Below are 144179 nucleotides of genomic sequence, written 5' to 3' on the forward strand. Positions count from 1 at the left end.
AATGTAAAATTTAAATTTTTATTTGATTATGGTACTAAAAATCGTTTCATTTGACTAGTTGCATTAGAAAAATGTGGGTTGGCATCCTATGAGCATGATGACTTTAAACAAGTTGAAATGGCTTCTGCAATCAAACAAGAAGTAGGACCTAGTGTACAATAATGTCAGGTGAACCTCGGGGTGTGTATAACTAAGTTGAAGGAATACATCACAACACTAGGGTTGTACGATGTAATCATTGAAATGGACTGGCTAGAAGCTCATTAAGCTTTACTATACTATGTCAAAAAGAAGTTGATTTGTTTAGATGATGAAGGTAGGTCAATTGAGATTTGTGGTATCAAGAGAAGAGTGTCCCTACGATTCATCTCCGTGATCAAGGTAAAATGATATCTCCGGAAAGATTGTAAACTATATGTGGTCGAGGTTGTAAGCGACTAGAAAAGGCCCTCCCTGGATCAACACACCATTTTGTCAAAATTCGAAGATGTTTTTCCCAAGGAATTTTTTGAATTATCACCAGTGAGGGAGATCGATTTCACAATTGACCTAAAACCTGGTGTAGAACCAATATCTAAGACACCCTATAGGATGACAGCTCCATAAATTTGTGAGTTACAAATGTAGTTAATAGAGCTTTTAGACCTGGGATTTATTACAGGTAGTATTTCACCTTGGTGTGCGCCAATGATTTTTTCCAAGAAGAAGGATATTTCCTTAAGGCTATGCATAGGTTATAGGGACTTGAATCGAGATACAATAAATAATAGGTACCTGATACCTAGAATAGATGACCTATTTGATCAATTGAAAGGAGCAGCAATTTTCTCAAAGGTTGATCTATGATCTCGATACCACCAATTGAGTATTAAGGAAGGTGACATCTAAAAAATTGCGTTTTGGACTCGGTTTGGGAACTACGAGTTCGTAGTTATTCCATTAGGTTTGACCAATGCACCAACAATATTCATGAGTCTCATGAATGGTGTGTTTAGAAAGTATTTGGACCAATTTGTGCAAGTCTCTCTGGATGATATTATTGTGTATTCCAAGAATGAAAATGAGCATGAAGATCACCTAAGGGTTGTACTGACCTGCTTAAGGGAAAATTGGTTGTAATGGAAAATTATCAAAATGTTCCTTCTTTCAAAAGAAAATCCATTATCTTGGGCACATCATTTCAAGAGAAGGAATTTCAATTGACTTTGAAAAGGTAAAAGCCATAATGGATTGTCCAGTACCAAAAAATGCTCATGAGGTTTGTATTTTCATCGGGCTAGCAAGTTATTATCGCAGATTTTTGGAATGGTTTTCGAGGATTGCAAAACCCATCACCACATTACAGCAAAAGGGGGTCAAGTATGAATGCACATATGAATGTGACACTTCATTCACCAAACTAAAGAGGTTACAAACTAGGGCACTGATCCTTCAAGTCCCAGACATGGAAAACTACTTCACGGTCTGCATTGATGCTTCGAAGCAGAGATTGGGAGCAATGTTGATGCAAGAAGGTGGAGTAATAGCTTACACATATAGAAAGTTGAAGAAACATGAAGAGTTATATGCTACCCATGACTTAGATTTAACAACAGTGATTCTAGATTTGAAACTATGGAGACACTACCTCGTCAAGGGAAGCTTTTAGTTAAGAACTAATCATCGGAGCTTGAAGTACCTCTTCACTCATAGAGATTTGAATGCTAGGCAGAGGCGGTGGAGCGAATTCATGAGTTAGTATGATTTCGGAATCTCATACATTAAGGGAAATGAGAATGTCGTTATTGATGCACCAAGCAGGAGGCCACAAACCTTCTCCCTCATACCCTTGAGGGTTAATTTGAGGGAAAATGTGTTAGAGAAACTCTTTGATGATAGTTGGTATCTAAAGGTTATATCAGTACTCCAGAGTGGGAAGTGGATAGAACCAAAGTTTGAGGGTTATGTCATTGAACCAGATGGACTATTGAGATTTCAAGGAAGAAAGTACATCCCTATGGAAGGAGTATAAGAAGAACCATCCGCGAAGAGGCACATAAAGAACTCTATTGTGTACATCTTGGAGTGAAGAAGATTTATGTTGACATGAAGAAACTCTTCTTTTGGGTAGGCATGAAGCATGACATAGTCCAGTTTGTTGCAAAATTTCTTGAATGCCAATAAGTGAAGGTTGATCATCGCCATCCAAGTAAGACTCCTACAATTGCATGACATCCCTATGTCTAAATGGGAGGTCATTTCTATGGAGTTTTTTGTTGGTTTTCCACTCACTTCACAAAGGAAAAATGCTATATTACTTGTAATTTATAAAATGACCAAAAGCACCCATTTCATCCCAATGAGAGACACTTGCAATGTAAATTATGTGGCACAAGTTTTTATAAGTGAAATTATTCAACTACATGGGTTACCCACAAAGATCATTTCGGATAGAGACTCTCGCTTTACATCTAGGTTTTGGACAAGTTTGTAGTTAGCATTGGGAACTTAGTTGAACCGGAGCAATGCATATCATCCAAAAACATATGGGTAGACTGAAAGAGTAAATCAGGTTATGGAAGACATGCTTAGAATGTATGTCATGGATAATCAGGCTCAGTGGGAAAGGTACTTACCATTAATAGAGTTTGCATATAATAACAGTTACCACATTTCAATTAGGATGCCTCCTTATCAAACTCGATATGGGACGCCATGTAGGACACCCGTGAGTTGGGAAAAGTTGGAGGACTGAGTAATAGTTGGGCCTGAATTGGTGCAAGAACTTGAGGAATAGGTAAGATATATTCGACAAAGGTTAAAGGAAGCACAAGATAGACATAAGAGTTATGACGATGGACAAAGGATTATTCTAAGTTATGGAGTAGGAGACCAAGTTTTTATTTCTATTTGACCCAACAAAAGCACCATTCGGTTTGGGAAAGGGACGAAGTTGTCACCTCGGTTTATAATACCTTTTAGAATCAAGGAGAATATTAGACCAAATTCCTATCGTATTTTACTGCCACCCCATTTGCATAAAAATCATGATGTTTTTCATGTATCTATTTTACGATATTATGTTTCTGATGAATCTCACAAACTGGAATGGAGGGAATTGCAGGTCTTAGACATGGGAACCATAATGGTCGAACCATTACACATATTGGACCTTAGGGTCCGACAACTTAGGTGTCGCATGTTGCGGAAGCTATACATAGTGACTACCCCTCACTTTTTGAGAATCTATGATTCCCATTTTTTACTTAGATATCTACCTATGCTAAGGCTCTATTTGTAGTTCCATGTAATTTTATTTATGAACGTGTTGAAGCCCTAAAAATCGGGTCGACAACAAGGGGGATACCCGCCCGGTCCAGACCTTGGTTGGCAGCTCCTTATCCATTTGGTATAGCGGGTCCGACTGGGGATAATGGGACCAGTTTCCCAATCTATGGGTGTGTGTGTGTAGAATTGGATGTTGTTGATCTAACAGTTCCTATCTAAGCTATTCTAATTCAAACTTTAATCTAATTCTATGCTATTGTAATCTAATAAAAACAACACATCTAATCTATGCTAACCTGGGATGTAATTCTTATATTATGCGATCTAAAGAGATTTCAAATAACAACTGGTAATAAAGATCATTCAGCGATTATAAGAAAGGAAATCAATTAAGATGAACTATTTTGCATGAAAAGTTAGGAAAAACAGTTGTGAACAGCATATCGCATAATAAGCTATTCATACATTAAACATAAATAAATAGCTACCACCGTACAAAAGCGCCAAATGGTAACTCAAGCATTCATGCAATAACATATAAACAATTAAAAACTGTATATCACTTTAACATATAAGCAGAAATGGTCAAGAGATAAAAGTACCATTTATGACTGGTCCTACTCATAAGCTTCAAGCAACAATGATTTATCTCTCCTTGCTCTAACATCTACTAAGAGTACAGAAGTGCAACATCAATAGCAGATATCAAATGCAAACATCAGCAAATCTTGATCCATTCATTCACCAAAACCTCCTCTGAGGGTGCAAAAGTGCATGTTTTGAGGACAAGTTTTTGATAAATTTCTGGACCCTTCTCTAAATGCATGAGAAGGGTTTAAATACTACTAACTAAATAACTTAATTACATAGATTCAGGATACGGTTTAAATGACCGCCCTTTTTCTAAGCAAAACTATTTCTAAAAATTAAATCTAATATCTAACTATTTCTGCATTTGCTCCTTAATGTTGCGAGCATTCAATATTTGCCTGGGTAGAGTCGGCTGACTGTCTTCCGCTTTTCGTTGAGCTAAGCAAACAGAAATGGCAAGCGCTGGCACCATTTTTTCAGCAAAATAAAAGATATACTTAAGAATCATCCTCTAGCTATGTGGATTTACTGTGTATGCTCAGTAATAATCCAAATTTCACTTGGTTAACCCTCAAATTGCCTCTGCCTTTGCCTTCTTACGTTTTCTGCGCTTACGAGTGACTAAGCAGTTAGGGACTTTGCTTTTTGAGCAATTTTCTCAGCGATGCGCGATTAGCGCTAGGCGCTAATCGCGCATCGGAAACTGCCTCTGTTCTTTTATCCGGGCCTTTCTGGTGCATTTTTCGCCTTTAGCGCCTTTTCCTTCACCCGGTATAAGCTTCAAAATTTTGTCAACATACTGCTTTCGTGAGCTTCTGACCTTGAGCGTTAAATTGCCTGTTGATATCAACATTGTTCAACTACTCTTTCAACCATGGCTCTGACTGACAGATCTGTAATGGATAGTTCAACAGCGCTCTGGAATTTTGCGACTCTGTTGCATGCGGTATCCGTTCATGAGGGCATTTCTTCTCTGTTTCCGAGAATTGGAGCTCTACCCTTTTCCTTAATCGCTCCCTGCACATTGCTTCATGTTGTTTTTGGTTTTCATTCTTGCAGTTTACACATAAGGAGAGAGTAATGATAATAAAAATTGACAAAAAAGCTCTGAGCTCTACGGATGTACAAAAAAATACCACCTGACGTGAACTAACTCTTCGAAAAACACAAAACTGTCTTTCATTAACACTTTGCGTACATTCATTAATTTTCATTAAGACGCGTATCCAATTTTTGGTTTATGGACAGCTTTTCTTGAATGTTGAGCCGGGGGAAATTTGCGATGGACAATTTCTGCGACTCGCATCGCATCATCACAGTATCGCGTTATCGCATTTTCATTAAGATGTGTTATCACAGGGTTGCCCGATTACGTTTATCGCAAGATCGCAGATTGGTGTATCGCGTGATCGCAAGACCGTAGATCGATGTATCGCGCGATCACAAGACCGTAGATCGCAGTATCGCGTTATCGCAAGATCGCAGATTGTTACAATTCGTTAAATGATTATGTGTTTTTTATGCGATATTTGCGATATGCGATGTCGCATATCGGCCATCGATGATTTTTTAAGGTTTTCGAATATGAGCATTTCTTAATGCATGCGATGCGATGAAATTCGCGTCGCATTTTCGCAGTTTATCATTTTACTCACAAGGAAATGTCCTATCTTCTTTGCGCAATGCGATGTTTTCTTAAGGAGTATAATACATAAATCTTAATTGAATTTTTTACTAAGGGTCCCCACTTACCTAGTGTTATTGCTAATACTAAATAAGGAGGGGGGTTGTTGGTGGCCACAACAATTGGCGATTCACTTGGAAGAACCAGTTATCTCTGTTTTTCTATTGAATTTTTCAAACTTCCATAACAGAAAATTTTTCAGAAAATTAAACTTTGTTATGGACAGATAGAGTACATTCTGCTTTAAACTGTCAATGATATTTTGTTTCAACCTCTTTCTATTCTAATTATTTGCTTCCTCAGGCTAGTCCTTGTATTTACATCAGCCATTATTTGGTTTTGTAAAGATAAAATAAAGTCTCCTCTGTAAACCATTTTTAAATATGCTCATTTGTCGTAGGTAGAGCCTCTGCTGCCAGCAGGCGTTTATAGCCTCGACAGGGTTACCTGTTACCCAGCAATGATCCTGTATCCTACTTAAGGTGACCTACAACTTTCAAAGAAAAATCCATATTCACACTTATTGCTTTGATTTTATTTTTATTCTTAAAGAACAATGTCTTGGTTTGGTAGCCAAATTATGACACAATCATTCACTTGATTTATATCTTTGCTGAACAAGCTGGCTCATGATGAGACCCCTTGTCTTTTGATTGCAACAATCTTGAGTCATTGCCCTGTTGTGGTAGACAGTATTGGCAAAGTCAGCAAGTTATAATATCTGTGATCATGATAAGCCAGTTCGTGATGTGACCTCTTATTCTTCAAGATATAGTGTATCCTTGGATTATCCCTCTGAAAGCTGCGATTTTCCTTAGTAGGGAGGAAGTCATTGTTTCCTTAAGATAGCTCTCGACGACAATAATAGAGTTTTTTTGGACAACTGTTCTACAGAGAATCTTCATTTTGTTATTGATACCTTTCATTATGTTGATATAAAACAATTTCTTCACTAAAGGTTGCTTTCATCAAATTTTTTGAAGTTGAAACTAGTATCATATCTGGGTTAAAGTTTTTAACTGTATCTGTCAATAATAAAGATCAATTTTCCAAAACATTTGCTATTTATACAAGAGAAAAGCTCAAAATCTAAAAGAGAATTGGTGTCTTTTTCGTAAATACCTAATGTAACCACTCACAACTGGTTTTATTATGAAAAGAAAAACTATTCTACAAAAATAGAAGAATAATCTTTTATGGAAAATATTTTTTTGAGAATTTGTCCATTAACAGGCAAAGGATCCCTCTTACCTGCTAAATCCTGTAACACAAATGTTGATGGACCTATGACTTCAACAATCTGAAAAGGACCAAGCCACATCCTTTGAAATTTTGTATGTTTTCCCTTTTCTTCATGAGCTTTGTCCCATTTTAAAACTAAATCTCCCATCTAAAAATATTTTCTGGTCATTATGTTTGAATCAAAAGAGGATTTTACTAGCGCTTGATGATGAGCATGCATTTTCTTAGCTTGTTCTCGTTGTTCTTCTAATTTAATTATTTCCATTTGTCTCAGCTGTAAGGAGGAAGTGGGTACTTCATCAATGTATTGTACTAAAGACAAAGAGGGAATGGCTAAGTGAGTTGGAAGAACCACTTCTTTCCCATAAACTAAATTAAAGGGAGAAGTACCGATTGAAGATTTTTGTGTTATCCTATCTGCCCATAAAGAATATACCAAAGCTTTGTGCCAATTCTTTTGATTCTTGTCAACTGTTCTTTGAATAATCCTGATTAGGTTTTTATTTGTTGACTCAGCTAACCCATTACCTTGCGGATAGTAATTGGCCAAATATTTAAGTTTGAATCCTCTTTTAAGTGCAAATTCAGTCATTGCATTTCCAGAAAAGTATGATGCATTATCAAACATTAAAGCAGATGGCAATCCAAACCTAGTGATTATAAATTGATCTATGAACTCAATAATATTTTCAGAATTAGCTGCCTTGAGCGGAACTGCTTCTACCCATTTAGTAAAATACTCTGTTTCCGTGAGGATGTACCTATGCTGCTTAGAAGAGTGAGGAACAATCTCACCTATTATGTCCAAGCCCCACTGACTGAAAGGTTGCTCGATGTTTACCGGCTGTAGTGGCAGGGACGGCTTTTTCTGTCTTCCAGCAGTAGTTTGGCAGACTTGACGTTGCCTCACGTAACTGTGCGAGTCTTTGAGCAGCGTGGGCCAGTAATATCCTGTGCATAAGATTTTATGTGCAGTAGAATCTCCAGCATAGTGTCCGCCTGCTGGCCCATTGTGGAGTTCCTACAAAACTTTTTCAGCTTCAGTTTTTTCAAGACACCTAAGAAGAAAAGAATCATAATTTTTTCTAAAAGGAATATCATTTATGAGCTGATATTGTTTAGCTTTCAATCTGAGAGCTCTTTTCTTAGTATGATCAAGGTGTGAAGGAGCATACCCGTTCTTAAGATAATAAATGATATCAACATATAATGATTCTGCATCGTTTAGGCTTACCTCACACATTTGTACCTCTTCAGATGGAGTTTCAGAAATTTGTGATGCTCCGGCCAGCATTTTGCAGAAGCCTTGACCTCTTACAATGTTTGCTGGTTTGATCTCAAGGTTGTATTCTTGTAAGGCAGTGACCCAATTGGCCCTTTTCTCACCTACATCCTTCTGTACTAGAAGATTCCTTACCGCTGGAAACGGTACTATGATCTTAGTATGGGTTTTAAGTAGGAAAGGTCTGAAGTATTTGACCGCTTTGAAAACAGCATAAGCCTGTTTCTCCACGTCTGAATAATTGAGTTCAGCACCCTGTAAATTTGAGCTAAAAACCGCAATTGGAGCTTCCGCTTTTTCTTGATTCGCTTGAGTTAGAATCGTAGCATATGATTTATCTGAGGCAAATGTGTATAAAATAAAAGATTCTGAAAAATACGGGGTTGCTAAAGATTGAGCATTAATAATAGCTTGCTTGATCAGGTTGAATGCTTCATGTTCATCTTGACCCCATTTAAAATTTGAATTCTTTTTAATCATGGTTTGAAAAGGAGACATGATTCGCGAAAAATCTGGAATGAATCTCTTTACAAAATTGATTTGACCAAGGAAAGATTGCATGGCTTTTTTGTTATGAGGTAGGGATATTTCAAAAATTTCTTTGATTCTGTCGGGATCAATGTGAATACCGGATTTTGACACTATGAATCCTAGAAGTTTCCCTTCACTTAGCGCGAAAAAAGATTTCTTTGGGTTAAGTGAAATTCCATACCTTAAACACCGTTGAAAGATTTGTTTCAGGTCTTTGAGATGATCGCTTCGTTTCTTCGAGTACACTGTTATATCATCCAAATAAATTACTATAGATTTATTGACTAAACCTTTGAATACGATGTCCATGGCTCTCTGAAATGTGGCACCAGCATTAATCAAACCAAATGGCATCTTCTGATATGCGTATGTGCCCCATTTAGTTCTGAATGTGGTTTTCAACTGATCATCAGGATGTACCAACACTTGATTGTACCCTGAAAATCCATCCAAGAAAGACATTAATTCTGAGGCCACCACCGCCTGCAGTATCTGCTCCATAGGTGGAAGAGGAAAATTGTCTTTTTGACAGGTTTTGTTAAGGTTCTGAAAGTCAATGCAAATACTAATATCTCCGTTTTTCTTTCTAACGGGTACCATATTGGAGACCCATTTGGAATGTCTGACGGGATAGATTATCCTGGCTTTTAGTAACTTATTGAGCTCAGTTTTTATCTGATTTTTTAAATTGGGGTGGATCTTTCTCAGCTTTTGTTGGACAGGTTTTTCGTTATCAATCATGGGAATAGTATGCTGGATGATAGAAGTGTCGTATGTTTTCAGCTCATCATAATTCCAGGCAAAAACATTTTTATATTGTCTCAAAAGACGAATATACGCTAGTTTCTCTTTAGGGGCTAGGCCGAGGCCTAGATTAATGTTTTGTGGTTTAGCATCGGTCCCTAAGTTTACTAATTCATAGTTCAAGGTTGAACTGTAGAGTTTTGAATTGGTAGACCTTTTAAACCGATCTTTCAAATCGTATAAGTCTTCTAACTTGACCACCGACTTCGGTATAGCATTATTAGTGCTATTTTGTTGCAGTTGTTGATCGTGCTAGTCTTCGTCAATTATTTGATTGGAGTAGGATCCTTCAGACGTGAGGAAATTTACGATATCAGGATCGTCATTGAATACTCTCCAATTTGTGATGTTGTCAAGAATGGACAGTCTAAAGATTAATTCTATTGAGAATCTATCTGGACTAAAATCTTCAGAGGGAATAAACTTAGAAGCTACGTTAGCCAGAAGGTCTGCACTTGTGTTTTGGAGTCTGGGGATTGAAGAAATATTAAACGCTATGAAATGCTCAGTCAAATCTTGTACTAAAGATTGATAGTGTTTTAAGTGACCTGATAAGTAATGTATAGTGTTACGTACTTGCTTAACCACAATCTCAAAGTCTCCAAAGACTTGAAGATACTTGACATCTAACCCGATTGCTTTGTACAGGCCTTGAAACAAAGCCTCGTATTCTGCTATATTGTTTGTGCAATCAAATTCGAGTCTGCATGTGAGCATGATTTTATCTCCTTCTGGACTAATCAGAACGCATCCTGCTCCTGCTCCTTCGTTAGATCTAGAGCCATCAAAAAATAATTTCCAAAACAAAGATTTATTTACAGGTTTATCTAAAAAATTAATACATTTCGAACTATCAGTTCGAGAAAAATTTTCGACTTGGGACAAAACAGAATTTTCTAAATAAGGTGACGCATGAGCATTGAAATTGCCGAGGAAAGACTCTACCGAGTAATTGCCAATGATACTGCTATTATACGCTACCGGTTCATTTTCTCCCTCTAACTCCGTTACTATGTACTTCTGGTGTAGCTCTCGTTCAACTTTTATTTGATTCAGTTTACCGTTGTAGGGCAGCCACATGTGCGACCAATCGGTTGCGAAGTATCCATGGAGTTTCTCTAACCAATCCCTGCTAAGAATTAAGCCATAGAATTCTGGGATATCAGCAACTAGAATGTCAATAACCTGACATACCTTCGGGTTGGATGACAATCTTATGGTTACTTGATTTAGTTCGCCAATAACTTTGACTTGATATCGATCGAGCTAAAATATGCGCACTGCGGATTTATGTGGTTGAACATTTAATTTGGCACATATAGATTTGGGTAAAATATTCGATGAAGCACCGAAATCTACCAAACAATTGTGCACAATTTTATTGAAGATTTCATAAGTAAGGAGAAATGGGGGAGTGTGAGATCTTGATCTTCCTCCAATCAAGGCGATGTCATTTGGATCAATTTTACTGATCGCGTTAGTTGGAGGTCTTCCCATGTTATGGGAATCTTGAGAAACTACAGTGGCAGGCAAAGGTGCAACTGGCACGACATGTAATTCTTTCATCATTATCTTATGTTTATGTTTCAACTTGCTCAGTTCGTAAAGGGTGATATTAGCCCTAGTATTCTTCATGTCATCAATAATATTGTACTCCATTTCATCCTACACTATCAGTGTTTTCGATGGAGTCGTTTCATCGGCTTGGACTGGGCTAGTTTGAGTCGCTTTAGATGTTGTTTTCTTTGTCGCGACTTTATCCTTTGTTGCAGAGCTTGCACTCTTCTGCTTAGGGGTAGTTTGGGGAGGATCAAGCTGATTTTTGCTTCGTGTGCTAACTGGAAATACTTCTTGATCTTCTTCTTGTGGGAGGATGAAATCCCACATTCCTTGTAATTCCACAACTTCTTCGTCATCGGTTTGCCCTTCAGTGGCAATTTCTTCTTCCTCTTCCTAGGATTCAGCATTTGAAATGGCATTGGGCGGCTTTACATCCATTGAAGGACCTCTTTTAAAAGCTCTGTAGGGCTTTTTAGAAGAAGTTTCTGCTACTTTCTTTTTTATGTCGACCATCTCGTTGGACATGGTCTTTAGAACTTTCTGCAATCCTTCCAAATCAAAAGGATCTTTTGCTTGTTTCTTCTTGGAGTCTTCCTTGAAGGTGACTTTTTTGGACTTACGTTCCTCTATCGCGGATCTCTTTTCCAAGGCTATTATTCGTTTCTCTACTGCTATCGCCTCCTTCATGTTATCGGCTAAGGTTATTTTATTTGCCCTGTCCATGAAGATGGCTATGTTTGATGGCAAAGCGGTAATATACCATTCACATCGTACTTCTTCGTTGGGCTGGGAAGCAGTAGGAATTTTGTTGAAAATTTTGTTGAACCGTAAATTGAAATCCTTAATAGGCTCTCTAGCTTCGGCTTTAAGATTGGATAGGTCATTGATTAACGTTGTCGTTGATCTGTCATCACCAAACTTGGTTAGGAATTGGTCCTGGAAGATGTCCCAACTTGTGATGGATCCGGAGGGTAATGAAAAGTACCATGATCCCGCTGTCCCTTGCAGTGTATAGGGAAAAAGTCGAACAACAACATCTTCATTAGTAACTCCATTAAGATTAATGGAAAGCATGAAGTTGTTTATGTGCTCTTCTGCTAGCATGCTTGCCTTGGGATTGAATTTAGGCAGCCATTTCTCAGGATGGGTCGGTATTTGACTCAAGGGTGCAGGCATTAAGACTACCCCAGGTTTGTTCCATGGAGACTGGGCCATTGTTGAACTGTTAACAGAGGAAAGTGCAGAAGATGATCCCTATGGCTGGGAGGATGAGGATACTATGATCGTAGATGATTGAAGAGGGGTTGTGGGGGCTCCAGTGGACGGATGGACGATGATCTGGAGTGGAGGTGTGGATGGTTGACTTCACGTTGAAGTAGTTGAGATGGATGATGCAGACGAAAGAGTCTCACTGTCAGACTCTTGCGGTGATTTCCTCGCTCTTTCCTGGTGGGAAGAGGTAATTCGGTTGGCTGAACGCCAAAATTTTCACTCTTTAGCCTGGTCAGGGGATGAGCAGGGTTGTACTGCGAAGTCACGCTGCCTTGAGATTTATCAGACCTCTGAGGGGAGATGGAAAATCGCTGAAGTTTATGAATCAGGGATTCGACTTCAGTAGGTTCAATGGTAGATTGGTCTGAAATATCAGGGTGTGTAGCAGCGGTTGATACTCAAGCAACTTCTAACGCTGGATTTAAATGTAATGGGGAAGTCAGAGGAGATGATGAGGGCGATTTACTCTCAGAATGGTATTCAGATTTGGATTTACTTGCCATTCATAGTTCAGGCCCTCCTTCTAGCGCCAAATATGTTGAAGCCCCGAAAATCGGGTCGACAACAAGGGGGATACCCGCCCGGTCCGGACCTTGGTTGGCAGCTCCTTATCCGTTTGGTATAGCAGGTCCGACTGGGGATAATGGGACCAGTTTCCCAATCTATGGGTGTGTGTGTGTGTAGAATTGGATGTTGCTGATCTAACAATTCCTATCTAAGCTATTCTAATTCAAACTTTAATCTAATTCTACGCTATTGTAATCTAATAAAAACAGCACATCTAATCTATGCTAACCCGGGATGTAATTCTTCTATTATGCGATCTAAAGAGATTTCAAATAACAACTGGTAATAAAGATCATTCAGCGATTATAAGAAAGGAAATCAATTAAGATGAACTATTTCGCATAAAAAGTTAGGCAAAACAGTTGTGAACAACATATTGCATAATAAGCTATTCATACATTAAACATAAATAAATAGCTACCACCGTACAAAAGTGTCAAATGGTAACTCAAGCATTCATGCAATAACATATAAACAACTAAAAACTGTATATCACTTTAACATATAAGTAGAAAAGGTCAAGAGATAAAAGTATCATTTATGACTGGTCCTACTCATAAGCTTCAAGCAACAATGATTTATCTCTCCTTTCTCTAACATCTACTAAGAGTACAGGAGTGCAACATCAGTAGTAGATATCAAATGCAAACATCAACAAATCTTGATCCATTCATTCACCAAAACCTCCTCTGAGGGTGCAAAAGTGCATGTTCTAAGGACAAGTTTTTGATAAATTTCTGGACCCTTCTCTAAATGCATGAGAAGGGTTTAAATACTACTAACTAAATAACTTAATTACACAGATTCAGGATACGGTTTAAATGACCGCCCTTTTTATAAGCATAACTATTTCTAAAAATTAAATCTAATATCTAACTATTTCTGCATTTGCTCCTTAATGTTGCGAGCATTCAATATTTGCCTGGGTAGAGTCGGCTGACTGTCTTCCGCTTTTGGTTGAGCTAAGAAAACAAAAATTGCAAGCGCTGGCACCATTTTTTCAGCAAAATAGAAGATATACTTAAGAATCATCCTCTGGCTATGTGGATTTACTGTGTATGCTCAGTAATAATCCAAATTTCACTTTGTTAACCCTCAAATTGCCTCTACCTTTGCCTTCTTGTGTTTTCTGGGCTTACGAGTGACTAAGCAGTTAGGGACTTTGCTTTTTGAGCAATTTTCTTAGCGATGCGCGATTAGCGCTAGGCGTTAATCGTGCATCAGAAACTGCCTCCGTTCTTTGATCCGGGCCTTTCTGGTGCATTTTTCGCCTTTAGCGCCTTTTCCTTCACTGGGTATAAGCTTCAAAATTTTGTCAACATACTGCTTTTGTGAGCTTTTGACCTTGAGCGTTAAATCGCCTGTTGATATCAGCATTGTTCAACTACTCTTTCAACCATGGCTCTAACTGACAGATCTGTAATGGATAGTTCAGCACCGCTCTAGAATTTTGCGGCTCTATTGCATGCGGTATCCATTCATGAGGGCATTTCTTCTCTGTTTCGAGCATTGGAGCTTTACCCTTTTCCTTAATCGCTCCCTGCACATTGCTTCATGTTGTTCCGGTTTTTCATTCCTGCAGTTTACACATAAGGAGAGAGTAATGATAATAAAAATTGACAAGAAAGCTCTGAGCTCTACGGATGTACAAAAACATGCCACCTGACGTGAACTAACTCTTCGAAAAACACAAAACTTTCTTTCATTAACACTTGGCGTACATTCATTAATTTTCATTAAGGCGCGTATCCAATTTTTGGTTTATGGACAGCTTTTCTTGAATGTTGAGCCGGGGGAAAATTTGCGATGGGCAATTTCTACGACTCGCATCACAGCATCACATCATCGCAGTATCGCATTATCGTATTTTCATTAAGATGTGTTATCGTAGGGTTGCCCGATTATGTTTATCGCAAGATCGCAGATTGTTGTATCGCGTGATCGCAAGATCGCAGATCGCTGTATCGCGCGATCGCAAGACCGTAGATCGCAGTATCGCGTTATCGCAAGATCGCAGATTGTTACAATTCGTTAAATGATTATGTGTTTTTTATGCGATATTTGCGATATGCGATGTCGCATATCGGCCATCGGTGATTTTTTAAGGTTTTCGAATATGAGCATTTCTTAATGCATGCGATGCGATGAAATTCGCGTCGCATTTTCGCAGTTTATTATTTTACTCACAAGGAAATGTCCTATCTTCTTTGCGCAATGCGATGTTTTCTTAAGGAGTATAATACATAAATCTAAATTGAATTTTTTACTAAGGGTCCCCACTTACCTGGTGTTATTGCTAATACTAAATAAGGAGGGGGGGTTGTTGGTGGCCACAACAGAACGCTATGTAATATTGATGCATTTTAGTTGAACAAATGAAATACTTATATAAATCATTAGATAGATTAGGTATTTTTTATAAAAATATTTGATGTATGATTTACCTAATGTATGACTTACTTGGTTATGATTTATCTATTGTACGACATATCAGAGTTATTTTTGTTTGATGTATGACTTAAGGGGATATTATTTATCTAATGAATGACTTATCAAAATTATGATTTATTTAATGTAAGATTTATTTCTAGTATGTTGTTATGAAGTACAAAATTGACACATGGATGCTAGACTAAATAACATGATGATTAAGATCACTTATCTATATATATTTTGTTGTTATTTATATGCATGAATCAGAACCAACCTGCAGATTGGAAAAAACTATATGATAACCAAGATCTACGCTTCTGATGGAGGAATGTTGAGACATCGAATGAGGAAAGGTATGATGTACATTTTTCTATTGCATTTTGTACCTACTTGATATGCACTATTGTGATATGGATAAAGTGTAAATGACAGGTGACATGATTTCCTGACTGAATTATGCAACGATAAGTATCCAACTAGCGCCATAGTGTGGCCCATATTAGGGTGTTGACCCTAGTTTTGAGGAGGTGTGGACGCATTTCCAACTGTGTAGCCTCCAAGCTTGGAATTGTGGGAGGGAAGTGATGGATACGCTCCCCTAGACATGTGATGACGATTTCCAATTGTCTACTGGGGAAGTTAGGTCAATATAGTTGACGCTTTTGAAATATTGGTTTTAGCATTGGTTAGATCAGTATAGTCGATGTCATAGTATATTGCAACAGAGGATGAATAGGATGGGAGAAGAAGTAGCTTAGGAAGGATAGGAGACTATAGGTTAGTTGGAGACTCTTGATGGGAAGTGGTATCATTGCTTGACTTACTTAATTTGACTACTATATCTCTCTCTATTTTGTTATGCCTTATTGTCAAACTTCTTTGAAACTCTTTGTGTCATTTTTACTCTAACTTTGGGACGACGTTTTCTAAATAAGGGGTGTATGTAATGCCCTACTTGATCCTATCAGGGTAATTTTGATTAGTGCTTAATTAACATGCAGATATTGACTTACAATTATTAAGTAATATTGGTATAAACCTACACTTGTGAATCTGAAATTTTATTTTACTAATGTGACTTTAACTATTTGTTATTATTCTATTCCCAAGGTGTCTTCTCAAATCTACTTTTAGATAAGATATCGTCTTCTCCAATTTATTTCAAAATCAAATATGTATATTTCTATTCCAAAGGTGTCTTCTCAAATCTACTTTTGGATAAGATATGGTCTTCTCCAATTTATTTATAAATTAAATATCCATATTTATATTCCCAAGGTGTCTTCTCAAATCTAATTTTGGATAACATATGGTATTCTCCAATTTATTTATAAATTAAATATCCATATTTATATTCTCAAAGTGTCTTCTCAAATATACTTTGGAAAAGATATGGTAAGAAAAGTCAAGGATATTAAAATAAAATGATGAGGAGGTGGGCATGACATTAATGATAGGTGGTTGAGGTGGATAGGAGGAAGAGACATAGAAGGGAAGGAGGGCGAGAGAAGAGGGGGAATCCTTCATCTTTGTTTTGGCATTGGAGGATTTTATTTTGGGGAGAAATGTGGAGAAAGAGAAGGGAGAAAAATGAGAGAATTCAAAATTGGATCTATTGGAGAGTGTTGGTTTTAACTGGGACATACTACAACTAGTTGGACTTTGGCTTAGAGAGCTAGGGAACCTGTGGAGGTTCCCTGGGCTAAGAAATCATTTCTAGTTGGCTGGGAGGTAAATTCAATCGAGTAGCCAAGAGGAACAACCCAATAGAGTCAGGAGAATCCGAACCAAGCCACTGGAACAGGTATTCTTCCATTTTTTGTTTCATTTATGTAAATTATTGCAAATGAAAATTTTTAAACGTTTAATATGTTGTTGATTAAATTCTAGTTGTACGTTTTTATCAAGTAATTGTAGATTTGTAAACATGCTATATTTTATGCTTATTGTAATTCAATTATATCATAAATTTAGTTTAGTTAGAAGACCTAGGTTAGGTCCCCACACATTTGCATCCTTCCATCTCTCTTTATCTCACAAATTTCTCATCCTCATTCCGCTTTGGTCACTTATATGTTCAAATTATAGTCTCTACCATGATAATGGTTGGGCATGTAGCATGTGAATGCATTATCAAATGGAAGAATTTAGTAGGATAGAATGCATGAGAGTTGTTAGATGAATGAACAAGTCCCTTTCAAATCTACATGAAGAGAGTGCACAAGAAGAGAGATGGTTCAAATTCCTACAGAGGTGGAGTCTCTTACACTCCTCATAACTTGTACTCAACCCTCATGTCCTTATAGTTAGGAAAGGTAAGCTTTCCCCACCAAGAACCACCTAAACTAACGGGTTGGTGGTTGGGGGTTTTAATGATCACACCATGAAAATATGAAAGTTAATAAATTTAAGCAACACTAGAAACTTAGGGTTATTTTCTATCTTTTTGGACCCCTTTTCATCTTCCACTTTAGAGGACTCATTTCCCCTCCTTTTATATTAGCATCTAATCACGTTGGACCTTTATATTAATTTTTAAAATATTATTATTTATATATATTGAAAATACCATGGTAAGTCTTCCTCATGGTATATTGAAAGCATGTTTATAAAAAATGCATGCCTAGAAATCCACTAGTTGGTCCTTGACCTTGAGCTTTTCACTAAGAATTCATACAAAATATTTGTATAAGGGATCATTCATATAACTTGAATCTTTCATTATATCCACTTTTTAGGAATTTGATCTAAAACATCGAAAGAGTGGAAACCAAGATAATACATCTAGTATGTGAATATTTTATTAGTATGAATCATACACAATATCATGAAATATTTATTTGGTCAGACTATATCAATAAATACAATACAATGTTAGAAATAGATAACAATTCTTGTTCAATAATTGTATAATCTCCAACGAATATTCACCATTAATATAAATAAATTCAAGAGACAAAAGGAACTGAAATGTATAGTGGTAAAACCCCTCAAATTTGAGGGGGAAACATCCAATTTGAATTACCACAATATTAATCATCAGTCCCTACTTAATTTATAAGCTACTACTAATATTCCATTGGAACAATTTGTCAATAGATCTTATATTTTTTTGAAATCTTATGCTACATAACTAATTTTCCTTAGATCCCATATTAATTAATTACTTCCTTTGCTTGAATTTATGAAGTAACTAAAATATGAAATGGAAAGAAAAGGAACATGGACTCCACACAAATGAACAAAACAATTATCCTAGGAAGCCCAATACAAGAGAAAACCAAGATAAAGGTGAGGCCTATCCTCTTCTTTCTTTTCTTCAATTATAAAAAATCACATGCAAATGAATGGGAACTCACCTTGGAGTTACCTTTTGAAACTATGGCCTGAATGGCTACTATAGAGTCCTCCTCCTCCACTTTTATGCTCTTAAAGTACAACTCCTAGAATTTTTTTCTCAACTATGGAATAAGTATAATGCTAAAAAATTGAAATATTTCTCCTCTTAGTGGCATGGTATTAAACATAGCTCGATAGCCATCTAGATTTAGGTTTTCAACCCCTCAACCCTCAATTACTGATAAGGTTTTTGACCTTATACAATCTTCCTAAAATTCCACACATGGCTAGGCCATTTGTGAGTAATGGGAGCTAAAATGGAATGCACTTGTACCATGGTGGTTAACAAGGTAGGTCAACTTGTGAGAGGAATAACTTTAACATGCAAGCTATGATTGAGATGATTTTCACACAATAGGAAAGGTATTAGAGTGTAGATGAGCATCGAGGGGGTGGATCTAATCTCACAAACATGTGACCCTAAAAAGTTTCATTTGATGCCTCATAATGGCTTTGGAAGGTTCTAAACTCAAATTCTCCAAACTAGAATTTTCCATTGAAACATGCCCTATAAGATAATTCCTCTAATTTTTCCACCCTAAAAGCACCAATATATGTATGATGATCAAATTTGGATCCCTACTACAATGAAGCATCCAAGATCCCTCAAGGATAAATATCTACAAAATTCCACAATCTACAAGGCTCTAAATTAAGCCAACTTGCACGAGAATCTACATTGAGATACTAGACATTATACTTCTCATTAGTCCACCTTGATGGATTATCCACACCAATAGATAAATAATTCCCTAAATACTTCCTCAATATATAAGCCTCAAAATATGTAAGACCACTTCACAAAATGAAAATTGGGTATCAAAATAACTCACCAACTAATACATTTAATTTCCTACATCAAGTAACAAGGAGCCACATAAATGCTTCAGTAAACCCCATTAAATCTAATGATGCCCCATACATCTATATAAATGCCCCATGAAATTAATGGCTTTAAATGTGGTAATTGCAATCATAATGACATGAGTTTATCAATATATGTGGCCACTAGCAAAATAAATGATCCTTTACATGACCCATAAACTTAATGATGTCCCATGACATGTAGATAAATGTCCCACAAATGTTACACATCATAGTGGCCTTAATTACATCAAAATATGTTGCCACTAGAAAAATAAAATCTCTATAAAAGATCCAAATAGATCTAGTATTAACACATTACATGGACATAAAATCCCCACAAATGATGTCTTTAAATGCTACATGTAATATCATAATGGCATTAATTACATCAATTAATGTGACCAATAAATAACATTACAACATATTCTAAGAACCCATATTACATGAAAAAAACTTCTTATGAATAAGAGAGATGGCCATTAGGGTAAAAACTTCCTATAGGTAATTTGTGTCACATACTCATCCCCCTAATCATCATTAGGTAGGTGGATGTATGGATTCTCGCTTAAAAATATTTCTTGGCAATGTCTCTAGCTTTTATTTTTTAGTTCAAAGGATAGTTTTTCTTGTTGAGAGCTTTCTAATGATTATACGCTTGCTCAATTATGATCTTGGAGTGAGAAGTTACATATTTCCAAAGTATAAAGGTCAGGAAAGGATTATAAGGAACCAAAAAGATGACTATCCTTCAATCATCGAAGGCAAAGATTTGTTAGGGTGTACTAGTGCATGCCACTAGGACTTTATATGTGTGTGTGTGTGTGTGTGATGGTGTATGCAAAAGGGGCATGGTGATAATCCTTCATAGATATTAATGTGAACCAACACTTTACACCCCTTTGAAGAGCAGGAAAGGGTCCCACGACCACAACCTATGACATTTACCTTAATCTCAGACCTCGACAATTTTATATGGAGCACACTTCCGCCTCCCTTCGAAACTTCTAGGGAAAAATTTTTGAGGAATAAAAACTTCATATTAATTGTTAGCCAGTCTTATGTTTTCATCAACTACTTATCCCAGGCCTCAAAGTTTTATTTTTGAGCCACCCTTGTGCCTTCCTTTTAAACTCCTGGGAAAAAACCCTTGGGATGGGAATATTTGTGACACATGTTGGATCAAACCCCATTTCTGTCTATGTCAACTAATGGTCTTGGGGAACAAAACTATCCTTGTCTCTTGTTGGCCAATTTTATCCCATCATTTTAAATTTGTCTCGACGCTTTTTAAATAAGCCTCCTCTTGGAAACCCTGAGGGAAAAGTCTCAAGATGGGAATTCATATAGTAATTGTTGTATGCCTATTGACAGATTCACATTTACACAAAAAATTAAATCTCGACCTTTTTATGAATACTCATGCTTTGGCCATGAACAAAGAGGAACATGAATTGCAACAGGGTTTCGTTGATCCAAAACTAAGGCTTCCACTATGCCACTCTAATCTAAATCAATTGCATTAATTAAAAGGCTATTAGACAACGATTTCAACACAACGACATGCATAGGATAAACACGTACATGGGATTGAATGTATTCGAATTATACACAGGTTTCATTGTGAGTTGATTCACACATACATATCCAACCTTTCCCATTATTCAAGTCTTGATAAAAACATTCAGGGTTGCATCCAAATCCTTGAGAAAAGGATTTGATGAGCCAATTTTGGCTTAATATCAAGCTTCAATCCTCTTCCTTAACAAAATGCTAACAATAACTATTACATGGAAAATTGAATTTATTCTCCTAATCTACTCATAACATAAAGAAAATATTGATGAAACAACTCCTCTTGTAAATTGTTTTGATCTTCTAGAGGTCAAACTCGAACTTAACCAATGCCCCTGCATCAGACTCCCAATGAAAAAAAAATTCATGGGATTTTGACCATGAGTTCTCCAACTACCACATTTCTATAGTAATGTAGAAATCATTGAAGTAGTATTTGCTACTGAATTATTCTTCCCCTTGAACAAAAATCCATAAAACACATTTCCCCTTGTCCTGTTAACTAATATCATGTCTAAAATATTCTCTGTCTACAAAGGCTTTGTTGTTGATAATTCGTTTTTCCATTGGATCTGTTGCTTTTCTTCATTTCTGTTTGTTGCTTGATCTGTCTCATTTGGCTGACACTTATATAGGTTTTCAACTTTAAATATAGGAGGGGTTTCAATCCCTCATGGAAACTCTATCCCTTAAGCATTATTTGATAATTTCCTGAGGATCTTGCAAGGTCCAATTTTTTTAAAATTTCAGTTTTTTATAATCTCTAGGAAATCATTCATTACTTAAATGTGTTAGGAATAACTCACCCATGTCAAAGATCTATTCTCTCCTTTTCAAATATTCTTTACTTTCGTATTTTTGGTTGCTTTCCAGTAGCTTGTATTCCACCCGCTCATGAATTCCTTGCATAGTTGTAGCAAATTATTCTCCTCCTACTCTCCTTTATTGAGTTTGTCCCAAACTTTTGAGACTATGAAATCCCCTAGGGTGCTTCCATATATGATTTGGAACGGACTTTGACCTGTACTTATATTTGTAGAATCATTAGAAATAATTTCTCCCTAGTCCAACACTTGATCCCACTATTTTGGACGCTCTCCAACCAAGCTCCTTAATATATTCCCCAACCTTTTGTTGACTACCTCAGTTTTTCCATCAGTCTAGGGGTGATAAGATGAACTAAAACTCAACTCTGTTCCATAATTCTTCCATAGATTTCTCCAAAAATGCCCTAATAATCTATTTTATGTGTCTTAGACAATGTTCATGGTCACTCCATGCAATCCTTCCACTTCTTTGAAAAACAAATTAGTAATATGGGTAGCATCACTAGCTTTAAAGCAAGGAATGAAATGAGCCATTTTTTGAAAATATATCAACCAATACAAAGATGGAATCATTACCTTTTGTATTTTTGGTATTCCCAACACAAAGTCCATACTTACCAAATCCCAAGGCCTATTTAGAATGGGAAAAGAGGTATACAACCCTATGTTTTGACTCTTACCTTTTGCATGTTGACACCTTCTTTAGTTGTTCACAAATTTCTAAACATCGTTCTTCATTTTTCGCAAAAAATAAAAATGTTTCAGTTGTTCATAGGTCTTTACATGCCAAAAATGGAAAATTAAACCTCCATTGTGCTTCTCTTCAATTAGATTTTCCCATATTGAACATTTTGGAATGAAAAGTTGGAAGATTTTAAACAATATTCCATCCTATGACATATATTCAAGCCACTTTATTTTGTCACTAGTTGTTGGATTTCTTCATGCCTCATAAGCTTCACTGAAATTTGAATCATTTTCACACATTTCCTTTATAAAATCAAAGCCCGTTACCTATATCTAGCTCTCCTACAATATCAAACTCCTACTCAAGGCACCTACAATTCGGTTACCTTGGCCACTGATATGTTTTCAAACAAAATTAAAGCTTGTATGAATTCTATCAATTTCACATTATTTTACCTTAACCTTGCTATTGCATTATATAATGTAAGGCATGATTTTCAGTGTATAGAATAAACTCCCTTGGGATTAAATAGTGCCTCCATTTCTTCGGCATTTGAACCACAACATAGAACTCTTTATTGTAAGAAGTGTAATTCATGCTTGCCTCATTTAATTCTTGGTGGTAATATATGATGGGCTTCTCCTCTTGACTCAACATGGCACCAATTGCTTCATCATTGGCATCACATTGTACTTGAAATGGATTATTAAAATATAGTAGCATCAAAACAAGTTTCTTTGTTATCTTTTCTTCAACAACTAGAATCCTTTCTCAACTTTGAAAATCCAATGGAATGCTTGTTTCTCCTTTGTTATAGTCTCTACAATCGGTGTGCTCATCCAACTAAAATCTCTAATGAAATTCCTATCAAAACTAGTTAAAACCATGAAAACTTCTAACTTCAAATACATTTTTAGGAGAAGGTCATTATACAATCACTCTTATCTTCTTTGTGTCCATCTTCAAGCCACTTTCAAATATGACAAATCCCAAATAAACAAGCTTTGTTTTTATGAATGAACACTTTTTAAAGTTAATTAATAATTTATCCTACTACAACTTTTCTAGAACATACATTAAGTTCCTTAAATTCTTTTCTTTAGACTAAATGTATACCATGATTTCATTTAAATATACAATCAAAAACTTCCTTGTGAATTCCATTAATACCTCATTAATTAATCTCGTAAAGGTGTTGGGTGCATTAGATAGTCCAAATGGCATTATTGGCCATTCATACAAGCCAACATTAGTCTTGAAGGTTGTCTTCCACTTGTCCCCTTCTCTAATCCTGATTTGATAGTATCCACTTTTTAGATCTATCTTAGAGAAATATCTACCACCACTTAAGAAATACCAATAAATCATCAATGCGAGGTAAAGGAAATTTTTACCTGATTTTAATTTTATGTACTGCTCTTGAGTCTGTGCACATTCTCCAACCACCATCTTTATTTGGGCTCAACATTGTCGATATCGTACATGGAATACGGCTCTTTATGATTAGTCCCTTATCTAACAACTCCTGCACTTGCTTCTTGATTTCCTCATTCTCCTAAGGGGTCATTATGTATGCAATTGTGTTTGGTAGACTTGCTCCAGGTATCAAGTCAATAAGGTGACTTATACTTCTCATAGGTGGAAACTTGTTAGGAAAATCATCCACAATAATATCATTATACTCATTCAACATTTCTTGAATTTCGACAACCAAGTCTGTAATTGTAGTGGCTGTAAGAATTACTCTAGGCCTACAAATTAAAGCATGATTTGCCTCATTGTCTTCAACTTGCTGAAAAAATTCCTTTCGACTCAACAGCAATACTTTTGGATCACTATTCCCTATTGCACCTTTCTCTTGCAATGGTACCAATGTATGACTTATGCCATCCTTCTGAAACTTATAAGTATTTTTCTTCCCATTATGTGTAACACTTGTATCAAATTTCCAAGGTCTACCCAAAAGAATGTGGTACACATCAATTGGCATCACATCATAAATAATTTTATCCCTGTAGATGCATATTTACAACTCCACTTCACACTGTTCATTCACTAACAATTCATGGCCTTTTTTAAGCTAAGACACCTTATAGGTTTTGTCAAGTGTTTAGTCTTCTTCAAGCTCAAATTTTCTACCACTTCTATGGATGCCAATTTATCTGTACTTCCATTGTCAATCACCACCCTGAATCTTTTCCTTTGACCTTGAAAATATTCTTGAACAATGATTTTCTTTGAGTTAGTTCAACAAATTCCTTCTCGGGCTTTAGCAATAATTTCTTCAATAATAAAGACTCCCTTATCTTAGGTACATTTTATGCTTCTTGCACCTCCTCTTCTCTTTCTTCTGCTTGTACAACAACAGTATTCATTTGTCTTACTCTTTCATTTTATGGGCATTCGAATAGCCTGTGTCCTATCTTACCACATATATAACATTTGTGCTCTCTTCCTTTGCATATACTTCTTCCTCTAGAAGAACATGTTCCCCATCTAGATTTGCTTCTTGATGATTCTTGTTGTGTCGAGCTATTAGCTCTATCTCTCTGCATTATAGATATCCCTCTACTATATTGATTTACTATTCGTCTAGCAGAACTTTTCCCTCTACCAGACTTATTCCTTGCAAGCTTCTCTTTAGATTTAAAACAAGTTGATATGTCTCCTCTATAGTTTTAGAAGATAATTTTGAAAATGAAACAAGAAAAATCTATATTTAATTTTTTCCTTGAATTAAACTAGGAATAAAATTGTAATTCCGCATCACAAGACAACTTATACGAGTTAACTAATTTAATTTGACTTAGTTGGCTCAGTTAATTCGAGTTGAGAATCTAACTAGAGTCATGTATAGTGTCTCCTACATTATAGGAACCCTGGTTGAGTTTATTTTGAGTTGTAATTAATTAATTCATTTTAACCAAGTTAATTTTAGTTAAACTAGTTCCAACTAATGGAGGAACTAGTAGGAGGTCAAACAGTGGGGTGTTGCTTCATGTGTTCAACCAATTAATTGATGATTCACTTATAAATAACTGATGCATGTCAAATCTAAGAGTTACCTAGTTGAGATTGGAGTTCAGGGATAGTGTACTATCAGTTGTATGATCATTTGAATTGTACAGGGGGTGCATGTAGTCAAAGGAATGCCTATGAGGATTGCCAATTCCAATTGAGCAATTTCCCTAATTAATAGGGGGTTAATTCCCAAGGAAACAACACAAGGAAATAGGGACTTGGGAAAGCCAAAATTTGGTTAAGTATTGGACTGGGCTTGTCGAGGAACTAGTAAGAGGGATAGAGATAGTGTAGAGGTTGCTCGGGCTTGAGCAAAGCATTGCAATCTTCTCATATTTTATGTCTAATGCAATATACAGATAACAAGGTTTTTAGTTGTGGCTTTCTGTAGGAAACCATTGTTAAATGTGTTGATTGAATTCTTTCTCTTGTATGCTTCATGATTTATCAATCAATTAATTGTTTCAAGTTGATGAGTAGAGTATATTCAATTCTATTGTTTTAGTAAATTACAATTAACAGTTTGAATCTACATGGTATCAGATCATAAATCACTCTAGATGAGGAGAATACGAGTTTGTATTTTGCAGTTGAAATCGAATTTGCAGTATCATTCTTTAGAGCTAGAAAGATGTCATTCTATGGATTAAGACTCGAATATGCCTTTGAGGGTAGTTCGAACTATATTTCCTAGAAGGATAGGATGGAGGCAATGTTGGAAGATAACGGGCTGAAGGAATTCATAGACAAATATATTCCTAAGCCTCCAACAACAGATGCTCAAGATCTGGAAGAGTGGAAGAAATGTGTTGCAAAGGCAAGAAGGATCATACTAGAAGGAGTTTGATATCATATTGTCTCTAACCTCCACAAGAAGGAGATTCCATATGCAATGTGGAAGGCCTTGACATACCTATTTCAGAACAGCAGTGACCATAGGAAGTTGGCACTGAAGGACAAGCTCGGGAAACTCAATATGGAGAAGGGTGACACAATACCAAAGTACTTGACCAAGTTCACCCAATGTTGGGATGAGCTTGGAAGTGTTGGTGTTACAGTTGTCGAAGACAATTTGGTCAGCTTAACACTTCTAGGCCTTCCCGAGAGTTGGAACAACTACCAGGATTCAGTAAATGGGAGGGAGAAGCTACCAAATTGGAAACGTTTGTGGTCCAACTTGGTGCAAGAAGAGATTCAGCTGAACACCAGAGATGGATCCTCATCCAAGCATGATGATGAGGAGAAATGTGCCTTGGCTGGAAAGGCAAAGAATGGGAAAGGGAATTCATCCCATTCCCAATTAGATTCTAGTTAGGAAGGAAAGAATAAGGACTTGTCGAAGATTAGATTTTTTCATTGTCATGAGCTGGGACGCTATGCCACGAAGTGTCTGCATAAGAAGGTCAACAAGAAGCCCTTAGGAGGAGTGGAAGGTGAAGCTCTTGCTTCACAATTCGAGTTGGATTTAAGCCTCATTGCTTGCATGGTGACATCAATGATGGGTAGTGTGTGGTATCTAGATAGTGGAGACTCATTCCATATGACCGAAAAATAATTATTCAGTGATTTGGAGGAGAAGGACCCCCAGACGCACATCGAAATGGGAGATGATGGAAGGTATAGCATGACTAGCATCGATACTGTTACTTTTCAGAGGGATTTTGGTTGTCCTCTCACATTAAAAGATGTCAAGTATGTTCCTGGTCTGAAGAAGAATTTGGTTCCAGTTTCTATGTTGGAGGACCATGGATATGATGTGATATTTAGCAAAGGAAAGGTCTTCCTTCATCACATAACCATAGGACAAGTGAAGCAGATCAAGGTTTGAGTGAAGAACCTCTACAAATTGGATGTATAATATTATGCAACATTGAACACAAAAGCAGAGAAGGTGAAGAGTTGAGGCATCAGTGAATTATGACATAGAATATTGGGCCATCTTCACCATGGAGATTTGAAGATCATGCAGAAGATTTCTACAGGACTTCATAAACATGCACTAGGGCAGAGAGATACATGCAAAGGGTGTACACTAAGGAAGTACACCATATCCACCTTTCATGATAAGAACAGTTGAGCACAAGCAACCTTGAAATAGTTCACTTAGATGTGTGTGGACCGTTCTCGATAGCCTCCACGACCAAGAACATGTATTATGTAAAATTTGTAGATGATTACTCATGTAAGTGCTGGATTTTCCTCATGCAGAAGAAAGATCAATTTTTCTCTAAATTATGTGAATTTAAAGCACTTCTTTAGAAATACAATGGTAGGAAAGTGAAGGCTCTCAAGAGCGATAACGGTGGAGAATATGTATCGTATGAATTCAAGAAATTTTGTGCATTAGAAGGAATTCGATAGGATTTAATAGCACCCCATAACCCATAGCAAAATGGGGTGGTTGAAAGGAAGAATAGAAGTATTGTGGGAGCTGCACGGGCGATGCTACATGATCAAGGCCTATCATTGCACTTGTGGGCTAAAGTATGCAACACAATTGTATATGTGCAAAATAGGAGTCCTCATTGGATTCTCATGATGAGTACACCAAAAGAAGATTTTTCAAGTAAGAAACCAGACGTGGCACACTTCAGGATTTTTGGTTCATCATTTTATTGTCATGTTACCAAGGATGCAAGGAAAAAGCTAGAGCCAACAACTGAGTTGGGCATATTTGTTGGGTACACTGATACACCTCATAAATATCGGGTGAACCTACCATATCACAGGATGACAATGGTTCATAGAGATGTGAAGTTCGATGAAGAGAAGGCCATGAGATGTTCCCTTGAGAGGGATATTGAGTTGCATGGAGATGAGGAGATTTTACCTCCAAAGGAAGAACCTTAGAATGATGTGGAGAAACCACATGCAGAGGAGAAGAGAGTGGAAGCACCCACTCATGCAGATACTTCTAGATATGGAAGGAAGAAAAACATAGAAGACGACAGATTGATGCATGATGCTAGAGAGAATGTGGAAGCACCCACATCACAGCACAGGAAAAGGAGGTCACCAGATCGGTACATTGGCTACATGGCTTTGATAAGCGAGAGTGTAGATATTGAGCCATCCTCATTTGAGGAAGTAGTGCAACAACCAGTATGGGTTGATATCATGATAGAGGAGTATGAATCCATTATTAGAAACAATGTTTGGGAAGTGGTCCCAAGACCAGTAAATAAGTCAATGGTGAGTTCCAAATGGATTTACAAGGTAAAACAAGCAATAGATGGGAGTGTGGAGAAACACAAGGCTATATTTGTGGCCAGAGGTTTATCTCAGGTGGAGGGAATTGATTATGAGGAGGCATTTTCTCCAATAGCAAGGTACCCTTCAATCAGATCTATTCTATCACTTTCATTACAAATGGGATGGAAGATACATCATTTGGATGTGAAGACAACATTCCAGAATTGAGTGATTGAGGAAGAGGTGTACATTGAGAATCTGGAAGGATTTGATACCTTCAACAAAGAGTCGCATGTGTGTAGACTCAAGCGAGCATTGTATGGATTGAAACAAGAACCCCGTGCTTGGTACACCAAGATTGAAATTTATTTCACCAAGTTGGGCTTCACCAAAAGTGAATAAGATGAAAACCTTTACCATATTGTGGTTGAAGGTAAATTGTTGATTATAGTATTATATGTCGATTATTTAATTCTAACAGGTGATGAGAAGCTGGTAAAATATTGCAAAGAGGATCTTGCAACAGAATTCGAGATGAAGGATCTGGGGCTCATGCATTATTTCCTTGGTATGGAAGTATGGTAAGGAGATGAGGAACCATTTGTCTCTCAGGGAAAGTATGCCAACGATATACTGAAGAAGTTCCACATGGAGAGAAACAAACCCATGGAGACTCCTCTAGCAAGGAATTTGAGGAAGGAAGATGCTACTTTAGGTGAAGTAGTGGAGGCTACTATTTATAGGCATCTTGTGGGTTCACTTATGTATTTGGTGAACACATGACAAGACATATGTTTTGTAGTCAAGCAATGGTTAAGCCAACCAAACTTTATTGGAAGGAAACTAAACATGTGTTGAGATACCTCAGAGGCACCACTTAGTTTGATCTTTGTTACAGACAAATTGAGGGAGTGAAGCTTCAAGGCTTCAAAAATGCAGATTGGGCAGGGATTCGATCCGACAGGAAGAGCACATCAGGGATAATATTCAGTATTGGGTCAACAAAAGTTTCTTCACACAACAAGAAACATAGATTTGTTGCACTCAATTCAATAGAAGCAGATTACATGGTTACCAATCAAGTAGCTTGTGAGGTTATCTGGATGAGGAAGATCCTTGTTGGGTTATTTGGTCAGTAGATGGATCTTACAGTTATTTACTATGACAATCATAGCTGTATCAAACTCTTTGAGAATCCATTTTTTCATGATCGGTCCAAGGATATTGACATATGGTATTACCGTCTACAAGATTCTTTGCAGAGGAGCATCATGGTGTTGGAGTACATTCCTACAGAGGAACAGGATGCATACATCTTGACTAATGCATTTTCAAGAGGCAAATTCGAGTTCCATAGAGTCAGGATTGGGGTATCTGATAATCCATTTCTTTTTTAGATGGAGTGTTTAAAATGCAAGGAGAAAATCCTAATTTAATTTTTTCCTTGAACTAAATTAGGAATAAAATTGTAATTCCACATCACAAGAAAACTTGTGCAAGTTAAATAAGTTAATTTTACTTAATTGGATCAGTTAATTCGAGTTGAGGCTCTAACTAGAGTCATGTAGAGTGTCTCCCACATTATAGGAGCATTGGTTGAGTTTATTTTGAGTTGTAATTAGTTATTTCAGTTTAACTGAGTTAAATTTAGTTAAACTAGTTCCAACGGATGGAGGAACTAGTAGGAGGTCAGACAATGTGGTGTTGTTTCGTGTGTTCAACTAGTTAAGTGATGATTCACTCATAAATAACTCATGCATGTTAGATTTGAGAGTTACCCAGTTGATATTGGAGTTAAGGGACAACGTATAATCAGTTGGATAATCATATGAATTGTATAGGTGGTGCATGCAATTAGCGGAAGGCCTATGAAGATTGTGCAATTACAATTGAGGAATTTCCCTAATTAATAGGGGGCTAATTCCCAAGGAAACAATGCAAGGAAATAGGGACTTGGAAAATAAAATATTTGGTTAAGTATTGGCCTGGGCTTGTCTAGGAAGCAGTGAGATAGATAGAGATAGTGCAGAGGTTGCTCGAGCTTGAGCAAAGCATTGCAATATTCTCATATTTTTTGACTAATGAAATCTATAGATAGCAGGAGTTTTTAGTTATGGCTTTCCCCAAGAAATGATTGTGTAATGTGTTGATTCAATTCTTTCTCTTGTATGCTTCGTGATTTCTTGATCAATTAATTATTTCCACTAATGAGTAAATTAGATTCAAGTCTATTGTTTTAGTAAATTACAATTAGTGGTTTGAATCTGTTGTCACTCATTGCTTTACAGGTTATCAGTTGCCTCAAGTGCCAAAAATAGTGATTTAATGCCAATTTTTGAGCCATAGAAGCTATCAAAGCTTAATCAGTCCCTCTCCATTACGTAGTACTCGGAAATATATTTCCAACGGTATATGAATGTCAAAAAATGGACTCCTGGAGAAGAAGTTAAGGCATTTTGAGGTATACCTTGGAAAAGCCCAACAAACCAAGAAAATGACTAAGTGTCGAGGTAAATCGCAATCAAGACCCGAGAGACTTATCTCAATCACAAATCGGGCTTTCCAGTAGGTAAGGAACATGGGTGAAATGAAAAGCAGTGATTTGTCGATCATCGATATCACATATCGGTAGTCAGCGGGTTTGGGCACAACATATATCACAGATCGCCTATCAGCGGAGTCTTGGGGCTCACACTTAAGGATTATGGCTGGTTCGCAATGCCAAAGGCCGATATCATAGTCTCGGAGTCCCGTTATATTGATGATCATCAAATCGCCACAATCCACAGTTCAAAATACTCGCAAACAATCGACCATGCGATAAAGTGGTGCGTCACCTGGGGGCTAAGAAAACCATATACAAACGAAATGGCTGACAAAACAAGGTTCAAGCCTCCCTTTCTCTCTCCTCCATGTGGCAAGTTCATGTATCCCACAAGATAGTCATATCGGTGGAGTTCCAAACTTGATAGACCATGCGAGGGCCGATATTACGATATAGTGTTGTATTGTCGGGAGAGGACCGAAAAGTTTAACATAGGAAAGGCTTACAAAACAGGATCGGGCATACACTTTTCTCTCTCCTCTAGGGGCCATGTGGCGGCCTCTGATTCGTCCTCTGAGCTGACATGGAAGATGATGTCATCAATGACATGGAATTACAGTTGATGATGTGGTAGAGGGCACGTGTCACCTGGTTTCAATGTTTTTGGGGATGACATGGGGCAATTTCCAGGTGCCACGTGTCACCACTCACAAGGTGACACATGGCAGTGATGACATCAACCCACAGATCAGCGATCGCAGCGGCTAAGGGGAAAAGGCTTAATACATTGCTGTTGAGCAATTGCAATATGTAGGACTTCCCTTCCGGAAGCGATAAAGTATTATGGCAGGGTCTATAAGGACCTCACATCCGGACTATCGGCTCGCTCCAAAGAAAAGGGTAAGGGGCCTTCTCCTCTAGTAGGCAATCATGATATGTGTGACTTCCCTTCTTGATGCAATAAAGTATTATGGTAGGGTCTATAAGGACCTAGCATCCAGACTACTGGCCCGCTCCAAAAAAAATGGGTAAGGGGCCTTCTCCTCCAGCAGGAGATTGCGATATGCAGGCACTCCCCCCTGGATGCAATAGAGTATTACCTCGTGGTCTACATGGACCTCGTGTCTGGACCGTCAGCCCGCCCCAAGGAAAAGGGTAAAGCAAGGTTTAAAGCATTGATATGCAGGATTTGTGATAACAAAGGAAAAGGCCCCATATGAGATATTTCATAAGCCACATTTCATGAATTTTTCATGTCTGAGAGATCGGTTGATGTGGTGTAAGAGGTAAACAGAGGAAAATTAAAATTATAAAGGAAAAGGCCCCTTGCACGGTTGCTTAAAGCCTTGGCGCTCAAAATACTAAACCCCTAGTCCTAGCCCACATTATATTAAGGAATGTCACACAAGGGGCTATGATAATGGGGGCCAAAGGGGAAATTAAAAAATGCCCGCATGTTTGTCTATTTTTAATGTTAAAGGCCCACGACCATGTTGTGCAGAGAAAGTTGTCACAGAGATTTAAATGGGCGGGTGGGTCGACAGCTAAGGACTTTAATGGAGCATGGCGCAGCTATAGAGCAGTATGGAGGGAACTCAGGAAGACTTAATGGCATAGCATGGTGCTCCTTTCCGTCTACACAAAAAAGGGCCACTTGGAAACACGCCTTTCCCACTCCACTCCCTATTCCACCAAACAAGTCAGTTTAGGCAGTTAAGGCAGAATTGACAGAAATCGACCGAGCAGTAGTGAACGTCCTCAAGCAGCTAAAAAGAAGCCTGATAACAGCAAGGACATGGCTCCATCTAAGGAATCCACTAAAGCAGCAAGGGGACACCTCCTTCTTCCTCTCTTGATTTTCTTTCTTTGTGCATTAATTTATGCATTTTTTCCAAGAAAGGGATTTGATCCCTGTTGTAATATTTAGGTAGGCGGTAGTAGATCCTTACAGAGCCGAGACATCTAGTCTAGAATGACAGGTGGGGCTCGATCTCAGATATTTTTATTGTAATTCAAAGCTCTCCCCCTCTTCTTATAAATAAGGGGACCAAATCTATAACAAAGGTTCTAGAATTTCTCACCCATGAGGGATGGACTCTATGATACCATTTTTGGCTCATAAATATGTAAGTACATGACTTGTATTTCAGACTGTGTTACTTCACATAGGAAGATCTTTCAAAAATAACAAAGAAATGGTGGTGATTCCCCCTTATAAGTATTACAGTGTGTTATCTTCCTGTTAATTCCATTATGTTTATATTCTTCTCTGTATTCATGATAAATTACCTTTGTTAGAAATATTTCAAGACCTCCTCACATTTTTGTTGGTATCAATATGTTATGCATGTGCCTGTAAGTTCCTCACATATTCATTTACATCGACGTTGTTAATTTTATTGCCTGTATGCATTATTGAAATTATATCTTTAACAGTTTCTCTTCATGAACCATAACACACAACCTCTCTTCCTCTCATTATATCTCTTTCTAACTTAGATAAGTATAGGAATTCTTAAAGCTGCAACCTCTATGTGTTATGCATGGAATTCTTGATGTCGTAAGCTCCATATGATGAGTTACTCCTCCTCCTCATCCTCTATCATGTACTCAACAAATCCTATTAGGTTGTAATCACCATTTAAGTAATAGACCTCCATTGTTTTATGTAATACTTCTGGGAACTGTGTGTGTAAGGAAATACCTAAAATACATAGCTTATACCTTTGGAGGAATGTACCAAGCCCCCTTATTATCTTTTCATTACGTGACAATTGGAGTGTTGCAACCCCTCACATATAACCTTACAAGCACTCCTATATTTAATATGTCCTAGGCACTAGTCTACAATCAACCCAAAGGTTGTCTCTAGGAGGCTTTCTATCTCCCCTGCAGCACTTGAGCCACAAGGTGCTAGATCTACGATATATGTAGTGCCCAGACCTGTCGACTACCGATATGCGACATTGGTGATCGGCAGTGTTAGCCTCCTATAGCAATAGGTTTCATATTTCATGATTGACAGTGGAAGTACCAAAAATGATCATCTTTTCCATGCTGCAAAGGTTCCATTTTTGAAAGATTTCCCAATTAAGGGAAAGCCAAACAGCCTAAGCTTGGTTTCCCTAGGTTTAAGTTTGCTTGCTTTAGAATAGAGAATGTGTCTGTCCAAACAGCTTAAGCTTGGCGATGTGTAGATGGGTAGAGAATCTTGGGGTTGCGGAAATAAGGTCATCTTCAGTTACAAGGTAAACTCATCACATCAGTGACAAAGGTAGCAAAGCAATGGTTCAATGGCAGAAATGGGGAAGCATGTATAACTCCCTTCATCCCTTTCAAAAGTTCCTTACTAATATCCCCTTGAAGGCTTTAGGATCTGCCTAAACGCCCCTGCTTCCATTTCTCTTTTCAGAGTCTTATGACAACTTGTGACTTTCCTTTCTGAAAAGAAGCCACATTTCTTGTGTAAAATCATCTCTCACTTTCATCTGTTTCTAAATCTGAGTTTACTCCTTAAAAACTTGGTACTCTGTCCTTCTTTCGTATCTCCACCTCATATTGACTTCTGACCTTATTATGTAATTCCCTAAGTGTTCCCTTCCCCCTACTATTATAACACCCGATGCAAATTCCCAAGATATATATTGGATATCCCCCCCCCCTTTAGCACTATAGCTAAGTATTGTGATCATGGGAGACTTTAGACCATCTGGGACTATAGTCAACCCTTCAGCATTCTTTTCCTGGGATTAGTCTGACCTCTGGTTAGGACTAAGAACCCTTACCATTTACCCCTCACAGTTCAATCTCGGTTTGAAATAGTCAAAGCTGTTTATTAAACATCTTTGTGCATTAACCCTCATAATTCTGAACCCCATCAACCCACTTTCCCAAAGTTTTAACCTCCCACCGTCATATAATACATAAACCCTTTATTAATGTTAACCCCCCCCCCGCCATTCATTTTAATTAAAATTTAATGACGGGCGGATCCCCGCCCTAGCCCTCCGCCGGATTAAAAATCCCGCCACCCGTTAGATCTGGCTCGACCCAGATCTACGGTGGGCGGGCTTTTTTATATACGAAGTGCCCGGCCTTTAGCGTCCGGGAGTTCGGTGGTTTTCCCGCCATACTCCCGCCACGCGTCAGGCTTTGGGGCGTGGCGGAGCCCCTCCCTCCAAATACCGCTCACTCCCATAAGCAGTGCGCCAAAAACCATTACCGCTCTGCCGGGGTGACGTCAGTGCCACGACCTCCCTGATGACGTCGCTTCTTGCGCCCTGTAAGCCCTCTACGTGGCCGCCACCTATTCGCTTTCGTACTTGTGCCCCTCCTCCGTGGCATTGCCATGTCACTCGTCCGTACAGGATGACGTCATCCACTGACATCATCCGGAGAAAGCGTGTCATCCCCAAAGAGCGCCAAATCGCCCAAGTATCATATTTTTGCATAAAAAGCACGCTAACGACCGTTTCCACTCATTTTATCGCCTCATTTGAACGCTCGACTCTCCTGTTTCATTCACCTGCTCACTCTCAAAGCTTCAAAAGTGACTAAGCCAGCCGCTGCGGTCTCCAATTCGGGTTTATAGTCTACCGGCGCACCAGTTCCTCCCTTTTGGCGCTATTTTAAAACCAGGTATTTGCCATATCCTTCTCTTTTCACGCCTACTCTTCGTGTTTATCCATTGCACATGACTGTGAACTTGCATACTACCCAATTGATGTTCTTGCTGCGTCTGAAACTCTATTAATCCATTGCAAATCCTTTTTCATCAAAAAACATCTCAGAAGCCTGGTGCCCATTTGCAATTTAACTGATAAAATCCTGGTTAGACTCGGTCCCTAGCAAGAAATCCCTCAGCAGTCTCACATTGCCACTGCTTTACCCTATTCTCGCTGTTTAAAGCCCCACTGAAGCCATATTTTCCCTTTGCTCCTCTGCATTGTTCCTCGCAGCTTCTTACTTCAGAGAAATTCATTGAAAAAAGGGAAATTGACCCTAAAATATGCGAATTTGGTCTCCTTCGGCACAAGCTCTAAAGCCGTACAGCTGCTATTTCATTTTGAGTTCAGTTCGCCTACTCCTGCAAGTTGCTGCAAGTAAATTTGATAGCCAACTGTTTCATTATCCCTCCTTTCAGCTCAAGCACTCGAGGTTGCGTAATGGCCGCTCCATCTGCTCTGAATGTTGCTCCATTAAACCCACCAAGTAAGGAATTGGAGTCCATGCCCTTGGCCAACACAGATTATCTGATTCAAGACTTTGTTGCCAAAATAAATCATCTGCGCACCTATTTCCAACTTAGGAACAGCTTCTTGGATAAATCTGATAAGTATCATATATGGGAGTCCAATCTGCCTCATTACTTCCTCCCTTCTGTAAATGTTTTTCCTGAGATTATTCATCTTTGTGCTGCAAATTACGAACCAAGCCAAAGGGCCGTTAAGTCTTCATCTGGAAGCATACTGTTCTACACTACTCCTGACTCCATTAACCAGATGCTTAACTTCGGAACAAAACACACTTTATTGCCCTTTTCCATAAATACTCTACTCCAAGAGACCTCATGGTTACTGGCTACCAAGATGGGAATGATCACAGAGACATTCATGAAGGCAGGCTGCCAACCAAAGGAAACACCTCCATATCCTTATGACCATTTTAATGAGGTGGGCAAGTTACTGATAGATATGATATCATATGTGCTAGGTTTCACATCAACTGAACTGGTAGATGAGACAGTGTTGGTTATATTGTCTTCTTTTAGTCAAGGACAGCCTCCTGCTATCAAGTATAATTATGCCAGGTTCATATCAGATAAAATTCATGATCAGCTCTCTAGGCTAGACAGGCAGGGAATTTTCAAGTATTCCTCCTATATCTATCATCTGTTTATGTTTTATCAATCAGAAATCTTCCAATGCCCTATCAAGAAGCTGGATGCTAAAGGAGAAAGGAGGTCTGTTGTCTTTTGGTCATCTGTATTCCACCAAGTTCAAGACTCCCCCTATTCTTATTGTGAGTTTATCGACCAGTTTGTATATCCTGTGTCTTGCCTTTTGATGAATGTTCCTCCTCCCAGAATAAACTATGAAATGCAAAAGATTTTGCAGTTGTCTAAGAATTTCAAATTAGGAGATTGGTACCTATATGAAAACCATACTGTCATCAGAATTTATGGCTGTGAGCTGTGTCCTTACAAGCTTCCAAGGTATGTGCCAATGAGGCTGTTTGCATTGGAATACTACAGGCAGCTTATTAATTCAGATTTGACTCACTTCCATAGCACTAAGAAAAGGGCGCAGCTAAAATTCAGAGACCGCCTAGGCCCCTTCATTATGAATAAGAAGGATGGTTGGCAAGAGGCTGACCTGATACTCAGCAATCGATTTAAGTTGAAGAAGAGTTTCTGGTGGGCCCCTTATGACCCGCTTGTTTATATTAATGCCAGAAGAGTCAAATATAGGTTGACACCCTATGAGCACTCCAAGAAGCCAGACATTGAACCATATGTTAATCAGGATGCATGGGCACCTGGAACTTTAATTGAAGAATTAACTCAAGAGGAAATGTTGGAACGAATTGCTAAAGATCTAGAAAAAACTTTTGACTTAGATTCTGATGACCAGGTAAATTTCACACTGCCTTACCAGGCGGAGGAGGGCACATCTGTAGCTCCAGTTTCAAAAACTACCCAGGAAGCATCCACAACAGCAACAAGGACAGCCAAGGGAAAGGAACCAATGGAGACAGAAAAAGTGGTCACGGACCAGCCGGATGCCTCAATGGAACAAACTCAAGGGCGGGTCCCTTTACAGCAAGCGGGGGCAGCCCAGATACCAGTTTTGCAAACCCCTGCCAATGAGGAGAGAGGTAGGAAAAGAGACCGGGAAGACTCCACACCTGCTAGTGGATCTTTGCAGCAACATGAATCAAAAAGGCAAAGAGGAGACTCTCCAATTGAGGAGGAGGTCAGTGAAGAAGTTATAGAACGCCCCAGAAGAGAGTCAAGCCTGCATACACCAACAAGCTCTTTTCAGCACGAGCAACCGAGCCAAACAGTGCGGGATCAACAACAAGGCTTGGAGGTGTCTTCCTCCACACAACAGAGTAAAAAACCAGCCAGCACCAAGGCCAGCTTTATACAAATCAAAGCTCAAAATGAGCAATTGAGAGTGCAAGTGTACAAGCAATTCTTAAAAGCAATGCCTGCCAAACAGGAAAGGCTGATGGCCGCATATGATATAAAGCAAGAAAAGATATTTCTGACCCACTTCAAACCCAAGGTCCCGCAGCCGCAATCAGCTGCAGATTTTGTTAAAACAAGGTTGGAAGTCATGTCTAAAGACATCCACCCAATGGACCAAATAGAATTACACAAGCAAACAGCTGAAATGCTTTATGCTACCCTTGCGGAGAAGGCCACGTTGTCCCATGAATTGGGCGAATCACTGAAGAATACCAACACTCAGTTGGATTTTGAAAGATTGTCCTCCACTGCGAAGGATAATAGAATCAAAACTTTGGAGGAAATCATTATTGACTTGGGTCACGATCCAAAAGATCCTAAGGGTGTGAGGGCCCTTATGAAAAAGAAAGATGAGGACATCGATGCATTAAAGAAAAGATTGAGGCTGCAACCTACTGAGCACCCTCAGACAGGAGAGCTGCAAGAGGAAAAGGAAGCTGAGGATCAGTGGGATTTAATAATGAAATTAAATCAGAAAGTGATTGATTTAGAGGGAGACTTGGAGAGGGCATTAAAAAGCAAGGAGGGAGAATCGGCCTCCCAGCCACCTCAAGCAATCCCAACTGGTGTTGCCGTCCCACCAGCACAAGCAATGGCCACCCCTCCAATTTTTCCAACAACAACAGCAACTACAAATGCTACAGCAGCAACAACAACAGCTCCAGAGGCCAGTATGAGCATGGACGAATTAAGAAAGGCCATCAAGGAGATAGAACTTCAGGCAACAGAGATTAGGCAAGCCAGAGAAAAATTGGCTGAGCTAGAAACAAAATATGATAAGTCCAAAATGACAGTGGCGGAGCAAACAAGAGAAATCAAGGCCCTGAAGGACAGAATCAAGACATTGGAGAAAGAGCTGTCATTCGACAAGGCTTGTTCCGAAATAAAGAAGCTCCTGTGGGCCAAAATAAATCAATCAATCGCTAGCCAGTGGAGATCAATTCAGGCAATATATGAGCAGGTGGAACTGATTGGCCGTGCTAAAAACGAAATCCAGAGGGCCAAGGCAGCATTAGGTAATATGCCTGATCAAGCCAACAGAATGATCAATTTCTTGAATCATCAGACTAGGGAAGAGCTGGCAGCACTCAATATCATGAACAGGACTGATGCTATATTAACAGCAAAAAGTGTGATCACCTTGAGGAGCTTGGTGCAGACTCTGGAGGCAAGATGTCGGGACATACAAAGGGATCTGGACAATTTTGACGTCAAGATTGCAGCACTACAAATTAGAGGACTACCCAGCCTACTGACCAGTGCTGGGAGATTATTAACATGTGAGCAGTACACTACCAGGCTCAACACTTTTGTCACTAATCAGCTTACTGCTGCTGCATCAAGTTCTACACCAGAGACAGGGCCACCTACAGGTCAGGAAATCTACGACAAGCTGGAAAGCTTGTTTTACCTGGAGCATGAAGTCAACCATCTATTTGAGATGCCGCCCAGTTATTACAAATTCACAGAGGCCGATGAAACACTCGTCAGGATACAAAGACATCAGTTGCCTTCTGAGAACTGGTGGCGGGCAATGCTGGCGGTCTTACCCAGGTGAGCGTCAGTCCTGCTCCCTTTTTGTTTATCTTTAAGCATCTCGGTCAGCTATAGGTCACCATCAAATGCAGGTTAAAGCACAAGGACAACAGCCAAAGCAACGGAGGAGCGCAGTAAACAAAATGAAGCGGTCACAGAGAAATATTAATGGACTGACAAGCCAAGGAGCGCGAAATTTTGAAAGTACAGCCCAGCCGGCTAAAATGAGCACAAAAGTCAAAATTTACTGGCAGAAAAGAACAGCTGTTGAACTTGTATTTATTTCAACATTTACCTTTCATCAACCACCCCTTAATAGTTGGTGGAGAAGTTATTAGCTATTAACTTCTCATCTAGATATTTTTTGTGTCCAATTTTGTATAAATACCACCCTCTGCATTGTTAAAAGGGTTGGTCGGCTAGTGTATCTAAAAAAAGACTCGCACTGTATTGTCTGAAACTTTTCTATAATCAAAGACTGCTCAAAGTTTGGAGGACAACGGTCTGCACTGCGTTTAAAAGGTTGAAGATGTGAATGTGGAATTCTTGTGCTGCTATATGAATCAATAGGTTTTCTTCATCTCTGTTATTTTCATCTCATATACGCTCAAGTCACAGAAAGAAAGATTGGTCTAGAATTTGCATGCTTGCACTCTATGCTCAGTTTCTGTGATTTCTTAATGTTTTCCTCTTGGATTAGGGATGGATATGAATTCCTTTATGGCTCATGTTTAACCTCTTTCACATATAATGGACTGTTAGCTAGGAATTCTTAATTGCTCCTGGACAAAGTTCATTCATTTTCCCTCTGCTAGACATGTATGAGAGATTCTTAATTGCCTCTCATGCCTTAGCTTTCACTCCACTCTTTTAGCTTGAAAGGTTGATTCATATACAGCTACCTTGCTCCATGGTTATCTTGTGACCAAGAAAATACTTCAGCAGTCCTGTTTCTTTGACTCCATGCCCAATGGTTTGAAAACGACCAGATAGTATTTTGCCTCTCTACTTGGAAGCACCATCCTTCCCACCAAAATAAAAATAAAACCCCTGAAACTAATAGCTAGCCTAAAATCCTCATCAACAAAAGCTAAATCTAGAAGAGAGAGCCCTCTCTGACTGCAGGTGGGCTAGAACCCGCAGTCCAAAGTTGGTTTGTGGTTACCTCGGCCGTATCCTTTCTGGAGCTTAAGGACAACCTGAGTGATAACAGGCAGATCATTGTTTTTCATTCCACTCATGTTCCTTGCCTGCCGAAAAGCCCGGTTTGTGATTGTGATAAGCCTCCCGAGTCCCCATTTCACTTTAACTCAACACTTAGTAACTTTCTTGGTTTTATGGGCCTTTCCAAGGTAGACTTAAAAATACCTTAACTTCTGCTCCAGGAGTCCATTTTTGGACCTCCATATACCGTTGAAAAGATATTTCCGAGCACTACATAATGGAGAGGGACGGATTAATATCTGATAGCTTATGTGGCTCAAAAATTGGCATCAACTTCACCAGGGTTTAGCACTTGAGGCAACTGATAACTTGTGAAGCAGTGAGTGACAACAAAATCTACAAGGAATTTCTACTGATAATATGTTGATCTCATCCTGGATATCCAATCTAAGTCCATTTATATACCTGGTTGTCTTCTCTATAGTGTCTTCCACATATCCTACCCTGATATTTACTTTATAAAAATCCTTAGTATACTCCCTTGCAGACATCAACCTTTGTCTTAGATTTTACATTTGTCTAAATAAAGAGAGATGATAATATTTAGGAGGAAATTTTCCTCTGTATTTTGCAACTATCATGTCCCAACTTTTAATATTCTATTATTCTTCCTTCTTCTTTCAACATGCATTCCATCCCACCATAAATATGCATAACCTTTTAGCTTAGTAACAACAAACTTTACTTTATTTTCATCTTCCATCTTCTATTCAAAGAACTTGTCTATATCATTATCCTAGCCCATAAGTTCTTCAAGGTTCATGATACCACTATAGGTCGGTACCTCTGGCTTGGGCTTTTAGGTAGATCTAAGAACGGCTCTTAACATTTTAAGCTTAATTGTCTCTTCAGTTGTTCTTCTTCTTCTAGAGACTCTTCTTCTTCCACACTTACATCTCCTTCTCCAATATATCTTTGTTTGTAAACCACCATAGCATCCAATCCTACCTCCAATCATTAAATTATTGTTATAACTTCGATGTTTTCTATCATCCTTCTTAATTTTCGGCCTCCTCTTCCAACTCTCTAAGCCATGATTTGTTACTGGAGCAGATGCTATATATGCTCTGATACCACTAATGGTCCAGGCCTCTAGGACTTCTTTATATATATATATATATATATATATATATATATATATATATATATATATATATACAATGCCAAATCTGGAGTCAAACCCCTAAGAGGTATTTTCAATCACCTCAATCCCTAACCCCGACAATTTTATATGGAGAACACTTCCATATCCCTTCAAAACTTCTGGGGAAAAATCCCCTGGGAATGCAAAACTTCATAACACTTGATAGCCAGTATTCTTTCTTCATCAAATTTCGATCTCAGGGAAATTTTTTCGAGGAAAGAATATTTACAACACCTGCTGGATCATACCATGTCTCTATCTATGATAACTAACGATCTCAGGGAATAGAACTATCCTCATCTCTTGTTGGCCAATTATCTATCTCACCATTTTAAATCTATCCCAACGATTTTTAAACAAGGCCCCTCTTAAAATCCACGGGGGAAAAGTTTCGAGACAGGAATTTATACAACAATTTTTGTATGACTGTTGACATATTTTCCTTTTCACAAAAAGCTAAATCTCAGCCTTTTTATGAATACTTTCACTTTGGCGATGAATAGGAGAACTAGACTTGTGACAGGGTTCTATCGATTCAAAGCTAAGGAAGGCCTTCGTTATGCTACTTTGATCGAAATCAATTGCATAAATTAAAACACTATTCGACAGGGATTTTGACACCACAATGTGTGCATGATAGGCACATATAAGAAATTTAATGTATTGAAATTATACACAGGCCACACTTCAAGTTTATTCACACATACAAATCCAACCTTTCCCATTATTCAAAGTCTTGATAAATGCATTTGGGGTTGCATCCAAATCTTTGAGAATATGATCCAACGAGCTAATTTTCTCTTAAGATCAAGCTTCGAGCCTATTCCTTAACCAAATGATAACAATAACTATTACATGACAAAATGAATTTATTCTCCTAATCTACTCATAGCATAAAGAAAATATTGAGAAACCAACTCCTCTCATAGGTTATTTTTACCTTCTAGAGATCAAAATGGAACTTAATTGATGGCCCTGCATCTTGTATAAAGGTTGAGTTCTTCCAATGGGTTAAAAAAAACTCTTTTTGGCTCCAAATAAGTTTAGAATGTGTGTCAAAACCTAGTTGGTTTACATATTTGACATAAATATTTCATTTGAGTGTCAAGGAATGAGTTTGAGTAAGGCACTAGGAACAAGCTTGGTTTGGGAACTAAAAGGAACTAAGATGACATGTTAGCGTTTTTGCAGTCATATCATTGGTTTTGAAGCTATTTGTCTCATTACATCCTTGATAAGTTTGTTTCCCTATGGTGTATCACACCAATAATTTATTTGGTGTGATATATCACAATCTTAATATTTTCCTTGATGTGAGAAAATGAGGAGGGTAAAATTATCGTGTTGCATGGAGAAAAATTTCCTTACAAAAATAGTGTTCCACGTGATACACAAAACTTCCTCAAGTTTCTAAAAAATATTTAAATGTCAAGCCTTACTTGCATGAAATAATTTTCTTCTCATATAATGTATCTCATTGCAAAAATCTTCTACTACAATACATCACACTCCAAATCTTATTCCTGGTGCAATAAACATATCACATCAAGAATATTTTCCTCATGCAGTGCATCGCACCAAAAAAATAATCATCCAATCCAATACATCATACCTCACATTTTTACTTGGTGCAACATAGGAAAACTTCAAATCTTTAAAAAAAAATATGTTTTTTCCTCCCTTTTTCCTTGTGTGGAAATCATTGTATGACATGCAAAAAATTTCTCTGTGCAATACACATTATATCACCTAAATTTTCTTCAAAATCTTTTGAGTGTTTTGATGGGATACAATATATTTGGGGCACTTATAAAGGTTTGATTATGAACTAATAAATGGGTTTATTAATGGAAACTTTATACAAAAACTAAATTCGATATGTCTAAATATCGTTTTCCTTTCATATTTTAATTTAGATATGGTTGCAACACATTTTTATAGGGAAAATAACCAATAATGATAACATATCCAATTCACATAAAAGTTGCTTAAAACATAGACGCATTTTTCCTCGACCATTTTTCCCCTTCAAGACCTACAAAAACATAATATTCCAAAATAGAGAATAAACATGTATTTATCTCTTCATAAATCATGCTCACTTCATAATTTAAACATGCCCGTAAAATTCTAGAGCAAGAAAAAGATACTATCTATTTATAATTCATTGTCCAAACACACTAATTGAAGGTGAGCAATTTTCCACCCAATCATAAGTGTTGTTGCACATAAAAATCTTTATAATAGACCACCCCCCAACCAATCCATGATACCACCAAGGTGAATTTGACACTATCAAGGATTTTTTAGGTAGTTTCTCAACTTAAAGTAGTATTTTAATTCCCATGAAATCAACTATTGAGTTCATTGGAGAAAAAATAGCTCTATGGCACCCCAATTCCTTCCCCACAAAATGTTAGGGTCCCACCCTAACCCCCTTATTTATGTAGTAGGATTGAGTCATAGTTATATTTAAGTAAAGAGTCAATAAAGCCCATATTAATAATTGTAAGTGGTTAACCCGCATTTAATGACAGGACCATAGTTAGTTATGGACCATGGTATTAGATAGATGGTATTAATAAGAACCATGGTATTGCTCCATGGTATTGCATGTATGAGTCATATATAAAGGATAGGGACTCCCTGCGAGGAACATCATGTCTTATTTTGTAATCGAGCTCTGCTCTATTGGAGGTTGCCCCCTCGAAGAGGCAAGTGAACATTGCATTCTGAATAATAAAATACTTGCTGTTGTTTCTCACTACTCTATGTTCTGGGTATATTTCTTCGCATATTTGGTATCCTGGTATCGTCTTGCAGGTTAAGATCATAACAAGTGGTATCAGAGCACTTTCCAGGGCCGGTGGGATCTCCATTTCTTAGCAAAAGAAAATTTGGCTAGAGATGTGTTCCGGCGTCTTTAAACCATGGGATCTGTCGTTGAGTGCATAAACCTGCGGATTTGGGGAGGCATGCACGCAGGAAATACAAGAGGTGGTCACGCTTGTTGGACTCCCTTGTAACCCCTGTGGGTACCCCTTCGAGTAGTAGCGCATTAGACAGAACCGCGCACGGACTGTCTTCCAAGTACCCTATGGGTATATTGGAAGCCCCATTAGCTCCTTTGCAACCTCGCCATAGATAAATCGTCGGCCGTCTTGCTGCTACAGTACACTGAGAACAGCACTCGAAGAGATTACTCGCCCGTATGATAGGGCAGTCGGGTTGTATGGCTAAGGGTACGGTTGATCCTCCTTAGTTAGAGCCCTGAAACATTGGGCCGAGTACTACTGTCAAATCCTTATGTATATTGCAATCTATAGCACCTAACACTCCTCGAGACCATAGTTCCCTTTTCTATCTATGGATCACGCATAATATATGTTAGATCAGATCTCGCAAGTGGAGTTTGCAGCAACAACAGACATTAGTCCCACAGTTCCGAGTTTACAGAACAGCCATTCAGATCTATTAGATCCATCAGATCCGCAGCAGCAATTTGTTTCGTCGCTCAGAGCTATCCATTCAGATCTCTCAGATCCAACAGATCTGAGTAGTTGTGTGGGGTTCCTATACTGGGGCGCGACTTTCGCAGGAATTTTGGCAGCATTGACATTTTGGGGATTCGGCAACTGCAGTATTCCTAAGCAAGGAGTAAAACTCCGTTAGGAGTTTTCAGGAAAAACAAAAACAAAAAAAACAAAAAAAAATCCCCGGGACGCTTATTGGTGATCTAGCCCATAAGAATCAGGACAACGAGCTGAGCAAGGTGGTACCATTCAATTGTTAGTGCCAAAAAAAAATTCAGGCAGTCCCAAATTTCAAGTACATTGGATCGGTGCATGGTAGAAACTAGAGCTCAAGCTATGGCCAGTGAGAAGATCAAAAAACTTGAAAAATCCTTAAAATACCTCCAAGATCAGCTGATGTCACTAACTAACCAACTCTCTAAGGGCAAGGCGGAAGCCCGCAAGGAGGCGTATATTGGCCATGAACATAGTGAGGGTGAGTCTAGCCACTCTCTTCACCTCTGGGGCACCCACCAACAATCCTGTCCGCGACCTCCCAAGCTGGATATGCATAAATTTGATGGTTCTCACCCGCCAGCATGGATAGCACAAATGGAGCAGTATTTCAATCTGAATTACATCTTAGATAATGAGACTCGGCTTATGGTGGGGAGCATGTACTTGGACAATGAAAGATGGCAATGGTGGCAATGGCATCAATGTTGCAATGGAAGTTTTTTGACTTGGGACACCTTCAAAAAAGCTCTTATAGAGCGCTTTGACCATGACTCCGCTTTTTTGGGTCGTCTCACTAAGCTCCGATAGACTGGCACAGTGGATGAATATATTACAGCCTTTGAAGCCTTAGCTTTCCGCACTAGGGGTCTCCAAGATGTGTTCTACATGGAATGTTTTATCAGCGGTCTTAACGAAGCCATACAAGCCAACGTCCGACTGCACCACCCTCCCACATGATCACAGGCTTGCAAGGTAGCTCGTAACGTGGAACGTGCGTTAGCGGCCCAGTCCACTCGCCCAAATTTCACCACCAAGGGTCACCCCCCATAGGCTCACAGCACGACTCAAACACTTAAGGTTCAAAAGGTGTCACCCGCAGAAATGGCAGAAAGAAGAAAGCAGGGATTATGTTACTACCATGAGGAAAAATACTCCCCGGGTCATAAATGCAAGGAGCCCAAATTCTTTCAAATTGATGCCACTGATTATAGCTCATCGGAGGAAGCCCCACCACTTGAGGAACCTGAGGAGGCAGAAGAGGACAACCAGAAGGAAAATGTCCCTAACGAACCAGTTATTTCACTGCATGCTTTGGGAGGGATTTCTTCACCTCAAACTCTCAAAATCAGAGGTTTTATTAAGCATCGCCCAATAGTAGTCTTGATTGATAGTGGAAGTACACATAATTTCATCCATCAAAAAGTCGTGGAAGCAGTGCATTGTTTTGTATGAGCAGTTTCTAAGTTCCAAGTCCAAATTGCGGATGGGGGAACAACGAAATGTGAAGGCCGCTGTGAAAATGTCAAACTTCAAATGGGGGATTATCAGTTGAAGACCCACATGTTTGCCATACACATGGGAGTGTGCGACATTATCCTTGGTGCTGAATGGATTCGCACACTTGGGCCAATCACAATGGCTTTCCAGGAGTTATATATGAGCTTTAAGCATAACAACTCCACACATACCCTCTGCGAACTCCAGGCGGGAGCTCCCTCTATCATCAGCTCACATAGGATGGAAAATTTGTTAAAAAAGGGCCATCATGGAGTTATAGCTCAATTTAATGCCATCCAGGCCGTCGAACCCAATTCTCTCCCGATTCATCCTGAGATGCAACATATTTTAAATAACCATCTGGTAGTCTTTGACAAGCCTCATGAGCTTCCACCCTCGAGAGGGGAACATGATCATAGCATCACCTTGGTCCCAGGGGCCCAACCACCAAATGTGCACCCATACAGATATCCGTTCACCCAAAAGAATGAAATAGAAAAATAATCAAGGAACTTTTGGAAGCAGGCATCATTCATCCCAGCATTATTCCTTATCATCACCGGTGGTCATGGTGCTCAAGAAAGATGGGGAATGGCGTATGTGTCCAAACTTCAGGGCCCTCAATAAGTTGACAGTCAAAGATAAATTTCTCATCCCAGTTGTTGATGATTTGCTGGATGAACTCAATGGGGCTCAATTCTTCACTAAGTTGGATCTTTGTGCAGGCTACCACCAAATTCGCATGAAGGAAGTCGACATTCCAAAGACTGCTTTCCGAACTCATGAAGGCCATTATGAGTTCCTAGTCATGCCATTCGGTATTTGTAATGCCCCATCTACTTTTCAGAGCCTTATGAACCACCTTCTCAAACCATATCTCAGGAAATTTGTCCTTGTTTTCTTCGATGACATCCTCATCTACAGTTGAACTTGGGCTGCATATCTTCAGCATGTAGATCTGCTCTTGCAACTGCTCCGCAAGCATAAATTATTTGTTAAGATGTCCAAGTGTTCTTTTGGCATGGAAGAAGTTGAGTATTTGGGCCACATTGTGGGGCGTGAATGTGTCAAGGTGGACCCCAAAAAGATCTAGAAAATGCAAGATTGGCCTCAACCTAAGACCTTGAAGAGCCTGAGAGGATTTTTGGTCTCATCGGCTACTATCACAAATTTGTCTACAATTATGGTCGCATTGCGAAGCCCCTCACTCAACTCCTCAAGAAAAATTCATTCTTCTGGAATGATGAAGCACAACAGGCATTTACAACTCTCAAAAATTCCATGTGTTCCACTCCAGTCTTAGCACTACCTGACTTCACCAAATCTTTTGTCATCGAATGTGATGCTTCAGGTACGGGTATTGGGGCAGTCTTAATGCACGACGGTCGACCCTTGGCCTTCACAAGCCAGCAACTAAGTGGGAAGAATCTGGGACAATCTACCTATGAGAAGGAAATGATGGCCATCTTACATGCAGTAGATACCTGGCGTCCTTACTTATTGGGGCAATGTTTCCAAATCCGCACAGACCATCACAGTCTTAAATATTTTTTGGAGAAATGCCTATCATCCCCACAACAAAATAAATGGCTCGCCAAAATGCTGGGATATGATTATGAGATCATTTACAAGAAAGGGCGCGAAAATATTGTAGCAAATGCATTATCTCGCCAATTTGAGGAGGAAAGTACCCTGCTCGCAATTTGCCTTCCCATTCCAGAATGGATTGAAGAGGCTCGCAGGGAATGGTTTTCACATCCCTGGCTCTCCCAACTCATTACTCAATTGCAGGCGGATCCAAATTCCATCAAGGGCCACTTGTGGCGGGATGAGATTCTTTTCTACAAGGACAGAGTTGTAATATCACCAACATCCACCCTCAAAAGCTGCATTTTGGCAGAATTGCACTCATCCCCCACTGCAGGACATTTAGGCTTTCAAAAGACGTATGCTCGCACTAGAAGATCATTTTTTTGGACAGGCATGAAAAAGGAAATCCTTACTTTTGTAGCGGAATGCAATGTCTGCCAGCACCACAAAGGGGAGACAGTCAAAGCACCAGGCACATTACAACCATTGCCCATTCCGGCATCAATATGAATGGAGGTTTCTATGGATTTCATTATAGGTCTTCCAAAGTCAGGAAACAAGTCAGTCATCATGGTGGTTGTGGACCGACTTTCTAAGTATGCTCATTTTTGCGCCCCACCCCACCCTTTTACACCCACTTTGGTCCCTCAATCTTTCATGGATCAGATCTTCAAATTGCATGGCATGCCCACTTCTATTGTGTCTGATCGTGACCTAATCTTCACCAGTAATTTTTGGCAGGAACTCTTCAGGCTACAAGGTACCCAACTAAAACTCAGTACTTCCTATCATCCACAAACGGATGGCCAGACTGAAGCAGTCAACAAATGTATGGAAACCTATCTTAGGTGTTTCACTTCAAAGAAGCAACATCTTTGGGTACAGTGGTTACCTCTAGCCGAAAGGTGGTATAACACCAACTATCATGCCACCACCAAAGTAACTCCCTATGAAGCAGTTTATGGTCAACTCCCTCCTTCCCCTACTTCTTATATCAAGGGGTGCTCAAAGGTACAAGCAGTGAATCAACTCCTACAAAACTGCACAACCATGCTCACCCATCTTAGAGAGAATCTTCATCAAGCTCAAAACCGCATGAAGCAACAAGTAGATCAGCATCGCTCAGAGCGCCAATTTCAAGAAGGGGATCAAGTATTTTTGAGGCTGCAACCATATAAGCAAACATCACTCAAAGATAAGGGTTGTCAGAAACTATCTCCAAAATTCTACGGACTGTATCAAATATTTCAGTGCATTGGAGAAGTGGCCTACAAGCTAGCTTTTCCACCCACTGCAAAAATCCATCCAGTTTTCCATGTCTCATGCCTCAAGAAAGTGATTGGGAACAATTGCAGAATTCAAACCAGTCTACCTGAATTGGATGAAGAAGGGTCAATCTAGCTCCAACCTGAACAGGTCCTAGGCACACGAGAACGACACCTGCATGGCCGCATGATCAAGGAAGTCCTCGTCAAGTGGAAAGACACCTCTCCGGAAGATGCAACCTGGGAACCAACCACTATTCTTCAGCAGTTTCTGCAGCTTCAGCCTTGAGGACAAGGCTATTCTTAAGGGGGAGGGCATGTTAGGGTCCCACCCTAACCCCCTTATTATGTGGTAGGATCGAGTCATAGTTATAGTTAAGTAAAGAGTCAATAAAGCCCATATTAATAATTGTAAGTGGTTAACCCGCATTTAATGACGGGACCACAGTTAGTTATGGGCCATGGTATTAGATAGATGGTATTAATAAGAACCATGGTATTGCATGTATGAGTCATATATAAAGGATAGAGACTCCCTGCGAGGAGCATCATGTCTTATTTTGTAATCGAGCTCTGCTCTATTGGACGTTGCCCCCTCGAAGAGGCAAGTGAACATTGCTTTCTGAATAATAAAATACTTGTTGTTGTTTCTCATTATTCTATGTTCTGGGTATATTTCTTGCGTATTTGGTATTCTGGTATGGTCTTGCAGGTTAAGAGCATAACACAAAACACAAGGATAACACTCTTTTATCTGCTACACAATCCTTCAAAATTCTCCCGCTCTAGTGCTCTTCAAAGTGTGCTCAATAAGATCCTACCTATAATCTTATAATTCCAAAAATTATTTCCCAATCTCCTACTCTTCTGAGGGTGGTAATCATTTTTTTTTCTAATCTTCCTCACAAACTATATTTGGCTCCCTTTTCCTACCTGTACTCTATTTTTGTTCTATATCTTGCTCTCTAAAACTCATCTCTCCATTGCACTCAAATTTCCTCACTATTTTCCCATGTAATTCATGAACTCTCACCATTCCCAAACCTAATTGCACTGAACCCATGCATCAATAACATGGAGAGAGGACTCTCTCACTTGCTTCTTACAAGTAGTTAATAATCATTTTTCATCATATGAGTACTTACCTATGATCTCATAACTATGGAGAAATGACCTTCCCACCAATAATCTTACACATATTCAATGATTAAATTTGGATAAGTCAATGGGAAACAATGAGGATCATTTTCAAAATTAATTTATCAACACAAAAAAAATTTGACAAAGGTAACTTAAGATATTGCAACATGTTAACTCCTCTAATCCCTTACTTTTCCCCACTTGCAGATATCAAGGCCCCTATAGGCACTTGTGCTCATATAACTATTTGGTTTCTTCATTACCTTGAAAATAAAATGCATATAATGTTTTAATATGTCTACATGACCATGGTGTGGTAATAAAACATCCATTTCATAATAAAGCAACATTTAGTGTAATTAACTACAAATTAATTAAGGGGTTAAAATGGGGATACTAGAATTTGAACCTTAGTCGGTGGGAATAAAACACTCTGTCTTTACTAACCAGCCAAGTTGTCATTAACTTTAGCACCTTATTTTGGACTTTTCATGCAAGCATCATGCATACATGTGCACTTCATTCACCCACATTAGTGTTGCATAGTTGTGTGAATGAGAGTAGTTTCTCGAGAGAAAACTCACGTCATGTTTACTTTGAGTGGTCTAAACCCATATTTTAGATGGGGACTTCGGTTTAGGTTTTTATATAAAAAAAATTACATGTTAGGAGACAATGCAATTATATGCAAAATCAACCCTATCTTATCTAGGATCTCAAATGATCCACGTATTTGTGGTTAATAGATGAGGGTGTTTGCATAGCATAACTTCCACTACTTATAGATATCTTATTAAATTTTTGTCTATAATCTTATTAGCTTTATAAATTAAATATTCATTCATCCGAAAAAAATTGCATCAATACTTATTTAGAGGTTTCCTCTAAATGTTTTTAAACGTATCTCTAACACAATTGAAATGTTCCTGCATCACATAATTGTAATTAATTGTGATTTATTGGGCACTAAAAACGTATAAATACTCTAATCATTTATACTACTTTTTCCCTTTATTTAGCATCCTTCTTCATAAATATTATTTTTTCAAAAAAATGAATTCCCATTAGTTAAATTACTTATATGGAATAGTAATTTCATGCCCAAGTTTTACATCACGTTACTACATGTTTTTTGCAAACGAGTTAAGTTATAAATTTCATTTAAATTCAATATGATATTCAAAGAGAAATTATCATGATGATTGCATCTCATTTGTTCGATTGCAATATATGTTATTATGCCTACTCAACATATTCTAGGTTAGGTTTGCATCTCATTTGTTTGATTGCAATATATGTTATTAGCCTACTCAACCTATTCTATGTTAGGTTTAAGGGTTTACTACCTATTATTTCAGTCAAACAGGGCAAATAATTTTTAATTTCACAAAATAAAAAATTTTAAAATTTATTTTTCTATTTATTACTATTTATCTATAATCTTATTAGTTACAATTTTAAAGATTTTATTAAGTCATGCTTCATAAAGTTGTGATATGATGGTAAGACTTGAGTTTTAATAAAAATCTAATCATATCAACTTACTTTTGTCTCCTTGATAGTTGCGCAAAAGCCTACATTCCACTCAAATAAATATCCATGGTACGATTTAAATCATCATCAAAGCTGAAGGCAAATACTAGGGGAGAGATTCCTAATGTTGTGCAGGGACCAGTAATTAATATAGTACTGGTCCCACCAAACCACCATAAATTGAGACTTTTGAAACCAATATTTAAACAAAAATAAATAACATTAAGTATAAATAAGTATTAATTTATGTCCAAAATTTCCCCATACATTGACTAGGCCCACAACTATCCATAAATAGTATTTTACTACTTAAGACTGCAAACCATATTCACCCAACTAGAAAATAGCTAAAACCATAAAGGCTTCCAAAATGGTCTATTCCAGAAGTACAAAGGAGCAGTCACTTCAACCCCCACTCATCAGAATTGCAGCTTTGCATCCCAAATAAATATGCCTACCTGCACATAACAAAAGGGAATGTATGTCAGCCATAACTGATGTGTTGTTCAACAACTAAACACCATATATTCAATAAATGACACCCAACCCAATAACATTTAAACCCACTTTGTGCAATAAATGATACCCAGACCCAATAACTGCAATAAATGACACCCAACTCACTCTATTTCTCATTAAAACAGATCAAAGCACATGGATCAACAAATAACCAATTCCCAACCATTAGATCACATCAAATTAAATCTATACCACACATTCAAAATGAAGCCATTGTAATCCATGTGCATCCATGTCCACCAATTAAATTCAAGTGCCAAAAACTATAAAAGAAGTCTACCCACTGTTGAAGTTGCATCTTATGCTTTCAAACTATTCAACAAACTTGAAGACAACATCACAAAACAATTGCCAATATATCTAGGTTACTTATATCAATTACAACTCATTCTTCTTACAGTTCTATTTTCATTGTTTTCATTTATCAGATTTCTTACATGATCTGTCTGGCCATAATTGCTAGAAGGATACCTAGATGGTTTCACAAACATCCATTGAAAGTCATTGTTCTTACAATTTTGTTTTCATTGTTTTCATTTATCATAGTTCTTACATGATCTATCTGGCCATAACTGCTAAAAGGATACCTGGATGGTTTCACAAACAGCCAATGAAAGTCATTGTTCTTACAATTCTGTTTTCATTGTTTTTATTTATCAGAGTTCTTACATGATCTGTCTGGCCATAACTGCTAAAAGGATAGTTGGATGGTTTCACAAACATCCATTGAATAAAAAGTAGGTTCTAAATACAACTATTTAGAGAAGTTAAAACCATTCCTTAAAATAAAAAAAATGAATGCCTTCAACATACTTAATTTTTTCAGTTCAATTTTCTAAAACTTTTTATGGCTGATAAGTCCATTCCAAAGCTGATCACATCTGCAAGTTGTTCCCAACATAGAATTTATGTCTGGAATGGTAGCCATGGACTGCAATGGAGAAGTTGCAGTACTGAGACATTTTTGGCAATGCCAAAAAAAAAAAAAAAAAAAAATGGAAAATGATATTTGAAACAACTATCATAGAATCCTACTTGAATCCATATAAAAGTTGCTAAACTGAACAACAGGCAGGCAATTGATAGACCAAAAGGCTGATCATAGCTGCAAGTTGTTCCCAACATAGAATTTATGCTTGGAATGGTGGCCATGGACTGCAATGGAGAAGTTGCAGTACTGAGACATTTTTGGAAATGCCAAACAGCAAAAAAAATGGAAAATGATATTTGAAACAACTATCATAGAATCCTACTTGAATCCATATAAAAGTTGCTAAACTGATGAACAGGCAAGAAATTGAGAGACTATGAAGTAATTTGCAATGAGAGACTACGAAGTAATGCAATTTGATTTCCTGTAACATACATGTTGATAATTTCCTGTAATAAAGGAAAAGTATTTTTGCAGAAGTAATAAAGCATAATTTACGAATATTCTAATGTCTAAATGCATGCAATAATTTTACAAGTTTTTGCATCTATGGCAAAAGGAAGTTGATCTGCTTGTACAATGAGAAGTGGCGGGAGAGTGACAAGGGGTGCGCAGCTGCAATGCACATCGTCTGATGAGAACAGGACAGCTGATGTCAATGCCAACAATGCACCAGGGAACATTGTTGAGGATGATCATGTGACAGCAGTTGATGTTAACACGCCATCAGCCACAAAACCACCATCAACAAAAGTCCAAGGAGCAAGCTCAACTAAAAAGATCAGTGCTATAAGAGGATGGACAAAAGAACAAATGTTAGTTGCAATTGACGACATAGAGTTTAATGGATACTCAATTCGAGCATCTGCAAAAAAACATGGTATTCCTCCCTCATCAATACATTATTGGATAAATGGACTGACTCATACAAAACGTAGAGGGCCTCTTATAGTTATGATGGAGGAGGAGGAGGTCGAGGTGGTTGAGTGGTGTAAAGAGATGGCCCAACTGGGACATGGGCTAGGGTTGATACAACTCAAATCAATAGTTGCTCAAATCTGCCAAGGGAGGCCAAACCCATTCAAAGATGGTTTTCCTGGTAAATCATGGTGGTTTGGGTTTAAAAAAAGGCATCCAGAACTTGTATTGCATACTGTTGAGGGCCTTGACAGAGACAGAGCATTAAATTTGCACCCTGTAGTTGTGCAAAATTTCTATGACACACTTTCTAGTGCTTACGATAAACATTCTTATGGAGAAAACCATATATGGAACTGTGATGAAACAGGTTTACAGGCAAGGAGGAATTGTGGCATGCGGGTAATTGCCAAGAGAGGGAGCCGAAATGTGCCAAAAATTTTGCCCAAGAGTAGGGAGTGGATAACTATTTTATGTTGTGTCAATGCAATTGGTACTTCAATCCCAGGATTTTATCTATTCAAAGGTAAAAATCAACTGAAAAACTATATACAGAACTGTGAACCAGGTGCATGCATGGCTGCACATCCCCATGCATGGATGACTAAAGAACTGTTTCTAAGTTGGCTTTTTCACTTTGCTGCATTAGTACCAGGTGGCATCTCGCCTAATAACAGACACTTTTTGATATTAGATGGCCATGGGAGCCACATGGCTGTACAAACAATTGAGGAAGCAAACAATTTAGGCATCGACCTGTTGACATTGCCCGCTCATACCACTCACAGTCTACAACCCCTTGATGTTAGTGTGTTTGGCCCTTTCAAGAACTATTTTAGGTCGGAGCGCGCTGCATGGATGGCAAAGAATCTAGGGGTTGAGGTGAAAAGGTTTGCGCTAGCAGAGCTTACAAGTAAAGCTTTTAAAAGGGCTTTGACACCATCAAATATCAAGGCTGGCTTTAGGAGGACAGGAATCTGGCCACTGAACTATGATGCTCTTATGCATGATACTGGTTGTAGCCAAGTGTTTCACGTGGATGGGCAGGAAGAAGGGAATGCCTAAACAGGTGTTGAAGTGCAAGAAGTAGATGACCAGGATGATGTTGTTGCAGCTGGTAATATGATTTCCCTGTCTCAAGGACACTTATATGCTGAAGATGATGAAACTGTATGTGAAACACAATATAACAATGAACAAATTCGCAGTAACATGGAGATCGTTCCACCAACTCAAGAACATGAAATTCCTGTTGCTGATATTGTTAATGATATTGTTGAACATGCAGTTGACAATGACCAATTGACATTGCCAAGCCAAGTAACCCCAACTTCATGGCTCACAGAAGCAATGATCAATATGAATGCACATAGTGTCTCAGCAACCAATGAAGAAAGCATGAACATGCCCTCACAACCAGCAGAATTGAACAGTGAAATTGTTCATTTTTTTGTGGACAATAGATCAATGGAAGAAGATGAAGGACATAATGTTATAGACATTTTTGTGCCTTACAGCTCTAAGCATGAAATGTCCATAAACCAAGGGATCCTAAGTCCCTAAAAGTGTTGTTCCGGCCCTTAAAGGAACAAGGTCAACAAATTACAGCTTCTCCCAGAAGTTCTCCACCAGAAACTGCTCAGAATCAGTTAAATCAGGATCATTTCAGCTGCTCCACTAGCTAGCTGCGTTGCATAGCACCCAAGTACACTAGCTAGGTGCATTGCAACGCACCTAAATGCACTACCAGGGTGCGTTGAGCGGGAAATGACAAATGGCAATGTCATTCCGCGAGGTGGACAGACAATGGAAGCTTCCAGAATCTTCCCCAATGACACTTGCCTCACTGAGTTCGACCAAGGATGAGTAAGAGGCTCCCAGTCTCCAAGTGGAAGCAAGAACTGACAGAGAGAAGCCACTAGTCAAATCATAAGCTGAATCATCCTCTTTGCATACATCTATATATGGATCCCTCATCCCAGAGATCCAGGGGCTGGAATTTTGTACATTGCAGAGAATTGCGATTGGTTTGGTACTCCCTCTACCTAGATCTCCAGAGCAGTCCCTTTCGTTCCTTTTCAGACTCCTTAATGGAAAAGGTCCATCTGAGCACTTGTCACTTCAGGATCATTAAAAATCGAAGGAGACTAGAGTCATCTTTTGTTTTTTCTCGACTCTTAAAAACTGAAAAAACAAGTTGTGTCAAAAGCGTCTAAAATTCATTTAATTCGGAAACATACTTTCCCTTTTTATTTTAGTTGATCGAGTAATCCGCAATCGTGGAAGAAAGTCAATTGAAACCCCGTCGTTCGCGGAGGCTTACGAGTCAACCGTCTTTGTCTCCGGAATCGAAACCAGTACGGAAAAAGCGAACTCGTTTAACCGGTTCAAAATCTCCTATTAAAGTTAGAACAATTGTTCCAACGACATCAGAGATTCCGGTTACTCCAAACAATTTCTGGAATCCCTGCCTCTACAGAAGAAGTTCAATAGCCACAGAGGGATAATGATACGGATCCTAGTCTAAGAGTAAACACTTGCGTTACCGAACCAGTTCCATCTACAACCGGTTCGGAGAGTCTTGCTCTTAAAACATCTGTTGCTGTCGATTCCACACCTTCTTCGGCACTAGAAATATTTTACGGACCTGACGGTCTTCCCCTTACACCTGGTCTGATTGCAATTGAAGAAATTGTAGAAGATCCTCAAACAAGTACTCCAACACACTTTGGAGTCGGGATCACTCTATATCCTTCTTCATCAGAAGTTAGTCTACCACCAGCGGAAGTTCCTGTAGAATCGCTAGGTAATCTTTTGGATAGACTCCAAATGTCTGAACAACCATCAACATCTAGGACTGTGTCGTCTGACACAGTGACAGCAGAACTCCCTGCTGTCACTCCGACAATGTTCGCCGGCATACCATCTGTCTCGACTAGCTCTCAATTGCTAGAAGGAGCCCACTCAGGGGCTATTTCGACAGTTTGGTCCGTTCCTGTTTGTTCATCCGGAATAATATCCAGAAACTCTTGTGTTGAGTCTCAACAAATTGATCCATTTGGAGGTCAATTTGGGCATTCCGGTCCCCAAGGGCAAACAATCCCCTTGAGTTCTGGATTACCACCGTATGGGGGGGAGTATGCCCTTTCATTATCCCCTCCGGGAGGATATCCATACGGGAGTTCACAACAATATTCAGGTTATACTGGAATTACCTCAAGTGGTTGGGTACCTATACTACCTCAACAACCAAGGGTTGTGTATTCGATGCAACAATGTGTACCTATGTCGAATATCCCGACTACGCCGGCTATTGTGACGGTGTCACAAGTTCAAACGCTGCCTGTTGTATGCCAACCTCAGATTTCTCAGGTTGTAATGCAACAGCCCCTTGACCCTGTGACTCAACCACAATCGCCAACTAGTGGGGCGACACAGGTCCAGACGGGTACAATTACCCCACACCTTGGTCCAACGGTTAGTATAGCGCAACAGCACATGGCTTCTCAACCATGGCTGGTGCAAAACCAACAACCACAATTCCAACAAGTGTACCAAGGTTCTGAGCAGCAAATCTTTGCGAACAATGGACAGCCGTACATTCAAAACGGTCAAAATCAACCATTTTACAATGGTCATGTCCACCAACCTTATCAGTCATACCAGCATCAAATGTATTATGCTGGCATGCAAAGACCAACTGCTCATGCAATCCCATCTTACCATGGGTATGCTTCACCTAATCTGAATCAGCAGTTACCATTCGTGGAAACTTTAGAGTTACTTGATTTAAACCAGTTAACAAACGATCCAATTGCTTATGCCCCTTGGTGGCCAGCGATTCCACATAAACTTCCATCAGATATTCCTAAATTTAATGGAAATCCGGGTGAAGATCCATCGAATAACGTGATGACATTTCATCTATGGTGTTCATCAAACACCCTAAATGATGATTCGATAAGGCTTCGCCTCTTTCAGAGGACGTTAACGGGTCCAACGGCAAAATGGTACATTGAATTACCTAGAGCTTCGTTCGACAACTTCAGTACCTTAGCCACAACCTTTTTAACCCATTTTCAGTTACCGATAAGGTACGAAACGGGAACAGAACTCCTTACCAACTTCAAACAGACAACGGCCACTCACATATCCGATCATATATATGAGTGGCGACGTCGTCGTAGGATGGTAAAAACGTACGTTCCCGATCAGCTATTAGCTAAATGGTTTATCAAGTCATTACTACCTTCCATCACGGAAGATGTGGCAAAGGGGGGAGTCGTAACGGAAGAGCAAGTTATCACTCATGCACAATATCTGGACTTGATTTATACTCAGTCCGGCACGCTCTACGACAAAATACCTAACGCCCCTAGACTAGAATTCTCAATTCCTCCTCCTCCTAAATCAAACAATGACTCTCACGCCGGCGATGGCGTGATTGGCACAACAGACACGAAATCGACAAAGGCTACACCCAAGAAGGCTCGTAAGATTTCAGGTCAAAATGCAAAAGACGAACTTCTTGCTTCGGAAGTAAATTTCGTATCGACAGATAAGGGCAAAGAAACCAAACAACCAGGAAGCAAGAAGAAAGGCAAAGGGAAGAAGAAGAAACAGGATGAGTCATCTCTTGAAAAATCTTCTTCAAACCCTCCTGGAAATAGGAAACCCCCTGCAGGGTGTCATATATTTGATGAGGATCATTGGACGAAAAAGTGTCCATACAAAGCTGAGCTTAAGAAATTCTTTAAAAGTTCGAAAACCTCAGCAATGTTGACTGATCCGTTTCCGAATCCAGGAACAAATCTGGTTGAAAGTGGAAATTCTTCCCCATCTCAAGTGCTGATGTTGTCGATTTCGAAACAGCAGAATGATGCATTGATTTCGACAAGGAAAAAAGATTACGGGAATCCGCAGCTGTCGAACAACAAGGATAAAGATCAACCAAGTAGTTCAACAACAACTTCAACAGAAGTTGTACCACCCACCATTCCTGAATTGACAATAAAACCGCCGAAAGGAGTAGTACACAAGTCGACATTTAATCCCCGCGCTAGAGCGGCGCAGCATTATAACATAGTGGAAGATTTGGCCCAATCGCCATCTGCTATGTCAACTCTTGAAGTACTACAAAATTGTCCATCCCAAAGGCAGGCTTTGTTATCGGCCATTGGTGGGATTGATCCAAAGGATTCCAATCTTGTATCCTTCGACCACAAAGGATACGATCCTCAGTTACCGGCTCAACTAGCTTTCCTTGTTCAAGTGAAAGCCCTCAACAAAACTGTTCATCGAACAATTATTGATGAGGGGGCATCTACATGTATTATGTCGATGAGTTGCTGGAAAACTTTAGGATCTCCAACCTTGTCGCGGTCAGCGACGAAATTAAAAGCATTTGACAGAAGGACATATACCCCATATGGTATCCTAAATAACTTGAAAGTTGAACTAGGGGGAAAAACGGTAGAAATAGATGTCGAAGTCATCGATGGGAATCTTGATTACAACATCCTACTAGGAAGACCATGGATATATGCTATGGCAGTTGTTGTGTCGACCTATTTTAGAAAGATTGCATTTCCCTTTCAAGGAGGGATTACAATCGTCGATCAACAAAACTTCCTCCCCAATGGTTCTCAAGTTACAGGAAGCATTCCCATGATCCATGGAAGCCCCCATTTGCTTCAGAATATCGGAGTAGGCCTACTAAAAGATCCTATACTAATGGGAACTTTCGCTCTTCCACCTCCAATCAATCTGGCGGAAGTAGCGTCAATAGGAACCTGCAACATGATATCTTCCACAAAGATCTCAGAAAACGATATCAACATGGATCATGCAACGGTTTTGCCCCCAAGCCCAATAGAAATATTATAGCAATCAATGTTTCGGGCATGGGAGGCAAACCCAAATCAACGCTCATCAAGCGTTTGGATAGATAGGTCTAGAGAATATGGTACTCCTTCAAATCCTTGGTCGCAAGTGCATGGCACCGACGAAGGAATTCTCCAAGCTATGGTAATTGAAGGAGCACCATGGAATGATTCCCACCATCGTTCCCTTCTTCCGGATTGTGAAGAAGAGACTCAAAATGACCTTTATCATCCTTCAGTTTTTTATTTTCTATCAAATACTGTAAATACGGTGGATTCTGAGCGAAACTTATCCAACATTGAAGAGACTATAGCCATAAATATCTCAACCAAAACAGATGTTGTAGAGAATATTTATGTTGGCAAATGTTGTTCTCCTTCAGAACTGGAAATATATAACGCTCTTTTTCTCGAATTCAGAGATGTATTTGCTTGGTCATACAGTGAAATGCCAGGCATCAACTCAAGTATCGTTGAACATGAAATTAAGATGTATCCAGATGTCAAACCAATATGACAACGGCTAAGGCAGGTGCACCCCAAGAAAGCCGCTGCCATTAAGGCAGAAGTTGAAAAACTTCTCCATGCTGGTTTCATCTACCCGGTTCCTCTAACCGATTGGGTATCGAATATTGTCCCTGTTATGAAGAAACAGGGGACAATTAGAGTGTGTGTCGATTATAGGGATGTAAATCAAGCTTGTCCAAAAGACAACTACCCTACACCCTTCATCGACCAGATAATTGATGAATGTGCCGGATGCGAAATCTTTTCATTCATGGATGGATTTTCCGAGTATAATCAAATAAATATCCGCCCACAAGACCAGTCAAAGACTGCATTCATTTGTCTGTGGGGCACATTCGCATATCGAAAATTACCCTTTGGTTTAAAGAACGTAGGGGCGAGGTTTCAGAGGGCAATGAATTATGCCTTCCATGACATCAAAAACATCGTTCAACCATACCTCGACGACCTTCCGGCTCATTCGCGAAAGCGGACTGATCATTCGCAGCATTTAAGAGCGATATTTCTACGTTGCCGACACTACAAGATACGACTCAATCCGCGCAATTGCGTATTTTGCATCATTTCTGGTCGTTTAATTGGCTTTTTAGTCTCCAAGGATGGGATTCGTCTCGACCCATGTAAGGTCCAGGCAATCATAAATTTGCCTCCACCTTCGAATTTGCTTCAGATTCAGAAACTCCAAGGGAAAGCAAACTTTCTGAGGAGGTTCATTCCAAATTACGCCGAACTTGCTAAAGGTTATACACGTCTTTTGAAAAAGGAGGTACCCTTTTTCTGGGATCAGGTTGCACAAGCTTCCTTTGATGCTTTAAAAGATTCCCTAATGAAAGCATCATTAATGTACGCCCCCGATTATCAAAGATATTTTAACCTGTATCTGGCTGCAACAAATACGACCATTGCAATGGTTTTAGTTCAAGAATTCGATGGAATTGAACATCCTATATATTATTTAAGTAAGAACTTAAATGATACAGAAAGCAAATATTCTTATGTTGAAAAACTAGCACTTGCAGCTGTTCAAGCGATACAAAGATTTCGACACTATGTCCTCTTTCGGAAAACTACCATTCTGTCAGATTGCAACCCCTTGACTTATATATTGTTGCGACAGTTGCTGGGGGGAAAATATTCAAAATGGATAGCGATCCTTCAAGAGTTTGATCTGGAATTTGTAAAATCCAAGTCAAAGAAAGCTCTAGTTTTTGCAGAACTATTATGCGATCTCCCATCGTCGTCCAACGATGAAACATCCGAAGAATCAATCATGGATGAGAATTTGTTTCTGATATCTACAAGCAATGAGTGGTATGGAGATATAATAATTTATCTCCAAACTAAAAAATTTAGGCCAAACACCTCACACTCTGAACAAAAACGTATTCGATACCAAGCAAAAGACTACATGATCGCCGGTGATACACTTTACCGTCGTGGTATCGATACAGTTCTGAGAAGGTGCCTCACCCATGAGGAGGCCGAAAAAGCCCTGAATGAGTGTCATTCAAGCGCCTGTGGGGGGCATCAATCTGGATATGCTACAACACAAAAAATCTTACGAGCAGGATACTTCTGGCCAACAATGTTCAAAGATTGCATAACCGCAGCCAGAAGTTGCCATGCTTGTCAAATTTTTGATATCAAAACCAGAAGACCACCCGCACCTCTACAGCCAATAGTTGTTGTTGGGCCGTTCGGCAAATGGGGCATCGATTTCATGACATGTAACCCCACCTCGACCGGGGGGCATGGGTATATCATAGTCGCAGTTGACTATTTTGCCAAATGGGCCGAGGCGATGCCCACATTAGATAATACTGGTGAAACAGCTGCCCTTTTCTTTTTCAATCATGTAGTCGCCAGATTCGGCGTACCACAGGCTATAGTCACAGATCATGGATTACATTTTCGCAATCACATGATGGTCGAATTAGCTGCCAAACTAGGGTTGTCTCACGACAGCTCTACTCCGTATTATCTGCAAGCCAACGGACAAGTTGAAGCAATCAACAAGGTCCTGAAGCGCATGTTGCAAAGGATGATCGGAGTTCACAAAAGAAGGTGGCACCTAATCCTGTACTCAACCTTGTGGGCTTACCGAACATCGGTAAGGAATGCAACCGGGTTCACACCCTTCCAACTGGTATATGGCCTGGAAGCAGTCTTACCAGTCCAGTGTGAAATCTCGTCTCTCAAACTCGCAATTGATCTCCTCCCCGGAACTTCAGAAGAAGAGACTCGTTTCTTGGAATTAATCCAATTGGATGAAACCCGTCGTGATGCCGCTTTGGCTAACGAAGCCCATAAGAAACGAGTCAAGGCGCAGTTCGACAAAAATGTCAAACCCCGTGTCTTCTCGGAAGGTGACTTGGTCCTGCTTTACGACCAAGCATCCGATAAATTGGGAGCAGGTAAATTTAAGTCTTTATGGATGGGCCCCTATATTGTTAAACGAGTGTTAGCAAAAGGAGCCTACGAGTTAATGGATTATGACGGAATTCCACTGGCGCAACCTCGTAATGGGTTATACCTCAAGCGTTACTATGCATAAATAGTAACCAATATGCTTTTGTTATATTTTTGTTTTTGCTAAAGTGTTTGTTTTGGTCGAGTAATCCACCTTTTTTACATTTATTGCAGATGTCAAACCTATTGGAGCCATGTGTTGGATATGCCGACGGAGCGAGTCGTAGTTCGCGGAACCTGTCCTCCGCAGCCTGGGCCATTTTTTATCCAAGCGGCGAGTTAGTAAGTTTCAGAGGTGTATGTATTGGTCGATCAACGAATAACATCGCTGAGTATAGCGCGTTGATAGAACTTCTCTCTGATGCCATCACCCATGGTATACGCCGACTAATTGTCAGGCTAGACTCACAACTCGTAATACTACAACTCAATGGTATATATTTCGTCCGAAACCCAGCTATTTATCGCATGTTCCTAAGGGTTACGATTTTGGAAAGACAATTTGATCTTATTCAATACCAACATATTTCCAGAAACTTAAACTCATTAACCGACTCATTAGCAAACTATGTGTTAGATATACATTTGCAACATTTATAAAAAGAAACACATCATCAATGTTTTACATGTGGATCATATAGCTCAACCAAAATAAAACCCCGAAAATCAAAAATATATATAGCTGTTTATGGTTTACATATAATGTTCTGTAACCAAGACAAAATCGGTCACATGACCCAAAAACTCAAAATGCTAGGGGGCACCCTAGTCTAATGATGCTCGTGATAGCAAGTCACAGCCTGTGCGATCATGCGTAAGAGACGAGTCCATCGTCTGGGCACACCAGTAGTATGCCACTGTAACTGAAAAGGTAGCTCATCAGTCCTCACATCTAGTATACCGAGATTGAGGCCCTCAATCTGCTCCTGTAAAGCTGAGAGAGTCTCGGCCACATCGAGGTCGCGAAGAATAACTCTTTCGGCGGCCTCTCCTGCTGGGGCAACAGCTGGTACTCTCAGGCGAACTACTGGACGAACAGGACCAACATCTGCATGTACACATGAGTTTTTCCAATCTGCCGTGATTGGAAAATTCCAAACCTTACCTGGAATCAGCTGCTACCCATTTTATCACTCGTTCCTCAAAAGACGAGTCTTCTTTAAGCTCTTTTCAACTGACTCGTAAAATATGAAAAGATTGCCGAGTTTTGGCCTTCCAGCTCGTTAAAGCGACCGGAAGTGCTATCCCTCCTCTAGATTTTAATCTTTTTGGACCTGAGGGATTATTGCACAAAACGATCGAGCACTTGTTTTGTTCGGCTCGTTAAAACTATCGAAAATTCATCCCTTCTGTATTGTTTTATACTTTTTCGGACTTAAGGGATTAGATGACGAAAAAGGAATTTTGGAGTTACCTTTACGTACCTTTTTAGACTCTCTAAAAATGAAAAGGACCGAGTTATCTTTGTCGTTAAACTCGTTAAAAAGATTAATAGCGACAAACTTGTCTTTAGACGAGAACGAGTTTCACTATCGCTAGGCTCGTTAAAACATAGAGATGGGTTTGCCCGAAGGGAAAATTATAGAACAAGCATATGTTATCCTCCTCAAGCTTGACAAAAATAAAGAGGTACTGGTCAGTAATGGCTGGGGAAAAATTGGGAAGAAAACTCAAAGAATCTTTATTGGTAGCAAGTCGCTCTTGAACATGACACTTTCACTCCGTGCCTGAGTCGGGTTGGGTTGTTTCATTCATCGGTCACATCACCATGGTCACGCCATACCATCCACATTTGGGGTAAATGCTACCAATCCATCACATAAGTGTCGCCGACATGTTCAAGAGAAGTCATCCAGAGAAGTCACCTGTGTCCCATCCACTACCATACATTATACTTCATTCTTTCATGACCGCCATCCTGAACCATATATCATCAGATCGTTTTCACCTCCATCAAAATCATTTGCTCCGTTCCGTGTCATTGATGTGGGATTCATTAAGGTCCTCCTTTGATGGATCACTTCTTGTCGACACCAGATCATTATCCAAGAAGTTGATTTAGGAACACCCCATTCAGTACTTTGAAGCTTGCATGCCTCAATGGCAAGTTTCTCACTTCCGGCGACAGGTATACATCAATGACCTTCGACCGAAAGATTTTGCGTGGTGTTCGACGCCAAATCCTTTATTCACACCACATGAATTGTATTGTAGTACCTTGAGGGTCATCATCATTATCGGTGATTCCTCTCACGCTTGTTAACAGTTTACATCATTGACTGGTAATCAAGCGATGTCTTTCCATGTTCGACTTCAAAACATTTCTCACATGGATCGACTTGTACTTCGAGTGAAGATCGGACGAGATTGAAGACCCCGGATCTAGTTTCATCCATCTGGGCTGCGATATATATTCAGGAAAATAAAGACATTGAAATGTACAGCACTGCAGCACAGATAATCATCCTACCAAAAGGATGATGGCTCTATCAGAATCATCAGTCTACCATCAGACGATTGTCTGTCCTATGTACATGAAAATGAATTTATAAAGCTGAGCATGGGAATGCCCGCCTCAGCTAGATCATGAAAACAGTATGAAGATAATGTATTGCATTGTATCTTATTACAGGTCTCCTCCCAGCATTGAAAGAACTTCGGATCCTCCTAATAAAGCATTTCACCCGATAAATGGCCTCATACTTTAGGGGGCAACTGTCATAGACATTTTTGTGCCTTACAGCTCTAAGCATGAAATGTCCATAAACCAAGGGATCCTAAGTCCCTAAAAGTGTTGTTCCGGCCCCTAAAGGAACAAGGTCAACAAATTACAGCTTCTCCCAGAAGTTCTCCACCAGAAACTGCTCAGAATCAGTTAAATCAGGACCATTTCAGCTGCTCCACTAGCTAGCTGCATTGCATAGCACCCAAGTACACTAGCTAGGTGCGTTGCAACGCACCTAAATGCACTACCAGGGTGTGTTGAGCGGGAAATGACAAATGGCAGTGTCATTCCGCGAGGTGGACAGACAATGGAAGCTTCCAGAATCTTCCCCAATGACACTTGCCTCACTGAGTTCGACCAAGGATGAGTAAGAGGCTCCCAGTCTCCAAGTGGAAGCAAGAACTAACAGAGAGAAGCCACTAGTCAAATCATAAGCTGACTCATCCTCTTTACATACATCTATATATGGATTCCTCATCCCAGAGATCCAGGGGCTGGAATTTTGTACATTGCAGAGAATTGTTGTTGGTTTTGAGATAGATATCAGAGTATTGGGTGATTTATGCTTTGTTGGAGGTGAAGAGGGGACTCCTTTGCTGGGGGGTTGATGCTGGATCAGGAATCATCGGTTGTAACTCCTCCTGGACCTTCTTGTTATATCAATAAAGCCATTTGAGTTTCTCCTACATGCTTGTGTATCATTGATGATTGTTACATTTGTATGTTTAGCTTAAATCTGATCCTAAGCTATTTATGAATATAAATCCATGTCTTTGTGTAGTTTTCTTCTTCTGTGATCTTACAGGAACTTGGTGAAGCTGGGCGAGTAAGGGTGCAGGTAGCTGGAAGCTGTCAAAGAGAAGAAAGATTGGATCAAAGGACTAGCGCAAGACACAGGTTGGTTCATCCTATTCCTCTTCGTTTATAGTTCATAAAGAAGAATACGAAAGTAGTTTTCCCCGTTTGTTTCTAAGGTCAATGTCACACCTTAGTGGGATAGGGTCGTTCTGAATAGACACTTTTCCAGTTAACACATAATGAGGCATCAAATGAGGATAATGATATAGTTCAATCAGTTCCAACAGATACTGAAAGGGAAGTACCAAGCAATGACATGCAGGTGGGAGGGGTGGAGAAGACACTTGGACGGTTCCTAAAGCTACCAGTAGAGAGAGTATCAATGCAAAAAAAGCAAGGTGCACTGGGTAGTCTTCGTCTGGGCTGAAGCTCACAGTTACTCACCTCAGAGGACTATATAAACCTGTTAGTTGAGTCTGAAAAAAAGAAATTTGAAATGCAAGATTAAAATAGAAAAAGAAGGATCTAGTCAAGGAGAAGAAGGTAGCAAGGATTGTTGCAACACAATGTCGAGCAGATGAAAGGATTGAAAGAGATAAAGCAAGGCAAGTTAAGGACCAACAAAAGAAAATGGTAAGACAGGGAAAGGAAAAACGAAAGGCACAACAAATGCTTGAAAAGGAACAAGGGATGATCAACGATACAAGAATAGCTGATGAAACCAGGATTATTTCAAACTCATTGGACTCCATTGTAGATAATACACCATTATTCCAGGATCTCATAAACATTCAAGTGCCCCACTATCAAACTGAGGGTTTACCCACTTGCCTTGTTCCTACCAGAGTTGGTGTCAATTCTCTGTATGCTCATTACACACCTCCACTTAATGCAGGGCTTAGTAGTGCAAATGTGAGGTATGGGTACTCAGTACCTCCATGGTTGGAAGCTGCAAATTGGAATCAATCATATGGCAGCAATCAACCATTTCCTAATCAGCCCTTGACTGGTAGGCCAACCTACCTGGCTCAAGAAGGTAACTCGGGGAGTTTTGGCACTCAAGATTCTCAGGACCATAAAGAATAGGGGTGTCATATGTTTTTGGTTCTAACCACATTGTGATGTGGATTTTGGATGGATTGTATCTTTTTCTTGGCACAGAAACATTTTGGCTTACAACACTAGATTGTATCTTTTTCTTGTCATAGAAACATTTTGGCTTACAACACTAGATTGTATATTTTTCTTGTCACAGAAACATTTTGGCTTACAACCTAGTAGTGATTTCGTGTGGCAACCTAACTATGTGTTGAAAAGAAATTTTCAATGGAATATGTCTTTCTGTAAAATATTAATTATGATAAAACTATTTCTATAAGTTATTCTGTGCGCCCTCCCCGCCATGTCGCAAAACCATGTGTCAAAGCGCATGGATCCGGTACAACACCTGTCCACCATGGAGGTCCACGTGTTGGGCATTGTGTCATCACATAAAATTCTGTGTCCGCGCCATTTCCTCCATTTGTTTGGGGTCATTGCTGCGATGTTTGGGAATTCAATAATACCATTCCATTCCAACTCTGGACAAGAGATAATGGCCAAAGGCTTAGGAAAATGGCTAAATACAAAAATCAAATGACCAAATAGTCTCAAATGAGGAGGCAATCTACCTCATAATAAGTTTTATTAAATGTCAAAAAACCACTGATAATTTTATTCATTGAGGGGACACTTGAGAAATTGAGGGCACTCATTATCAAGTTGCATATCAAAAAGGATAAATACAGAAATCAAATGACCAGACAGTCTTATCTCATAATAAGTTTTTGAGAGCACTCATTATTAAGTAGAGTAGGAAAAAAAGCAAATGAAGTTTAATCATCCTCCTATGCATTTCTGACCAATAACCATACCTAAACCCAAATCTCTTCTCAGCCCCACAAAAAACAGGACACAAAAATTTCAATTGAGGTGGCTACAAACTGCAACAGTTGAGTAAAACTGGCATCATTTAATCATATTCTCAACCCCCAAAAAAAACAGGACACAAAAATTCCAATTGAGGTGGTTACAAACTACAACAGTCAAGTAAAACTGGCATCATTTAATGATCTTCTCATCTCCAAAAATAAATAGGACACAAAAATTTCAATTGCGGTGGCTACAAACTGCAACAGTTAAGTAAAACTCTTATCATTTAATCATGTATATATAGAACTGTACATCAAGATAGCCAGGGCATGAAGCCCAGCTACGGCAACCCATCATCGTGAACAAAATTTTCCTCTAAACTAATAGAGAAGGAGACAAACAAACAAACAGAGATGTTATATACAGAGACAATTCTGAAGGATTGTTAACATCAGAGAACCTGAACACATTTTATCTGTTGATAGACAGAGCCTGTGCTTTGTCCTTGATTTCAAGAGGAGAGGGAATTGCTGGCCTAGAATTATCTTTATCTTTAAAATATAGTTGACATCTATTTATAAAAAGGAAAAAAATAATGAAATTTGTATTATAGGACTCTGAGGGCGTTAGGATTATTATTTCAGTCATTTTTTAGTCGATAGGGTAGATTGAAAGTTGCGAGCAGGCGTAGAGACTCTATGCAAGAGACAAAACCAATAATTAAATAATTGTAAATTGACCAAAAATTTCCTGGGAAGAAGAAAATTTCTCATTAACAAGAGGAATATGCCAGCAAAGCTACATAATGAATTGTTGTTGTTCGATGAACAAGAAAACCAATCTTCTAATTCATAATACTATTACAGACCAATAAATGAAATAAACATTGCAGAAGTGGCAACACTGGATATAAACAATAGACAAGAGATAATGGCCAAATGTATAGGAAAAAGGCTAAATACACAAATCAAATGACCAGACAGCCTTATCTCATAATAAGTTTTTGAGAGCACTCATTATTAAGTAGAGTAGGAAAAAACCTTCAAATTTAAATTCAGATATTCAAAATCCTAGTTCCATGTCCAAACATAGATCACTAAAATAACAACACCCCGTCTCTATATTTTTTTTCCATATGAAATCCTTCGAATTCAAATTCAGGTTCCAGGTCCTAGATCACTAATATGAAAACTTTCAAATTCAAATTCAAGTTCTAGGTCCAAACATAGATCACTAATATAGCAACACACCCCATGTCTATATCTTCACCACCACATGACTAGAGAGTCACATCCAATATAATTGCTGTAAATATGAGAATAACCTAAATCCTTAAGCAAATGAAGTTTAATCATCCTCCTATGAATTTCTGACCAATAACCATACCTAAATCCAAATCTCTTTTCAACCCCACAAAAAACAAGACACAAAAATTTCAATTGAGGTGGCTACAAACTGCAACAATTGAGTAAAACTGGCATCATTTAATCATCTTCTCAACCCCCAAAAAAAATAGGACAAAAATTCCAATTGAGGTGGCTACAAACTGCAACAGTCAAGTAAAACTGGCATCATTTAATGATCTTCTCATCCCCAAAAATAAACAGGACACAAAAATTTCAATTGCGGTGGCTACAAACTGCAACAGTTAAGTAAAACTCATATCATTTAATCATGTATATATAGAACTGTACATCAAGATAGCCAAGGGCATGAAAGCCCAGCTATGGCAACCCATCATCGTGAACAAAATTTTCCTGTAAACTAATAGAGAAGGGGACAAACAAACAAACAGAAATGCTATATACAAAGACAATTCTGAAGGCTTGTTAACATCAGAGAACCTGAACACATTTTATTTGTTGACAAACAGAGCCTGTGCTCTATCCTTGATGCCAAGAGGAGAGGGAATTGCTGGCCTAGAATTATCTTTATCTTTAAAATATAGTTGACATCTATTTATAAAGGAAAAAAATAATGAAATTTGTATTATAGGATTTTGAGGGCGTTAGGATTATTATTTCAGTCATTTTTTAGATTTGATAGGGTAGATTCAAAGTTGCAAGCAGGCGTAGAGACTTTATGCAAGAGACAAAACCAACAATTAAATAATTGTAAATTGACCAAAAATTGCCTGGGAAGAAGAAAATTTCTCATTAACAAGAGGAATATGCCAGCAAAGCTACAAAATGATTTGTTGCTGTTCGATGAACGAGAAAACCAATCTTCTAATTCAGAATACTATTACAGACCAATAAATGAAATAAACATTGTAGAAGTGGCAACACTGGATATGAACAATAGACAAGAGATAATTGCCAAAGGTATAGGAAAAAGGCTAAATACAGAAATCAGATGACCAGACAGTCTTATCTCATAATAAGTTTTTGAGAGCACTCATTATTAAGTAGAGTAGGAAAAAAACTTCAAATTTAAATTTAGATATTCAAAATCCTAGTTCCATGTCCAGACATAGATCACTAAAATAACAACACCCCATCTCTATATTTTTTTCCATATGAAAACCTTTGAATTCAAATTCAGGTTCTAGGTCCTATATCACTAATATGAAAACCTTCAAATTCAAATTCAGGTTCCAGGTCCAAACCTAGATCACTAATATAGCAACACACCCCATGCCTAGATCTTCGCCACCACATGACCAGAGAGTCACATCCAATATAATTGCTGTAAATATGAGAATAACCTAAATCCTTAAGCAAATGAAATTTAATCATCCTCCTATGCATTTCTGACCAATAACCATACCTAAACCCAAATCTCTTCTCAACCCCACAAAAAACAGGACAAATTTTTTTTAATTGAGGTGGCTACAAACTGTAACAGTTGAGTAAAACTGGCATCATTTAATCATCTTCTCAACCCCCAAAAAAATAGGACACAAAAATTTCAATTGAGGTGGCTACAAACTGCAACAGTCAAGTAAAATTCGCATCATTTAATGATCTTCTCATCCCCAAAAATAAACAGGACACAAAAATTTCAATTGCAGTGGCTACAAACTGCAACAATTAAGTAAAACTCGTATCATTTAATCATGTATATATAGAATTGTACATCAATATGGCCAGGGCATGAAGCCCAGCTATGGCAACCCATCATCGTGAACAAAATTTTCCTGTAAACTAATAGAGAAGGGGACAAACAAATAAACATAAATGTTATATACAGAGACAATTCTGAAGGATTGTTAACATCAGAGAACTTGAACACATTTTATCTGTTGACAGACAGAGCTTGTGCTCTGTCCTTGATGCCAAGAGGAGAGCGGAATTGTTGGCCAAGAGGAGAGGGAATTGTTGGCATGGCCGGTTGTTGGGTGAAGCCCTCCGCCGAGGATGGCACGGGATGGCCAAGGATGGCACGGAACGACGAAAGTAATAGCGAAAACAAGGAATCTATCAGACATATCAGAAATTAAGTCATACCAAAAGACAAGAGGGTTTCGAGGGTTTGTTTGGGGTCATTGCTGCGATGTTCCATTTTCCCTTTGTCTTTCTGCTCAGGGTCGGTTGCTGGGCGAAGCCCTCCGCCGAGGATGGCACGGGACGACCGAGGATGGCACGGGACAACCAAGGGCACGGGACGGCCAAGGATGGATGGGACAGCGAAAATAACATTGAAAACAACGAAATTTCCACAAAAAACCTAAACCCTCAACAACAAACACATCAAAATATGCACAAAAACCCTAAACCCTCAAACCCTGCCATAGAAAGTTTACAAAATATCCAAATAGAGTTGTTTGTGTTGAAAAACACAGAAAAATGGCCGGTAGGATTAAAATCCTACAGGATATAGGCCATGGATGCTCGTCGACCTTCCCCGAAGCTCGCCAAACCACCTCCACACCTGCAACGACCTTTTCCACACCTACAACGAGAAGAAAAAGCCATTAGACAACAAAAAACCACAAAAAAAACAGCACAAAACAACAAATTAAGCAATTACCTCGAGCTTAGTAAAATTGCAACCGGCTCCTCCCCAAACAACAAAAACTGCGAATAAGACCACCACCAGAGAAACCCTAAACAACCGGCAGTCCAGAACGACCAAGAAATCCAGGGAGAAAACCACAAGAAAAGCAGAAGCGATGTTCCAACCACAAACCCTAAACCTCGAACAAGCATTTGCACTAGCACCTGCATACCGGACGAAGCGCGTAGATCCACAAACCCTAAACCTCGAACAAACGCTTGCAACATCACATGCATACTAGACGACGCGTGCAGGTTCTGGGGCCATCCCACGCCATCTTCAACGGGGGCTTCGCCCAACAACTGGCCCCGAGCAGAAAGACAAAGGGAAAATGGAACATCGCGGCAATGACCCCAAACAAATGGAAGAAATGGCGTGGACACAAAGTTCTATGTGATGACACGATGTCCAACACGTGGAGCTCCACAGTGAACAGATGTCATACCGACTCCATGCACTTTGACACGTGGTTTTGCGACGTGGCGGGGAGAGCACACAGGTAATAGCGACCCTCCTCTACTCCTATGATTTCATAGAAAATACGCGTTAACGACCCTGCATACCCCGTGTTGTGGATTAATATGATACGGGCCCAACTAAAAAAAAGACATGTGACACTTGTTCACTTAAAAACGGAATGGCACGACCATATTCTTAGCGAGCGAGCACCACCATATTCGATACCTAAGCCAATCCCATAGAATCTACCTATTTACGAATTTGGAGAAAGCCAGCATATTTCCCTTCGCATGCGGGAAATTGTAAAGTAAGGAAAGTAACTAACGGATAATATATCCTATTAATGGCTGGTTAAAATTGAAATAGTCGTTAATGCTTTTTAAGCAATGTAATTGCACTATAATAATTAAAAATTAAAAATTTAAATTTATGTACTTATTTTGTACTATCTTAAAATAAAAATAATTTTATTTAAAAATAAAATAATTTATTGAAAAATAATTTATTAATTTTAAAATATATAAATATATTTATTTTTTTATAATAAATTTTAGTGGTTAAACAACGGTACTAAAAAAATAGTTATTTTAATTAGGAAACGTAACATTATTTTCAAAATTCTCACTATCATTTTGAAAGTTTTTATTAACATGGAAGTGATATTAATAATATCTTTACAATGATGTGAATTTGATGATTATTATTTTAATATAATTTTGCATGGTTATTATTTTTAATTAATCGCATTAGCATGAGATCATTATTTGTGATTCTTTTATTTTCCTATAAAATCAAGTTTATTATTAAAATTTTATACATTGAAAAAACATAAATATTAAAGAATTACACTTTACATTATTTATATAAACTATAATGTAAATAAAATTACTCATATGAGCATTTTTTACAGTTAGATTTGTTATTTAATTCAAACGTGATCATCTCCAATCAATAAATCAACATCATGGTTAGAAAAGCAAACACTAAATACGTTAATTCCATCCATCACACCGACTAGAAAAAAAACACTAAATACATTATAATTAAATTTAAAAAATAAATAAAATGTCATAAATAAAGTGTTCTTAAAATAACTAAAAAGATAAAAACATTTACACATTAATGTAAAGATTAACTAAGAGAACATTTGAAATAAAAGAAATTGAACAGAACTATGTTCTATTTTCTCTCCAATACAGAAACAAGAGATACATCGTATGCAAAAACCTTAATTTATATTGAATGGTTGCTACCCCAATTCCAATATATCTTTTTAAAAAATATCAATTGTTTTGTAATCAATTTGTTTATATATATATATATATATATATATATATGCAAATCTGGTTTTTCAACATGTGTGTATGATCAACCAATCAAAACTCTATTATTATTGTTGTTGAGTGTTAGTTTTTGGTAGCATCGTGTTGACAAGGTTAATCTTCTTTGCGGACAGAGATGATCCCTCTAGCCCAATGAGTGGGTCTGGCAACTAAAGTGACAATCAACTAGACATCTTCTTAGGTTATAATTGAAAACTAAAATGAAAGAGATGACCTGCATCGTTCTGATTCTATTCTGATTTCCTTTATTGAGGGCATAGAAAATTTTAGGGGCAAATGTTCACCCAGTGGGCTAATTTTCCATGATTTTTCCACAAAAAAGATTCGCCAATTTCCATTTTTTATAAAAGATGATTCGCCCAAATTTTAGAATATAAAATTATTTTACCTTAAAAATCGTCAACATTATATAGAGACTATATATAAAATCATCATAAATTTCAATAATTTTACAAATATATCAATAAACATTTTATAGTTTGCATATTAGGGATTAGTGAGATTCGCCAATGTTTTTAAACTTCAATAAAAATTTCCATCCTTGAAATTTTCCTTGGTTGAGGGCCTCGAACTGCTTGTGTCATGGACTTGTTCCTCCTTCTCTTAGCATTTATGTACCTGCACAAGTGATCAAGAGACAACAAAGCATACCAAAACCAATAGAAAATCCAATAACAACCTACTTAATTGATCAAGGAATGACAAGCTAAATAATACACGAACATATATATTTTGGGAAGATGAACCAGCAGTTGTATATTATTAGGAAATAAAGGGAATATTATAACCAAAGCCTTGATGTTAAAAGGCTGGTAATCCAAGTCCAAGCCAAGAATTCTCCAAACACTCATTCTCCAAGTCTAATGAATAGCCTCTAGGCATAAGCTTAGCATAAGGGTGCAAATAGACATAGACCAACCATTTGGGAATGGGATAAGAGTAATTTATAGGCTGGGAGAGGGAGTTAGGACTTCTCCAAAGATAGGATTAGACCCTCATATCAAGGAGGTAGCTCATAGGGATAAGACAAAGAGGCCAAGTTGAGAGGATTCAACCTCATCTATCGAAACAACCTCCATCTCGTTGCTCTGGAAGCTTCTAGAGCACGAAGCTTTTCATCTTCTTTGGGAAAATTACATTTTTTGGATCATCACAGGTATGAAAGCGAACAAAGCGATGCCATCGCTGGTCAAACACAGTGCAACAGGCGACCATCGTTGTTTTGAGCCTCATAAGAGCAATGACCCTCATTTTAGGGTTTTAAGATCAATTTCTTCAGGGAAAGCTCAAGGCATTTTCCAAACAAGGTCTTAGGAGGAATCTAAGTTGTATACATGGATGAGTATATGTTATGAAACCAGCTCACAAAAAGATAAAAAGATAGATGAACGCCTTAGAAATAAGCCTCTTTGAGGGGTCAACCTCCTTTACATTACACAAATGAACAATTCTTGGATGATACAAATGACAAGACCTCCTTTCTATATATAGGAGTCTAAGGGGTCATAATATAATCAGAGCTGACATAACAATAATAATGTAAGGGCACAATGATAACAATAGTGGGCTTCTATGGGGCACAAAATAACAATATGGGGACTACATGGGTACAACAATATAATAAGGGGGTTGTACTAATAACAATAAGGGGTTACACTAGTAGTATAGGGGCCTAACATGCCCCTCTCCTTCAAAAAGTGTTGTCCTTAACTCTTGAGTAGTTATTGATGCTTCTGTATAAAATTTTGGTCCTCCCATGTGGAATATTCAGCGGGTAAGTTCTTCCACTTAATGAGATACTCTGAAATTGATTGATTTCCTAGCTGTCGAGTTCTTGTTTCTATGACTACTCTAGGTTCCAATATGATCTTTCCTTCCTCTTCAAGTTTTGGCAATATTGTTTGAATTGGGATATTTTGCAACTTTTGAATGAGTGGCCACACTTCTTTGTCCTTCTTCCATTCATCCCTTGCTTCATTTATCCAATCTGGTTTGATAATAGAAATGGCACAAAACAATGCTTCCACATCCTCATTCTTTCTTGAGAGTGCATTTGCAACAAAAATTTTCTTCCCTTTTCTGTAGATGATGTCAAAGTCATGACCCAACATATTTGTGACCCATTTTTTCTATTCTTCTAAAGATAATATTTGTTCTAAAAAGTATTTAAGACTATCATGATCCATTTTTACCTTGAAGTGTCTTCCCATTGGGTAAGGTCACCATTTCTTAAGTGCATGTAGTATTGCCAACATTTCCTTCTCATAAATAGCTTGCTTGAGATGTAGCCATAAAAATACCTAATCACCTACATTAAAACTTTTTTCACTGCGATGTTGATCTACTTCTTGTTTCATTCGATTCTGCACCAAAGTGGAATTATCCTTTAAAAGTTGGAGAACTTGTTGTTGATGCTCGATGTGATATTTCACTGCTTGAACCTTTTTCTTCTTGATATGTCCTTCTATCTTAAGAGTTTGAGGAGTGATAATTTCTTCCAATGCTTTACAAGATATGGTTGGATTCATTTCTTGATCCTTGATGTGATCTTTCACTTCTTGAACATTTTTCTTCTGGATATGTCCTTCTATATTGATAGTTTGAGTGGTAATTCCAGCCAATGCATTACAAGATATGGTTGGGTTCATTTCTACTTTCTCGATATGATCTTTCACTTCTTGAACCTTTTTCTTCTTGACATGTCCTTCTATCTTGAGAGTTTGAGGAGTGGTAATTCTTGTCAATGCTTTACAAGATATGGTCGAATTCATTTCTTCTTTCTCTAGGGTTTGTTGCTGGCGTATATCCTCTTCTTTTGATGTTTCTTGATCCTTTTCTTCCTCCTCTTCATACTCTATGTAAAATAATTTCTTCTCAGCACACTTATGACCTTTAGTGGATTTGCTATCACAATTGTAACAAAGCCCCTTTTCTCTTTTCTCTTCCAATTGTTGTGGTGTAATCCTTGTAGGTTGTGGAAGGCTAGGAGAAGAAACACTTTCATAATTATAGTCATGAGTGGTGGGATTCCTTGTTTCCATAATTTCGCTTTCAATTTTTCTTGCCAACTCGAATGCCTCCTCCAATGAATCAGGTTCCCAAAAACGAACCTCATGTTGAACGTTATCCTTTAAAGTCCCTATGAAGACATCAATCATTTGCTTCTCTGGAATATAATTTACCCTTCTATTCAATTTTTGAAAGTCCTCAATGTTCTCTTCCATTGAACCCTTTTGTTTGAGATTTATCAATTGGCTAAAGAAGGAGTTTCTCTTTGTATCCTCATAATGTGCTATCATTTCCTCCATGAAAATTGACCATGTAACAAGTGGTTTACGAGAACAAAGCCCTTTATACCATAAAAATTGATCTGGTTCTAAATATGAAGATGCAATACGTACCTTTTTTAATAGTTGCACCTCATGTAGATAGAAATATTTCTCCATCTGTAGTATCCAATTTACCGGATCCTTGCCATCAAAATTCCTCATCTCATTTTTTCTTGATTTTAGGAGCTCGGTTTTGAAATGACTGTTGTTACACAAAAATATCATCACCATGACTATTTACAGTCAGTATGGGTCTATCATCACTTGTACTGTTCTCCTAAGCAAGTCACCTCAGCTCTTCAAGTCAAGCTTTGAAAATGAGAGAAAGACATTGAAAATCAACAAAGCTCTGGTTCCGCACTTTCTCTCACTGTTGCTCGCAGTCCCGCACCCCATGTTCACAATACCTGCGGACCTGCCCGCTCTGTCCCTAAAGGAGTGGGTGCGGACCCCTGTGAAAGTCAAAAAGGCGCAAGTTTATTCTAAAAAACTCACTTTGGGTTAATTCTAGATGATTCTAGAAGGAATTTTGACGTGGATTGGTCGCTCTTAAGTGGTTCATGCATCCCAAAAGAGAAGGAGCTAATCCCTTGATGAGAGGAGCTATCCATTTGAAGGAGGGCTTTATCCCTTTGAAGGAGGACCTAGTAACTTCCCTCCATTGCACTATAAATTAAGGATTGGGCTGGTTGCTAGGGAGGTTAGAAGCTGAACCTTTTTTAGGGTAAATGCTGGTGGAATTGAGACTTCCTAGTTAAACTTGAGAGGAGAGATCACATACCTTTTTGGCTTCATTGGGAAGAGAGTGAAACTTGTCAAAGTAGAGGAGACTTCTTGTTGGACCCTGGGAGGAGCTTGTACAGCATCAAGGCACAGGTTGTAAATTTCTTCTCTGATTTGAATTAATACAATCAGATTCATTTTTCTCAACAAATTGTCTTATGTCATTTGTTCCATGAATTCCTTGATCATCATGTTAAGTATGTTTTATGATATTGGCTTTTCAGGTGCTATTTAATTTGTTTTCTTGTTTGTGTTTGCAGATTCACAACAAGGGACCTCATTTGGATCAAAGGAGCGAGGCTTCCAGAAACTTGCATTGGACCCAAGGTAGGCCTAAAACACTTGTTTGCCTTTGTTTATAATTGCATATTTAGAGAAAGATAGTTTTTGATTGGCTTGCTTGTCACTAGATATCGTTAGATTCTAGGAAGGTATATCTTGTTCGCAAGATCGACTCATTCCGTGTGACAAAATGGTGACTCCACTGGGGACTTGATTTTTTCCTTGTTTTTACTTTGACCTAAGAAACTGTGTTTTTGTTTCTGTTTTTGGCTTGTTGTGTGTGGAATTGGGTATATTTAGTAGATCTAGGATTATTTTTTGTTTTTCATAACTTTGGGAGAGAACCGCACCCTCGGCTTGGAACACAGTGCGGACCTATCCGCACTTTTGCTTTTAGCACAGAGCGGTGCCGCACCTGTGTGAACTATGGGCCTGCGAACCCTGTCAAGATTTTGGAAAACCTAAGATTTTCTCTGTTAGTCAGCTTATTTTTTGTTTAGATGTTATTATCCTCTGCCCAGACCTGCATATAACATGTCAGAAGCTTTTCTTAGGTTAATTCCATTGGTGTTAGGGTTTTAGGTGAAAATCCTAGAAGTTTTGATTGTTGGGTTTGGTTTTAATTTTGGTCTTGTAGTAGCTCTGAGCTTAGAAGCTGTAGAAGCCTCAGATCACCTTGGTTTTTACTAGCCTTCTTATGAGTCTGACCATTTGCAAAATCTACCTTTGTTGAGGAATCCACCTTGTGTTTTCTCTTTACGAAACATCGAAAAAGCTTGTTTTAAAAGTTTGGATTTCATTTTTAGAAAAAAAAGCAAAAGTTGGTTGTTTTTTGACTGATTTGTGATTCTGGACAAATTAGTCCTTAGTTTGCTTATAGCTAAGTAAAACATTCTTGAAAAAGACGTCTTGTAAGCTTTGACTTCAAATAGTTTTTTATAGTTTATAGATCTCAAGATTAGTTAGTTCCATAGTTTTGAGTGTTTTATAAAAAATAAAAAATAAAATCTCTTTTGGAAAAAGTTTATTTTTGTAGTATTTGAGTGTTTTGAAAGAAAAGGGAATTTTTTGTGAAAATAACTAGTTGTCTCGTTTTGAGTGCATTGGAAAAGACGAAAAGCTCTTCTTTTAATTTGTTTGTTAAGAAAGATTTGCGTTTACAAGCATTTGCATTCTCAAACTCTTTCCTAGCTAGAAGTTCATTGAAGGGAAAATATTGTTTGATCATCTTAAGTGCATTTTTTAGTGATTTCGAGTCGAGTCTTCACACCACGAGTTTCATCTCCGCACCTCTTGACTTAAACAAAAACCAATAAAAATAACACTTAAAGTAAAATCTATCTAGTAATATTTTTATTTCTAGGGCTCTGATACACCAACATAGCTTAGGCTAGTGTCTTGGAGTAGGGAGTAATTAACTCTCCAAGACAGTAAAACAAACAAGTAGCTGTATCTTGCGGTAGGAGAAAAATCCAATTGTTGCATTTATGCTCTGGGAAAGCTCCTTTTAAAGGAGAAGCACGAGATCGTGTCCGAACTAGTGTGGGAATCAATCCTTCCTCATTGGGAACGACGCCAGATATTCACGTATTAAAAACGGTAAACCTCGGATTAACCATTGTCGAGGAGCCTGGGGTCACTTGTTGGTAAACCTTGGATTATGTCAAGGATCCTTCAAGGGGATTGAGCTTGTTACTCTGCCCTAGTGTGCGTATCGGATCATAGACTATTCCCCCAGGTATATTTGTTTCCGTTGGTAACCTTAGTGACCATATTCTATAGGATTCTTCCTACGGTGACAGTGTTGGGAAGATCCCACTATACCTGGAGCAGACGTCAACTAGACTCACTTGGATTTTCTGGGGGGTTCTCTTCACTCGAGACGGTTTAGTGGAGGAACATGTGCCAGTCTATTCATTAATCAGGTTGTTGGGGTAACTGTTTCAACCGCCATTTCTATATTGAACTCTGCAACGTTGGGCTTCATCACCAACTAGTGTTTTCAGTACGAAAAGTTACTGTTTGTGTGTGGTTTTATCTCCTAGATTCTTTAGGTGTGTGATTCAAATTTGTTTGGTTCTTTAGAGGCTTTAGGTGGTTTCATTGAGATTTTATTTTGTTTTCGTGTGAAGTAGTTAAAATTTTTTAATCGTGGCTGAATTACAGAGGAAGTCCTGTAGACTTCGGGGCCAACCTCCTGAGTTTTCACCGAGCCAGCCTGAAGGGTTAAGAGCCCTCGTAACTCTTAGAGACAGTAGAGTTGGGTCACCTGAAGAAGGAGAGTCTTCTTTGGTGGTACATCTTGACTTTCAAGCTTTAGTAGCAGATTATAATCCACAATCGGTGTCTGCTTCCAAAATTACTGGTAGCTTTTCATCTACTAGTGATATAAGTGAGGAACCTGAAATATCCGAATCTGAAAGTGAATTTGCTGCTACTCCAACATCGGGGTTTACCTCTCCAACTTCTAGTGGTCCTGGTTCACCCAAGGTAGAAAGAATAATTACCGGGGGAAAGTACTCCAAATGGATTGTGATCCTGCATGAGTTCGACTTGGAATTTGAAAAATCTAAGTCGAAGAAATCTTTAGTTTTTGTGGAGTTAATGTGTGACTTCCCGCATTCTGACACAAAAACTGTGGTGGAGGAGCCCATTGTGGACGAATCCTTGTTTCTAATCAGCACTTTAGATCCGTGGTATGGGGATATCATCATTTATCTCCAGACCCAATCCTTTCGGCCAGAAATTTCAAGGTTAGAATGTCGAAAAATACGATTCCAGCCCCAACAATTCAGAATTATTGGGGATACTCTTTATCGCCGTGGGGCGGACTCTGTTTTTCGACATTGTTTAACTCATGAGGAAGCTAAAAGGGTTTTAAATGACTGTCACTCTGGAGCGTGTAGCGGTCATATGTCTGGGTATGCCACAACCCAAAAGATATTGCGCGCTGGCTACTTCTGGCCGTCTTTGTTTAAAGATTGTATTAACACAGTCCGAAAATGCCACAACTGCCAAATTTTTGATCGAAAGATGCGCGCTCCACCTGCTCCTCTCCACCCTATAATTGCCGTTGGTCCTTTTTCCAAATGGGGTATCGATTTTATTACATGTAACCCTCACTCGGCCGGGGGGCATGTGTATATCATCCTTGCGGTAGATTATTTTACCAAGTGGGCTGAGGTGATGCCTACATTTGAGGCAGACGGCAAAACAGCTGCAATTTTCGTGTTCAATCATATAATTTCTAGGTTTGGTGTTCCACAAGCGATTATCACTGATCATGGGCGTCATTTTTGAAACGTTATGATGACTGAACTTACAGGCCAGCTTGGCTTGCGTCACGATAGTTCAACTCCTTATTATCCACAAGCTAATGGTCTAGTTGAATCCATCAACAAAGTTTTAGTCATCATGATCCGATGAATCATTGGGATTCATCGGTCGAATTGGCATAACATGCTATTTTCAGCACTTTGGGCGTATCGAACCTCAGTAAAAAAGTCAACATGGTTCACTCCTTTCCAACTAGTTTATGGTCTGGAAGCTGTGTTACCCATTGAATGCGAAATCCCGTCATTGCAAATGGCCATCGAGTTACTTCCAGCCACTTCCGAAGAGGAAAAACGTTTGTTATACTTGGCTCAATTAGATGAGAATTGACGAGATGCTGCATTCGCGATTAAAACTCATGCAAAACGTATTAAAGCTCAGTATGATTGAAATGTGACCCCTCGAAATTTTTCGGAAGGAGACCTAGTCTTATTGTACAATCAAGCTAATGATAAATTAGGCACTGGAAAATTCGTTCCTATGTGGCATGGTCCCTATGTTGTCAAGCGAAAGCTAGCAAAAGGGGCCTATGAATTGGTTAACTTTGACGGGGACTCTTTCGGTAAACCCAGAAATGGTCTTTACCTGAAGCGGTATTATGCTTAAAGAATGGGTGTGGAGATTTTTAGTTAGGTTAGTTTTCTTTCTAGCTGGTGTGTTTTAGTTTAAAAAGTGTGCTTAGCTTAGAGAGTGTTTTTCGTCATTATTCCCGCTTATCTTGGTTTTACTATTGATATTGCAGATGTCGATGCCTCTCCAAACATACATTGGTTTCGCTGATGGTGCTTGTCGTAATACACGGAACATTTCTTCCGCAGCTTGGGTTATCTATTCGCCCTCTGACGAGTTGGTATCTATGCATGGGGTAAGCCTGGGTCAAACAACGAACAACATTGCAGAGTATAGTGCAGTGATTGAGTTATTATCTGAATCTATTTCATTTAGGATTTGGAGTTTGATAGTGAGGTTAGATTCTGAACTCGTTGTATTACAGATTAATAGAGTATATGCCATTAGAAATCTAGTGTTATTGAGATTGTTTTTGAGAGTGCATCTCTTGGAACGTGAATTTGATTATATTGAATATCAGCATATTCCAAGATCTTTAAATACATTAGCAGATGCAATTGCTTCTCGAATGTTAAGTAGAAATGTGCAATAATCATACATGTAAATTTAAAAGCATTCCATAACATGTTTTACAAGATAAGCCGGTAATAGTGATATAATATAATATAGGAGTGTGTCAAAATATACATTGTCCTCGATCATAGGTTGAAAAACACCTTATGATCGGCAAAAATGAAAAGTACAAAAAGAAAAAAATGTCATATGTGTCTACAATAGGTGATCATCCTATCAATGGTGATGATCTCGATAAGAAACCACTGTACAGGCCACCTTACAAAGGAACCTCCTAAAAGGTCCTGGGACCCCAATCACATAGTGTTGTAATCGACGAGAAATGTCATCTATACTGGTCTCTAGAATGTCTCCTGTCAAATGCTCTAGATGACTCTCCAACTCGGCCAAGGTCTCTGCTGATTCTTCCTGTGGGGCTGGTACTGCTGCAGTTGGTTGTTTCCTCTCGCAAGGCTGGAGAGCGGTTGGTCGCTGTGGACCCACATCTGAATTTGAAACTTTTACTATCAGTTTTGGGACGAGATAAAAACAAAAAAAAAAATTAAACTAGGAAAATGTTGAAAATGATTTTACCTGAGTCATCCCATTGCTCTCCTGGTGGAAGAGCCATGTCTGGGTCACCGCGAAAATCTACCCAAGCGTAAGGGAAGTTCTGAATAGCAAAAAACTGGTTTTCCAACCAATGGAAATACTCAGGTTTGGATCGAACGACCTCTGTCCCCTCGTCAGGATGACGAGCCATAACTGCAACCCATCGCATCAGTTTGGGCTCTCGAGGAAGCCCAGCTCCAACAGTGAGGTGCCGCAGGACCAACATTGGGACCCTCTCTAGACCAAAGTTCACAACTAAAGCACCATAACCAAAGGTCTTCAGTTGTTCGTTCTTGGCTCTGGTCAGTTGGCCTTTTACATTAGCCAACACAGCATCGCACCAGTTGAAGATGGTGCCTCGAAAGCAGTCAACTGCCATCCGCATCTGGGATCCAGTGGCAATATGTAGTGCGGCGCTCCCACAGAGCCTGGTAACAGTAAACGCGATCACCATGAGTTCAGTACGAGATATGGTTTTGATGTCTATCCCTTTGTCTCTAGTCTAGTTGTTGCAGAACTCTAGCCGGAGGCTATCGACAGACTGGCCACCTAACCTAGTCCCGAATAGAGTCAAGTCTTTGCCTCTCTTAGGCAAACTAGTCAAAAAGTATATGTCTGTCGGCTCGATTTCGAGCTGGTGGCCACCAATGAAGAAGCATTGGTCCTGTATGCTCCACCTGTCTACCAGCCACTGCAAGAAGTCCACCTGGGCCCTCATGCCAGGTATGGCCCAGAATTTGTACAAGCCGCATGCCTTCAATGCATCGATCGAAGGTTGGTGATTTAACACGGCAATATCTATGTCCTCATGGTCCCGTTCTCGCCAATCAAGCATGATGTATACTCTACATCCAACAAAAAGGCGAATTAGAATGCAAGAAATTTAGTTGTTTGGGTCAATTTTGAGAAATTTAGGGTTAAAAACCCTTGTTGCGGGGACCGCACCCTCTCTATTAGAGACAGTGCGTGGGTCCACATCTTGCCTTCATGGCAGGTGTGGACCCCTGACTTTTTCCCCATTGAGAAAAAGTCGGGGTCCACGGGCTGCCAGTGTTATGCCTGCGGGCCCCCGCGCACGGGTTTCTAGCCTAAAAACCCTCTAAAAAATGAAATAAAACCATAAAAAATGATTTGAAACAGATGAAATTGAAGAGTAGGATGATGTGAATTACCTGGAGGAGACAGCGCCTCGATTCCGACGGATGGATTTTCCGCAATCTTCATGGGAAGTTCTAACCAAAAGCACTATTTTCTCACCCAAATCTCAAACGGTAAAAATGAATTGACGAAAGCCCTTTTTATAAGTTTTTTGAATAGATGAATTGTAAATTTGTATATGTTTCACTTTAGAAAGGTAACTTTTGCAGCATCTTTATCCATCTCAAACAGGTATGAGTAATGTTTGCATTTTTGTTCAGGATAACGGATTTTTCAGGCGAAATCGGTCATTTTCGACGAGAAAACATTTAGAGTCACCTTTAAGCTCTTTTCTGACTCCTAAAACATGAAAAGATCGTTGAGTTTTTCTTTTTAAACTCGTTACAACAGAACTAAAAAGACGGTCCACTTACAGCTCTTTTCTGACCGTAAAAACATGAAAAGATTGTCGAATTTTTGTCGTTTCAAATTCGATATTGGTTATAAAACGACGTGTCATTGATCGCTTTTTTACTTTTTTGGATCGGAGGCACTAATTACGAAAAGTACTCCTTGGTCGTAAAGATGAAGCGGTTCTCTCAAGTATTATTTTATACTTTTTCAGGCTTGGGAGACACAAATTTACGAAAAAGGTCAACCCTGGAGTCTTCTTAAGTTTTTTCAGACTCTCTAAAATTAAAAAATGCCGAGTTTCTCCTATACTGGACTCGTTAAAATTTAACAGTAAAAGACCTGTTCAATTACAAATAGGAACGGACCACTCCTTCTTAGGGTTTGAATTTAAACTAAGTTGGACTCATCCGAAGGATGAGCTTATAATCAAGCAAATGTTATCCTCCTCAAGCTTGTCAAAAATAAAGAGGTACTTGCCAGAAATGGTGGGGGAAAAGAGAGAAAAATGAGCCTGTTTGTCATACTTTGTAACCACTCTTGAACACGACACTTTTATTCACCTGGGTTGGGAAATCCTTTGCCTAACAGTTGATCAAACCACATTGAAAGTCTTCAGCCGGTTTCTGGGTATTAACTTTGGGTCAATTGTCACCAAACCATCTGCTGTGTCATTATGTGTTCAAGAGGTCAGTGCCAATAAGCCATTCATCTGAAAAATATCTGTCATCCATCTTGACCATCCCTGAGTCAATCCTTGCAACTAAATTTCTTCAACTTGATCTATGATTTCGTGTTGTGGGCTCGCCTACGATGGATCACTTTCTATCGACTTCAGCTCATTATCTAGAAAGATGATCTAGAAATCGTCACTACCTTGAGATATGCATGCCTCAATGGTAGGTTTCTCACCTTCGACGATAGGTTGCATCATTGGCCTTCGATCAAAGGACTCCGTGACATGTTTGACATCAACACATCTATTCACATCTCATGGATTGCACTGAGTACTTTGAGAACCATTGACATTACTGGTGGTTTCTCTCACACTTGTTAACAGTTTACATCATTGACTGGTAATCAAGTGGTTTCTACCATGTTCGACTCCAACACATTCATTCGCATGGATAGAATCGTACCGTTTCGGGAAGTAGAAATGAAGACCCTGGATCTAGTTTCCGCAATACAGGCTGTGAGGAATTTTGTATTCATTATATTTTGGACTATTCATAAACAGATGGCTATGTCCATATTGTGTCTACATGTGTCTATACTTGTGATTTATTACAAGATCATTCCTATATCAGAGCAGTAGTTAGTTTTCTAGTCAGTTTTGATCTGAGTATGGGAATGCCTACCTCAGCGATGATATGATCTCATATATATATTTTGCACTGAATGTTTTTATAGGTTCCGACCGGGCTCTCCACAAGATGATCCTCGAAATGATAAAGTACCTCACTCTTTCTAGATGATAAATGAAATCCTCATCTACTACAGACTTCGCACTTTAGGGGGCAATCTGTTACACAAAAATATCGTCACCATGACTATTTACAGTCAGTATGGGTCTATCATCACTTGTACTGTCCTCCTAAGCAAGTCTCAGACCTCAGCTCTTCAAGTCAAGCTTTGAAAATGAGAGAAAGACATTGAAAAACAACAAAGCTTGGGTTCTGCACTTTCTCTCACTGTTGCCTGCGGTCCCGCACCCCCTGTTGACAATACCTGCGGACCTGCCTGCTCTGTCCCTAAAGGAGTGGGTGTGAACCCCTGTGAAAGTAAAAAAGGCACAAGTTTATTCTAAAAAACTCACTTTGGGTTAATTCTAGATGATTCTAGAAGGAATTTTGACGTGGATTGGTCGCTCTTAGGTGGTTCATGCATCCCAAAAGAGAAGGAGCTAATCCCTTGATGAGAGGAGCTATCCCTTTGAAGGAGGGCTTTATCCCTTTGAAGGAGGACCTAGTAACTTCCCTCCATTGCACTATAAATTAAGGCATTGGGCTGGTTGCTAGGGAGGTTAGAAGATGAATATTTTTAGGGTAAATGGTGGTGGAATTGAGACTTCCTAGTTAAGCTTGAGAGGAGAGATCACATACCTTTTTGGCTTCATTGGGAAGAGAGTGAAACTTGTCAAAGTAGAGGAGACTTCTTGTTGGACCCTGGGAGGAGCTTGTATAGCATCAAGGCACAGGTTGTAAAGTTCTTCTTTGATTTGAATTAATACAATCAGATTCATTTTTCTCAAAAAATTGTCTTATGTCATTTGTTTCATGAATTCCTTGATCATCATGTTAAGTATGTTTTATGATATTGGCTTTTCAGGTGCTATTTAATTTGTTTGCTTGTTTGTGTTTGCATATTCGCAACAAGGGACCTCATTTGGATCAAAGGAGCGAGGCTTCCAGAAACTTGCATTGGACCCAAGGTAGGCCTAAAACACTTGTTTGCCTTTGTTTATAATTGCATATTTAGAGAAAGATAGTTTTTTATTGGCTTGCTTGTCACTAGATATCGTTAGATTCTAGGAAGGTCTATCTTGTCCGCAAGATCGACTCATTCCGTGTGACAACTGTAACTCTGTACTTTCAAATCTTTAAGTTCTGAAATTGCGACCTAAAGCAACCCTCTGCGTTCTCTTTCCAATGCCACCAGTCATATAATTTAGATTCTCCAAGAAAGAGTTATGCACAATCTCCCAACTGACCTAATTATATACCTTTTTAGAAGAGTGAACTTGTATGAAGTGCCACGTGTCACTGTTTTTACCTTAGGATTTTAAAATTATACATAGGAATCTACAGTCCATCCTCTTTCTGTAACTTCTTACGAAATTACAATCTGATGCCCAGAGAGATAGTTATGACTATTTTCTCAAGGTCACCTGTTTGGAATGTAATTCGGGAGTTTGCCAAAAGGCCAACTTCCTCAGATCATATCTCCGCAAATATAGCACGAAAAGCTCTGAAATTTGGATCCGAGGTTCAGTGTGATTTCCTCTCAAATGGGTTTTTTTTCACTTCTGAAACATCACAGAAAAAAAGTTAGAGCGAAAATTCTACGATGACCTATTTGGAGTAGTGAAACCCTAGAATCCAAATGCTCTAATACCAAATGTTATGAAACCAGCTCACAAAAAGATACAAAAGATAGATGAACGCCTTAGAAATAAGCCTCTTTGAGGGGGAAACCTCCTTTATATTACACAAATGAACAATTATTGGATGATACAAATGACAAGACCTCCTTTCTATATATAGGAGTCTAAGAGGTCATAATATAATCAGAGCTGACATAACAATAATAATGTAAGGGCACAATGATAACAATAGTGGGCTTCTATGGGGCACAATAATAACAATATGGGGACTACATGGGTACAACAATATAATAAGGAGGTTGTACTAATAACAATAAGGGGTTACACTAATAGTATAGGGGCCTAATAGTATACTGTACAATGGTCATGTTTCAGGCACTTTGGGGCATGCCACAAGGAAGTGCAAGAAGCGTGACAAAATATTGTGTAACAGATGCCCCCTAAAGCATGAAGGCAGAGCGAAGAGTGATGGTTGAGATTCTTTACAAACTCTTGCAAGGACAAGGATGCGCACTGTGAGGGGACCTACAAATCAAGGACGCATATACATATACATATCTGAGATCAAAACATGAATCCACGACATGGACGCAGCCATCCGGATGATGAAGACTATATGAAAAGATCCATAGTATGGGTGCATCCATCCAAACAATGATGATCATCATAAATATAAAGTCTTACAGTATGGTCACAACCATCCATATAGTAGAAACATGTATACAATCATGAATGACATATAACTGCATGCAGCCTGAGTCATAACAGACAAGACTCAGGGTCTTGCGCTCCATCCCGACCTGATCAACGTACGAATCCTAACATGTGAATAAATGTGTTGAAATCAAACATGCTAGAAAACCACCTGATTACCAGCCAATGATGTGGACCGTTAACAGGTATGAGAGAAACCACCAACAATGACAATGGCTCTCAAGGTACAACAATACAATCCATGAATGTGATAATGACGCTGAAGTTGAACACTCATGGAATCACCTGATCGAAATTTAATGATGAAGACCTGTCGTCAGATGCGAAGAACTGGCCATTAGGGCAAGCCAACTCTAAGGTAATGAAAGGGAGTTTCTAAGTCATCTTCCTAGATAATGAGCTGAAGTCGACCGGAAGTGACCCATCGAAGGAGGGCAATGATGAATTCCCCATCATCGACACAAAACAAGGAATAAAGTGGAATAATATTCAGGACTGTAACAATGACTCATAGGTAAATCACTGCAGATTGGACTTCTCTTGAACATTGGTGACATGAATCTGGAGTCTAGCAACATTTGACTCGACATAGGACTAAAGGTCATGATGACAGAATGGAATAGTCAAATGAGAGGAAAAATGGATCACCCAAACCCGTGAGGACAAGTGATTGAGTGAGGATATCCCAAACTCGACACAATAGCAGAAGAGTGTCATGTTCAAGGGTGACAGGTTGCCTATACAAAGGATGTTTCATATTCATTTTTCCCCCGCTATTTCTAGCGAGTACCCCAATTATTTTTATCACAAGCTTGAAGGGGACAACATATGCTTTTCATGTAAGTTCATTCTTCGAATGAATCCATCCTTGTGAGTTTTATGAGCCCTAGGAAAAAGAAGGTCGGTCTCTTCATGGTGACAAGTCTTTCGTCATAAAGTTTTAACGGTCCGACGTAAGACTAACTCTGTATCTTTTTCATATTTAGAGAGTTTGAAAAAGAGATGAAAAAAGAAAACTCCATCATATCCCTTTTCGTAATTTGTCCCTAGAATCTAAAAAGGTAGAAAACAATATCTAAGGGAACCTCTAGACCATCTCGACCAAGGTGTACCTTTTTTATAAATAGTCAATTTCAACCTGAAAAAGGGGTAAACGTATACTGAGGTGACGTCGATTCATTTACTTTAACAAGTTCAAAATGACAAGTACTCAGAAATCTTTTCAGTTTTCGAGAGTCAGAAAAGAGCTCAAAGATGACTCTAGGGGGTTCCTTTTTCGTTTATTTAATGAGTCCGAAAAAGAGATTAAATAAAACTCGCAAGAATCAGTCAATAATGATCATTGTTCATTCGAAGGTACATGTAACTGCACAAATAAATTCACCCATCACTGATATCAAGAAAAAAATTACAATATTATGAAAATATTGACAAAAATGACTTACAAAACTTATAAATAGCCAAAAGTAATTTCATTGTTTACCATTTTACCAAAGTAAGTTCCGAAAGTGCATTTGTGCCATAATTTTCTCGATTTTCAAGTGGCCGTTGTGGGAGATCTATAGTGTCATTTCATGAAACGCCTTCAATAGGTAAGAGGTTCATCCCTGCTCTTGCATTTGATCATCTTTTTATGCATTTTAAACTGTAATTTTTATGCTATAAGGGAGGATTTTAAATTTTTGGGGCGTCGACAACCACTGTGGGTATGGTCATCGAACACGCGATGATCGTGCTCAAGCCCAAAGGCTCACGTGATGCCATCACTATGTTTGTAAAAACAGGCATGATGTCGTTGAGGCAGATTTTTTGGAAAGAAAACTCTCTTTTGAAGAAAAAAATTATGATTTTAATCCATTAAAAAATCATTAATTGATGTTAAATGATGTTTTGCAGGAGATCATGGTCTTGGAATGGAAATAAAGAGGCCATGAGGCCGAAGACTTCCAAGCAACTCATGATCTTGAATCTATAAACACTCTGAGGAATTGTGGGCTGCTAAAATTCTTCAAGACTACAGGGTTAAGGGCTCAGATGGAATTGCTGCCCTATTTGATTTGTCTCTGTGATGTAGATCGAGAGATCTTCATCATAAAAGGCCAGGAATTAGAACTTGAGGAGATGGATATCTACTTCATCACGGGATTGTCCCGACGAGGGGAAGCAATCCAACTCTTTGGATCTCGCCGAGGAGGTGAAAGCACAAGGACCCTAGTCTAGAGGCATTGTCCTGGTGCCGAAATGACCAATGGAGGGAAGGTGAAGATAGTGAAAATCACCAACAACCTTGTCTTGAGAACGATTTTTTTCACTATGGGACGTGAATACGGCACACAAGCCTTTCATGAGGCTTCAAAATCCCAGTTCCAATATGCTATCGCATGTTTGACCCCCACTGTATTCAATTGGTGTGGAGGCCTTTTGGAAAATATGAAATGACAACTGAATAAGGGGAAGCATGAACACCTGAAGAAATTCGAGTTTGGTTCTATATTGGCAACCTTATTTTTAGAGTGAGTTCCCTTATTCTGGTATTAGTGGGTAGAGGTACCAGATCCTGCCCCCCGAGATCCGAGACTTGTGTGATGGAGTCAACTCATGCCTCGAAGAGGAATGGGTCATCATATGAATTACCCACCACAATGTTTCGTTTGGCTAGAATGCTAACTACTTGTGGTGGACGACTATGCTTATGCTGGCATGGATTTCAGGTGGGATCCAGATCTACCTCTGCCACCAGGAGAATAGTGGACTGATATAGGTAAAAACCTGTCTTTTGGACTTTTTCAAGTTTTATGATTTTTTGTAAAAGTGTAAACTGAGACTCAACTTGTGATAAATGTGCAGATGTGGGACCAGAGAGGCCACCAAGCAATTCGCCAATAGCATGGTGAGTTTCACATTAGATAGTGGGCACAAACTATGAAGAAAGGGTAGACCCCTTAGCTGAGATGGAGCGCAATCTGGAGGCAATAACTCAAGGAGTCCCAAAGTATGCCACTATTGATGATGTTCCACTGCGTTGGCAGAGACACACAGTGAGAGTCTCTGTGAAACTGCGTTGGCTGCTAGGCTCAGTGATCAGAGTGGTCTCGTGCTATCATGAGCATTGTGCAGGTTGATAGCCTATCTAGCTCTTTTACACATTTTGTAGGCTTCTAAATCCAAGTGTCCCAGAACACTTTATTTTTTTACATTTTGATGTAAACACTTTGAAAGATGCAATATATATATGTGTGTGTGTGTGTGTGTGTGTGTGTGTGTGTTTTTATTTCCTACTTATGTGTCCATAACATGATTAGTTCTATAAATGACGAAAAGGCCTATCAAGAAAAAAATTTGCTAATGCATCTGTTAATGTATTTAAATTACATGGAATATGTTGATATGTGATGAAATCAAAATTTCTTTCCAACAATCTAACATGTAAATACATACACAATATTTATGGATTTGTCACCGTGTAATGATTGTTTAACTGTAACACAACGAGCTGTGAATCCAACTTGACAACTAAATCACTAAAGCCAAGAGCAACTGCTTATGGCAAGAGTTCAATAACTGCACTATATTCAGCAATAATATTGGTTGTTCGACCAAGGAAGATACCTTGTAAGTTAATCAGCTTGCCATTAGGTTCATAGAGTACCCATGCTGCGGAAGATAGATTATGTGTATTACGACAAGCACCATTAGCAAAACCAATGTAATGGCTTGACAACATATGCAAATCGAGTGGAACACAGGGTAAGCAGAAAAGCACATGTCTGCAAATAAAACAAACACACCAAAAATAAAAAAATGCACACTAATGTACAAAATTCATTACACAAATTTGATGCATAATACTTCTTCAGATACAACCCATTACGATGCTGTGACAATGCATTTCCCTCATAATCACATAACTCATAGGCACCTTTTTGTAAGACACGCTTGACGATGTAGGGCCCATGCCACATAGGTTCAAACTTTCCTACTCCAAATTTATCATTGGCTTGATTATAAAGAAGGACCAAGTTGCCTTTAGAAAAAGTACGAGGAGAAACGGTTTGGTAAAAATGATCTTTGACCTGTTTCTTTTGAGATTCGATGACCATTGCAGCAATGTGACGAGTCTCATCAATCCTCTCAAGATACAGTAGTCGTTCCTCTTCAGGCGAGGTATCTAGAAGAAGTTCGATAACTAGTTTGAGTGAGGGGATTTCACATTCAATTGGAAGAGTTTCCTATAAACCATACACCAACTGGAATGGAGTGAATCCAATGGTCATCTCAGCAGAAGTTATGTAGGCCCTGAGAGCTGAAAATAACATCAAATGACAATCCTTTTTATGCTTCCCAACGGTACGTTGAAGCATAGTAGTCAAAACTTTATTAACTGCTTCAACCTGGCCATTTTCATGTGGATAATAAGGAGTTGAGCTATCAAGACGAAGGCCCAACTGAGCAGTCAGCTCTACCATCATGTCCTAACAAAAATGTGATCCATGTTTAGTCACAATGGCTTGAGGAAAACCAAAACGTGCTATGATGTGGTTAAAAAGGAATTGAGTAGCAGTAATACCGTCAGCATTGTATGTAGGCATCACCTCGTCCCATTTAGTAAAATAGTCGACAACAACGATGATATAACCATGTCCCATGCCCGAGCGAGGGTTACATGTCATGAAATGAATGACCCATTTATCAAATGGGCCAACACTAATTACTGGGTGTAGGGGTGCGGGTGGGGTGCATTGCTTTTGGTTGAAAATTTGGCATTCATGGCATTTTTGGACAACAAGAATATCGTCTTTAAATATAGAAGGCCATAAATAACCAGCACGGAGGATTTCATTAGCAGTGGCATATCCAAACATATGACCACCTTAGGCACCAGAGTGGAAATCATTTAAGACCCGTTCAACCTCTTCTAGGGTGAAACACCTGCGAAGAATAGAGTCTACACCGACCTGATATAATGTATCACCAAGGATCTGATAGGGTTGGGACTAATGTCGAATGTGGCATTAGTCAGATCAAGACAACTCAAATCGGAAGGTTTGGGTTTGGAGATAAACGAAAATATCTCCATACCGTGGGTCAAGAGTGTTGATCAAAAACATATTTTCATCGGGAATATGCTCAATAAAATCTGTTGAAGTGCTTGTAGATGAAAGAGCACAAATCAACTCAGCAAAGATGAGCGATTTCTTTGATTTGGCAGCAGTAAATTCCAAATCAAACTCTTGTAGGATAAAGATCCATTTGGAGTATTTCCCCCCCAGTAATTAATGAGTTAGGATATAGGTCATGGGGTTTCAATTGGAAATCACCGTGGTTTTCCGTAAAAGGATATAGTGTCAAAATATTTGTGTTGAAAATAGCAACAAGGAATGCTAACAATAGAAGTGCTAAAATTAGCACTGCTATAAATATCATTTCAGGATACATTCCAATTTTAGTTAGTCCCTAAACAAAAATTAAGAATTAAAATTCGAATTTGATCTTAGCAGTTGTTTGTAAAATAATTAATTAATTCATCTTGAGTTAATTAGTTGTAGAAAATCAAACATGAAGTCTATGTGAAGACATGCAACAGTTTCTCCATTGATCGAGGAAGTTATCCCTTGATTAAAGGAGATCAGGATGAGTTGTACTTTGAGTTGTAATTAGTTGGCTCAGTTAACTAAGTTAAGTTCAGTTAGAATAGTTCAAATAGTTTGTTGAACTAATTGTGAGTTCAGTTAGTTAATGCATGCATGCATGTAACTGCAGCACTTTAGATAACTGAATATTCTCTCATAAATAACTCATGCATGTCATTTCAGACAGAGACCTAGTTGAGATCAAATGATGGGACAGTGTACTATCAGTTGCAGGAATATTCCATGGAGGATCTCTTGCATGCAGAAGGAATTCATTCCTTGGAGATTGTGCAGTTAATTTTGAGTTTGATGAATGTGTGATGAGGCCAATTCACACAGGTGGCAGCATTGGACCCCAAGAAAAACTGCACAAGGAAATAGTAGGCTTGGAGGGTTGAGGGATGACATATCTTGTGTCTAGTCAGTCTATGAGTTGTATTGTTCGATTGTACTGAGAGCAGGATAGCTTGTGAGCTAATGCTTTGTGTAATCTGAACATATTTCCACTTGTATGATAATACAGAGATCGGGATTTTTAGCTGAGGCTTTCCCCATAGTAATCTTTTGTGTTCATGTGTGATTGCTTTCTCATTCTCAGTTATATGTGTTCTATTTGTTCTTGTTCAAACTCGATTAAGCTTCCGCAAGTTTGTTGTAGAAGTAGATCTTGTATTTTGCTTTAGTATATTGCATAATCTGTTGATCTATAGTGGGAATTTCTACATGGTATCAGAGAAAAGGTGATCAAAGTAAAGAAAAATATACAAAGAAGGGAGAAGTTTCAAGTTTCAAGTTCCTGATTATAGAATTTGAATTCTTATCACATCTAAAATTTCACCAATGGCATTCAATGGTTTAAGACTCGAGTATGCCCTTGATGGCAGCTCAAATTATATAGCCCGGAAGGATCGCATGGAAGCAGTATTAGAGGACAACAGTCTAAAGGACTTCATTAATGAAGAAGTCCCCAAGCCAACAGCGGCTAATGCTATAGAATTGGTGGAATGGAAGAAATGTGTGGCTAGAGCGAGGAGAATCCTCTTGGAGGGACTTCGAGACCACATTGTCTCAAGCCTCCATGGGAAGGAGACACCGTTTTCAATGTGGAAACCATTGAAAGATATATATTAGAACAACAACGATAAGAGAAAGTTGGCGCTGAAAGACAAGCTTCGAAAAATCAAGTGTGAAAAGGGTGACACGATCTCTACATATCTAAACAAGCTCACCACCTGCATGGATGAGGTTGGAAGTGTAGGGATCACGACAGTTGATGATGACATGGTGAATCTTGCTCTGCTCGGTCTTCCTAAGAGCTGGAATAACTACCAAGACTTGGTTAATGGAAGAGAGAAACTGCTAGATTAGGAACGACTTTGGTCAGATCTGATGCAGGAGGAGATAAGAAGAAGCACCAGAGATGGATATTCATCAAAGCAAGATGATGAAGAAAATATAGCCTTAGCAAGTAAGGCGAGGAAAGGGAAAGGGAAGACATCCCATTCCAAATCCAGTTCTTCCCATGGTGGGAAGAAGTTTGACAAATCGAAAGTGCGATGCTTTCATTGTCATGAGGTGGGCCATTATGCTACAAATTTTCCACAGAAGAAATCCAAGAAGGGATCCTCGAAGGGATCAGACGATGAGGCACTGGCCTCATAGTTCGAGTTGGATTTCTCTCTCATCACATGCATGGTTTCATCCATGGTGGGATGTGTTTGGTACCTAGATAGTAGAGCCTCTTTCCACATGTCTGACGAAAAGAATCTTTTCAGTGCCTTGGAGGAGAAGGATCTCCAGATGCAGATCGAGATGGGCGATGATGGAAAGTATTGTGTTTTAGGTGAAGGTACGGTTGTGTTTTAGAGGGACCATGGAGCTCCTCTCACCCTGAATGATGTAAAGTATGTACCGGGTTTGAAGAAGAATCTTGTGTCTGTCGCTATGCTAGAAGACAAAGGCTATGATGTAGTCTTTAGTAAAGGAAAGGTATTCCTGAGGCATATTGGTACTGGATAGGCTAAGAGGATTGAGATTCGAGTTAAGAATCTCTACAAGCTCGAGGTAGATGATTGTGCTGCATTGAGTTCCATAGAAGAGGTGGTGCAAAGCCAAGATGTTGGTGAGCTATGGCATAAAAGATTGGGCCACTTGCACCATGGGGCCTTGAAGATCATGCAGTAGATTTCTACCGGACTTCCCAAGGGACAACTGGAGCAGACGGATACATGCAAAGGTTGTACCTTGGGTAAGTATGTGAAATCTTCCTTTCAGGATCGAGATAGTAAAGCTAGACCAATCCTGGAACGAGTTCACACAGATGTTTGTGGACCATTCTCTACAACCTCCACCGCTAAACAAAGGTACTATGTTATTTTTATTGATGATTTTTCTCGTAGATGTTGGATCTACTTTATGCAAAATAAGGATCAGACCTTCTTAAGGTTTTGTGAGTTTAAAAACTTGGCAGAGAAAGAATCTAGAAAGAAAATAAAAGCCTTGCATAGCAACAATGGTGGAGAGTATGTCTCCCAACAGTTTAAGGACTTCTGCACTGCAGAAGGAATTAAAAGGAGTTGATGGCACCTCATAACCCAAGAAACCTTTGATGTGCACTTCAAGATATTTGTCCTCCAGATCAGAGAACAAATCTCTATCTCCCGTCATGTGAAAAGACGCACCACTATCCAAGAACCACACTGATCCCATCACACTTGAAACCAAGCATGCGATCAATGAAAAATCAAGCTCAAACTGAGAAGCTAAGGCCTCTCCCCCTGCAGATCCAGCAGCTTGCTTGTTCTTCTTCTTCTGCGGACAATTAGTGGCATAGTGTCCGTGCTGGTGACAATGAAAACACTTCACCTTGGACATATCCTGATTCTTGCCTTTCGCACCGGAATGAGAAGCTTTCTTGTTCTTCCCCTTCTTTGCTTTGGCAGCCAAAGCACAATTCTCTTCATCAGATACCTTTGATGAAGATCCATTCTCATCTTTATTGTTTCTGAGTTTATCCTTGAGCGCCAGGTCGCTCTTGCTTTGGAATAACATTTGCAATCCGTTGAAAGACATTTTCAACAACACTGCTGCAAATTCGAATTTCCACCAGCTCCAACTCAACCGCCTCGGATCTAAGATTCGTGAGAACACAATATTTCTCGTACAGAGATTGACTGTATGGGCATTCACCGGATATCTCACCTTCCAAAGGAAGGATGAATCCAGAGGCTACCTGGCCCGATTACAGACTCTGCCTGAAGAAATAGAATGTAAACACTTCTTGAATAGTAGATCTGATGATCAACAGCTCCGATACCATGTAGAAACTTTTTCTACAATTATCTAGCTCGCTCTGATACCATGTAGAAATTTTGAATAATTTAACACATATTCAATGGAGATTATCCTGATCATGTACTATTGCGGAAAACATACACAATACATAAGCTCCTCTACGTTGATCATCAATATAGCAGCATCAATAACAATAAAACTTCAAGAGCATTCACACATTAACACAGTATGTATCCCGGGGAAAGCATCTCGCTAAAAACCCCAACTATTTGTATATTAATGATTGAGTCATGTAACATTACACAACATAATAATTCTCACAAGTATCTCCACCTCTGTTACACACAATACAGCTCAGATCTGATCTCCAAATCTCTTCCACTGCTTGCCTGCCTCCACTGCTCAATACCTGCTCAAGAACTGATGAGAATGGCTCACCAAACTCGTTTTTCACCTGAAAAATAGTCACTCACACTTTGTTGGACGTGAGCACAAGCTATAATGTGGGCAAATACGTGAGAAAACTCATTAGCATACTCAATCCCTTGATTGTCCAAGATCTGGTGCACAACTATAGTCACAACTGATAGCAATCTGATTCTCTACCACCTGTCCCTGTTGAACTGAACATGCACTGACATGCAACTGAGTTAACTGATGTATTCATTAGTTGTATTATGAGTTAATAACTTGTGAATTAATTAATAACTAATTCACCCAACTCATCTCTAGTCTATTTGCCAGTTAGACTAAATACAACCAGTTTAACAAAGCTAAACTGAACACAACTCCATCAACTCCACAATCAACTCCACCAAACTCAACTGATTGAGTTCTAACTGAAGTCATGCATGCAACAACTCAACTGACTCATAAGAAAAGCGTATTTCCTTCTGACAGCTGCATGTGCCACCTCTGTAGCTCAAACTGAAGTGCTCCAAGAGAATAAGATTAAGTTTATAGTCCAAATATTATTGTGAGATAATAATATTTGACTTTTCTATTTTTGACAGCCAGTCTAAAAATAGACTTTGATCACTCACACTGTGATCACTCACACTTTCATCAAAAATAGAAGTCCATCTATTTTTTCCCAACTTGATCAATCATCCATAAACAACAACCTGCAATCAATAGACATGATCCATATGTCTAAAAATAGACATAGTCTAAAAATAGACTTGCGCCAAAAATAGCCTGCGGGCCCACTTAGTGAAGGCGACTCTTTTCACTAAGCTCCATCATCTTGTTGCAATCTCAACAGAGGGGATCAACTATGATGATACCTTTGCTCCTATAGCAAGGTACTCATCTACTAGATCGATGTTGGCACTATCAGCTCAAATGGGTTGGAAGATCCATCAGATGGATGTGAAGACCACGTTCCTCAATGGGAAGATTAAGGAAGAGGTGTACATTGAGCAGCCGGAAGGTTTTGAGACCTTCGATCGTGAGTCGCATGTGTGTCGACTCAAGAGGGCTTTGTACGGGCTGAAGCAAGCACCTCGTTCTTGGTACACCAAGATCGACAACTATTTCACCGGGTTGGGCTTCACCAAGAGTGAAGCAGATGCGAACCTTTACCACATCATGATAGAAGGTAAGCCATTGACCATTATTGTTTATGTGTATGATCTGATTTTGATAGGTGATGATCAGTTGATCAAGTCTTGCAAGGAGGACCTTGCAAGAGAGTTCGAGATGAAAGACATGGGTCTTATGCACTACTTTCTAGGCATGGAAGTGTGGCAGAAATATGGGGAAGTATTTGTGTCTCAAGGCAAGTATGCCAATGAGATACTCAGGCGCTTCCACATGGAGAAGTGCAAGCCCATGCAGACTCCTCTAGTTGGGAACTGGAGGAAGGAAGATGCTACTTCAGGTGAGGTAGTAGCTGCTACTGTTTATCAGCAGCTTGTGGGTTCACTTATGTATCTAGTGAACACACGACCAGACTTATGCTTTGCAATGAACCAGCTGAGTCAAGCTATGGTTTAGCCTACCAAGTTGTTTTGGAAGGTAGCGAAGCATATGCTGAGATACCTCAGAGGCACATCTCAGTATGGATTGTGGCACAGACGGATAGAGGGAGTGAAGCTTCAGGACTTCACATATGCATATTGGGCAGGGAGTCCATCAAACCGTAAGAGCACTTCTGGAGGAATCTTCAACCTTGGTTCAACGGTAGTTTCCTGGTACAACAGGAAATAGAGGTCAGTTGCACTTAGCTCAGTAGAGGCTGAATACATGGCTGCCATTCAGGCAGCATGCAAGGCCATTTGGATGCGCAAGATTCTAGTGGGATTGTTTGGTCAGAGGATGGATCCAACTATGATCCACTGCGATAATCAGAGTTGTATCAAACTCTCTGAGAATCCAGTTTTTCATTACAGGTCCAAGCACATTGATATCTGGTATCACCATCTTCGAGATTGTGTGGTCAAGAGGATCATGTTGTTGTTGTATGTTTCAACTGAGGAACAGGATGCATATATTTTGACTAAGGCATTGTAAAAATGCAAGTTCGAGTTCCACAGAGACAGGATTGGGGTTACTAATAATCCATTTCTTGTTGAGAGGGAGTGTAACTTGAAAATAGCAACAAGAAATGCTAAAAATAGAAGTTCTAAAATTAGCACTGTTATCAATAGCATTTCGGGATACATTCCAATTTTAGTTAGTCCCTAAACTAAAATTAAGAATTAAAATTCGAATTTGATCTTAGCAATTGTTTGTAAAATAATTAATTAATTCATCTTGAGTTAATTAGTTGTAGAAAATCAAACATGAAGTCTATGTGAAGACATGCAACAATTTCTCCATTGATTGAGGAAGTTATCCCTTGATTAAAGGAGATCATGATGAGTTGTACTTTGAGTTGTAATTAGTTAACTCAGTTAACTGAGTTAAGTCTAGTTAGATTAGTTCAAATAGTTTTTTGAACTAATTGTGAGTTCAGTAGTTAATGCTTGCATGCATGTAACTAATGCACTTCAGATAACTGAATATTCTCTCATAAATAACTCATGCATGTCAGTTCAGACAGAGATCCAATTGAGATCAGATGATGGGATAGTGTACTATCATTTGCAGGAATATTCCATGGAGGATATATCTTGCATGAAGAAGGAATTCATTCCTTGGATATTGCACAGTTACTTTTGAGTTTGATGAGTGTGTGATGAGGCCAATTCACACAGGTAGCAGCATTGGACCCCAAGGAAAAATGCGCAAGGAAATAGGAGGCTTGGAGGGTTGAGGGATGGCATATCTTATGTCTAGTCAGTCTGTGAGTTGTATTGTTCAACTGTACTGAGAGCAAGATAGCTTGTGAGCTAATGCTTTGCGTAATCTGAACATATTTCCACTTGTATGATAATACAAAGATCGGGGTTTTTGGCTAAGGCTTTCCATAGAGTATTCTTTTGTGTTCATGTGTGATTGCTTTCTCATTCTCAGTTATATGTGTTCTATTTGATCTTGCTCAAATTTGATTAAGATTCCACAAGTTTGTTGTAGAAGTAGATCTTGTATTTGCTTTAGTATATTGCATAATCTGTTGATCTACAGTGGGAATTTCTACAATTTGGATGGCATGGACTGCCGCTAAGGAAAGCTTCTCGACATGGGAATATTGAGACTCAGTGTCGAGAATATTTTGGCTTAATTAATAAGCCACGTGTTCGTTGTCATCGTTTTCATCCTGAACTAACACCATAGAAATAGTAGTATTAGTTGCATCCAAGTATAATAAGTAATCGCGTTGATAATCGGGGGGATGCAGTAAAGGAGCACCGATAAGCATGTATTTTAGAGCATCAAAGGATTTATGGGAAACTTCATCCCAAATGAAAGGGATCCCTTCTTAATTAAGTTAGTAAAACCCTTGGCAGGTTCGGAATAATTAGGGACAAATCGACGAAGAAAATTAGCCTTTCCCTACAGGCTCTGCAATTTCAGTAATGATGTGGGGGGGTAAATTGAAAATGGCCTCAAATTTTAAAGGATCAATTCGGATACCTTTGCGAGACACCACAAAACCTAAGAGTTAGCCAGACTCAACACAAAACACACACTTGTGTGGATTGAGACGGATATTATAATTCCGACATCGTAAAAAGATGGATCTTAAGTGATCTGGATGGTCACGACGCTTAGCAAAATGAGCTAGTAAGTCGTCAAGGTAAGGATGAACAATGTTTTGAATGTCGTGAAATGCATAAGACATTGCTCATTGGAAGGTAGCGCCAGCATTCTTCAAACCGAAAGGAAGATTTTTGCAACCAAAAGTAGCCTAGGTACAGGTAAAGGTTATGTTATGTCGATCAGCGGGTGAAATGTTAATCTAGTTATAGCCAGGAAAACCGTCCATGAATGAGAAAATCTCGCTCCCAACGCATTCGTCGAGGATTTGATCGATAAATGAAGTGGGATAATTGTCCTTAAGACATGCACGATATATATCATGGTAATCAACACAAACATGGATCGTGCCCTGCTTTTTGGCAACAGGGACAATATTGGACACCTAATCTATCAATGGAATAGGATAAATAAAACCCTCTTTTAAAAGCTTCTCCACTTCTACTTTGATAGCAGTGACCTTTCGAGGGTGCACAGGGCAAAGATGTTGTCGAAAAAGCTTAGCACTAGGATAAGTCAGAATCTCATGCACCACTATTGTTGGATCAATACCAGGAATTTCCTCATATTACCATGCAAAGACGTCTCGAAATTATTTAAAAAGCTGAGTGTAAAACCTGATCTCATCTGGAGAATAGGAAACCTCAATATGAATGTTCTCGACAATTCCAGATTTAATGGAAATGTCAAGAGGCATAGTAGCAGTGATGTTCCCCATATTACCCTCTGACAAGACTTCATGCACTAGGACAGGTGTCTGAAGTGGATGTGTGGGACAATGAGAAATATATGCTTCAAGATAGGAAGGTATCTCATCGAGGCTAGGAAAAAATGAAGAACGATGATGTAGATTGTTCCATGGGGTTTCGTCCAGAGACATGACCTCAATGATACTCTTGTCAGTGGGAATGTCTCGTTCAAAGGATCCGAAGAATCCCAAGAACCAAGCCAAGGAGATGGCACATAAGTGTCCAGGTTCATACTGAAAACAGTATGACTTTTTGAAGTGGCCATCGAAGCCAAGACAATTTCTTGATAATTTTTCTCCAATGGACTTAAAGGCATAGCATCACCAAATGAATCAATTTGATCCGGGGTAGGGATAATCCAAGGATCCATAGAGACCGAGATCATATTGATTGAATTAACATGTGGAGGTGGGAGAGTAAAAGTACCCATTAAAGCAGAGTCTTTGAAGAGACCTGCCCCCACACTCTCATAAGGAATTTCATAATTTCCCACGTAAGGAACGTTGTTGTTCGATGAACCAGAAGAAAAGAAGGACAGTTGATCAACGGTGACAATTTTTCCTTCATGAGGAAAACGAAGTACCCGGAACAAAGAAGAAACCACACAAAAAATAGCATGGGTCCATTTTCTCCCGAGAAGAAGGTTGTAGTTGAGGTTTGCATCTACAACTTCTACTTCTAATTCAACAATCTTCCCTTCTAATGTAATCGATAAGTTTGTAAGAGTACTATATGGAAGTGAGCCTCTGTCATCAAAGGCTTCCAAGGTGTTTGGAGATTGGTTAAGAGAAGGAGAGCCAATGGCTTTCCAACACGAAACATACATGATGCGGGTGGAAGCACCTTCATCAATAACAGTCTGATGGATTGTATTTCCTTTGATAAGAACCTGTATTAGAAAACTAATCTGATAAGGAAGACGAGGCACGTGGTTTTCAAGATTGAAGGTAATCAAAAAGATCAATAGCACCTATAGCAGAAAACAGTGACTTCCACTACTTTGGACAAGATTGGAGAACCTCCAAGGCAGACATCACTAAAGGCGCTTGAGCTAAATCCTCAAAAATATTGTAATGTTGCACAACTCTAGCATTGAGATTAAAAGATGATTTCCGAAGAACACCTTTGATAGGTGGTTGGATTACGGACTCAATGTTAGGGCGCTCAATATGGAGTAGACCAGAACTGGACAGAGTAGAAGTAGAAGGAATATTGGTAGCTTCTTCTCCATTGTCTGCTTATGCATGGTTTGATAGTTCTTAGTTCGGGTAGCGATCAAGATGGGTGATGAACCTTGCATCATGAAAACCTGGGAATCAGAGGAAGTATAGGATTGTGGTTGTTCTACCAACTACATCTACTGAGATGGAAAAGTTTCTTTTAAGACAATCAAAGTACCTTTCAACAAGTGGTTAACTTTAGAATGTTGGGGACAATCCTTGGTGTAATGATCCTCCTCACAGATGAGGCAAGGATATTTCGGCTTTCTTTTAGAAGCATCATCAACATATGATTTAGGAGGGTCCTAGTTTGGGGCATCGGCTTTGGCTTTACCTTTTCCCTTCTTCTTACCTTTAGAGGCCTTATCTACGGCAGTAGACTGAACAACATATACCTCAGAGGTTTTACCATGACTAGATGAATTTTTCAAGGGATTATTGGAACCAGTGTTTGAGATAGATTTCTGCTTCGAAGAAGCTTTCGTGGAAATCTGAGACACGAAACCAATTACACCATCAACAAGAAGTGCATCAGGAGACTTTGATGTTGTCAGATCCAAAGATGGTCTCGAAGCATCAGGCAACATCACATACAATGTGCCAGATTTTGAATAGACTAAGTCTAGATACTGGGCACGAGCGATAGCTTGCTCTTTATTAAAACATCCACCCATAGCTATGTTGTTAGAAATCTTGTTAAAGAATGATTTTGTGAACCATTCTGTCAACAACTCATCAGCAATCTCAAATTTGATGAGGTGACGCCTATGTCTCCATTCATTGATATGATTGGAAATGTGGGTCACGATGTCTTGCTTAAGGGATGTGAGAAAATGAGTGTTAGTTTCATACTGAACCAGCAATTGGAAGTGGGTGAGGAAGGCCATAGCTAGAGAGTTGAAGTCATCATAGGTACCTCGAGGAAACTTGATATACCATTTTGCTGCAATACCTATGAGAGTTCTCTGAAAGAGTTTAAGATGGATAGAATCATCGACATATGAATTGGAGGAGCACCATAGGTGATATGTCATCACATGGGCTTGTGGGTCCTCTTTAGAATTTCCCTTGAATTTGGGGCAATCACTTGGAATTTTCATTGGAACTAGAGGCCAGTAAGGTGAATGAAGAATGGGATCATTCGTCAGCCTCGAGATATCAGACAGCTCCAACGTAGCCAAGAAAGGCAATTGCGTGTTAAATGGCATATAGGGCCTTTGAGGAGACCCAAACTGTGGAGTCCATCCTTGTTGGTAAGGATTTTTCCCCCACAGTGGAGGATTTTTTCCATACGGGACCTGATTTTGTCCCCACTGAGGGTTACCTTTACCATAAGGTGGATTTGGTCTAGGGTAGGCCTGATGTTGTCCTACCATAGGCCATTGATAAGCATTGTATGCGGAATACAGGTTATAAGGTTGTTTAACCTATTGACCCTAGACATAAGGAGGTTGACCCTGTTGCTATAGGGGTTGAACTTGGGCTTGCAAAGGTTGACCTTGTTGATACACATATAAAGCTTGCTGCTACCAAGGTTGAACTTGTTGCTACAAAGGCTAACTTTGCTTCTGGAGGTTGACCTTGCTGCTGCAAAGGTTGGCCTTGCAAGGATAAGGGTTGAGTAGACCGTTGAACAAATTAAGTTTGCGGCTGCAAAGGCTGCTGCGACTGCGGCAAAGGTTGCCCCTACTACTATAATAGTTGTCCTTGCTACTGCAATGCTTGCCCTTGTTGTTGCAAAGATTTCCATTGCTACTACGAAGGTTTCCCTTGCTGCTGCAAAGGTTATCCTTGTTGTTTCAAGGGTAGCTGGATAGTTCCTTGGGATATACCCTGCGGGTATTGATAATTACCAAATTGAATCTGAGCATATCCACCAGGAATAGCGGATTGACCAGGCTAGACATAAGCTCCTGCTTGAGGAATGTAAGATGGATTAACCAAGGCTTGCGAACCATATGGGACATAAGCCTATTGAAGTGGAATATGAGCCATATAAGGCTACTGATATTGGATGTTACCTGACCCAGATGGACCAACAGGGTTAGCAATACTACCATAATAAGGTTGATTAACTCCAACCATGTGAGTTTGTAATCCACTCAAATTGGTTTCACCTAACACAAGAGAAGTATTCAGATCTTTCCCCCCAAGCAGTGGCACATTCTGTCCACTTGATGGAGAGGTAGAAGAACACACTGAAACCTGACCTGAAATAATCGATTGCACTGGAAGGGTCGGTTGAAATGATGAGATAGGTTGTGATGGAATTGTAGGTTGAACAGGAATTGAGGTGACAACAATTTGTACAGAAGTTCGAGAGGTTGCATTCGGAATGAACAAACCAGATGTAGGCATAGCATTGGAAGACCAAATGGGGTTTTGATACAATGATGAAGCATTATGAGTACCCGAAACTAATTGAGCTAAGGTGGTATAACCATGTGGCAACATGGGCCCAATAGTTTCAAGAAAGGTGAGAGATGGGAATCTTCCTATATAAGGAAAGACTTCTGGAGGAAATTCATATCCTTGCTCATCATTGACATGAGGAGTATGGGTAGGGGAAACTTCCGAATGACCTGGAGAAGAGGTTGGGATTTCACCTTCTGACTCCATAGAAAGAAACAAATGGTGATGAGGAACCCGAGATGTACGAGGAGATAACTCCAAAGGAATACTTGGCCGATCATATAGACTGTAAGGACGCTAAGGAGATATCAAAACATAATCGAATAATAGATTTGACTAATAGACAACAAGTCTCTGCGGACTCTTAGGAGTTTACAGGCTCTCAAGGGTCTGAATAGGATTATTAGAGGTATCAAGATCAGATTCTTGAGGTGACCAAGAATCTGATGGAGGTGGACGAGAAGACAAAGGTTGGATACTTGGAATAATCCCAAGTTCAAAACCTTGATCCTCAAGTGACTGAGGAAGCTCCAGATGAACTCCTTGGGAGGACCCTTCAATATTAGACAATAAAGGGGAACTATGAGATGAACTCAATGGTTCAACCATGATGACTTCCTCTCAAAAGAAAAAAAGGAAAGGAGATTCATTTAGGGCTTTTAACAATCTTGAAATTAACAGGGAATTACTCAATATTGGTCCAAGAAGCAACTGCTTGGGTTTGACATGTTTATCATGGGTAGTTATTTTTAGAAACAAAAAATTTTCCTTTTCATATTTTAAGAGTCGAGAAAAGGACGAAAAGGTGACTCTAGTCACTTTTGATGGTTTAGTGAGCTTGAAAGGACAAGCTGCTCGATGATCTTTTCAAATTTAAAGAGTCAAAAAAGATTGAAATGACTACTCAGGTGAATCTAGGTAAAAGGAGTACCAAGTAACCGTGAACTGCAATATACACCTCAGCAAATAAATTTACCAAGGACTTGATGTACGTGCAGGAAATCTCCCTGAATGTTGTGTTCGATGTATCATGTTTACAAGGTGACAGACTCAACTTACCATGGATAAAGGTTTTCAACCTATGGGTGTCTCCCTTTATATATGCGATGGTACGAGGAGCACAAGTCCATGCTAGCGTTGTCTAATGCCGAAGCGAATGACAACTGCTAAGTTTTATAGATGCTGGAACACGTCTCTAGCCTAGACCACTAAGTATGAATGTTAATTTTTCAAATTCTCCTTAGATTTATTGATAGATTTTAAAGTTGATCTTGTAATTATGTTGTGATTTCAAGGCCTTAACGATGTTACCTACTCCTGAAATGCAACTAGATGATGAAATGAAATACTTCAATTTGATGAAAGCTATCTATGTAGGGAAGAAGATCACTCAAATCATGCATCAAACCAAATGCAAAAGTGCATCGATGACAATATTCAAACGCTAAATGAAAAATATGAAATCTAATCTTTCATATGGTAAGCAAATGCAATGTCAAAAAAAACCTTAAAGCAAAACTACCTTAAGATTTAATGATGATTTTTCTCTTTTTCACTTAAATGCAATAAATGTAATCTAATGAAAAAGTAAAAGAGAATGAAAGCAAGCCAAAAAATATGAAAATCTCTTTCACATTAATGATTTCAACGCAACCCAAAATGATTCGAAAACTATGAAAAGATAAACGCTTTTACTTTTCCAAACGTAAAACTCAAAGCAAACACTTCCTTTTTATTCAAATGAGACAATCAATTTGTAATCTATTTTTTTTCAAATGGAGCTTAAGCGACTTCCATAGTATCTACTAATGAAAGCAACTTAAGACAAAATAACCAAAAGTGATATGCAAAGGATGTCCAAACACACAAGAGACTCTTTAACACAGGTAATTGATCTTTGATGAGAAGACCAACGAGCGGATGAAGGATGACCTAGAAGACCTAGAAACCCTAAAAGGCTAATCAAACTTCAAGCATACTCAAACCAAGTTAAAAGGCGATTGCAATCAGACAATAACAGAGTCAACTAAGATCACACTAGTAAATCACTGGGAGAAGGAAAAAAGAACTGAAAACAAGAATACATACCCTAAATTTCTTTAACTTCTACAATCATCAGACCTATTAAGAGAAAAATAGCGATCATCGCTACTGTAATCATCAAACCCGTGATATCATCATGACTATTAGGGCTAAAAATGTGATGGGTGAGAAAATCAAAAGGAAAAACACAAAATCTTCAAGAACAACTCAAATCAACAACCTTCAAGCATCTACGAGAAAGTGATACTAACTGCAGACAAGCAATGAAGTCTAAGAATGAATGGTTGATCAAACTCATGAAAAGACAAGGTTGTTATAGACATTTTTGGGCACTGCAACCCCACTCATACATGTCCATAAACTAAGGGCTCCTAAGTCCCTAAAAGTGTTTTTACATACCCTAAAAGAACAAGGTCAGTTGATTACATCATCTCCCAGAAGTTCTCCACAGGAAACTGCTCAGAACTGGTCAAAACTGGACCATACAGGTTGCTCAGTGCTAAGGGTGCGATGCATCCCACCTGCCCAGTGTAAAGGGTGCGATGCATACTGAAAATCCCTTCTGTAGGGTGCGATGGGCGAGAGTGGACAAATGGCAGAGACAGTTTGCGAGGTGGATGATCACAGAATCTTCCAGAAACTTCTCCTATGACACTTGCCTCTCTGAATTCACCCAGGGATGAGTAAGAGATCATCAATCTCCAAGTGGAATCAAGAACTATCAAAGAGAGGACACTAATCAAAATCCCAGAAGCTGACTCACTCCCTTGCAATCATCTATATATGGATCCCTCATCCCAGAGATCCAGAGGCTGGAATTTTGTATCTTGTAAGGAAGTGTTGTTGGTTTCTTGTTGGAATATCATAGTGTTGGGTGATCTAAGCTTTTCATGAGGTGAAAGAAGGGCTTTCATGCTGGAGGATGACGCTGGGTCAAAAAAATTGGTTGTAATCCTCTTTGCTTATTCTTGATATTAATAAAGCTATTCAAGTTTTCTTCCACATTCTTGTATGTTTGATGATATATGCATTTGTGTGGTCAATATATATCTGGTCCTATATTGTTTATGATTGTAGATCTCTGTTCTTTGATAGTATTATGCTGCTTTGATTCCACAGGTGCTCTTTGAAGCTAGGTAGACGAAGGAGAAAGCGGCAAGGATCTGTCAGAAGGGAGAGGAACCGAGCAAGGAACCAAGCGCAAGACTAAATTTGGTGTCCTTCATTCCTCTCTTATCTACTTCTCATAAAGGAAAATGAAAGTAGTTTTAGTTTGTTTGTTTCTAAGATAGCTACTAGTCTTAGTGGGACTAGCAGCTCCGAGTGGACACTAGATTTCCCGATAACAAAGGTGAAGAAAGGGAAGGAAAAGATCATAGGCTCCCTAGCAGAGTTGCCATTTTATTGACAAACAGAGATGATTCCTCTAGCCCAATGACTAGGTCTAGAAACTGAAGTGACAATCAAATAGACATCTTCCTAAGTTATAATTGAAAAATAGAATGAAAGAGATGACCTACCTCATTCTGATGCTATTCCAGTTTCCTTTGTTGAGGGCTTCGAACCGCTTGTTTCACGGACTTGTTACTTCTTCTCTCAACATTTATGTACCTGAACAAGTGATCAAGAGACAAAAAAGCACACCAAAACCAATAGAAAATCCAATAATAACCTACTTAATTGATAAAGGAATGTCAAGCTAAATAATACATGAACATAGATATTTTGGGAAGATGAACCAGCAGTTGTATATTATTATGAAATAAAGGGATGCTTACAACCAAAGACTTGATGTTGAAAGGCTCTCCTTGAGTGGTAATCCAAGTCCAAGCCAAGAATTCTCCAAGCACTCCTTCTCCAAGTCTAATGAATAGCCTCTAGGCACAAGCTTAGCATAAGGGTGCAAATAGAAATAGACCAACCATTTGGGAATGGGAGAAGAGGAATTTAAAGGCTAGGAGAGGGAGTTAGGATTTCTCCAAAGATAGGATTAAGCCCTCATCTCAAGGAGGTAGCTCATAGGGATAAGACAAAGAGGCCAAGTTGAGAGGATTGGACCTCACTATCTAAAACAACCTCTAGCTTATCGCTCTAGAGGCTTTTAGATCACGAAGCTTCTCATCTTCTTTGGGAAAATTACCTTTTTGGGATCATCGCGGGTATGCAAGGGAATAGAGCAATGCCATCGCTAGTCAAACACAATGCAACAGGCGACCATCCCTTTTTTGAGCCTCATAAGAGCGATGACCCTCATTTTAGGGTTTTAATAGCAATTTCTTCAGGGAAAGCTCAAGGCATTTTCCAAACAAGGTATTAGGAGGAATCTAAGTTGTATACATGGATGAGTATACTGTACAATGGTCATGTTTCGGGAACTTAGAGGCATGTCACAGGGAAGTGCAGGAGGCGTGACTGAATACTCTATAACACATCGGATATGTTCTAGCCATGAAAAATGGTGGAGAGGCTAAGACACATGAGTTCTAAAGAACCCATAAACTGTTTTGTGAAATTCCACCCGAATTTTATTTTATTAAAATAATTAATATTTTTAATGGGGTTGCTAAGTCTAAACCTTAGAAAATTAAAATATTCATGGGTATTAATCAAAATATGCGTGAGAATGATCTAGAAGGTGGCTCAAGTCAAGTTTTATTCTTAGTCATTGATTAGAGACTTAATCTTGGCCGTTGAAGTCTCAACGAGAAAAATATAAGAAGGAGGATTGGGGTTCATTTAGAAACACACAAAGAGATTGAGAAAATCGATTTTCTAAAGTGATAAGTTCTCAGGAGGAAAGTCAATTGACGAGATCTTGCAGGAGAGGGGCAGTGAGAATACGGGAGAAGGAATTTCTGGAGAGTACAAAGCAGGGATAGGACAGAAGACAACTAGAGCAAAGCTGATGCTGACCTACGCACTGTTGATTGTGGCAGTGCAGTCAATGAGGTCAAGTCGAGTTTATGCGGAGGGAATTCGAAGTTTAGTTGTCGAAAGATGGGGTGTGAGTCTAGGAGGCAGGAAAATTGATTTCTCAGCCAGCAAAAGATCCAGAGCAAAGAGGCAGCGTAATACCTAGGAGGGGTGACGAAGAAGCTAACCAGGGTGATGCAGTTTTGTGCAGAGGCCACAGAGAGAGTGACGCAGGGCCTCCAGAGCTGAAGGATTAGTAACTGATTCTCTAGTGACAGCGTGAGATCATTTCACCAGTATTTTGTCCAGTATTTTATCTATAAAGGATTGTTAGTTGAGCATCCTAGATTTGTACTCAGAATTTTCTCTTGCATAATAATAAACCCTCAGAGCTGCTGCACTAGTTTTCTCGCATTGGGTTTTTCTAGGGACTATTTTGTCCATAAATAAATGTTTCCTATGTATATTTTTATTTGCTCAGTTTCTTGTTTCATGTAATCAAATATTAAAGTAGTGTAGGCTTTAGAAGTAATTTTCTTCAGTATTCAGAGAATAACTTGATGAATGAATGATTAAAATCAAGTAGGTGAAGTAAATTCAAATTTGCTACAGTAGGGGTTCCTTGAGGATTAGGAATTTTCACATGGTATCAGTCCATTGATTTTGAAATCGGAAGAGAAGATCCAATGTTGAGTTAAAAGGCCAATAGTTGCATTTGGTAGCAATTCAAATCCCCTTGAAGGGATTGTGCAGTCCTTGTCAGGAAGCAGAGATTCCGAGGAAATCTCTCTCTAAGAGAGTCGACAGAGAGGTACGATTTCCAATTCATGAGTTGTAGAGGTAGAGGGAATTGTGCATAGCCTCAGTGTAGTGCTTCAAGGACGCAATTTTTGCCGAGGCAGAAATCCATCGAAAAAGAGAAAATACACATAAAAGGGGTATTTTCTCTTCAAAGAATTTTCTGCCAAAATGTTTGAATTTCTCACTTGCTGGGCAGCTGATGTGTGGTCTAAAATGCGGATGCAAATTAGAGTTTAATTTAATGTCAACCCAGGAAGGTAAACTTAGAAATGCTTATCTAAAATATATAGATCTAAAAAGATTCCTAATTTGTCCAAGATCTTAAAGTCCCCTTACAAGAACATATTCATTAAGATCTCTTTCAATAACTAATCAAGCCTAGATCTAACAATTGTTTGAGATCTATGATTCTCTTACAAGAACATATTCTACAAGATATCTTCCAAAATTAGATCATCTAATTAGAACTTAAAAGCGGAAATGAAGTAAACCTAGATCTAATCATTGTATGAGATCTTATGGTTCTTTTACAAAAACACTTTCAAATAAGATCCTTCCAATATTAGAACATTTAATAAAACTTGAAAGCTGAAATCAAACAAAAACATAAAGTAAATTATAAACAAATAAGCATGAAAGTGAGGCCATGGGGGCCCTCCATAACTCCACCAGCACACCACTTCAATGGAGAGTCATATGTAGAAGCAAAATTGAAGTATGATCCCTTATTTCAAAATCTTCATTACAAACCAACTCTAAGATTACAACTCTAAGCTTCTAAGATTACATACTCCAAAATTATAAGATTACAAAAACTTCCAGATTACAAATGGAGGAGATTGTACTCCTATTTATACAATGGGATGAGTAACAAACTCATAATGATCATCCACTAATCTCTCTTTAGTTCCATAAATCTCGCAACCATTTTTAACTAATTTCCCATTATTACAAAATATGATCCCTTTGAATCCTCCACAAATATCTCACATATCTTGGATGAGATATGCCAACCAAATCCTCCATGATCTTCTCCTTAGGAATTGGATAAGATATGCCAACCAAATCCTCCATGATTTTCTCCTTAGGAATAGGATAAGATATGCCAACCAAATTCTCCATGATTTTCTCCTTAGGAATAGGCTTGTATAATTATCTCCTTAAGATAGTGGAGGAGATATGGATAAGTCTCTTTGAATTAATTCTTCGCATATTTCTTACACATCACAAAACTCACATATTCTTGAGATATATAAAAATATGTATATTTTCTAATATTTAATCATAAATTCACTTGTAATACAAAAATGAATAAAATGGAAAATAAGAAGGTGAAACCCAAATGTATTTATGAAAATGATATGATAAAAGGTTAATGGGATGATGAAATGTAAGGAATAGTGAAGAAAAAGGTGGATGAAAATATGACATTTCTAAGTCCCAACATCCTCCCCAACTAAACTTGTTGCATGTCCTCCTGCAACCATGCATGGGTCTCTTTAAGAACATTTGACATCTTGAACAACTTTGGTTTTACATGATGATGTCTTTAATAATGAATGTTTCCAGGATATGTGAAAGACATGAGTAACAACTTACATTTTCTTATGGTTGGTTCTTGTGTGACAACCATGAATACAAAGAATGTTGGTTCTTGTGTTAACAACATTCATTTCGTTTTATGTTCTCTTTTCTTCAATAATAATGTAAACACTCACTGGAAATCATAAGCTATCAATGTGCATAAGAAAGCTCTTTTGTAATATTAATGAAGCATGCCAATATTGCGTATGAAGCAAAGTGCAACAAAGTATCATTGGAAAATAAATGTTGGTGAATGGTAAATGAGAAAAAATGGAGTGATAGTGGTGAAGAAATGGAATCATGGAAGTGAATATAGTTCTCCCCCCCCCCTCAACTGAATTGGTTGCATGTCCTCATGCAACTTGACATGGCTCATGAAAGGAAATGTAGCATGGTGAGGGAATTTTCCAAAACATTCAAGTTACATATAAGGAATTGCATGATTAAAGATTAGAAAACAAAATACCTCTACTTACCCAAGAATGATGAACTATGCAAGAGGAATGTAGCTGCTGCTGCTGCTGCTGGATCAAGAAAATGTGACTGATGTTGTTGTTACTGGATCCTGGGAAATGAAGGAATCTGAATTGTTGATGCTGAATCATGGAAAAGATAAATGTTGAATGTGGAACTGTGGTACTCTCATAGATCAGAATTCATGCTGCTATAATTGCTGAGGGAGTCGTGAAAAAGTGTATAGTCTTCACCTGCTACTAGACTTCTTGGTACAATTCTAATCATGCGAAAGAATGTGTCGATGTCGAGCATGAATAGAAATCATTGGATTACCGACCATTGATGTATGTTGTTAACCAATGCGAGGCAACTCACCATTGATGTCAATGAGTGCCAAGGTACTCGATTACATCTTGCGAAGTGTGAATGGATGTGTTGAGGTCGAGCCACTTGCAAGATCTGAAGATCAAGGGACATTGATGTATTCCCATGATTGTCAGCGAGAGAACTTGCCATTAAGGCATGCAAACCTCTAGGTACTCAAAAGGAACTCTAGTCTATTTCCCAGATAAGGTGTTGATGTCAATGGGGCAAGACTTGTTGAAAGGTGGGCCTTAAGGAATCCCACATCAGTCAACGCGATTTTGTACAAAAAGATTTGGTAGGACTATAAATGGAAAGAACTCATGGACAAGCAGTGTGGATCAGCATGGCGAGGAAAACAAGGCAATGTAATCATGGAAAGGGAATGAGTTTTATTCAAAAGGAAAACTAGAAGGCAAAAATAAACTGAAAAGGATAACGGAATGTATGCGATTCAGAAAAATAGGTGTGCATGAAGTCGTGAAAGATAAGGTAATGGAAGATGGCTGCAACATAGGGATGGTCTAGGCGTTTGGAAGGAAAAAGGGAGTAATCATGACACAAAAGGATCGTTGTGTAGTGGAAAATGTCATGATATGTGCAGTGAAGAATTAGCTCCTTCGAGCGTCCAAAAATGGATGTAAGGAAATGCATGGTGTATGAAGATGAACTCTTGCTGTGAAAAATGGATATGGAAATGTCATGCGTTATGGATTTACAATTGGTGGAATTCAAAATCTGCTTTATAAAGGGAGGTGCAAGGTAGTGGTTGTGGAGTTGGATTTGTCTTTAGAATTTTTCATGAATTGTAGTCTTCAGAAGACCAATTGTCATCACAATGTAATCTCCTTATGATCACTTGATTATGCTATAACCTGTAAAAAAAACTTGGCAGAAAGAAAACATAAGTGTGTTCAAGAAGAAATGGCCATTTCCTTCATGATTCTTACGCAAGAATTTCATACCAAATAAAACATATTAAGGACAATCAAAGTGTTGAAATTGACTTAATCATGATATGAAAATCAATCCATTCTTAAAATAACCATGAAAAGTAATACTCCTTGTTTGGGTCAGATGAAATATGCTCGGCAAAAAGATTGGCATTAGAAAGACCTGTTGTGGTCTGCATATGAGTATGTGATATAAAAGCATGCAATAGAAATATGTTATGCCAACTTGAAGCTATTGAAACAAGATAATCATCATTTATAGAATCCTCCAAATGTTTGATAAATCGATCCTCAAAATTTGTTTCCAAGTGTTCCATTTTTTTTATTTTCAAACCTGCATGAATTTTGTGAATTTTTTTTTTTTTTTAATTTATTTATTAATTATTATATATATATATATATATATATATATATATATATATATATATATATATATATATATAATAACAAAAGAATGAAAGTCAATTTTTTTTTTTTAAATATATATATATATAAATAAAGAAATCAACAAGAAAATTTCTAAAAATAAACTAATACTAAAATGGATTTTTTTTTCAATATCCTAAAAAAAACACACAAAATCCTCTAGAATCAATGAAAAATCTGGCTTTTTGTCTAGAAAAATTAGTAGAAGATAATGCAAATGCCAAATCTCTCCAGGATAAGTCAAATCCATTTTTTTTATCACTAAATTGAATATAGAGAGGGCATTTTAGTCAGGCAAATGGAGTTGTGACCAGAGCTCTGCGTATTCGTTGGTGGCGCATGCGATGGATGGCATTATAATTAGAGGTATTTCCTTCAAACACTTGATTTCCTTCAGTCTCTTGAAGAGATCGTAGCCTGTTAGTTCTGGCAATCAGGCTCTTGAAGAGATTGTAGCAATAATCTAAACTTCACTGGACTAGTGCAAGCAGAGGCTGTCGCGTGCTCTTTGTTTGTGCTAGGAGGATGTGCTGATGATAAGCTGCTATAGCAAGATTAAGTTGAGGAAATTGCATAAGGTCTGTATACAGCAAGGAGAATACAACAGGCATGCGACATGGTTCAGGGGGTCAAATGCCCAATCTAACCCGTTAATCACAACAGATTATTAACAGATTATTTTCGAAATACTGAGGTTTGAGTCCGGATTTAGTTGCTGACAAGCCATCATTAAAAATGATGGAAGGATCTGGGCGCGAGTATGTTTAGGTGCCGAACAAGTCTGAGGCCAAGGAAGATGCATCGACCTCATCTCCGTGTCATTACGTCCACCACAGAGAGCCTTGCTCAAAATGAAAACAGATCCTGTAGCCGTGGTAACGCATAATGCTACAATTTTGTCATCTTAAAAAAAAAATTCACACCCGTCGATGTATGCTCTGATTTAACCCTCGTTTATTAATGATACCAAAAGTGTTTTGTTTTTGGAGAACCCGTGGGCGAGTTCTCGACGCCAGGACTTCACTCACCAGCATCCTTCATGGTTTCTGCAATAGCCTTGTTCCATTCTTCTGAACATATTCGTGTGATTGTGTGCTATATGGTTGGATTTTTTTTATTTTTAACTTTGGGTTTATATATATATATATATATATATATATATATATATATATATATATATATATATATATATTTGTTTTGTTGTGTTTTGTATTTCAATTTTTCTTTTTTATTAATTTTTTATGTTTATTGTGAAAAAAAAAAAAATATATATATATATATATATATATATATATATATATATATATATATATATATATATATATATATATATATAGATATATATCTATATATATATATCTATATATATATATATATATATATATATATATATATATATATATCATTAAAAAAAAAACTAAAATTTAAAAAGACTAAGTTTTATCTAAAAAAAATTTTAAGATGATTTTTCACTCATTCACAAAATTCTTTATTGTTATATCGAAGATCAATTTTCCAGCAAAAATATTTTTATTTGAAATAAATCAATAGATTTTCTGATCTGCCTGATCGCACGAAGTGCGGGAAGAAAGCATACTAATTTCTTGATTTTTTTTATTTTTTTTATTTATGCAGGTTAGCGTGGATGGATAAAACACTATTAAAATCTGCGACAAAAAAACACAATTAAGATCTGCGACAAAACCTTGCATTATCTACACTCTTTCTGCAATGTCGCAGGGGCATTTAGACTCTCGGAAGACAAATCTTTCCGATAATCAGGCTCCTAGCTCACCTGTGATACGGAAACAAGACATAGAAATGCAAAGATGAAGCAGTTCCTTTTATTCATGATGATTTATTTTTGGAAAACAAAACTAAAAACTTCTAATGATAACGACTTCTAATGACTTCTAATGAGATCTCATTTTTATTTTTCTAATCTATTCTATATTAACTTAAAAGATGTTTTATTTTCTAAGTAAAAGAATGCTTCCAATGAAGCCATCTACGGACTAAAAATTTGAACATGCTCACATCAAGATTTAAAAATTTTACATTATGTTTTGCAAGTATGTGAGAATCTTGTCTTAGAGTTGGCTCAAGGTTATTGTCCTTGCTCTCCAAGAAGTACCTGTTCAACATTGTCAAATTCATCATCCGTAGATGGATTAGTGAGAAATGGGGGGTTTAAAATAAAAACTAAATTTAAAATAACTATGTACGAAAATAAAAATGCTCCAAACTTTGAACTCCTTTACGAACCTGCTGTCACCAAGTTCCACAAATTAGTCCATAAAAACAAATGCATAAAAACAATTACTAAATCCTTCTAGTTGCACTTCCCCAGCAACGGCGCCAAAATGTGTGGTCTAAAATGTGGATGCAAATTAGAGTTTAATTTAAAGTCAACCCGGGAAGGTAAACTTAGAAGTGCTTATTTAAAATATATAGATCTAGAAATATTCCTAATTTGTCCAAGATCTTAAAGTCCCCTTACAGGAACATATTCATTAAGATCTCTTTCAATAACTAATCAAGCCTAGATCTAACAATTGTTTGAGATCTATGATTCTCTTACAAGAACATATTCTACAAGATCTCTTCCAAAATTAGATCATCTAATTAGAACTTAAAAGTAGAAATGAAGTAAACCTAGATCTAATCATTGTATGAGATCTTATGGTTCTTTTACAGAAACACTTTCAAATAAGATCCTTCCAATATTAGAACATTTAATAAAACTTGAAAGCTGAAATAAAACAAAAACATAAAGTAAATTATAAACAAATAAGCATGCAAGTGAGGCCATGGGGGCCCTCCATAACTCCACCAACACACCACTTCAATGGAGACTCATATGTAGAAGTAAAATTGAAGTATGATCCTTTATTTCAAAATCTTCATTACAAACCAACTCTAAGATTACAACTCTAAGCTTCTAAGATTACATACTCCAAAATTCTAAGATTACAAAAACTTCCAGATTAGAAATGGAGGAGATTGTACTCCTATTTATACAATGGGATGAGTAACAAATTCATAATGATCATCCACTAATCTCTCTTTAGTTCCATAAACCTCGCAACCATTTTTAACTACTTTCCCATTATTACAAAATATGATCCCTTTGAATCCTCCACAAATCTCTCACATATCTTGGATAAGATATGCCAACCAAATCCTCCATGATCTTCTCCTTAGGAATTGGATAAGATATGCCAACCAAATCCTCCATGATTTTCTCCTTAGGAATAGGATAAGATATGCCAACCAAATTCTCCATGATTTTCTCCTTAGGAATAGGCTTGCATAATTATCTCCTTAATATATGGAGGAGATATGGATAAGTCTCTTGGAATTAATTCTTCACATATTTCCTACACATCACAAAACTCACATATTCTTGAGATATATAAAAATATGTATATTTTCTAATATTTAATCATAAATTCACTTGTAATACAAAAATGAATAAAATGGAAAATAAGAAGGTGAAACCCAAATTTATTTATGGAAATGATATGATAAAAGGTTAATGGGATGATGAAATGTAAGGAATAGTGAAGAAAAAGGTGGATGAAAATATGACATTTCTGAGTCCCAACGGCTGAGCAGTGGTTAGAGTAGTTAGCTCGACATTTGGGTGAGATGGCATCGCATGGGCTCAGAGATTAGTACATGTTGGAAGGAGCTTCCAACTATGTCATATGGAAGACCAGAATCTTAGTTGTTCCAGAGGAGTAGGATCTCAAAACCTACGTCAAGAGTGTTGTGGTTGTTCCCGCGGACAATGATCAAAAGAAGAAGTACAAGGCCGAGCAGGGAAAGGAAAAGAGGTTCATACTCGATGGATTTCAAGATCATGTGGTATCACACTTACAAGGCAAAGATATAGCCTAAGAAATGTGGGAAGCTTTGTCTTCACTATACAAAGGCTCTTCCGAACAATGGAAGATGTACCTAGAACAAAAGTTGTAGCGGACATTGATGCAGAAGGGAGAAGGAGCTAACTCATATCTCCAACGTCTTCAAGACACCAGATATCAACTTGCTACAATGGGGTCTTCTCCTCAGTTTACTACGATGGTAAGGATGGCCCTAAATGGAGTTTAGGATGAATGGCAAGTCTTCGTCCAAAGTATATTGGGTAGGGAAAGACTACCTTCATGGGAGGAGATGTGGAAAACTCTTCAACAAGAAGAATTAAGGAGGGACCTAGTCAAGGTCAAATTCTCAATGGCAGCAATGGGAGTGGCACAAAGGCAAGGAGGATGAGGAGAACACAACTCTAGCATCAAAGGGACAACAGAATCAGAAGTGGAAGAATGACATTTCAAAGGTGAAATGTTTCAGATGTGGCGAGATGGGCCACTTCGCATCCCAATGTCCTTTGAAGTAAAAGGATAAAGATGAGAAACATGATCCTAAGGCTGCTCTAGCAAAGATTGACGAAGTTGAGTTTTCCATGAGTGCCCATGCATCTCCAAGAGGAAATGTGGTGATATTGAGTTGTAGTCTGGAGGACTACATGTGGGCAAGATCCTTGAGGAGTCCACCTCTTGGATCAATTCCTTGCTACAGGAGCCCGAGATTCAGCAGTAGCGAGATGGACTTAGTGTCAAATGATGCAGTGGATTGTTTAGAGGATAGATGTTGTAGCTAGAGGCCAGAGAATGATCAATGCAAAGCAAGGTTGGCAACAGTGGAGTTGGCACAATGTAGAAGTTAGTAGTAACTTAGAATATTCAGAGGGTAAGAGACTAATAGTAGTCAGATTTTAACATTCATGGTATTATGTTGAACACAGTTAAGTTCAATTAATTTTGCTATTTTTCTATTACTTCTCTCAGCGACTGAGTTGCAGTATGAATCCAGTGTTATCAATGACAGTGCTAGCAACATACCAGATGTAGCATTTGAGAGGGAGTTGTAGTACAAATGCAACAACGAAAGTGACAGTGTCATAGATAGTAGTATAGTAGCAACAACAACACAGTGTTGGTGGTAGCAACAGTGCAGAAAGGAGGTGCCTCAGAGACAGAGAAGCATGTAGTTGGACATTGTTGCTAGAGCACTTTCCTCGCTAGGAGGGAGTGTTAATTTTTGGTAGTATTGGATGTGCTATGGCCATGAAAATGGTGGAAAGGGTAAGGCACATGAGTTCTAAAGAACCCAGAAACCGTTTAGTGAAATTCCACTCAGATTGTATTTTATTAAAATAATTAATAATTTTAATGGGGTTCCTAAGTCTAAAATTAGGAAAAATAAAATATTAATGGGTATTAATCAAAATATGGGTGAGAATGATCTAGAAGGCGAATCAAGTCAAGTTTTAATCTTAGCCATGGTTAGAGGCTTAATCTCGGTCGTTGAAGTCTCAATGAGAAAAGTATAAGAAGGAGACTTGGGGTTCATTTAGAAACACAGAGATATTGAGAAAATTGATTTTTTGAAGTGAGCAGTTCTTAGGAGGAAAATTGATTGAGGAGATCTTGCAGCAGAGGGACAGTGAGAATCTAGGAGAAATAATTTCTGTAGAGTACAAGGTAGAGAGAGGAAAGAAGAGGTCCAGAAGAAGGTTGACACTGGCCTACGCAGTGTTGATGTGGAGGCATCGCAGTCAGTGAGGGGAAGTCGAATTTCTACTGAGGGAATTTGAAGTTCATTTGCCAGAAGCCAGGGTGTGAGTCTGGGAGGTAGGAAAGTTGATTTGTCAGCTAGAAGAAGATCCAGAGTAGAGAGGCAGCGTAATACCCAAGAGGGGTGACGCAGAAGCTTCCTAGGGTGACGCAGTTCTGCGCGGAGTGTGACAGAGAGCCTCCAGAGTTGAAGGATCAATCACTCATTCTCCAGTGACAGGGTGAGATAATTTCACCACTATTTTGTCCAGTATTTTCTTTGTAAAAGATTGCTAGTTAAGCATCCTAGATTTGTACTCAGAATTTTCTCCTACATAATAATAAACCCTTAGAGTTGTTGCACCGGTTTTCTCGCATTGGGTTCTTCCGAGTACTATTTTTTCCAAAAATAAATGTGTCCTACGTATCTTGTTCTTTGCTCAGTTTCTTGTTTCATGTAATCAAATATCAAATTAGTGTAGGTTGTAGAAGTAATTTTCTTTAGTATTTAGAGAATAACTTGATGAATGAATGATTAAAATCTAGTAGGTGAAGTAAATTCATATTTGCTACAGTAGGGGTTCCTTGAGGATTAGGGATTTTCACATGGTATCAGAGCATTGTTTTTGAAACAGGAAGAGAAGATCCAACATTGAGCAGAGAGGCCAATCGCTGCATTTGGCAGCAATTCGAATCCCTTTGAAGGGATTGTGCAGTCCTTACCAGGAAGCAGAGATTCCGAGGAAATCTCTCTCTGAGAGAGTCGAAAAACAGGTACAATTTCCATTTCGTGAGTTTGCAGAGGCAGAGGGAGTGAAACAGAGCCTCAGCACAGTGCTTGAAGGACACAATTTCTATCAGGGCAGAAATCCGTGAGAAAATAGCCAAGACATATAGAAGGGGAATTTTCTCCTCAGAGAATGTTTTGCCAAAAAGTTCGAATTTCTCACTTGTTGGGCAACTGAGCAGTGTTGAGAAGTGACTAGAGGATTCAGTTTAACAGTTGGGTGAGATGGCATCACATGGGATCAGATATCAGGAGAGGTTGGAAGGAGCTTCCAACTATGTCATATGGAAGACCAAAATCTTAGCTATTGTGGAGGAGTACGATCTCAAAGCCTACGTCAAGAGTGTTGTGGATGTTCTAGGGGACAATGATCAAAAGAAGAAGTACAAGATTGAGCAGGGAAAGGAAAAGAGGTTCATACTCGATGGAGGGAAAAGATACAGCTCGAGAAATGTGGGAAGCTTTGTTTTCACTACATGAAGGCTCTTTCGAACAGCGGAAGATGTTACTACCTAGAATACAAGTTACAGCGAACATTGATGTAGAAGGGAGAAGAGGTTAAATCCTATCTTCAATGTCTTCAGGACACCAGAGACAAGCTTGCTGCAGTTGATCAGGTGATCATGTCCTAAGTGGAAAAAATGATCAAATTTTGAATTTCTCAGAATTGGTTAAAACCAGAACGACCAGATAAGCCTCATCGAAACATTCTTGTAGCCGTGAGCGACACTCAAATCCGATACTATATGTGAAAGTTATTCAAGTTTGAAGTTTACAAATTCCTTCAAAAAGTCTAGTTTGACTTGGGTTGACTTGAAATATTAAAAATATATATATTCTGAGAATATTCCTCAAAATATTCTGGGAATATTCCTTGGCATATTCTAGGAATATTCTCTGTTGGCCAATTGATGGATGCCACGTGGCCCCAAATCTACAATTTTTATGGTGTAAAAATTTTTGGCACTATGCAGGATTCGATCATGGGTCTCCGTGCTACCAGCCCACAGGCCCGACCGGCCCGCCTATATGTTGGTTCTTACCAACCGTAGGTCACATTGCATATTTAAATGTTAAACTAGTTTCATTTGGGTGCAGAAAGGGGCCAACCCCTATCCATAAGACCAGAGCGTGGTGACCAAGAACTAGCCTCGACAGTTAATCCAACTCGCGGTTAAAGAGGTTGTTGTTCACATGTCACAGTGGGAATCTCGGTAATAGTTAATGCCACAGTTCCGTTAACCTCTGCCAGCCAAACCTTAACCACCGCCAGGAATTGTCGTCACATGCGCAGTTTAAGCAGACAGTTACGCTCAGCGGTTAGCTTGGCAGAGTCTGCCATTTGAGGAAATTTTGCCAACTTTAGTGGACCTAACTCTAGTTAAGCCAAAATTGGTGGATTTTTTTTAGGGCAAACTGGAGAAAACTTCTGGAGGTCATAACTTTGGCTAGGGAGATCCTTTTGGAGCGATTTTTTTATTTTTATTTTTATTTTGGGTATTCTAAGCATTCCAGAGCCAATGGTATAGGTTTCAGAGCCAACAGAGCTCATCTTCAGGTGTTTTTTCAGCAAAGAAGCTTGGAGAGCCATCAGGGCCTAGGGAGTGTTGGAGTTGTATTGGGCTATGGTTAGCCATTGGAGGTGAAACAAAAGTCATTCTTGACTATTTTCTGTGTTCTGAACTCATTTTCACAGCTTATTTTTCCTGTTTAGGCTTTCTTATCATTGCATAACCATTTTTAGCATCTAATAAGAGCAAGGACATGCCCATTTGGGGGCCTTGGACCCGGCAGATGTAGCCTAAGAGGGGTGAACTGCCATATCAACTGTTGTGTTATATTATGTGAATTTATCTTGCTATGTTTTTCAGATTTGATAGGATAAACATTAAATTGAAATAATCCTCCTTCACACATAAGACTCAGAAATTTACCAAAAACACTTTGTTTCAATTGCAAGACATCAGTAACAATTTGCACATATAATTTAATGGAAATGAATACCTTCAACAACAAAAACAAGTAGTTTCATTTTCAGATCAACAGTGGGGTCTACTCCTCAGTCTACTATGATTGTAAGGACAACCCTGACTGGAGTCTCGAATGAATAGCAAGTCTTTGTCCAAAGTATATTTGGCAGAGAAAGACTACCTTCATGGGTGGAGATGTGGTAAGCTCTTCAATAGGAAGAATTAAGGAGGGACCTAGTCAAGGTCAACCTTAATAGCAATAGTGGGAGTGGCACAAAGACCAAGGAGGAGGAGGATAACATAGCTCTAGCATCAAAGGGATAGCAAAAGCAGAAGTGGAAAAAGGACATTTTGAAGGTGAAATGTTTCAGATGTGGTGAGATGGGCCACTTCACATCGGAATGTCCTTTGAAGAAAAAGGATAAGGATGAGAAACATGATCCTAAGGCTACTCCACCAAATAATGACGAAGATGAGTTTTCCATGAGTGCCCCCACATCTCCAGGAGGGAAATGGGGAGATATTGAGCTGTAGTTGGGAGGACTACACGTGGGCATGATCCTTGAGGAGTCCACCCCTTGGATCAATTCCTTGCTACAGGAGCCCGAGATTCAACAGTAGTGATATGGACTTAGTGTTAGATGATGCAGTGGAATTTTCGTAGGACAAATGTAGTAGGCAGAGACCAGAGACTGATCAACGCAGTGCAAGGTTGGAAGCAATGCAGTGAGCACAGTACAGAAGTCAGCAACAACGCAGAAGATTCAGAGGGTCAGAGACTAATAGCAGTCAGATTCCGACATTCATGGTATTATGTTGAACATAGTTAAGTTTAGTTAATTTTAGATGTTTTTCATTTGCTTCTCTCACCAATTGAGTTGCAGTACGAATGCAATGTTAGCAGTGATAATGGTGCTACTAGCATAGCAAATGCAGCATTTGAGAGGGAGTTGTAGTACAAATGCAGTAGTGGCAGTGGAACTGTCATAGGTAGCAGTACAGTAGCAAAAACAACATAGTTTTGGTGGCAGCAATAGTGCAGAAAGGAGGTGCTTCAGAGATAGAGTAGCATTCAGTTGGACATTGTTGCTAAAGCACTTTCCTCGCTAAGAGGGAGTGTTAGTTTTTGGTAGCATAGGATATGCTCTAGCCATGAAAATTGGTGGAGAGGCTAAGGCACATGAGTTCTAAATAACCCAAAAACAATTTGGTGAAATTCCACTCGGATTCCTTTTTATTAAAATAATTAATATTTTTCATGGGGTTCTGTTGTGGTTAACAACAACCCCCCTCTTTGTTTAGTATTAGCAATAATATCAAGCAAAGGGGGACCCTTAACAAAAATCCCAAAAATATTTTTTATCCAAATTTTTGTATTTTAACTCCCTAAAAGCTATATCGCATCGCAGAGAGAGAGTGAAGAGTTTTCCTATGCGCATAAATAAGCTGCAAAGAAGCAATGCAAAATTCATCGCATCGCATATTTTGAAAGCGCCCTTAAAAGAAAATGAGAAGGAATCACCGACAGCCGATATGCGACGTCGCATATCGCAAACGTCGCAAAAGCAGCACACAACGAGCAAATGAAAATTGCGATATTGCGATTTGCGATCTGCGATCCTACAAACTGCGATCTTGCGATTTGCGATCTGCGACGAATGAAACTATTAATTGCTGCAATACGAATCGCAAAAACCACTCATCGCAAAGTTTCTTCGGCATGATCTGTAAACCCAAAATCGAGCGCTCACCTTAAGGGAAATTAATGATTGCACGCCTGAGTATCCAAAGATGATCATGTTGTGTTTTTCGAAGAGTCAAGTCCTTATGAGTGTCATGATTATGCATTAATTAGAGTTTAAAGCTTTCATGTCAATCTTTTCGTCATGTCTCTTTTCCCTTGCGTAAATTGTAAGGCAGCAACTAATATAAATCTATATGCAGGAAACATCCAAGGAAAAGGGGAAAGCGCCAATACTTGAAGAACAGAGAGGAGATGCCTTCGCAAATGAATGCCGCATGCAGCAGAGCCGCGGAGTCCAGAGTATCACTCCACAGACACTGATGAAAATAGACTATCCAAGACTCAAAGTCAAAGGCGCACAAAAGCAGCATGTTTGCAAAAGATCCTGAAGCTTAGATTGGGTAAAGCAAAAAGAAAAACGTTGAAAAGGGATGATGCTTCAGAAAAGCCTGGAACAAAGAATGGAAGCAATTTTCAATACGTAAGATTGTTCAGGCAACAAAATCCCTAACTCATTGAGTCATTCACACGGCCGGAAACCGAAATAGCAACAGCACAATCAGTTTGAAAGAAATCTGGGTTATACTAAGTATACACACAGCAAAAAACACCCAGTCAGAGGGAGATTTTCAAAAATATCTTCTAAGTTGTCAGAAAGAGGTGCCAGCTTTTGTTATTTCTACTTTCATCGCCCGAGCAAAAGGAAAAGACAACCAGCCGACTCTTTCCAGGCGAACCTCACATTGCTTACAACACTAAGGAGCAGATACAGAAACGGTTAGAAATTAGATTCAATTTTTAGAAATAAATTTGCTTTAGTAAAAGGGCGGTCATTTGAAGTCGTTCCCTAAATTTGTGTAATTAAGATTAGTTAGTTAGTAGTATTTAACCCTTCTCATGGCATTTGGAGAAGGGTCCGAAAATTTGTCAAAAAACTTGTCCTCAGAACATGCACTTTTGCACCCTCGGAGGGGGTTTTTGATGAATGGATGGATCGAGATTTATTTATGTTTGCATTTTAATGTCTGCTACTAATGTTGCACTTCTGTACTCTTAGTAGATGTTAGAAGTAAGTAGAGATAAATCGTTATTGCTTGAAGTTTGTAAGTGAAATCAGTCATAAATGGTACTTTTATCTCTTGATTAATTTCTACTCATATTCTTAGAGTGATATACAGCTGATTTGTTTATATGTTAATGTATGAATGTCTGGATTACCATTTGGCAATTTTGTACGGTGGAATCATTTGTTTGTGCTTAACATATGAATAACTGATTATGCGATATGCTGTTCACAACTGTTTTGCCTAACTTCTTATGTAGAACGGTTCATCTTAAATTGATTTATATTCTTATGATAGCTGAATGATCTTTATTACCAGTTGTTGTATGAAATCTTTTTAGATCGCATAATGAAAGAATTTTACCCCGGGTTAGTATAGATTAGATGTGCTATTTTTGTTAGATTACAGTAGCATAGAGTTAGTTTAGAGTCTAGAATTAAATTAGTTTAAAATTACCTTTTGATTAGTATCTTCAAAATCTACACACACACACACATCTTTTAGATTGGGAAGCTGGTCCCATCATCCCCAGTCGGACCCGCTACACCAAACGGGAAAGGAGCCGCCAACTAGGTTCCCGACCGGGTGGGTATCCCCCTTGTTGTCGACCCGATTTTGGGGCCCTCAACATATTTGGCGCTAGAAGGAGGGCACGAACTATGAATGGCAACAAAGTCAAAATCCAAATGCCATTCTGAGAGTAAATCACCCTCATCAACTCCCCCGACTTCTCCACTACGGTTAAACCTGGAGTTACAAGTCACTCGAGTATCCACCACTGCTACCTACTCCAATATATCAGACCAACTCATTATTGAACCCCCTGAAATTCAAACTTTGATTCGTAAACTCCAGGGATTCTCTATTTTTTCTCATAGGTCTGATAAATCTAACAACAGCGTGACTTCGCAGTACAATCCTGCTCACCCTCTGACCAGATTGAAGAGTGAAAAATTTGGTATTCAACCAAGTGAACTCCCTCTTCCTACTAGGAAAAGAGCAAGGAAAGCACCACCCGAGTCTGACCGTGAGACTCTTTCATCCACTTTGTCCATTTCAACACCCTCACCGCGAAGTCAACCACCCACATCCTCATCCCAAATCACTCATCCATCTTCCACACTTCCTCTTCAATCATCAACTATCATAATACCTTCATCTTCTCAGCATCAGGGACCGTCTTCTGCACTCTCATTAACTAGTGGCTCAATGATGGCCCAGTCTCCATGGAACAATCCTGGGGCGGTTTTAATGCCTCCACCCCTGAGCCCAATACCGGCCCATCCTGAGAAGTGGCTACCTAAATTCAATCCAGAAACAGGCATGCTAGCTGAAGAGCATATCAATAATTTCATGCTTTCTGTTAATCTCAACGGAGTTACCAACGAAGATGCTGTCGTCCGACTTTTTCCTTACACAATGCAAGGAACAGCCAGATCATGGTACTTTTCGTTACCTTCCGGGTCCATCACAAGTTGGGACATTTTTCAAAGTCAATTCCTCACCAATTTTGGCGATGACAGATCAATAGCGACATTGATCAATGACCTGTCTAATCTTAAAGCTGAGGCTAGAGAACCCATTAAAGATTTCAACTTACGGTTCAATAAGATCCTCAGCAAGATTCCCGCTGCTTCTCAACCCAGCGAGGAAGTAAGATGTGAATGGTACATCATGGCCTTACCATCTAACTTGGCTATCTTCGTAGATAGGGCAAGCAAGACGACCTTAGTTGAAAATTTAACTGAAGCGCTAGCAGTAGAAAAACGCGTAGTTTCCCTAGAAAAGAGATCTGCAATAGAAGAACGCAAATCTAAGAAGATCTCTTTCAAAGAAGACACCAAGAAGAAGCAAATGAAAGATCCTTTCGATATGGAAGGATTACAAAAGGTGTTAAAGGCCATGTCCAGCGAGATGATTGACATAAGAAAACAAGTAGCAGAAACTTCTTCAAAAAAGCCCTACAGATCTTTTAAAAGAAACCTTCCCATGGAGGTGAAACCACCCAATGCTGTCTCAAACATCGAATCTGAAGAAGAAGAAGAAGAAGAGAATACCACTGAAGGGTAGACCGATGATGAAGAAGTTGTGGAACTACAAGGAATGTGGGATTTCATCCTCCCACAAGAAGAGGATCAAGAAGCATTTCCGGTTAGCACACGAAGCAAAAATCAACTTGATCCTCCCCAAATTACCCCTAAACAGAAGGGTGCAAGCCCTGCAAAGGTCGCAACAAAGAAAACAACCGCTAGAGCGACCCAACTTAGCCCAGTCCAATCAGATCAAGCACCTCCATCAAGAACATTGATAGTGTCGGATGAAATGGAGTATAACATTATCGATGACATGAAAAAGACTAGGGCTAATATCACTCTTTACGAATTGAGCAAATTGAAACATCAGTAGAAAATAATGATGAAGGAATTACATGTCGTGCCTACTACATCTTTACCTACAGCTGTAGCTTCCCACAACATGGGAAGACCTCCAACCAACATGATCAATAAGATTGATCTGAATGACATTGCCTTGATTGGAGGAAGGTCAAGATCCCATACTCCTCCTTTTCTCCTCACTTATGAAATCTTCAATAAAAACGTGCACAATTGCCTGATTGATTCTGGTGCTTCAACGAATATTCTACCCAGATCAATATGTGCCAAATTGAATGTTCAACCTCAGAAATCTGCAGTGCGCATAGTTCAACTTGATCGATCTCAAGTCGAAGTGATTGGTGAACTTAACCAGGTGACCATAAGATTGTCGTCTAACCCGAAAGTCTGTCAGGTTATCGACATTCTAGTAGCTGATATCCCTGAATTCTATGGTTTAATTCTTAGCAGGGATTGGTCCGAGAAACTCCACGGATATTTCTCAACCGACTGGTCGCACATGTGGTTACCCTACAACGGCAAACCCAATCAAATAAAGGTTGAACGAGAATTGCACCAAAAGTACATAGTGACAGAATTGGAAGGAGAGAACGAAGCAATAGCATACAACAGCAGTATCATAGGCAATTACTCGGTAGATTCTTTCCTCGGCAATTTCAATGATCACACTTCACCTTACTTAGAAAATTCAGTTGTGTCCCAAATTGAAAATTTTTCCCAAACTGATGATTCAAAGTGTTTTAATTTTTTAGATAGTTCTGTAAATACATCTTTATTTTGGAAATTATATTTTGATGGCTCTAAATCTAATGAGGGAGCAGGAGCAGGATGCGTTCTGGTTAACCTAGATGGGAACAAGACCATGCTTACATGCAGACTTGAGTTCGATTGCACAAACAATACAGCGGAATACGAAGCCTTGGTGCAAGGCCTATACAAAGCAATCGGCTTGAATGTTAAGTATCTTCAAGTCTTTGGAGATTCCGAAATTGTCGTCAAACAGGTACGTAACACCATACATTGCCTGTCAAGTCATTTAAAGCACTATCAATCTTTAGTACAAGATCTGACTTCACATTTCATAGCATTCAATATTTCATCAATCCCAAGACTCCAAAATGCGAGCGCAGACCTGTTAGCTAACGTAGCCTCTAGACTGATTCCCTCCGAAGATTTTAGTCCCGATAGGTTTTCAATAGAATTAATCTTTAAACCATCCATCCCTGACAACATCACCAACTGGAGAGTATTCAATGACGATCCAGACATTGTAAATTTCCTTACTTCTGAAGGATCCTACTCAAATCAAATAATTGACGAAGACCATCATGATCACCAAATTCAGCAAAATAGCACTGGTAACGCTATACCTAAATCGGTGGTTAAGTTAGAAGATTTATATGATTTGAAAAGTCGGTTTAAAAGGTCTGCCAATTCTAAACTCTACAATTCAACTCTGAACTATGAATTAGTGAACCTAGGAACCGATCAGAAGCTGCAAAACGTTAATCTAGGCCACGGCCTGGCCCCTGAAGAAAAATCAGCATATATCCGTCTTCTGAGACAATTCAAAAACGTTTTTGCGTGGAATTACGATGAGCTGAAAACATACAACACTTCTATCATTCAACACACTATCCCTATGATTGACAATGAAAATCCTGTCCAGCAGAAGCTCAGAAAAATCCACCCCAACTTAGAAAATCAGATAAAGACTGAGCTAAATAAATTGTTGAGAGCCAGAATAATTTTCCCCGTCAGACACTCCAAATGGGTATCCAATATGGTGCCTGTTAGGAAGAAAAACGGAGATATTAGAATCTGTATTGATTTTCGGAATCTCAACAAAGCCTGTCAGAAAGATAATTTTCGCCTCCCACCTATGGAGCAAATACTACAGGCAGTAGCGAGCTCAGAATTAATGTCTTTCCTGGATGGATTTTCAGGATACAATCAAGTGCTGGTGCATCCCGATGATCAGTTGAAAACCACATTCCGAACCAAGTGGGGCACATACGCATATCGGAAGATGCCATTTGGTCTGATCAATGCCGGCGCTACCTTTCAGAGAGCCATGGACATCGCGTTTAAAGGTTTAGTCAATAAATCGGTAGTGATTTACCTAGATGATATAACAGTGTACTCCAAGAAGCGAAGCGACCATCTCAAAGATTTGAAACAGATCTTTCAAAGATGCTTAAGGTATGGAATTTCACTTAACCCAAAGAAATCTTTTTTCGCATTAAGTGAAGGGAAATTGCTCGGATTCATAGTGTCGAAATCTGGTATTCACATTGAACCTGACAGAATCAAAGAAATTTCCGAAATATACATACCCCATAACAAAAAGGCCATGCAATCTTTCCTTGGACAAATCAATTTTTTAAAAAGGTTTGTCCCCGATTTTTCACGTATTATTTCTCCTTTACAAAATATGATAAAAAAGAATTCAAATTTTAAATGGGGCATAGATGAGCACGAAGCATTCAACTTGATCAAACAAGCTATCATCAACGCTCCATCTTTAGCTACCCCAAATTTTTCAGAATCCTTCATCTTATACACTTTTGCCTCAGAGAAATCTTATGCCGCGATTTTGACTCAAGTAAATCAAGAAAAGGTGGAAGCTCCAATCGCATTCTTTAGCTCGAACTTACAAGGCGCTGAACTCAATTACTCAGACGTGGAGAAGCAGGCTTATGCTATTTTCAAAGCGATCAAATATTTCAGACCTTTCTTACTTAAAGCCCATACCAAAGTCGTAGTACCGTTTCCAGCGGTAAGGAACCTTTTGGTACAGAAGGATGTGGGCGAAAAGAGAGCAAATTGGATTACCGCTCTACAAGAATACGATCTTGAGATCAAACCAGCAAGCATCGTAAGAGGTCAAGGCTTCTGCAAGATGTTAGCTGGAGCATCGCAAATTCTGGAGAACTCATCTGAAGAGGTACACACGTATGAGGTAAGCCTAAACGACGCAGAATCATTATATGCGGACACCATTTATTATCTTAAGAACGAGTATGCTCCATCACACCTGGATCACACTAAGAAAAGAGCTCTGAGGTTGAAAGCTAAACAATACCAGCTCGTAAATGATGTTCTGTTTAAAAGGAATTACGATTCTGCACTTCTTAGGTGTCTTGAGAAAACTGAAGCCGAAAAGGTTTTGCAGGAACTCCACGATGGACCAGCAGGTGGACACTATGCTGGAGAGACTACTGCGCATAAGATCTTACGTGCAGGATATTATTGGCCCACGCTGTTCAAAGACTCATACAATTACGTAAGGAAATGCCAAATCTGCCAGACTGCTGCGGGGAAACAAAGGAAATCGTCCATGCCACTACAGCCGGTCAACATCGAGCAACCATTCAACCAATGGGGCTTGGACATAATAGGTGAGATCGTTCCTCACTCTTCTAAGCAGCATAGGTATATCCTCACGGCAATAGATTATTTTACCAAATGGGTAGAAGCAGTTCCTCTCAAGACAGTTAATTTTGAAAACATTATTGAATTCATAGATCAATTTATCATCACTAGGTTTGGATTGCCAACAGCCTTAATGTTTGATAATGCATCATACTTTTCTAGAAATGCAATGACTGAGTTTGCATTAAAAAGAGGGTTCAAATTGAAATATTCTGCTAATTACTATCCGCAAGGTAATGGGTTGGCTGAATCAACAAACAAAAACCTAATCAGGATTATCAAAAGAACGGTCGACCAAAACCAAAAGAATTGGCACAAAGCACTGGTAAATGCTTTATGGGTAGATAGAATCACGAAGAAAGCTTCAATCGGCACTTCTCCCTTTAATTTAGTTTATGGGAAAGAAGTGGTTCTTCCAACTCACTTAGTCATTCCCTCTTTGTCTCTAGTACAACACATCGATGAAGTATCTACTTCCTCTTTGCAATTAAGACAAATGGAAATAATCAAACTAGAAGAACGCCGAGAACAAGCTAAGAAAACCCATGCTCACCACCAAGCGCTAATAAAATCCTCTTTTGACTCAGCCATCATAACCAGAAAGAACTTTCAGATAGGAGATTTAGTGTTGAAATGGGATAAGGCTCATGAAGAAAAGGGCAAACATACGAAATTTCAGAAGCTGTGGCTTGGTCCTTTTCAGATTGTAGAAGTCATAGGCCCATCGACGTTTGTGTTGCAGGATTTGGCAGGTAGAAGAGATTCTTTGCCTGTGAATGGACAGATTCTTAAAATGTATTTTCCATAGAAGATCACTCTTCTATTTTTTGTAGGATAGTTTTAGTTTCTTTTATTTTGTTTTCTCTTTCTTATAAATAAAACCGGTTGTAAATGATCATTGAATAAGATTCATGAAAGAGCACACTAACTCTCTATCAGATTTTGATTTCACTTGTACAAATAGCAAAACTTTTCGAAAAATCTGATTTTTATTATTGACAAATGGAGTTAACTTTAGCCTGAATAATGATATTAGTTTCAACCTTTCGAAAGACTTTGATGAAATCAACCTTTGGTTAAAAAATTGTTTTATCCCAGCACAATGAAAGGTATCATCAATAATAAAATAAATATTCTCTGCAAAGCTGTGATTTTCAAAGCTCTATTATTGTCGTCCAGAGCTTTCTTAAGGAAAAACAATGACTTCCTCCCTGCCAAAGGAAACCGCAACATTCAGAGAAACAATCCGAGAAAGCACTATATCTCAAAGAATAATAGGTCTCATCACGAGCCGGCTTATCATGATCATAGATATTATAACTTGCTGACTTTGCCAAAACTGTCTATCAAAACAGGGCAACGACTCAAGATTGTTGCAATCAAAAGACAAGGGGTCTCATCACGAGCCAGCTTGTTCAGCAAAAGTGTAAATCAAGTGAATGACTGTGTCATAATTTGGCCACCAAACCAAGACATTGTTCTTTAGAGAGTAAAAAAGGAAAAAGTGCCAAAAAGGATTTTTCTCTGAAATGTTGTAAATAACCTTAAGCAGGAAAAAGGATCATTGCTGGATAACATGGTAACCCTGTCGAGGCTATGGACGCTTGCGGGCAGCAGAGGCTCTACCTACGACAAATGAGCATATTTTAAAGCCAGCACGCAGAGAAGACCTTATTTTATCTTTTAAAAAGGACCGAGTAATGTCTGGTATGAATGCAAGAACTAAGCCTAGGGAAGCAGACAATTGGAATAAAAGAAGGGTTGAAGCAAAGTATCATTGACAGGATGAGGGGTAATCTACTCTATCTGTCCATAACAAAATTTAGACATATGAAAACTTTTCTGTTTCGGAAGTGGAAATGTCAATAGAAAAGCAGAGATAACTGGTTCTTCACAGTGAATCGCCATTGTTGTGGTCAACAACAACCCCCCTCTTTGTTTAGTATTAGCAATAATATCAAGCAAAGGGGGACCCTTAACAAAAATCCCAAAAATATTTTTTATCCAAATTTTTGTATTTTAACTCCCTAAAAGCTATATCGCATCGCAGAGAGAGAGTGAAGAGTTTTCCTATGCGCATAAATAAGTTGCAAAGAAGCAATGCGAAATTCATCGCATCGCATATTTTGAAAGCGCCCTTAAAAGAAAATGAGAAGGAATCGCCGACGGCCGATATGCGACGTCGCATATCGCAAACGTCGCAAAAGCAACACACAACGAGCAAATGAAAATTGCGATATTGCGATTTGCGATCTGCGATCCTACAAACTGCGATCTTGCGATTTGCGATCTGCAACGAATGAAACTATTAATTGCTACAATACGAATCGTAGAAACCACTCATCGCAAAGTTTCTTCGGCATGATCTGTAAACCCAAAATCGAGCGCTCACCTTAAGGGAAATTAATGATTGCACGCCTGAGTATCCATAGATGATCATGTTGTGTTTTTCGAAGAGTCAAGTCCTTATGAGTGTCATGATTATGCATTCATTAGAGTTTAAAACTTTCATGTCAATCTTTTTGTCATGTCTCTTTTCCCTTGCGTAAACTGTAAGGCAGCAACTAATATAAATCGATATGCAGGAAACATCCAAGGAAAAGGGGAAAGCGCCAATACTTGAAGAACAGAGAGGAGATGCCTTCGCAAATGAATGCCGCATGTAGCAGAGCCGCGGAGTCTAGAGTATCACTCCACAGACACAGATTAAAATAGACTATCCAAGACTCAGAGTCAAAGGCGCACAAAAGCAGCATGTTTGCAAAAGATCCTGAAGCTCAGATTGGGTAAAGCAAAAAGAAAAACGCTGAAAAGGGATGATGCTTCAGAAAAGCCTGGAACAAAGAATGGAAGCAATTTTCAATACGTAAGATTGTTCAGGCAAAAAAATCCCTAACTCATTCAGTCATTCACACGGCCGGAAACCGAAATAGCAACAGCACAATCAGTTTGAAAGAAATCTGGGTTATACTAAGTATACACACAGCAAAAAACACCCAATCAGAGGGAGATTTTCAAAAATATCTTCTAAGTTGTCAGAAAGAGGTGCCAGCTTTTGTTATTTCTACTTTCATCGCCCGAGCAAAAGGAAAAGACAACCAGCCGACTCTTTCCAGGCGAACCTCACATTGCTTATAGCACTAAGGAGCAGATACAGAAACGGTTAGAAATTAGATTCAATTTTTAGAAATAAATTTGCTTTAGTAAAAGGGCGGTCATTTGAAGCCGTTCCCTAAATTTGTGTAATTAAGATTAGTTAGTTAGTAGTATTTAACCCTTCTCATGGCATTTGGAGAAGGGTCCGGAAATTTGTCAAAAAACTTGTCCTCAGAACATGCACTTTTGCACCCTCGGAGGGGGTTTTTGATGAATGGATGGATCGAGATTTATTTATGTTTGCATTTTAATGTCTGCTACTAATGTTGCACTTCTGTACTCTTAGTAGATGTTAGAAGTAAGTAGAGATAAATCGTTATTGCTTGAAGTTTGTGAGCGAAATCAGTCATAAATGGTACTTTTATCTCTTGATTAATTTCTGCTCATATTCTTAGAGTGATATACAGCTGATTTGTTTATATGTTAATGTATGAATGTCTGGATTACCATTTGGCACTTTTGTACGGTGGAATCATTTGTTTGTGCTTAACATATGAATAATTGATTATGCGATATGCTGTTCACAACTGTTTTGCCTAACTTCTTATGCAGAATGGTTCATCTTAAATTGATTTATATTCTTATGATAGCTGAATGATCTTTATTACCAGTTGTTGTATGAAATCTTTTTAGATCGCATGATGAAAGAATTTTACCCCGGGTTAGTATAGATTAGATGTGTTGTTTTTGTTAGATTACAGTAGCATAGAGTCAGTTTAGAGTCTAGAATTAAATTAGTTTAAAATTACCTTTTGATTAGTATCTTCAAAATCTACACACACACACACATCTTTTAGATTGGGAAGCTGGTCCCATCATCCCCAGTCAGACCCGCTACACCAAACGGGCAAGGAGCCGCCAACCAAGTTCCCGACCAGGTGGGTATCCCCCTTGTTGTCGACCTGATTTCGGGGCCCTCAACAGGTTCCTAAGTCTAAACTTAGAAAAATTAAAATATTAATGGGTATTATTCAAAATATGGGTGAGAATGATCTAGAAGGCAGATCAAGTCAAGTTTTAATATTAGTCATTGATTAGATACTTAATCTCGACTGTTGAAGTCTCAATGATAAAAGTATAAGAAGGCGACTTGGGGTTCATTTAGAAACACACAAATATATTGAGAAAATCGATTTTCTGAAGTGAGAAGTTCTCAGGAGGAAAATGGTTTGAGGAGATCTTGCAACAGAGGGGCAGTGAGAATCCGAAAGATGGAATTTCTGGAGAGTACAAGGCAGAGAGAGGACAAAAGACGTCCAAATGAAGGTTGGCACTGGCCTAGGCAGTGCTAACGTAGAGGCAACGTAGTTAGTGAGGGGAAGTCGAGTTTTTGCTTAGGGAATTTGAAGTTCAATTGTCGGAAGCCAGGGTGTGAGTCTAGGAGGTAGGAAAGTCAATTTCTTAGCCAGCGGAAGATCCATAGTAGAGAGGTAGCATAATACCCATGAGGGGTGACACAAAAGCTCTCCAGTGTGACACAATTCTATACAGAGGCCACACAGAGGGTGACATACAGCCCCCAGAGCTGAAGGAACAGTCATTGATTCTCTAGTGACAAGGTGAGATCATTTCACCAGTATTTTGTCCAGTATTTTCTCTATAAAGGATTGTTAGTTGAGCATCCTAGATTTGTACTCAAAATTTTCTCCTGCATAATAATAAATCCTCAGAGTTGTTGCATTTATTTTCCCACATTGGGTTTTTCCAGGGACTATTTTTTCCAAAAATGATTGTGTCCTATGTATCTTGTTCTTTTCTTAGTTTCTCATTTCATGTAATCAAATATCAAAGTAGTGTAGTTGCAGAAGTAATTTTCTTCTGTATTCAGAGAATAACTTGATTAATTCATTATTAAAATTAAGTAGGTGAAGTAAATTCAGATTTTCTGCAATAGGGGTTCCTTGAGGATTAGGAATTTTCACATGGTATCAGAGAATTGTTTTTGAAACAGGAAGAGCATATCCAATGCTAAGTAGAGAGGCCAATAGTTGCATTTGGCAGCAATTCGAATCCCTTTGAAGGGATTGCACAATCCTTGCGGGAAGCAGAGATTCCGAGGAAATCTCTCTCTGAGAGAGTCGAAAAATAGGTATGATTTCCAGTTCGTGAGTTTGCAGAGGCAGAGGGAGTGATGTAGAGCCTCAATGCAGTGCTTGAAGAACATAGTTTTTGTCAGGAAAGAAATCTGTCAGAAAAGAGCAAAGACACATAGAAGGGGAATTTTCTCATCAGAGCATGTTTTGCCAAAAAGTTCGAATTTCTCACTTGTTGGGCAGCTGAGCCGTGTTGAGCAGTGACTAGAGGAGTTAGTTCGACAGTCGGGTGAGATGGCTTCGTATGGGCTCAGAGATTAAGACAGGTTGTAAGGAGCTTCCAACTATGTCATATGGAAGACCAAAATCTTAGCTGTTCTAGAGGAGTACGATCTCGAAGCCTACATCAAGAGTGTTGTGGTTGTTCCCACTAACAATGATCAGAAGAAGAAGTACAAGGCCGAGCAAGGAAAGTAAAAGAGGTTCATACTCGATGGAGTTCGAGATCATGTGGTCTCACACTTGTAGGGCAAAGATACAACCCGAGAAATGTGGGAAGCTTTGTCTTCACTATATGAAGGCTCTTCTGAATAGCGGAAGATGTACCTAGAATAGAAGTTTCAACAGACATTGATGCAGAAGGGATAAGGGTTTAACTCTTATCTTTAATGTCTTTAGGACACCAGAGACTAGCTTGTTGTAGTGGGGTCTACTTCTCAGTATACCGCGATGGTAAGGACGACCCTGAATGGAGTCTCAGATGAATGGCAAGTCTTCGCCGAAAGTATATTGGGCTGGGACGGACTACATTCATGGGAGGAGATGTGGGCAACCCTTCAACAGGAAGAATTAAGGAGGGACCTAGTCAAGATCAACCTCAATGGAAATAGTGGGAGTGGCATGAAGACCAAGGAGGAGGAAGAGCATGCAGCTCTAGCATCAAAGGTACAACAAAAGCATAAGCAAAAGAAGTACATTTCGAAGGTGAAATGTTTTAGATGTGGTGAGATGGGCCACTTCACATCCCAATGTCCTTTGAAGCAAAAGGATAAGGATGAGAAACATTATCCTAAGGCTTCTCCAGCAAATATTGACGAAGATGAATTTTCCATGAGTTCCCACACATCTCAAGGAGGGAAATGGGGCGATATTGAGCTGTAGTAGGGAGGACTAGATGTGGGTAGGGTCCTTGAGAGTGCACCTCTAGGACCAATTCCTTGCTACAGGAGCCTGAGAATCAGCAATAGTGGGATGGACTTAGTGTTAGATGATGTAGTGGATTTTTTGGAGGATAGATATTGTAATCAGAGACCAAAGACAGATCAACGCAGAGAAAGGTTGGCAGCAGTACAGTTGGCACTATGTGGAAGTCAGCAGTAGCGCAAAAGATTTAGAGGGTCAGAGACTAATAGCAGTCAAATTCCAACATTCATGGTATTATGCTGAACACAGTTAAGTTTAGTTAATGTTTGATGTTTTGAGTTGCTTCTCTTAGCAACTAAGTTGCAGTACGAATGCAGTGTTAGCAGTGATAGTGCTAGTAGCATAACAGATGTTGCATTTGAGAGGGAGTTATAGTACAAATGCAGTAGTGGCAGTGGCAGTGTCATAGATATCAGTACAGTAGCAATAGAAACATAGTGTTGGTGGTAGTGTCATAGATATCAGTACAATGGCAGTAGAAACACAGTGTTTGTGGCAGGAACAGTGCGGAAAGCAGGTGCTTGAGAGACAAAGCAACATGCAGTTCGGCATTGTTGCTAGAGCACTTTCCTCCCTGAGAGGGAGTGTTAGTTTTTGGTAGCATCGGATGTGCTATAGCCATTAAAATTGATGGAGAGTCTAAGGCACATGAGTTCTAAATAACCCAAAAACCATTTGGTGAAATTCCACCCGGATTGTATTTTATTAAAATAATTAATATTTTTAATGGGGTTCCTAAGTCTAAACTTAGGAAAATTAAAATATTAATGGGTATTAATCAAAATGTGGGTGAGAATGATCTAGAAGGCAGATCAAGTCAAGTTTTAATCTTAACTGTTGATTAGAGACTTAACCTCTGTCGTTGAAGTCTCAACAAGAAAAGTATAAAATGGAGGCTTGGGATTCATTTAGAAACACACAGAGAGATTGAGAAAATCGATTGAGGAGATCTTGTAGCAGAGGGGCAGTGAGATTCTGGGAGAAGGAATTTTTCAAGAGTACAAGGCAGAGAGAGGATAGAAGACATCCAGAGGAAGGCTGATGTTGGCCCACGCAATGCTGACGCAGGGGCAGCACAATCAGTGAGGGGAAGTCAAGTTTCTATTGAGGGAATTTGAAGTTCAGTTCTTGGAAGCTAGGGTGTGAGTCTGGGAGGTAGGAAAGTCGATTTCTCAGCCAGAAAAAGATCCATAGTAGAGAGGCAGTGTAATACCCAGGAGGGGTGAGGCAGAAGCTGCCCAGGGTGACATAGTTCTATGTAGAGGCCACACTGAGGGTGACGACCTCCAAAGATGAAGGATCAATCATTGATTCTCCAGTGACAGAGTGCGATCATTCCACCAGTATTTTGTCCAATATTTTATCTATAAAGAATTGCTAGTTGAGCATCCTAGATTTGTACTCAGAATTTTCTCCTGTGTAATAATAAACCCTTAGAGTTGTTGCATTGGTTTTCCCGCATTGGGTTTTTCCGGGGACTATTTTTTCCAAAAATAACTGTGTCCTATGTATCTTGTTCTTTGCCCAGTTTCTTGTTTCATGTAATCAAATATTAAAGTAGTGTAGGCTGTAGAAGTAATTTGCTTCAGTATTCTGAGAATAACTTGATGAATGAATGATTAAAATCAAGTAGGTTAGGTAAATTTAGATTTGTTGTAGTAGGGGTTCCTTGAAAATTAGGAATTTTCACATTGAGCAGGATTGGATTCTCCACCGTAACAATGTTGAATTACAAATAACCAATTACTTCAATTTACCAAATAGTAGAATCTAAATTAAAATTATACACCTTAATACTAACTTAAGTTTAATATTTTTACTTTCATTTAATTACATTTAAACTATGAAATAGGCACTAGCTACTATATAATCTTTATTTTACATCAGTACATTACACAATCTTTCATCATTTGTGTTTTCTTATGATGCGGTGAGACTTAACTCAAAATGAGACTTATTCCAACCAAGCTAGCGTATAATGTTTCATCACAATAAGCCACATATAAAAATAACACCATGCATGTTAAGTGAACATTATAATTTTGTAACTAGATCCAATATGGTGTCCAAAGAACAATGATTGTCGTTATTGCATCTCTCATTTATTGGATTGCAATCTGAGTTCTCTTATGTCAATACATTACACATTGCTCCATCGTTTATTTATTTTTTGGTAATGCATTGATACTTAACTTAAAGTGAGACTTATTTCAAGTAAACTAGTGCATAATATTGTATTTTATTTAGATAAGTTATATTATAATAATAATAATTCATTTTTAAGGTCATGGTTACATAGACACTTAATTGGTATATGAGACTTCTTTATATGTGGAATAAGGGACTTATTTACACACCACAATTTGACTACTAAAATCTACTAAGTTTTCCATACTCTATTCTCTATTCCTCTGGATTTGAACATATGATTTCTTATGAGGAACCATATTAAATTCACAATTAAGATTCACATAACCTCATTGATTTATATTTATTTAAATGGTTTTAAAAACTGAGTATAATGTTTTACATTAAGTGATACTTTTTGTTTTTCCTTTTTATTGATAGAATGTATACTATAGGAAAACTTTTGAGGCACTTCCTTTCAATTAGAGAATGGTATTTTGAGTAAATTGACTAGTTGTAGTTTTGGCATCCTAACCCAGTAAAGCCAACAAGTGAAACCCAATAATATTCATAAAACAATCAACCCATGAACATGATTTTGTAACCTCTTACTTATAATTCACAACACTTAACTACTTAAACTAACTCATTAAATTACAATATATTATACTTATACTAACCCATATTATATTTAAAATAAAAATTGCAATACTAATTCATTTTTATTTACTTAAATAATAAAAATAACTATAAATAATATTAAAAATAAAAATAAAACAAATTAATATCAAGCCAGCAATCCAATAAATATCTGAAACAAGCAAGAGATGAAAGATTTGAATAAGTTTTACATGGTTATGAAGTCAATGGGAATCCTTCATGAGTGGAAAGCATGGAGAGAACACCTGTAAATAAGTGAGATGAGTAGATCATGATTCCCTCAATAATATCCATGTCCCCACTTAAAGTAGTGTAGGCTTCAGAAGTAATTTTCTTCAGTATTCAGAGAATAACTTGATGAATGAATGATTAAAATCAAGTAGGTGAAGTAAATTCAAATTTGCTACAGTAGGGGTTCCTTGAGGATTAGGAATTTTCACATGGTATCAGACCATTGATTTTTAAACCGGAAGAGAAGATCCAACGCTGAGTTAAGAGGCCAATAGTTGCATTTGGCAACAATTCAAATCTCCTTGAAGGGATTGCGCAGTCCTTGTCGGGAAGCAGAGATTTTGAGGAAACCTCTCTCTAAGAGAGTCGACAGAGAGGTACGATTTCCAATTCGTGAGTTGTAGA

This window comes from Pinus tabuliformis, chromosome 6 (assembly GCF_031772625.1).
Source record: "Pinus tabuliformis cultivar Carrire ecotype Pingquan chromosome 6, CPIR1, whole genome shotgun sequence".
NCBI lineage: Eukaryota > Viridiplantae > Streptophyta > Pinopsida > Pinales > Pinaceae > Pinus > Pinus tabuliformis.